A 144,179-nucleotide genomic window follows, 5' to 3' on the forward strand; every position below is an offset into this window, starting at 1 on the left:
TTATGGCATTTTCTGATTTTACATTGTAATATATTTACAAACAAAATTCAATTATTATTTCAAAGGGCTAAAATTAGTTAAAATTAATTTCTTAAATATTCTAATCATATTTCTATAGATTGAATTCCCATTTATGCACAGCACACTTATTGTAGGTGAGCTGCGTGCTTTATTCCAAGTAAAATAAAGCATTCATATTGTGCAGTGGCCATCACAGTTCCCATGGAAACTCTAATTGCTGCCAAGACAGTCATAGACCTAACAATCAGCAGCAATAAGACAAAGAGGCTGTTGGATATTGAAATCCAATAATCTTTTTACATACATAAGAATGATAGAAGTTAATTAGATACCTAAAAGGGCTTAGTGCACTGAAACATTTTATTTTCAATGGAGAGAACAGATACTTTGTTATATTTTTAACAATAGAGAAAAGAACATCATCTGTGAAACATAAGTTTTCAGGATCTTTTACTAAAAGAATCAGTGCATTGCAGAATGTAAAAATTTGATTTGATAGATTTGGCAAAAATATCATCATTAACTTGTTCTAATTCCAGAAGGGATTTAAGAACATGTAAATATCTAAAAGGCAATGCCTCATAATGGTCGAGTTCTGAGGCAATCTATAGGGAAAGAATGAAAACCATATAAGCACTGAGTCTTCTGTATGCAACAGTCAGTACCTCCAATTCACTGTTGTGCACATCTTCCTGTGTGCACATAAGTTTATGATTTTCATTTTGAGAATTTGAAAGAAATTAAAACCACATCTTAGCAAATTCTGTTATCAACTGTAAGGCATTACATTTTATTTTAATCTATTTCTTTATAATATTGTCATTTACAGACAAGAAAATAAGTAACTTGAGTTTGTTCCAAAACAAAAATGTATTGAAAAAATTTAGCTTATGCCATAAACCTTAACAGTAAGTTTCAAATAATTTATCACAATGAGAAATGTTACTGTCATTTAATTTACCCCAGTCTCTATGATTTTTGCAATGTATTCATGTTTCCTGAGGCTTATTTATTCTGCCTGAGAAACTTTGAGTATTTGTCATAATGGTAACAAAATGGAGATGGTAAATGGTAAAAAAATCATAATGGTAAAAAAATCAAAATGGACACTATTTTTTAAAAATAAAAATAATCTTACTTTGAGGAGGTTGGATTCCACATTTTTGACTATTATTTTCTTTTCTAAATCCCTGCTCACAGCTATTCAGTGTTCTTTGTTTCCCGTAAAAAAAACAGTACTATGACAACAATGGCAGCCATTACACCAGTTCAGTACTTAGATTGTCATCATTATATTGCACACCTTCAATGTAAATTAGGGGCACATTTTTATTGTTACCTTACATTTGGTTCAACAGAAATGTACATTTACTTAAATAAGTAATTATATAATATGGCAATTATATATGTCATGTTATTTATTATATAAAACAGGCTATGGTGATCATATTACTGCCATTGACTTACATTATATGTGGCATACATGAATTTATTTAGTGCTTTTCACAAGGCAGCCCAAGGCCTTTACGGACAAAAAAAGTAACTTTTGAAGAGTAGCCAGTGATGTAACATTTGAAATAACAAAATCAACCCTGTAATAAGCAAAATAAAACATTGTAAAAAACTTCACAATTTTACATTGCAGTAGTGATCAATCTCCAAAAACACGACACTGGCTCTACAACACTTTGGGACCTACTGATAGAAACAGTAAAGGGCCCTATATAAAATGAGCCTTTCCTTCTTTCTAATTCTGCATAAAAATAGCCTCAGCTGTACATTGTTAACAAACAACAAACATGTAAGAGAATTAGTAAATAACATGAAATTCACCCAATACTTTAATATACTGTTGTCATGATTGCAATGCTTTTCATGGCTGGGTATATCTGATGTCAGGACCACTCTTTACAAGCTTGTCTGGCTTCAATCCTGAACATCTGTGAAAATGCTGCACATTCTTTCTGTGACTATGTGGGGACCTCATTTCCTCCCACATCCCAAAGATATGGTGATAGGTCAATTGGCTACTGCAAATTCCCCTTAGCGTTCGTTAATGAAAAGCAGGAAAGAATCAAAAAGGAATTGATGGGCAAGTGTGAGAGAGAATAAATTGCAGGGGTGCAAAGAAAAAGGGAAAGCTGGAATAGAACTCCTAAGAGTTGGCATGGACCTGAATGGGATGAATTGTCTCCTTCTATGTTGTTATAGAGACATAGAGTTAAACAGACCCTTCAGCCCAGCTCATGCATGCTGACCCAAGATACCTATCTGAGCTAGTCCCATTTTCCTGAATTTGCCCATATCCCTCTAGGTCTTGTACCTGTCCCAATGTTATAACTATAACTGGGAAAAAACAAGTGAAGCAATGAACAAATTATTGTGCATATGCTGAGAGGTTACATATGAAACTTCCACAAAGCTCAGTGAAAATCTGCATAACTGCTGCCAGACAAAAGTGGCCACTCTGGTTAGATTCCTTGTTTGGGTCCTTCTCACATTCCCAGATACTTTACAGCCCATTCTGAAACCATTGCCCCTCTCCACCTGGACGTCCCAAACCTCACTGTGCTTCCAGATTAAGATAGGACATTATGCTTGTCGTGAATTATTGTTTTCTTTACCCTTGAGTCTACAATGCAGTTATAGGTAGCTCTGCTCTTTGCTTCAATATTTTATCTTATTACAGATATTCCCCTTCATTTTCTCCATTCTCTCAACTTTTCTTAATGTTTTGCTTATCTATAACTTTTCTCAGTTCAGATGAAATATCATTGCCTTAGACATTATTTATTTCTCTTGCTACAAATGCTGACAGACCTGTGGAGTATTTGCAGAATTTCCTGTTTTTACTTCAGTTTCATTCATGATCTGACATTTATCCAGTTGTTGTCTGAAGGACTTAATTAACACTGGGTCTCTGCCACACTTAGAAGGTAGAAAATATGGTTGATGTGCTTCATTGGTGTATCAGCTTCCCCTGGTTGAGACATTTAACTGAGTGGGATTCATTGGAGGGAAGCAATTAAATTTACATGAAACTTGGCTATGATAGTCTTGCAGAATTTACTTTCTTAAAGACAATGGAAATTTAGCATCAGGCAACTATGAAATGACTTCATCGGGGCAGCTGAGGCCCTTTATTTTCTCTCATGTCCCATTCTGAGTACAATACATTCAAGTGTTTCGTTAGCTAGACTGCAGGATGGCTTGTGCTAATGCAACAGAAATTGGCATTGTATTCATCCTAGCCACAGGAACCTCCCGCTGCCACTGCGACATTCCTCAACATTCAAAGCAATGGTCTAGCTAGAGCAGTGGAGCATGGAAATTACAGATCATCAAAGGATGGCAAAACAACTTTCTGGGTTTAGTAATGCTATAGCTGACAAAGACTTCAATCATGCCTTGACAACTTCATTTAAACAGTCCATACAGCAGTCAAAAATACAAGCAATTACTCACATTTCCTCTATTAAAACTAGCATGTTAAACTGGGTTAATGAAACTCTGGCTAAGATTATGCTTTCTTACCTTCTGCCAATAATTTAACCTTATTTGCAAGATCTGTAACCTTCTTCTTCATCCCTCTCTGCCCCTTCACCAGCTCCGTCCCCCACAATATATCCTCTGGCTGCTCTCACAGTTAAATCGGCCTTCATAAAGTTGTTGGATTCCACAAGCATTTAGCAGCAGTCTTATATATACCTCTCTTTCCTAATTGTTAGAATGTGGAGGATTTAAGTCTAGAAATGTTACTTAGCTGGTTATATTATGTGTCATTACCAATCAACATTACCTCTAGTACTTTAGTAATTCAGAGCTACACTTTAAGATATTAAGATTTATTAAAACATAATTCTAAATTGATAAACCAGTTTTACATTTTTCTCATATTTTACCAGATGTATATAACTGGATTTTAAATATCAATAATTTTAAATGTTCGTTTCATTAACAGCAGACACCCATAGCAAGACTGCCTGGAAAACAAGAATATTATTGAACACTAAGCCAATCTCATACTGAAGAATGACAGGGTTGTGAGTAGATTGTATGGGTTGGCCTCATAAATTTAATAAAAGTACATCAAATTGCTCTCTGGCTTTTATCCCATTTATAGAAGTATAATTTGAGAAGCTAGCAAAGGATAACTGAAGCAGTAATAAAGAAAGAGAACGTGTGTAAACTAGCAAAAAAATATAAAAGCAGATTGGAGAAGCTTCTGCACATACAGAAAGTGGAAGAGGAGAGCAAAAATAAAGCTGGTCTCATGAAAGATGTGACAGAAGAATTAATAAGGGGACAAGGAAAGGCACAAGCATTAAATAATTATTTTGTATCTATCGTTACAGAGGACAGTAAAAGAATAGATGAGATATGAGATGAGATATCTTTATTAGTCACATGTACATTGAAACACACAGTGAAATGCATCTTTTGCGTGAAATGTGCTGGGGGCAGCCCGCAAGTGTCGCCACGCTTCCAGCACCAACATAGCATGCCCACAACTTCCTAACCTGTACGTCTTTGGAATGTGGGAGGAAACCGGAGCACCCGGAGGAAACCCACGCAGATACACGGGGAGAATGTACAAACTCCTTACAGGCAGCGGCGGGAATCGAACTCAGGTCGCTGGCGCTGTAATAGCGTTACGCTAACCGCTACACTACCGTGCCTGCCCAATACTAAGAACAGCAGGTAAGAAAAGGGCAAAAGAGGACAAAAACAAAAAAACAATAACACTAGAGAATACTTGACACACTAGCAACATGAGGTCTAATAGAGGGAAATGTGAAGTTATCCACTTTGGTAGGAAGAATAAAAATGCCAGTTATTTAAAAGATAGGAGACTATTATATGTTGATGCCCTTGTGCAAGAAGCACAGAAAGTTATCTTGCAACTACAGTAAATAATTAGGAAGGCTGGCCTTTATCACAAGAGAGGTGGAGCATAAAAATGAAGAAATCTCACTACAGCTGTACAAGGCTTTGGTGAAACACAGTTGGAGAATGGCACAGAATTTTGACCTCCTTATTAAAGGAAAGAAGCATTTGCCCTGGAGATTCTGAGGAAGAAGAAGTTTTATTATGAAGAAAGATTGAGCAAACCTTGTGCTCTCTGGACTTAAAAAGGTTGAGAGGTGATCTCATTGAATTACGTAAATTCTAAGGGGGCTGGATAGTGTAGATACTGTGAGGATGAACATAGAAGATAGAGCAGTACAGCACAGAAAAAGGCCCTTCTGCTCACAATTCCTATGTCGACCATGATGTCATTCAAACTAATCCCATCTGCCTGCACAGGGTCTATAGACTCCATTCCCTGCCTGTTTATGTGCCTGTCTAAATGCTTCTTAAGTGTTGCCATCGTATCTACTTCCACCACATCCCCTGACAGCGTATTCCAGGTTTCTACCACTCTCTTTGTAAAACAAAACTTGCCTCATAAATCTCCTTTAAACTTGTCCCCTCCCAGCTTAAAGCTGTGCCCTTTATTATTTGACATTTTCACTCAGGGAAAAAGTCTCTGACTCACCTTATCTATGCTTCTCATAACTTTATATACTCCTATCAGGTCACCCCTCAGCCTCTGATGCTCCAGAGAAAATGATCTAAGTTTGTCCAATTTCTCCCTATAGTTAATACTCTCTAATCCAAGCAACATCCTGCTGAACCTCTTCTGCACCCTCGCCTGCACCCTCTCCAAAGCATCCATATCCTTCCTGTAATGTAGCAACCAGAAATGCACACAATACTCCAAATGTGGCCTTACCAAAATTTTATGCAGTGGCAACATGACTTCCTGACTTTTGTACTCAGGACCCCAACCAATGAAGGCAAGTATGCTGTATGCCTTCTTTACCACACTATCTACTTGTGTTGCCACTTTCAGGGAGCTATGCAATTGCACCCCAAGATCCTTCTGTAAATCAATGCTCCTAAGGGTCCTGCCATTTGCTGTATACTTTCCTCTGACATTTGACCTCCAAAATTGAAACACCTCTTACTTGATAAACTCCATCTTAAACTCCATCTGCCATTTCTCTGCCCATATTTCTTACAAGTCCATATCCTGCTGAATCCTTGACAATCTTCCTTGCTATCCACAGTTCCGCTAATTTTTGTGTCATCTGCAAACTTACTAATCAGCCCACCTACATTTTTGTCCGAGTCATTTATATATATATCACAAACAAGAGATCCCAACACTGATCCTTGTGGAACACCACTGGTCACAGACATCCAGTCAGAATAACATCTCTCCACCACTATCTGCTGTAATTATGGACAAGCCAATTTTGAATCCAATCTCTCAAGTCCCCATGGACCCCATGGGCCTTAATGTTCTGGATCTGCCTACTATGAGGAACCTTGTCAAATGTTTTACTAAAGTCCATGTATACAACATCCCCTGGCCTACCCTCATCAGTTATCTTTGTCACTTCCTCAAAAAAACTCAATCAAGTTTGCAAGGCATGTCCCTCCCTGCTCAAAGCCATGCTGATGATCCCTAATACATCTATGCTTTTCCAGTAATTTCCCTACCACTGATGCAAGACTCACTGGTCTATAATCTCCTGGTTTATCTCTATTGCCCTTATTAAACAGAAGAACAACATTGGTATTCTCCAGTCCTCTGGGACTTCACTGGTGGCTAAAGATGATACAAAGATCTCTGTTAAGGCCCCAGCAATCTCCTCTCTTGCTTCTCTCTGTCTGTCTTCATTTTATTCTCATTATTGATAGCAACATGCCCTAGAATATCAGCATATCCCCTCCTGATCTCGCTATCCTTCATGTCCTTCTCCTTGGTGAATACTGATGCAAAGTCCTCATTTAGAACCTCGCCCACTTCCTCTGGTTCCAGGCATAAATTCCCTCCTTTGCTTTTGAGTGGTCCTACCTTCCCTTAATTACCCTCTTTTTTTATTGTATGTATAAAATACCTTGAGATTCTCTTTATTCCTACAAGCCAAAGATATTTCATGGCCTCCTTTACCCCTCCTGATTCTCTGTTTAAGTTCTCTTCTGTTTCCTTTATATTCCTCAAAGGCCCTGTCTGATTTTAGCTTCCTAAATGTTACATGTGGCTCCTTTTCCTTTTTGACTAAATTTGCAACATCTCTCATCATCCAAGGTTCTTGAACCTTGCTATCCTTGTCTTTCTTCCTCACGGGAACATATTGGTCTGGAATTCTACCCAGTGAGCCTTTAAGTGACTCCCACATGTCAAATGTGGACTTACCGAATAACAACTCATCCCAATCTATTCTCCCCAGCTGCTGCCTAGCACTGTTGTAATTAACCTTGCCCCAGCTTGGCACTTTCCCCTGAGGTCCAGTCTTTTCATGATCCATAACTATCTGAAAACTTACGGAGTTATGATCAGTGTTCCCAAAATGCACTCCCATTGAAACTCTGATCACCTTGCCTGGCTTATTTACCAATACAAGGTCTAGTATAACCCCTTCCCTGGCTGGATTATCCCAATACTGCATCAAGAAACACTCCTGGATCCACCTAACAATTCTGCACCATCTAAGCCTCTGACACTAAGGAAGTCAAGTCAATATTGGGGAAATTAAAGTCACCCACTACAACTACTTTGTCACTTTTATATCCCCCACCTCTTTCACATCCCTCTCTATCACGTCTGAAACAACTGAATCCTGGAACGCTGAGCTGCCAGTCCTGCCCTTCTCTCAACCAAGCCTCTGTAATGGCTGCAACAGGCATGGTAGTGTAGCAGTTAGCATAACGTTATTGCAGAGCCAGTGACCCGGGTTCGATTCCTGCCGCTGTCTGTAAGGAGTTTGTACGTTCTCCCTGTGTCTGTGTGGGTTTCCTCCAGTTGCTCTGGTTTTTTCCCACATTCCAAAGATGTACGGGTTAGGAAGTTGTGGGCGTGCTATGTTGGCGCTGGAAGCACGGTGACACTTGTGGGCTGCCCCCAGAACACTCTACGCAAAAGATGCATTCAATGTACATGTGACTAATAAAGATATCTTATCTAATCCAGACCCTAAGTTCATCTGTTTTACCCTTAATATTCTTTGCATTGAAATAAAAATACTTCAGCCCATCAGTCTCACTGTGTTCATTAAGCTGGCCCTACCTGTCCTTCCTATCAGCCTTGGTTGACTTAACCTCTACCTTCCCCTCACTCCCTCCACTTGCTGACCTACTGCTCTGGTTCCCATCCCTGCCACACAAGTTTAAACCATTCCTGATAGCACTAGCAAACCTCCCTGCAAGGATATTGGTGCCTCTCCAGTTTAGATACAATCTGTCCTTCTTGTACAGGTTCCCACCTGCCCTGGAAGAGAGCCCAATGATGCCTCTCAGCTCCTTAGCCATGCATTTAACTGAACTATCTTCCTATTTCTTGCCTCACCAGTACACAGCACAGAGTGCAATCCTGAAATTACAACATGAGAGGTCCTGCTTTTTAACACTGCCTGATTCCCTAAATTCTCTTTGCAGGACCTCATCTCTCTTCCTGCCTATATCACTAGTAGCGATATGGAACACAGCTTCTGCTGCTCACCCTCCTCTTTCAGAATGTCCTTTGCCTAGTCAGAGATATCCTGGACCCATCCTGGAGTCTTGCTCAGGGCCACAGAAATGCCTATCAGTGTCTCTGACTAAAGAGTCCCCTATCACTACTGCTTGCCTAGTCCTTGACTTACCCTGCTGTGCAACAGAACCAGTCGTGGTGCCTCTGATCTTGCTGCTGCTGTCATTTTCTCCTGAGAGGCCATACGGCCCCAACAGATATACTTATTGGAGAGGGGAGCAGCCATAGGAGAATCCTGCACTACCTGCCTGCTCCTCCTGGCAGTCACCCATCTATCTGACTGAACCTTTGGTGTGACCACCTCCCTGAAATTTCTATGTATAACTCTCTCTGCCTCCCGTATGTTCCTCAGCGAGTCCAAATGCTGCTCCAACTGATCCATGCAGCCTGAGGGAAGCTGCAGCTGGACGCACTTCCTGCAGACGTAGTTGTCAGCGACACTTGATCTCCCACATCTCACAGGAGGAGCATACCACTCCACTGACTGCCATTACAGCCTCTTTAGTAAACTAGTGGACTTGCCTTACCTTATTGCTGCTCGCCCTCCTCACTGAAGCCTGGCGTTTCTCAAAAGCCTGCACTTTAACCTACCGGCAGCATTTCCACCTCGATGCAGCCCTTCTCAAAATTGCCACTCCAAAATGGCTGCTGTGCTAGGGACTGCCTCCCCTTTATTCGCTGTTATGTCTGTCGGGAGTAAAACTAACAGCTGCTCACCTGCAATAGACTTTTCAATTCCCTTTGTGTGCTTGGTGCTGGAGACTAGAACTGGCAGGTGCAACTGCAGGATAGATCGATGAAGAGAGAGGTGAGGAAGAATTTCTTCCCGGGGGGTTGTGAATCTTTGAAATTCTCTATCACTTCTTATCAATTTAAGTATAGTTGCATGAGAAGAAATATTTAGGGCTGGTGCTGATCTGTGTGAATGAATCGCTTCTGGCTGCCAACTTTCTTCCATTGTCTCATTTAATTTCCATTCTTTCTGCATGAGAAAGACAGAAAGCTTCAATAGCCAACTGTGCTATGAAGGGTCAGAGCTAAGGTCACTTCTGTTCTAATATTTACAAATGTAAACAAGGAGTCAGAAGATGGCAATCAAGAGTGGGAACCTGGGTGGAATTTTACCTTCCTTTGTCTTTCCAAGCAAACTCGTCAACAAACTCCAAGACCTGGGACTCAACACCTCCCTCAGCTCTCAGAAAGTGGTTTGGTTATTAAAACCTTTTAAGAAATAAAGTCTTACATTTATATGGTGCTTTTCTCACAACCTTAGAACTTCCCATAGCATTTCATAGCCAATATAGCACTTTCTTTTGAAAACTAGTTCTTGCAATATAGCAACATTGGTAGTCAATTTATACAGAGAAACTCCCACAAACACTAGTTTTTTTTAAGTGAAGCTAATTGAATGATAAGTTTTGGACAGGACACCAGGATAACTCCCCTATTCTTCTTGGGAAGAATAGTTGTGTGAATAGTGCTTGTGTTTTTTTATGTCAAGATAATTCTCTCATGATTACTTGTTTAAAACTGAAGTCTTAACGTTAATGAGAACCTGAGGCTACTCACGTGTCTAGACTTGATTCTGTATTGCTGCATTTTTAACTTGAGAGGCTGGTTGAGTCTCAGCATTGAGTTTTGTTGTTAACCTTTATATCCAAACAGCTACAAAAACAATCAGTGTATTATAAATGTGTAAGTCTCTTGCTTAAAAATCTTCCAAAAAGCCCCACTGGTGTTAATCTGCTTGGGAAACACTGATAGTTATCACAAGATATTTTCCCACTTAAAATCTGCTAGTCCTTGGGAACACGGGTAAGAGGTGCCATACAGCAATGTTAGCTCTGAATATATTTGCAATATATAGTTTTCAACTGATTACATTTAGTTAAAAAATTATGTGTTTTGATAGCAAATAGTTTTGATAAAAAAGTTTTGTGGAAATGTTTCTTAATTGGTGAAGGTTAAAATAAATTATAAATTGTTTCCACATTCCTGAATCTCTGTGTGTGAAGAGCTGCTTATTCCAGAAACTCCAGCAGAAGCAAGGATAGAGGTTACCATTAGGCAGACTTCAGATGATAGCCAGAGCCACAAATCCATGCACTTTCAGCCCAATGTACTGTATGATTACACATATTCAGCTCAGCACCACTGAGTTATGATGGAACAATTGATTTGAATGGTTAAACATGGTTGAAAATTCCAGAGGAATTGGATTATTCCAAAAAGTTTTACTTTATTACGTTATCAGTGTACAAACACCACAGCTAACTTGGGAGTAAATGTTGGCCCAACATTTCCATCAGCTTCAAGCCACTAGCACTTGCTGCTGGCCTATAGGGTAAGTCTGCAGTTAAACTTACCAAACTCTCTGCATCAAATATCTGCAAAGTGCTGTCACTATCCTCACTAATGAGGCCCTGTGTGGTGGCAGTGCCTTGCAGGCACAAATGCTGGTATTGGAAGTGTTAGAAAAAACTAGCAGGCTAAACAGTGGGAACAGCTTTGACAGCTAGATACTTCACATCACCTGCTGTCAATGATGAGAGAAATCTTAAATGTTTCTGAATGTTAGAAATGTACAAGACACTCAAAACTGCAAAAAGTTAAATAATTAGAATTTTCAGCAGAATAATACCATTGAAAGAAAACAAAAATACTTGAAGACATTTAATACCATTAAATACATTTAAATTCAATTAATTCAGAAAAGTGTAAATTGTCTAATACTTTGCTTCCTTGGAATCATTCCATTCCACTCAAATGAATGGAGCTCCTGGTCCTGCACCAAACTCCAGGGTTTTAAGGCAGATTCCCCAGTGTAAGTAACCCAGGGCACCTTAGAGCTCAAGTTCTGTCAGCTATGTGGAGTTAACATTACCAGAGATGTTTAACATTTTGAACAGCAGTTACCTGATGAACTTGACTCAATCCATGTATTTATCAACAGGGATACAAAAACATTAAAATTAACTTGTCAATTCATTGATTAGGAGTCCAACATCAGAGCACAGTCAGGAGAAGGCTGGTGAACAGTTGCCACCAGATTTGAGCTTGTGTGTTCATGTACATGTAAGCAGGACTCCCAGACTGAGCTATACTTATGCAGGGTACTGCTGGCACACTCTGCTTGACACTTTGTTCCTGGATTAGATACAATAGACGGCAGAATTAAAAGGCTGCATGACAACAGACCATTCATCTTTAATAGTCCTTAAGAAATACAGACTTTTTATCAGAGGAGCATCAATGCCAAATAAAAACCCAACAGTTACTGCAACGGCAGTCCTAATTCTGTATTAATAGAACCACAGAACCATAGAACAATACAGCACAATACAGGCCCTTCGGCCCACCATGTTGTGCCGAATTTTAAACTACGCCTAAGACTATCTAACCCCTTCCTCCCACATATCCCCCTATTTTAAATTCCTCCATATGCTTATCTAACAATCTCTTGAACTTGACCAACATACCTGCCTCCACCACTACCCCAGGCAGCGCATTCCATGCACCTACCACTCTCTGGGTAAAAAACCTCCCTCTGATATCTCCCCACCCATTACTTTAAAGCCATACCCTCTTGTATTGAGCATTGGTGCCCTGGGACCCTGGGAAAGAGGTGCCGGCTGTCTACTCTATCTATTCCTCTTAATATTTTGTATACCTCTATCATGTCTCCCCTCATCCTCCTTCTCTCCAAAGAGTAAAGCCCTAACTCCCTTGGTGTCTCCTCATAATCCATATTCTCCAAAACAGGCAGCATCCTGGTAAATCTCCTCTGCACCCCTTCCAACACTTCCACATCCTTCCTATAATGAGGTGACCAGAATTGGGCACAGTACTCTAAGTGTGGTCTAACCAGAGTTTTGTAGAGCTATATCATTACCTTGTGGCTCTTAAACTCGATCCCACGACTTATGAAAGCTGACATCCCATAAGCTTTCTTAACTACCCTATCCACCTGTGAGGCAACTTTCAGTGATCTGTGGATATGAACCCCTAGATCCCTCTGCTCCTCCACACTACCCAGAATCCCGCCATTAACCTCGTACTCTGTCTTGGAGTTTGTCCTTCCAAAGTGTACCACCTCACACTTCTCCGGATTGAACTCCATCTGCCACTTCTCAGCCCAGCTCTGCATTATCAATATCCCTCTGCAATCTTTGACAGTCCTCCACACTATCCACAACACCACTGACCTTTGTGTCATCTGCAAACTTGCTAACCCACCCTTTTACCCCCTCATCCAAGTCATTAATAAATATTATGAAAAGTAGAGGTCCCAGAACCGATCCTTGTGGGACACCGCTAGTCAGAGCCCTCCAATCTGAATGCACTCCCTCCACCACAACCCTCTGCTTTCTACAGACAAGCCAATTCTGAATCCACTTGGCCAAGCTTCCCTGGATATCATGCCCTCTGACCTTCTAAGAAGCCTACCACGTGGAACCTTGTCAAACACCTTACTAAAGTCCATGTAGGCCACATCCACTGTTCTTCTTAATCCAAGAAGGCTGCAGAGAAAAATGGCAGAGAGCTTTTACATCTTTGTTTCACTATCTGGTGAACACACTGCTGGTCAGCATCATTTCCTGGGACTCTCCACTGAAAGTGGAAGCATAATGTAGAGATTATTTTTCAATCTCCTTGTTTCTTCAAATTTTTTGAACCCACTAGTTTTTGCTAATTATGGGGTCAGCCCTCTGAATTTATTTAGGGAAGCAGCTATGTCTGATATTTCAAAGTCAATGTTGAGTTTATTCTCACATGCCCAAGTACATGTATGCACAGGTGCAATGAAAAACTTACTTGCAGCAGCCTCACAGGCACATACGTATATGGACAGTGAGCGCTGGGAGCTTGTGTAGCCATTAGAGGGCATCACAGGTCAGTTTGATCTCAGTCTTCACACTTGTACTTTACCCAGCTCGGTGGCAGTGGAAACCCGGATGAGATTCAACCCCCGATCGCATTCATGGCACGACTGCATTTGTACGGATGTATCAGCCGAACCAAGCTAATTAAACACATATTGGGGACGGACTGACTGGCTTGTGTACCACAGGGACGACAGTAAACCCTGATAGCTGGAGGGTTAACTATAAATTGATAACTAGGGCTGCTGAGCCATATTCATGAAACAACTGTGTTCTTATAGTTCCCTTTTATAGTTGATCAGAGTAAACTGATAAGTTAATTTTCATGTTATAATATCCCTGATAATAGTCAAGTTAAGTATATTGTCATGTGCACAAGTAGTGAGAGGTACAGGTACAATGAAAACCTTGCTTGCAGCAGCATCACAGGCACATAGATTCAGGCAAAACACAGAGCATAAATTATACATAAGTTATATAAGACAGTGAATAGAAAAAAGGACTTTGCATAACAAGACATTAGTGCAAAAAAACCCCCACAATCAGAGACAAGTCCACAGTAGTGTAAGAGGTGGTCTGGAATGTTCCGTTGCTGAGGTAGGATTAGGGTTGTGCAGGTCATTTCAATAACCTCATGCTTGTAGGAAAGTAGCTGTTCCTGAACTGGGTGGTGCGGGACTTCAGGCTTCTGTACCTCCTGCCTGATGGTAGCAGCGAGAAGAGGACATGACCCGGATGGTGAGGATCCTTGATTATAGATGCAAGTTCAAATTTACCAGATGACTGTTCAAAATATAAGACATCTCTATTAATGTTAACCCAATGTCATTTACATTTACAATGCCCTGGGAAATTTACGGGTCCAAGAATTGCCCAGATCCTACAGTTGGAATTTTAACTTAGTCTTCAAAGTACTTTTCCTACCAGATATGGTTAAACTCTGGGATCCCATGATCTCTCAGATCTTTTCCTGGACTCTCCACTTCTCTCCCACGAGACCCTTCCTGAACGTTTCATCCCCACCTCTCAAAACCTTCCTGTGTGACGGCAGGATGGTGACTTTTCAAAAGCAAATGCAATGGATTCTGGAACTCTGAAATAAAAACAGAAAACACATGAAGAAACTGTGGAGAAAGAAAAACAAAATTAATGTTTCAGCTTGATGGCTTTTCATTAGAAATAAGGACATTCTGTTTCTCTTTTATTGTGGTGATTTTACAGTAGGCAACAGCTGTTTTCTGTCCAACTACCCAAATTAATGCATTAGCCTAAAACCTAAGGGGGTTAACGGAGTGTTAACTCCATTGAAGTGACTCACTAATTTAAATTGCTGATTTGATGAAAATAGCCAAATTTTGAGTTTCCTGAAGGACTGTTGAGCAGTCCATTCTGTTTGTCCAAAAGCCTGTTGGTTGAATGTTTCTGTAGCCACTGATACATTTCTTCCCAGTAGAGGTGTGCATTCCCTCAAGCTTTATTTGGATATGCATCTATTCAAACTGTTACTTGGCCTTAGCATTTATGCATTTTGTATAATAAGTGATTGCCTCTCATGATTCCAATGTTTTTTGAGTTGTCTGGGAGCTGCAGATTCAAGATAATTGTACTCATAGAAACATGACATTTAAATCACAAATTCCTGATAATTTCTGCCATTTAGAATGGGAGAAATCTATACATAAGTGTGAAGGTTATAGTGTCTTGATATTCAAAGCAATACTTCAGAATAAAGCTACTGAACGGCCAAATGGAAAACAAAACCTCACATTTTTCCAGAAGCAATGCTTATGAGGTCTGGTTAATCTATTTACAAGCCTTCTTCAACATATTAACTTTCATGTTTACACAGAAGTAATTACAGTTCTAATTATTTCATTTTTGATATTTCTATTGTCTGTCAATAGGTATATTGATAAATGGGAATGAAGATAATGCTTAGATTCCTCAGCAATGGCCTCAGCCTGTTGTTCCATGGCTCAGAGTACTGGAAGGTCACAGTAAGAATGCCCAAAAGGCTGGAGACCTTCCAAAAAAGTATCTGCGGCAGATCCTTTGAATTTTTTTGTCAGAATGAATCTCAAACTGAAAGTTGTGTTGGTCAGCAAATGCTGTCCAAACAGTAAACAAAAGGACAGGTCTATCGATTATTACTTAACAGACTACTCAAAACAGCCAGCCCTATGCTGGACAGCAGGAGGGAGATGTTAAAGGAGGATCAAGGGAGACATGGTGAAGGACAGTAGAGAAAGAAGAGACGTGTGGCTCGTCATTGGAAAGGCCACATATTGCCAGCAATGATGCTGCCTTATTGAAGCCTTTTGTGTCATTTGAGACACGAAGAGGATTGAATGAATGAGTGATGTATATTGATTGTAAGTATATTGACTGTTTTAGCGTGTGAGTCTGATTTATATTTAATTTCTTCCATGTTGAATGACTGACTGTATTGTCTGACACAATATATAATTTAGTGAACTGACAGCTGAAAATTGAGAAGGTTAATTCTAGGATCATCCGGATCTGTGAGATTCAATTATTCATATATATACTGTATATAAGGCTGCATGATCTTTATCATGCAGTTTATGAGAGCTGTCTTGCAGGAAAAAAAATCAGCTCTATTAAAAACAAAACTATAACATTTCTGATGCCACCAATACAAAAAAAAAATTTTGTGGTGTCTCCTTCAAATCCATCACCATCACTTGTCTCTACAAGTAAACACTATATTTGACCCCCCTTGTATCAAGAAACTATCTCCATTCTCTCTTCCTCTACAGAATCCATGATCCTGCTGTCACCACACAACTCCCACCCAGTTCTCTACGTATATTGGAATCCCTTCAATCAGATTTCTACCTTTGCCAGCACCAAAATATTCCTTACTGAAGTTACAAAATGTTTTCTGAATCCAGAAAAAAATAATTTGCCACTTCTCAAGCTTCTTCTGTTCTGGCACCCTTTGATATGGATGATCACCTTATTCTTTACCAACATCTCACTGTCTGGATGGCATGGCACTCATCTGGTTTTTAAATAGCCATTCATAGCCAGAGAATCACGTGCAATGGCTTCCCTTCCAGTCATGCATTGTTACATCTAGTGCCTACAGTGATCTATCCTCGGCCTCCTTCTACTTCCCAATTACATCCTGCACCTTAGTGACATTATCTGTAAACATAGCACCAAACCTCTGCATCATCATTATAATCGTCAACACCATCTCTAATGCCAGACTGCATGTGCATCACACATTACTGCATGAGTAGAGCAACACACAAGATATTGGAGGAACTCAGCAGGTCAGGCAGCATCTATGGTGGGAAATGGACAGTTGACGTTTCGGGTCGAGACCCTTCGTCTGGACTGATGAGGGGAGATAGCCAGTATAAGATGGCGAAGGGAAGGGGTGGAGCAGGAGCTTCAAGTGATGGGTGGATCCAGGCAAGGAGGAGTGATAGCCAGATGGAGAAGAAAAGAGCGGAAATAGTGTCAGAAGCTGGGAGGTGATAGGCGGAAGTGACAAAGGGCTGAGGATGAAGGAATGTGATAGGAGGGGATGCTGGAGCATGGAATCAAGTGAGGGAGGTGGGGTGGGCAGATGGGAACAGTGGGAAGGGGAACCAGTGGGAGGAGTGTGTGGGTGATGGGCAGATGGAGCGGATGGAGGTGGGGAAAGAACCGGGTGATGGGGGCTGGGGTGAATGGAGGCTGGGGTGAATGGAAGAACAGGGTAGATGAGGAGGAGAGAGAAAAGGGACAGTAGAAGTTTCTTTCAAATAAGACAGGTTTCTGACAAGTTAGATGTATTGCCACTCAGATTGTCTCTTTCCACCTGAGGAACATCACCCCACTCTAATCCTGTTTTAGTTTCACTGCTGCTCGGACTCTCGGCCATGGCTTTGCTAATTAAGTTCATCTAAAATTTTGTTGCCAGTGCCTTAGCTTTTATTAAATTATTCACCTGTCACTTAGGGATATATTGACCTATACCAGTACACAGTTAAAAAATCACTTTGATTTTAAAATTCTTAACCTTGTGTTTGGATTGCTCTGTGCTCTCTCGTCCCTATCTCCATGTTGAATGACTTTCTCTCTCTCTCTCTTTCTGCTTCACTAGTTCTTTCTTCATTTAAGGCACACTGTTAATACTAGCTCTTTGACCAAACTTATGGTCATTGGTCCTAATATCTTACATCGCTCTGTGTTAAATTTTCTCTGATGACACCACTGCGTAGCATCTTGGATACTTAACTACAATAATACTGTTATATAAATGCAAGTTATTATTGTTCCCAATCACCACTGTACATGTTGAAAGAATCTCGGCCATGGTGCGTCTTTTCTACACACCACTTTGATTTTTGTGAAAACTGACCTTTAGCTCCTTTCCACTGACGTGATGAAAATTGAAAGGTCTGAATGTTGCACTCACAGACCATTCCTGTCACTTCAGCCTCCCACAGGGGATTTCATTATGTAATGTATGACGCAAGAAGAAAATTGATCAGCAATCAGCACCAGAATAAAATGAGCTGATAAAATATTCATTTAGGTTTAATTTCTGTGTCTCATTCAGAGATTTTCTTTGTTTGTGTCATTCATTACAATAAGCTATAGCTGTCATAATAAAACTAAATCACACCAGGCAGCAAGACAGCTGGGGGTTGAAAATAGCTTAATATTTTGGTCATGTACCAGTCTGCTAGCTTGGCCAGGAACCAGCTCACGAGCTGAGCAGACTTGCAGATATGAATTGGAACACGCTCAGCAGAGCTCTGTTTTTGTTTAAAAAGGGGATAGAAAAACATTAAAATGTATGCAGTCAGCAAATAAACCTTTACTTTGCTTGCACTCTGAGTGTTGGCTGAGAACATGATTACTTGGTCTCGATATACAAGCCTGATTCTCTTCTAGATACTGGATGTGTTCAGGTTAACCAGGTCTATCTGGCTGACCTGGTAAAATTTCCCATCAAAATAAAAATTCTTAAATATACCAGAATATGGACCAAGAAGTCCTGTCTCCACAGAAGACTCCAAAGGTTGTGCTGGACCAGTTCCCACCTTGACCCTCTCCTTCTTGTTGCCTTCCTCACTTTTAATTGCCCCCTCACTTCTCATTGATCTCAATGATCCAGTTTGGCTCCTGATTGCACCCTCTCTCAATCACAACCCCTATTAATCGCCTCACTTCCTCTTAATTGCTCTACCCTTTACAATCACCTCAATCCATTCAATCAAGAGCTTTGTAACATATGTGTGGGCTCTTCTTCTATCTGTGTGTGGTGCTGCGATTAACTAAGAATCATAGTGTGTCTTTAAAACATGTCCATCTTGTTTATTCCACTCTCCCCAATTATACTGGATGTGTGCACATGTATCACATATTTCTCATCAAAACAGTAATGGTTCTTCTTGTTAGACAAGCAGAGTCTCTTCACAGGTGCCAGTAATGGTGACCTTCAGGACAGTCCATACACCAAGAACACGCTGCTGCTGCTTTCGGGTGGGGATTGACAGGTGCTATTCAAGAAGAGCTACCCTTTACAGGGTCCTTGAGAGATACGACTGATTTTCTTGTGGAAACGTTGTGGTTGAAGCTGGTATTCTGAGGCCAGATGGATGGAGATAATAGAGCAGATGGGGTAGTGATCATTCTGATGACCATCGGTACCTGTTGTGGCAAAGGCGATGCTGATATCCTTGTGGTTTCTCGCTTAGACAATGATATAACCTAACAGATGCATATGCCTGAGCTGGGTGTATTCCGCTTGTCTCTCCAACAAAACGGGGTGTTGCATTGACGAGGCAGTGCTCTGAGCATTTTGCATTAATTTAACATGTTCCAATTTCACTCCGTCTCTTATTCCCCAGGTTCACTTTATTTCTTTATTCTGAAATGTGATACACTCCAACAACTAAGCACAAGCAGAAAAAAAACACAAGATAAAGACTGCACCTATTTTACAAATAGTTATTTGGCATTAAAACCTAAGCACTTTTTGGAACAATTTTCTTTGCACTCACATTCGTCAGATGATTTTAATTCTATTTCTAACTAGACTTCTACGACCGTGTCAGTTTACCTCAGTTGATACAATCTTACCTCTTGTCAATAGTTTCTGGGTTTGAGTCCAGCTCCAGGGTCTTCAACTCATAATATATTCATATGTTGCAGTACAAAACTGGGGGAATTGTAGTATTATTAGAGCACTGCCCTTCAAATGGGATAATATACAGAGTCCATCTGCCTTTTCTGAGCAGAAGAGAGAACAAGAGAATGGATGAGAAAGGAGAAAACACACAATAAATAGTCATTCATCTCTGAGTCGTTCTGATGAAGGGTCTTTGACCTCAGAAGTAAATCTGATCCTCTTTCCACACATGGTAACTGACCTGCTGAGTGTTTTCAGCATTTTCCATTTTTATTTCAGTCATTTATCTCACTGCTGTTTATATTTACTTCTGCAAAATGTCTGTCTTTGCATGTGTAACCACAGTGATTGTAGTAAAAAAGTAGTATTTTGTGTGTAAAGCATTTTGAGACAATTCAGAGAGAAACTATGATATTTTATATGTCCAAGTCTCTGTAAGCCCATGAATGGCAAACTGTTCATGAAAAGGTAATTGATATGAACTCTAATTACTATTCCATTAAATGGTAAGCCATTATTGCAAACACTTAGTTCAAGGCACCAAGAAAAATATTATTGATGTGAACATTCTTGTTTTATAGGGTTATCTCTTTATTCCTACAAAATGTCATTTAAGTGCATTGGGAGCTAAATTAATTATTTAAATTAAGTTCGCACTGTGCTTTCTCATTATCTATAAAGTATTTTTAGTCATCTTCTATAGAATTATGGAGCATAGTGACCACCAATATACAACCAGACAATTAATCAGCCTCTTAACACTACATATTTTAAAGTGGGCCTTTGATGGGAAGGACTCTTGTGACAGTGACAGTATAAATCATCTTGTCAGAGAAAATGCTTTAACAAAAGTTCAAGGTTTCCTGTCCTTGATGACACTAATTAAAATTGGTGCCCATTTTTCTTTCAGTGATCCAGAGAACCAAAGGCTGCTGGGTGCAACTTAAGGTCAGTTCAAATGAGTACCATATTTAATATCCTGTAAACGTTATCAGTGCTATGGACTCTGGTTAAAGTGGAACCGCGGTCATGCACCAGTCCAGCAGCTGTCAGCTAGAGTCTAAATTGTCATCATCTTGGCCACTGAAGAAACAAAAATCAAAGTAGGAAGTCAAAGCAGGATAACTGATTTGATGGTCAAATATTTAAAATGTGTCAGCTGTTAGTACTAACTAAAATAAAATCATATGATTTTTAACATCATTGCATCTTGTTTGTCTTGTTACACATTACCTAGACTCCTTTTATTCTGCCGCTCTTCAGGGATTTTTTTCTGCTCTTCCCTCCACCTACATTCCACACACAAGTATAACATTTGAAATTGAATAAGAGTTATCCATAGTTATTATTTATTGCTGTTGCCAACACCTGCATCCCACTGCTTGCACCTCTTAACCTTACCAAAACTGGTCCCCCTCCGCAGTTTGAAAAACAAAGGATCTATTTAAGACCTTTCCTTCCACTGAGTGTGCTGGATCACACAGCACAGGGCTCCATCTGTGGAATACTACAATGTATGTGTTGCAGACATCTCCATAGTACTGAACAGATGTTTTAGCAAAATACAAAGGCATCAATAAAAGGTTTTCACTTTTTACTTTAATGCAAATTTTATTTGATAATGCTCTTGCGATATTAATTTTAAATATACTGTAGAAATGCAATTTGTTATTATGGTTGCTACTTTTTATTTCCAATGGATTAGTATTAAAGAGAATTTACAGTTTACCCACTTTCGCACGATCTGTCTGGCCTCAACCTTCTCCATTGCTACAGCGAGGCCAAACACATAGCGCAAGAACAACATCTCATATTCCACTTGGGTAGCTTTCTACCCAATGGTATGGACATTAAATTTTTCAGTTTCAGGTAATACACACCCCCCGGTGTTCACCTCCCAGACACACACACACACACACACACACACACACACACACACACACACACACACACACACCTGTCCACCTAGGTTCCCCCTCCCCACCCCTCACCTGCTTCCACCTATCACCTACAGCCTCTGTTGCACCCCTTCCTTCTACTGCTACATACTGGCAATCTTTCCAGATCATAAACCTTAATTTGGGCACCTTTCCACGGATGCACTAGCATTTTCTAAAACAGCAGACATGCATAGCTATCAATGGTTTGCTGTGGAGAATTGGGGAGCTATGGTGATGGTTGGAGGGGTGTGGGCATCAATCTTGAGCTAAAAGAATGCAGAGATCTCAACCAGTTGTTGGTCTGGAGGAACGTCAAGGGCTAGATATTCCTCCTCTGTCACATCTAGCAGCTGGATATTCGGTACCATTGAAGAGTTAGATGGGGCAAAGGCACAAAGGGATTTAAAGATATGAATGGCAACTTTACATTTCATATACTGGAAGATGACAAGAGAATTTAAATTAATAAGCACAAGGATGATGGGTGAGTGGGTCGGGACCAATGGGATGGATGGCACAATGACTTGGAGACTGCACAGGAGAGTATGTGGTAGCTGAAGCTGGATATGAGAAGAACAAGAATAAAGCTTTCATCCACAAATGAGCTGAAGCAAGGGTGGAGGTAGTTATTTTGTTTACCAACTCCTTTCCTTCCTTGATCCTATTAATGCAGTCTATGGCAGCAGGCCTACTGCCCGCCACTGGCTGTTTCACTCAATAGCGTTAGTCTGAACAATAACAACAGTTATTCCTCAAATGACTTGCTTGAAGGGATTTGGCAAAGTAAATAAATTGAAGGAAGGCACGGTCACCAGAGTGCACAGATAAGAGATAATTGGGAAAAGAACCAGAATGGAGATGAACATTATTTTGTGTGGAGAGGTCACTGGCTGAAAGGGTGGTAGAAGCAGAATCACTTGAAACTTCCAAAGGGAATATAATATACACTTGAAAAAGGGAAAAAATACATTTCTTTTGAGGAAGATCAGGGAAGGGGGGTTCATTTGAATGGCTTTACAAAGAGCTGGCACAGACATGAGGGCTGAATGGCCTTCTTCAGTATTGTACTGTTCTTCATCAGGAAAGAAGAGAAAGTTCAGGATGAAATAAGTTGCCAATACCTGGTTGTATGTATAGGTTTACCTGTAATTCAATAAAACAACATAAGCATAAAATTAATCCTCTAGTGAAATAAAGTGTGATAATAATAAGTGGCATAATTCTTAAATTACTGGAATAGTAACCACTGACATGGACTAACTATCTGGACAAATAAGTTCAAATCCCAGCATGGGAACTTCTAAAAATTCAGTCTGTTTAAGAATCTGGATCTTTTTTACAGCTGCTCTCAGTAATGGTGACCATGAAACAATTGGATTGTCATGAAAAACAAAAGCAAAATACTTCTGATAGTGAAAATCTAAAATGAAAACAAAAAGTGCTGAAATTCTGCAGGTCAGCAATATCAGCGGAGAGAGAAACAGAGATAACATTTCCAGTTGATGACCTTCCATCTTAAACCCACTGAGGTCACTATGTCTGTTGAAGAACACTGCTGTGTAATCCCACGACACCATTCCTTCTCTGCCACAGTGTCTGAGGGGGCATGGCCATGTGGTGGATCCACATCAAAAATGAGGTTGCTTGAAGCATGACTGTAATGTATAAAACATATTTACTGTAAATCTGTAACATGTTGCATGTGTTTACATGAATTGTGTATGCAGATAACTTTCCATGAAAGTATTTCTAATCAAGTAAAGTATGTTTGTTTAAATATGTGGGCAGAGTGCTATTTCTCTTGGGTAAAAGGTCTTGAAGTGCTTATCCCAGTTTATTTCCTCTGTTTATTTAAAACCTAATCACAGTGCAATAAGTGAAGGACCCTTGGCTCACTATATGAAAACTAAATTCCAAATATTGCTTTTATTTAAGGTGTAGTACATGTACGTTTTAGTATAATTAGATAAGAATGTAGCTGTAGGATCCTCAGTGCACAGCAGTAGAAAGAAGAAAAGATGTCAGGAGAGATGTGCAGCATGGTGGCACAGTAATGCAGAGAGTAGAGCTGCTGCCTCACAGCTCCAGTGACCTGAGTTCAATCCTGAACTCCGGTAGATGGCATCTGTGAGAAGTTTGAACATTCACCCTGTGAACTGTGTGGGTTTCTTCCGGGTGCTCTGATTTTCTCCCACATCTCAAAGACGTGCAAGTTGGTAGGCAGGCATGGTAATGTAGCGGTTAGCATAATGCTATTACAGTGCCAGTGAACTGGGTTCAATTTCTGCCACTGTCTGTAAGGAGTTTGTACGTTCTCCCCGTGTCTGCGTAGATTTCCTCTGGGTGCTCCGGTTTCCTCCCACATTCCAAAGACATACAGGTTAGGAGCTATGGGCATGCTATATTGGTGCCGGAAGAGTGGTGACACTTGCGGGCTGCCCCCAGCACATTCTCAGTAACACAAAAAGACATATTTCACTGTGTGTATCGATGCACACTCGACTAATAAATAAATATCTTATCTAATTGTGTGCTGTAAATTGCCTCTGGTGTGTAGGTGAGTGGTACAATATGGGGAGGATGGGGAGGGGGAAATTTCATAGGAATGCATGGAAAATATAAAGACGTTAGGGTAGGATTAGCTTAAATGGGTGCTTGATGTTTGGTGTGAACTCAGTGCGCTGAATGGCCTGTTCCCATGTGTGACTCTATGAGATCTTGTCTTTGTATGACAGCATAAACAGATCAAGAACAGCCTTTTTTTATGTTTCATCGAAGTTTCATTTCTGCTGAAGCCAGACAGCCCCAGTCTAACCTCCTGTGTGAAGTACAGCCACTTGGGAAAGGTATTATTGAGCTAATGTCGGTTATGTAACCCAGAGTCAGCACACTCAAGAAAGGAAGAAGAAATGAAGAAAGGAAAGAAACATCTGGGAAAACAATATCAAAAATGCTGTTACATTTCCTTTTATGTCTCAACAGAGCCTGCATTTACTTTAATCTCCTTCAGCCATCCCTTTCCTCTCCTTTTCATACACTGTGCTGCAAACACAAATTCGCTTGCCTGATAAAGAAAAGTCGCTTGCATTCAGTCTTCTTAGTCACAGGCTTGCAACTGCAGTGCTCTATGATTAATGATGGTCACAGCTGGTGTGAGGATAATCAAGGTCACAAACAAAAGCTTCCTACATTTCTGGAGAATCAAGGAAGGACAATGGGACATATTTCATGGTTGATGAGTTTGATCCTGATGGCTCCAAGTGTGTGAGTGGGGTCATAACATTGGATGCAGAACCACTTTTGCAGACTCTCAGCTGAATTTAAGGTGATTGTCTTTCTAGGTAGTCTAACGTTGGCAGATTCCATAATTTCTTACATCTGTTCTCTAGTGCATACAGTATGTCCATCTCTTCTTGCTGAGCCTATCCTCCAGCAGACTTTCCTTAATTCTACCTCATACAGTAATGCCTACACTCTGGCCACCGGCAGATAGAAGCCATGTTTGCTCATTCACTCTGTTTTCTGCATTCATATTGGTTTTGAGTCTACCACTTGTAGTCTGCTGCTTACTTTGTTACATAGCAAGACATATAAAGAGCTAGACCCCACATCATGCCACTGACCTTTAACTACAATATAAAACTCTTCAAGGGATGAGATGCAATGGGGCAAGCTTTAAAGAAGCAGTAAAACAGACCTCAGCTCAGCAGTAGGCCAGATTCGCACGTCTGTTCAACAGCAGTATGTCAATCAAGCCACTTGAGGTCCTGGATATTGACAAAGTGTGGCCAACAGCATCTCACTAAAGGATTGTCGCTATAGAATGGCTGAGAATCAGATCAGACCTGGAAGATTTGGAAGAGGATCACTAGATTCAGGAGGGATGATCTCAGGTAAGAAACACTGGGTGGCCAGCAAATAGAAATGCCTTCCTGTACTTCCTGCTCTGGCCCAATTAAAGGTGGAATGCAACAAAGATGCAAGCTGGCAGCTAAATCCAGACTATGTAACCTTGCACAAATTGGAAAGCAAAATCACCGCAGAAGATGGAAATCTGAAATAAAATAGAAAACATTGAAAGACTCAGAAGGTCAAAGCTCAGAGGAAAAGTCACTAACCTGAAGCATTAACATTGTTTTTCTCACCACAGATACTGCCTGACCTGCTGAGTATTTCCAGCATTTTCTGTTTTTATTTTAGTCTTGCATAATCTGTGTGAACTAAATATGCCATAATTTGGTTAGATTGTTTCCGTGGCAATACTCCAGCCATTTAAACGTCTACAGTGTTTCATTCTGCTTCCAAAAGTAGAACTCAATAGTCCCTCTGTAACATTCTAAGTTGCACTGGACATTCTTGGTCAAATATTATATCCTTGGCATATTCTCCCTGTGACAGCATAGATTTCAGCTGGGTACTTTGGTTTAATCTCATATCCCCAAAGACTTGTGTGTTGAATTAATTGGCCACTATGAATTGCCCCTAATGTCTAGGTGAGTGGTAGAATCTGGGGGAGTGAGTGGGAATGTGGGGAGAATAAAATGGGATTAGCGCATGATTAGTGTAAATAGGTGCTTGACGATCAGTGTTTACTGCATGGGCCAAAGACCTGTTTCCATGCTGTATGACTCTATGACAATTCAACGGCCTCAGGAGCTCAAGAACATGTAAATGCACACAGCTTTCAATTACTACTGATGGTATCTATCCTTCCTTGAAAATCCTTTTTGTTTAATTCAACATACTTAAAACATGAAATAAGAAACGATGCTTATTTTTAGTGATTCTTGCACCATAACTGATCTTCTGCATAATTGAGACATGCATGAAAGGTTATTTACTTAATGGTCCTTAATGGATGATTAAAAATAATTTAAAAAGCATAAAGGATCCTGGGCTTTATAAGTAGTGGCATGGAGTTCAAGAGCAAGAAATCTTCATAAAACTGGTTTGGCCACAAATGGATGTCCGCTTTAGGAAAGATAATAAGGCCTTAGAAAGGGCACAGAAGAGATGTACTTGAATGACTCCAGGGATGAGGGAATTTACTTACTTGGTAGACTGTAATTCTGTGAAAACATCTCACGCCATGAATGAAATAGCTTTTTTTAGTGAACACCCAATCACTGACGGTCATTTGTTTCAAGCTTAATTAAAAATACTGCATTATGTACAGAGGCACCTTGGAGTCCAAGTCCATAGCTTCTTGACCGTTGCCACACAAGTAGATCGGGTGGTTAAGAAGGCATATAGCATGCTTGCCCTCATTGGTTGGGACACTGACTATAAGAGTCAGGAAGTCATGTTGCAGCTACATGAAACTTTGATGCGGCTGCATTTGGAGTATTATGTGCAATTCTGGTCACCCCATTACAGGATGGATGTGGAAGCTTTGGAAAGGGTAAAGAAGAGGTTCATATGATGCTACACACACAAATTGCTGGAGGAACTCAGCAGGTCAGACATTATCTATGGAGGAAAATAAATAGTCGATGTTTTGGGTCAAGACCCTCATGATGCTGGCTGGATTAAAGGGTATGAGCTATAAGGAGATGTTGGACAAACTTGGGCTGATTCCTATTTATCTCATTCGATGTCTCACAATCCTCCCTCTCAACTACAACATCAGAATCAACCCACTCTCTTTGAAGAGAGTTTATGAAGCACCTTATGTGCATCTTCTGGCTCCACACGTAGGTTACCTTCTTGGTCTTTAATTAGTGCTACTCTTTTTTTCAGTTATTCTTTTGTTCTTTATGTACTCATAAACTATCATTGGAATTTCTTTGACTTTTATTTGCCAGTATTGCAAAAATTGAATGAGGTGAAATTCCTGTAATTATGTTGTAGATAAAGAGTAGATTATAAGCTCACCATAGAAATATAGAGCTTCTGTATTTCAATAAAATGTATATTTCCTCATGGTGTTGATGTTGTTAGCTACTGACAAACAATCTTTTTGGCTCTGAAGATTCACTTTCTCAAGAATGAAGTCTTTAATCATCAAATTTTAATTGTTGGAATTTCTGTTTTAATATAAAAAGTACTTTCTATCTGTTTTATCTCTCTTTTAATCAATTCTTTCTTTTCCCTCCCCAACTTTATTTTGCTTTCCATATCCGATTTGACAATGAATTTACTATTTTCCATTACACCTTTTGCTTCAGACTCTTAGCTGCTCCTTAACAACATTTCAATCTGAGTAGTTAAGGAGGTGAAGTGTACTGTTCACAAAAAGTCCAAGATATCCTTCAAAGGACAATGTGTAATTTTGAACTCTAATCTAACTTCCTTTGCAAAAGACCAGAGAAATTGAATAAAGGACAAGTAAATTTGTTGACTGTCTGAAGTAAATTCTATTCCTCTGATTCTGAACAGATTGGGGTTGGGGACAGGAATATCAATGACAGATTCACTTATTATAGCTGTGACTGATCAGGATTTATTCTCTCTGTTTTTCTATTCCTTTTGGATTTAAGAAATGAATTCGTCCTGCAAATTTCCTGCTAAAACTTAACGTGATATATGTAGTATGGGTGACTCAAAGATCAATGTGATGGTGCAAAAGACCTACATGCCAACATCAATGATTTAGGGCACCTCAGGGTACATATATTTAATAGCACTATGCCAAAGGCAACTCCAGCTATGGTGACAGTGATGGAATGATGTGGATTTGCAGTCTCCACTAGAACCAAGCACAGCTATAGATATAGTGTTGGCTGATACATTCAGAGGCAAAATATGGAGGCAATCTGTCACAACTTATGATGACGGATGGGTTAAGTCTGAAATTGTATGTCATCTGGGTTGTCCTGTTAGTGCCCAATGATGTTCACTCTTGGAAAATTTCTCCTGCAAAAGGAAGATTGTGTGGAGAATGATGTAATTTGATATGTGCTTAATGTGGGAACTGAGTCAACTACACAAGTACAAATGCCAACAGGAAGGTGCCTATTGAATTTCTGAGGTGGTGAAGAATGACCTTTGTTCCACCCACCCCATGGCAAGGACATTTTCAATTCCCTAACACTGAAATGAGGTTGTGATATAATTGTTATGTGGAGCAAGCTAAGTAATGCTTATTCTACACTGTAACTTCATCTACTTTCCTTTCACCACACGAGCAGGAAGAACAGGCATTTGCCTGCAATGCAGGCTTCCTCAAAGTGCAGCCATTCATTGGCTGCCTCTGCCCTTATGGAGAGTGTCCTAGCAATCTCCTACCAGGAGAACAGGGCAGTGAAACTGGAGGGTATTTTTAGCCTCCACACTACATAATATGCCCCGTACAGTAATGCTTATCATCAGCCTGTTGAGGTTCCCCTGACTCCCTGAGAACATTCTCACACCTCATCCCTCAGGCCCAAACCACCCACCAAATAATACAACATCCATTCACTCACTGGCTACGCTCCCTTGGAGCTGGAAGAGTTTTTCTTGTATAGTGGATATCAACTTAAGAGTTGGCCGGAAAGATTGCATCTGTTACTTTCTGTTGTAACAACTGTGAGAACTTGCAACATGTCAATAGGGGACGCGTGCTAAAACTGACAGTGTTAGTTTCATTGCAGTGTTACGCAGGGAAACCAGCTAGTGCTGTTGTGTGAGCCAGGAATTTGAACTTCTTGCTGATTTTGTGACTTTCATAAGCAGTGATAGGGTGATCCATAATGCCATTTTAGCACCAAATAAAACTAATGTGCCACGATTTTCAATGAATATTCAGCAAGCAATCTGTCTGATAACCACCAGTAGAGTAGGCTGTGAGAGCCAGCTCACACAGTGAAAATGCATCACTTCAGCAAGTATACTGCCAGTATTTCCTGTTTATTAGAATTAATTGATCTCAGTCGATGCTGAAACTTTACAGAGAGATAGTCCACCTTGATTTCCCCTGACTGGTAGATTATCGGTGTAGAGGGAGCATTATGGTGCACATGAGCAGGACCTTCACCTCTTGAGGTCATTACATCATCAATCCAACTAACCAAAGAAGGGTCTGCCTTCAGTAGGGCAATGGGAAAAGAGGTATTGGAAGGAAGCCAAGCAAGTGGTTGTCCATTCGAACATCTTCATCCTTAGCTCAACATAACCCTTATTTTTGATTATGCCTCTGTGCAGTCCCTTGGGGTATTGATTTTAAAAGCACTGTACAAATTCAAATTACTGTACTTTTGTGCATGAGGGGCAGCAATGCCTGAGCTAAGATCTACATCAGCGGGGGTGGGGGTCTGGGAACAGTTTGTCTCAGGAATGTTGTTTATTCATTCACTGAGGCATACCAGCAGAAGGAATGATTTCACATCTCTAAGTGTGAGGTGTTGCATTTTGGGAAGTCATACCAGGGTAGGACTTACACAGTGAATAGTAGGGTCCTGGGGAGTGTTGTAGAACAGAGAGACCTAGGAGTACAAGTGTATAGTTCATTGAAAGCAGCATCACAGGTAGACAGGATGGTGAAAAAGGCATTTAGCATGCTGGCCTTCATCACTCAAGGCATTGAATATAGGAACTGGGACATTATGTTGCAGCTATACAAGACATTGGTGAGGCCGTACTTGGAGTATTGTGTACGACTTTGGTTACCCTGTTATAGGAAAGATGCCATTAAGCTGGAAAGAGTGCAAAGAAGATTTATGAGAATGTTGCCAGGACTCAAGTGCCTGAGTTATAGGGAGAGGTTAGGTAGGCTAGGACTTTATTCATTGCAGCATTGGAGTCTAAGCGGTGACCTTATAGAGGTGTTTAAAATCATGAGGGCCATAGATAGGGTGAATGCACACTGCCTTTTTCCCAGTAAATGGGAATCAAAAACTAGAGGGGATAGGTCTGTGAGAGGTGAAAGATCAAAAAGGAACCCGAGGGACAACTTCACACAAAGGGTAGTACGTATTTGTAACAAGCTGTCAGAGGAAGTGGTAGAGGCAGGTACAATAACTACACTTAAAAGGTATTTGGATAAATACATGGATAGGAAAGATTTAGAGGGATATGTGCCAAATGCAGGAAAATGAGACTAGATTAGATTGGAATCTTGCTCGGCATGGAGGAGTTGGGCCGAAGGGCCTGTTTCTGTGCTGTATTACTCTATGAAGCTAAGTGAGGACCAGAAAGAGACTTTCTTCTGAGGTCTGAGAATAGTAAGCTGCATGAGGGACTGATTGCTGAGGGCGAGGTCCTACTCCCACCACTGTAGTATCTGCTACACAGGCCAGATTGAGGTTTAATGATCTCACAGGTATAAAAAAATTCACTACACAAGTTTATCATTGTCAGGATTAAATAGGCTGGATTGGCTTCCCATTTGCATTATATCAGTTTACCCTGAGGTGGGAGCTATGGGTGGGTATGTCAAAGGTACTGTTGGTCACCTGTCCTAACATCTCTTTATATAGTGTTGTCCTTTTTTTTGATAATGCGCTTTGTGACTTGATTAATGATTTAGCTACATTAAAGACACTGTATAAATACAATCTGCTTTCTCATTTGGTCAGAACTACACTCACCTCACACGGTTTGTGGTACCACAGTGATGCAGCTAGTAGAGCTGCTGTTTCATCCAGGTTCAATCCTGATCTCTGCACTGTCTGTGTGGAGTTTGCATGTTCTCCCTTTGACCAGGAGCGTTCCCTCTGGGTACTCCAGCTTCCTGCCAAATTCCACAGATGTGGGGCTGGTAGGTTAATTATCTGCTGCATTTAGCTCTTAGTGGATAGGTAGTTGATAGAATTTGGGGGGAGTTGACGGGAATGGGGTGGGAATATGTTACTGGGAAAATTAGTGGGGAACAGGATTGCTGTATGAGGTGGCACAGACTCAATGGGTTGAAACGACCTCCTTCTCTGTCATAAGGAAAAATGGGAATAAATATGAATTCACCACCCTCCTGCAGTAAGCCAGAACCACCTCAATTGCCCCAATTACATTTATACTTTTGGGATTCCAAGAGCCCAGCCTTGGATTGCCTCCCATTTTTTATCTGTACAACATCGCTTGTTAACCTCAACTGAAAGCCTGCCAGGTTCCATGGGTCCACCAACACACTCAGCTCTACCTCAGCAGCATCTCTGTTGACTATCTCACTCCTTAAATTCTCAGATTTTTTGACTGATATCCATTAATGGATGGGAAGACAGTTCCTTCGATTAAGTATAGGATAAAATGCAGCCAGTGTCTTCTGTCTCCAATACAAAATCTGACCCCTAGCTGCTGATACTTTGTTTCTCTGGCAAATGCTTGATTCTAAGACAAATGGTTTGCAACCTTAGTGTTGTATTTGACCTCAAGTTGAGCTTCTAACCATGGATCAATAGTGTCTTAAAGACTACTTTTCTCCACTCTGACTCAGCTTCTGCCAGAACCATAGCTCAAATGCTTCTGAAACCAACATCTTTATCTTTTTATCCTTCAGAAAGTAGACTTCAAAAACCACTTAATTGGGTTTGAAGCAGTTTGGAATATCGTGGGGTCATGAGAGTTGCTAATATAAATACACGTCTTAAGTACTTGGATCAGTTCACCACTACCTTATCAATGACCAGTGACAGGACTGGACATGGATCAGAGCTTTGTTCTTATTGGTCTGTGTGCCTTACCAGAGCAACATTCTTTCAGAGAAACCTAAACAAAACTTCTGTTTTTTTGAAAGTGGAAGTTTTGTGTCATGTCTCATTTAGCATCTCTGAGATTTAAGATTCTATATTTTGTTGGAAACTTTTTACCATGATGACCTTAAGAATAACATTAGACTGCTTGAAACAGATCCAGTGTCGACCACAGACAGCAGATGGGTCCCTGGAAACACTGGTGTCCATAAAACAGGATTTTGTTGACTTGTTCTTCTGTAAATAATTAAAATGTTAACCTTCAAATAGCAACAAGCCATGTATTCATGACATATAGTAAGCACTCACAGGAAGGACTGGGTAAATTACACCCGAGCAGCATAAATATTGGATTAAATCCTTAGTGCAGCTCTATTTCTTTTGTTTTTTTCTGCATTACTGCCTGTTTCAATTGTTGTGCTCTACATGTATACTTTAAAACACTTCTGCTGAACAATTGCAGTGGGATTGACCTTGATTGTGACAGTGTAGAGCAGGAGATAGCTGGTCAACAGCCCATTTTACATCTCTCCTAATTTCAATCTCCATTGAAGATATAAAATGTGCGGCTGACTGACTATCACCCATTTTACATGATAATACACAATTACAATCCATCCCCATACTAGTGGTATCATTGGATCTTAAAAGGGTAAAAAACTAGCATGAAACACATCAGCAGGTTTGTAATGCTGATGCTAATCTGGAAGGAACCTATTCAGGATGTACCATGATGCTGCAGCTTAAGTCGAATGGAAGAATTATTTTGAAGAGGAACCGATATTGTGCTGTATCATTAAATTTAGAATCATGGAATATTTGAATAATTCATTGAATCACATAATTCTTAATCACATAGATAGGTAGAGAGGAACCATGCCACCTGATGTATTCCCCTTGGAAGTCAACAGCCTTTCTAATAATAGCATTTCACTGTCTGTTGAATTAGTTTGGCTCTATTGTCCTACCCAAACAATTACCCTAGATATTATTGAACATTCTGTGAAGTTGTTTCCTGACGTTAGTATGGAACTTAACTTTTACTCTTTTGTATTTTTTTACTCATCTTCCAGTAAAGGTTTAACTTGAATCTTGCCAAGAAATAACCTGCTCTATTCCATTTGATATCATAATCAACTATGGCCTCATTTCAAAGTTGGAAAGTCCATGTTTATCTAACCTTGTCTCATAACTCCTGTCGTCTAACACCAGGGATCAGGCTTATGATCTTTCTCTGCACACCTTCCAGGACTAAATTGTTCATCATGTGCCTTGAGGTCATAAATGAAAAGATTATTTCAAAGTTCAGCCTCATCTTAGCACTTTACAGTATGGAACAATTGCATACTGAGACACAAAAGATAAAAATAAGTCTCACATGCAATTGACTTGAGCAATTGTTTCAAGAAAACAGAAAAGCTATGTACTGTGGCCTTAAAGAAGCACAAGACTACATTTTAACAGAAGACAAGTATCTTCTGTATTATTCTGCTGTTACAACAGATTGGGGATTCTGACTTGATATGAACAGCATTCACAAGCCACTCGACACAAAGCTGCATATCCAGCATGGGGAAGCTTCACATACTGAATATTGCTTATAGATACAGGCTGGTTTACAATACCATGTGCTTTCAATGCTTTTGACTAATTGGCTGACTCCAGCAAAAAAAGTTTCAGTCTGTAAATTTTCTTGAGCTAGTATCAATTACATAACAACTATTTATCAACTATTAGACTTCAAAGAGACACTGATCCATCTAGGCAGATTAACTCATTATTTATGTGGCATAGTTGTTCTATCTTTTGAAAAGTGTTGTGTTGTGACTGTAATCAATGGCGCTGAGATTGCAATGGGTAACATCAGGTGCACACCTGTTGGAAACCAGATTCGTGAAGGTGGAGTAAAAGAGAGACAGTATTAATCATTTCATTTTGATTTCTTCTGACTTGAAACTTTGCATTTTCAAGTTGCTAATGTGAAAACTGCCTTCTTCAACAGCAGTTAACAGCTAACTGTTCCATCTTATAGTAATTAGACTCTGTAGACACCTTAAGAAATCTGTACTATAACAGATAAATAAAATATTTGGTATTATAATGCTTCACCTCATTTAAAAACAGCAGGGTAAAAATTCATCCACAGTTGCTTGAACCAAATATGCATGTACACTGGCAGTTGCACATCGTAATCTATTTTTGAAATTTTGTCCCTATTCAATGGAAGCAAATTTCAGAAGCAGTACATTTTGTCACTACTATGTATATGCAATTAACATCAGCAACCAAGAACAAGTTTCTATCCCAGTGTATTTTTTGATCCTCTCTGTGATCCTCTCTCACACACTGGTTTTGTTCATTTCTGACTTACAAAGAGTTCTGGTTATGAGCAGCTGTCAGGAAATGTACAAAAAACAAACTGCTGGAGGAACTCAGCAGGTCAGGCAGCATCTGTAGGAGGAAATGGACACTTGATGTTTCAGGGATGAAGGATCTTGACCCGAAATGTTGACTGTCCATTTCCCTCCACAGATGCTGCCTGACCCACTGAGTTCCTCCAGCAGTTTGTTTTTTCCTGTTCCAGATTCCAGCATCTGCAATTCCTTGTGTCTCATGTAAGGAACTCTGTTGTAACCTGAGGACTGCCTGTAGCCTTGTTTTTAGCACTCAGATTCTGGAGCCCAGCATTGTTGAGGATGGGGATGTTCCCTTCTCTCAAATACAATCACTCTCACTTCACATCTGGAATTCAGCTTTGGTTCACGTTTGGACTAAGGATGGAATGAAGTGATCCTGGCAAATACTTGCCCAAATTTAAAGAAGTGGAGATGAGGCTTGTACCATCAAGATTAGACAGGGAGGAAGGTACCTGTTTGAACTGGGACTAGGCCATCAAAGGTAGATGTGAGGCTAAGATTGAACATGTCAGGAGTTTCCAAAACACTAGGGCTAGTGTATGCTAAGGGCTGAACCCTCAGAAATATGAGAATGCAGTTGTTAGCCGTTTGGGATACAAAAGGAAGTTGGATTAGGAGGGGGAACGCAGTTGTAGTTGGAGAGTGATACGAGGATTCATCTCTGATTGACATGTTGGGAGCAGCAAAGCCAAGTCCGTGAGGTGACAGTGAACATGGATTGAAGAGTGTATATGGAGTGGGAGGATGGGAGGTCAGAGGAGAGAAAAGATAATGGATTGAGATGGAGGTTGAAATTATTGAGAAATGACTGAGTCAATGTGGTACAGATGTGGGAGGAAATTTATGTAGTTATCTCATTGTACAGTTATTTATATAGCAGTTAGGTGGGAGGGAGGGAAAGAAGATACTAAATGAGAAACAAGAGGGTTGGAACAAAGTGGCAAGCTCAGAGGAGGAGAAAATATCAAAAGAGTAGCCAAGGTGCAATTTGGTGATATTCATTGGAGCACCACAGCATGTTTCTGATTGGGGTAAACGCTGGTTGGTGTTACCATGTGAGAGGCTTCATTCTGGGGGATAATATGATCATCTGCAGCCAAGTTTCCATTAAGGCTACAATACTGATGCAATCATTCATAATGTCAGAGACAGTAAGGAGATGCAGAATTGTATTCACCAGTTGACCCCATATCTGTTGAACTATGTTTCCAAGCAACTTAGAGGGAGAACCTGAGACAGCTGTCTTTGGAATTGAGAAACAAAAAGCTGTGGATACTGTGATGATATTGAGTGTACCGTCCGAGAGCTCTAAACTTAAGTCAAGACTTTAAGTTCTATCTGGCATAAGTATCTACGAGTACCCTCACTATAGGGAGATTATATTGTATCAACCTACACTTCAAGGACTAGTTTACTTCACTACTTTAGTCTCCATGGAAAGGTTGAGCTGTCAATAATCACTTTTCGAGTAGTTGGTCCCTCCTCCCAACCAAGAAGAAGATACTTCCAGCTAACAAAGCAGTTTAAACACAGTTCATTTTATTTTAAGTGAGACACCTTTAATTCTCTTAAGTAATTCTTAACAATGACTTGTAACTTATAAAGGCCTTCCAAACACAAGTACAATTCTTACAAGCTAAAATATCATACCAAGTTGCAGACAAACATGTCATCCTTCACATAAATGAAAGGCAGAGGAATGAATTCTAGGTCTTATTTCTGTAACCATTTCTCTCTGTCATCCTCCCCCCACCCCCACCACCTCCCACCCCCACCTCCCCGACCCACCCCCCCCCCCACCACCCATTGTCCTCTTGTTTATGTTAAGAGGCTGAGCAGGGAATTTTGGTTAGAAGTTTAGCTTAGCAAACAACAAACATCTTGAGCCTTGGACAATTTTTGCTGTTTTTGCAAAAGGGGTTTTAGCTTAATGAGCAACCACTTCTTGACCTTTGGACAGGTCATACTGCTGTGTTAAAAGCTGAGGTTAGCAGTAAGCCTTTCTGGGGCCTGGAAAATGAATATCCATCACAATACTGGAAAATTAAAAGCAAATTCTGGTCGGCATCTGCAGTGAAAGAAACAGTTAATAATTCAGATTGATGAATTTTCATTAGTTCTGATGAAAAGTCAACGACCTGAAACACTAATTCTGTTTCTCTCTCCACAGATGCTGGTTGATCAGCTGAGTATCTCCAGCATTTGGCTTTTAGTTCAACTGTCTTTGCATATTCACTCCACCTTGCCTGATTTTCCTCAGCGTGCTTTGTCCAGATCATCACATACTTTTGGTGGCCGAGACAGAAAATCTGTTTCTAAGCTCTATTTTAAAAAGATGTATAAATACATTTCCCCTCTGTTGACTTTCATCTTATGAGTTACTTAGATATTGAAGGAATCATGGGCTATGAGATTAGGACAGGAAACTGGTGCTTAGGTAAAAGAGTAGCCATGATCTTATTGAGCGGCAGGGCAGGCACTGGCTGGCCTACTCCTGCTTTTATTTCTTATATTGCTTGTTAATGGTTTCAAAATCTTCAAAATAAAACCATCTGAATCTAAGCCATGATATCACTCTGCTGCACTTTGTCATCCTATAAGGAATGGGAACTGTACCAATTCTGTGGTCCATAACTTGTTCTGTCCATGACCAACAGCTATTTGTAGTTTTTCCCTCCTCATTCTGTTTAGTTGTTGTGCAACACAACTGATCAAAGTCCCCCTGTGCTCCAGTAAGCCATGTCATGACATGGTAACCGTTGAACTTAACAAGTGCTACATTAAATAGCTGCAGCTACAAAACACTGTTTAATTTTAGTTTGATTCTCAACAGCCTCTTTAAAATGATAAAGTATCATGTTTAAGAGCAAAAGCATAAAATCATCTGAGTTATGTCTATTTGTACCAGTCATCATTTGAATTAACTGGTAAGGTGAACAGTGGGAGTCAGACTAAGTATTGCACTCTGTGATTGGACAAAATACAATAATAAGGCAACAAAACAGGTAAGAGTATGGTAGTGTAGTGGTTAGCATAACGCTTTACAGCGCCAACAACCCGGGTTCAAATCCAGCCACTGTCTGTAAGGAGTTTGTATGTTCTCCCCATGCCTGCGTGGGTTTCATCCAGGTGCTCCGGTTTCTTCCCACAATCCAAAGACATACAGGTTAGGAAGTTGTGGGCATGCTATGTTGGTGCCGGAAGCGTGGCAAAACTTGCTGACTGTCCCCAGAACATTCTACGCAAAAAGATGTATTTTGCTGTGTGTTTTGATGTACATGTGACTAATAAGGAAATCTTAAATCTAAATCTTAATTTTGAAGATTTTCATTGTTATAGGCAGAATCGCTAAGAAGCCTTCCTTTTGCAGGGGATCCTTTCCCCAGCTTGGCGACTGACACAAGCCAATGCCTCAATTTTGAAATTCTTATCCTTATTTTCAAATCTTTCTATAGATTCCTCCTTCCCTGTCTGTATTCTCTTCTCCAACCCTATAGCTCTCTGGGCTAACAGCAGTTCTCTAATTCTGGTCTCTTCCTCAGCTCTAAATTTAATCACTGCACCATCCCACTGCCAAGTGTTTAAGCTCTGGAAACCCCTCCCTAATCCTTTCCACCTCCTTATCTCACTTACATCCTTTAACAATCTCCTTAAGCCTTTCCTCTTTGACTAAGCATTTGGTCAGCTCCACTAACATCTTCCTAAATGACTCAAAATCATTTGTTTGATGATGCCCTTGCAAAGTGCCTTGGAATTTCATAAAGCAAATTTTGATGTTCTGTTGATATTTACTGTTGAACTTGCCATTTAAAGCAATTGCAAAAGTAAATTCTTCTAGGGCAATAGCTGTGTAACTGTTTCTGTGTGGAAGCCCAGAATGACACTTCCAAACACTTCTGAGTGATACTCACATGAAAATGGTTTTATTTCAACCATACATAACTAGAAACTGATATCTTTAGCTAAGTACATAAAGACACAAATTCTAATTTATGCTCAGGTTGCGACCAAACAACAACAAAAAACAAAGTGAACTACGACTATGTGATTTACATATTTGTCAACATAATTTTGTCTGTAGTCATTTCTAAGTCCTGTTTGTCTCCTGGTGAATCACGAGGAGTTTATTTTTACTGTTGCCTCATAATGGATCTTAAAATATACACTCCAAAACAAATTAAATACTCATTTGAAAGGCATATTTGAAAACCAAAAACTGAAGATTTCATATAAAATGGTGGAAGGAAGCATAGGGTAATGATGGAAGGATGTTTCTGATTGGAAGTCAGTGACTAGTGGTGTAACACAGGGACTAGTGCTGGAACCTTTGCAGTTTGTGATGTATTTTAACGATTTGGGTGTGAATGTCTGATTTGTAAGATAGTGAATTATGGACTTGGACCCCAAGGTCTTTCCGTTGATTAACATTCCTTAGTGCCCTACCATTTACTATATACGTCCTATCTGTACTTGACTTCCCAGAATGATTTACCTTGCGCTTGTCAGGATTTAATTCCGTCTGTCAATCTTCCACCCAACTTTGTACCTGAGCTGTATTTGATTCTAATATGCACATATTAAGTTTAATGAGTTTAAAAAAGTTAAATAATTTAATTTTTAAAAAATGATTTAGTTCAATTTCAATTGTTTTTAATTTATCTGATTACCGGAGATACTTAAGGCTGGTGAAACAGGCTTTCAGGCACGAAGGCAGAAAAGGGCATTCATTGCAGGGAGTGGAATCTCAGGATGCAATTCCTGGAGACCAGCTCGTCACTTGTAGCTCATTCCATTCATGGGCTGGCCTGCAGCGTAATGGTGACCTTGGTTACTTTCTCCTTTAGGGGGAGCTGTATACACTTGCAATCCCATTAGAGACATCTAGAAACACTGATGCAAAACCAAAGTAGACAATATAGAGCAAAGGGCTCTCAGGCAAGTCCCACACCTGATTCCCCTTTTTTCCTCTTTTGTGCAGTCTGGTTTTCACAATGCTTTCCAGATTTTCTATTTCAAAATTACATTGCTAATTATAATCTTACAGCATTTCTTCAAGACTCACAATGTGAATAACTAGAATGAAGTGAAAAGTAGGTGTAAATTTGATTGAAAAAGTCACTATTAGCTGACGCAAATAGTCATCATTTCATAGAAAGGTGTTAGTTAAAATGCTGTTGCTTGAAATGATTGCATAAACATATCTGAAAAGCATCAATAGTTATTCTGTAGTTCCCACTGGGTAAATCACTTCACACAGTTGGAATGAACTTTACAATCAAAGTAGTTCCCAGGTTCAATGCACACTGAGCTGATATCTGACTTTAGTATCTGACGTAGCACATAATAGGAGCAGGAGTGGCTATCCGGCCCTTCAAGCTTATCCTGCCATTCAATATGATCATGGCTGATCAGACCCTGGCCTCATTTCCCTTTATGTGCCAGTTCTCCATAGCCCTCAATTCCCCAATTTTTCAAAAATGTATCTACCTTCTTTTTAAATACCTCCATTGATCTAGCCTCCACAATCCTCCAGGCTAGTGAATTCGAGATTCACCATTCTCTGTGAGAAGAAATCCCTACACTTCAATATTAATTAACCACCCTCTTATTTTGTAACTATGTCCCTTTGTTTGAGATTCTTCCACTAGTGGAAACATCTCGACACCTATCCTGCCATACTCCCTTAGGATCTTATGTGTTTCAAAAGATCACTTTTCATTCTTCTAAGCTCCAAAGAGTATAAATCTAATTTCTTTAGCTGCTTGTGAAAGGACTATCCCAGAAATTAGCCAAGTGAATCACTGTTGTACTACCTCCAAAGCGATTATATCTTTCCTTAAATAAGGGGACCATAACTGTGTATCGTACTCAGGTGCAACAATACTTCCCCATTTCTAAACTCCAGCTCTCTTGCAATATAGGCCGAAATGTCAAGACATTGGGGAGGGAAAATCATTGTTTTAAACAATTCTGCAACAATGACTGCTGAAAATGAGGCAGGGGTGTTAGCAGCTGATGAGAGTATAGGACATGGCTGTGAAATTCCCTTCCCCTCCCAATGAACACATAACTTGGTGAAATTCACCCACAGGGTCATCCATTGAAATGGCCACCTGCTTGAAGTACAAGATAGATGCAACTATCTCTGGGACTGGACCTAGAATGCAGAGCAGGAAAATCTGGGAGAAAAGTATCACATCAATAGATGATTTATATGTCATGTAATAAAATTGAGAGACAAAGTAATGTTTTGCCCAATATTTCTTTGAGAAAGTGGTATACTTTCATTTTGAGCTAAAAATGAATGGAAATCCATTGAAAAAATGTTGGGAGTTCACCATGTCTGGAAAGTAAGAATAAAAGAAACAGATAGAGAAGAGTAGACAGGAGTTTGGTTTGGATTGGACAGGCCAGCTTTACGAACAAGCAACTGAGAAATGTCTAAAATGCAAACCACATGCCAAAGGTACAGTTTTGAAAGCAGAAGTGTCTGCTTCATTTACTTCTGTATTACTCTGAGGGGCTATTAGTTGTTCAGGTTTTTAATAAAATTTCATCAGCAGTGAAGAAAATACCTGAACTCAAGAAAAGAACTTCTGCATTCGAGACACCTAGAAACATTGATACAAAGCCAAAGTACATAAAGCAAGGGGTTCTCAGGCAGTCCTGATGTCTGCCTTCCCGCTATGCATTTAGTATCGAACTGAGCAGCAGGTGGTAAATGTTAACAAAAGTGAACTTCCGTCCATCACTGAAATAAATAGTTTAAAGGGTGCTGCTAACTCTCACAGAATGCAAACAGTGTATGGAGCACTGGCACATTTGGTGACATCATCACATTTACCCTTAGATTTAATTTTAGTTTTTAAAAGCTCCTCTCAAAAAAATACACATTTCATTGTTGCAATTTGAGGTTACCATAGGAGCCAGCCAACAAGATTTTCTGTGGAGTATACCAGAGCTGTTTCAGGAACTGACAGTGCTGGAAGATTTCCCACTGCAGTGACTGTGCCCTTTAAATACCCTCACACTGGTTTTCAGACATGGTTCGCATCTTAAACAAAATAGGGAATAGGCTAGAAAGAAATATCCAGCATGTTGTCTTTGTCTGAAAATAAAAGACTGTTTCATGTTGCAGGCAGGATGTTTTAATCTGAATTATCTTTCTGTCTCATCTGAATTGTTAACCTAATTTTCCATTTCAGTGTGTATTTCCAAATTACTTTTTCTGATTTATTCCCATTTCTTTCTTCTTGTTATGTTCTTCAATATTCCAAGATCTCCACAACCAATTGTGACCAAGCATGCACTTTGTGATCTGAAATCCTTTGCTGATCTCCCCACTGCAGACACTTTAAAATGGAAGCTGTAAAAATGATTAGCCAGTCAGCAACCATTTTCAGGGCACAAAGTAAATAGAAAACAAACTTGTGCTGTCACTGCAAAATCTTAAAACAAAACGTTCTCTGTGGCAGCATTAAAGTCCTTTAATCAGAGTAGCTGCTCACCACTAATAAGCACTAGAATCTCCAACACTGCTTAGTCATTCGTGTTTCACTGTTTACAGGAACTGAGTGGTTCCTGGAGACAAAGAATGATAGCATTTGCTGTTTAGTCTCAACCCAACATTTATCTCAATTTAACTGCTCCCCAAAGACTGCAGTAAAGAGAGGTGAGCATTGGTGGAATTACTGCAATACCAGAGCAGCCCCGGGAACGTGAAGCAGAATGATGTTTAACACATCGTGAGGTGGGTGGGGTGGATGTTGGGGTGGTGTTGAGGGAAAAGGGTGGTGGGAGCCAGTGGCAGAGGAGATAAAAAATATATTGGTGTATACTGGTGACAGCGATGATGTAGTTGGTAGGAAAAGATATAAGACTGGATGGACAACCTAGCATCAACCCAAACACTCCGTTCAGACACAGCAGAATTGCTCCGGGTCTGCTGATTTGGAAAATCCTCCTCACAAACGTCTGGTATATAAATTGGGAGTGTTGTCCCAAACTAGCCAAGCAACAGCCTGATATAGATTTCGTCACATAATCATACCTTACAGACAATACACCAGACTACTTCAACATAATCTACAGATATGTTGTTTCCACTGGCAGGCCAGACCCACTAGGCCTCTCATCAAGTTATGTAGGTGGTAGGGAGCAATCCTGCAAGTGATCAACAGCGATTCAGCACCCCATGACATTTCATGGCATCAGGTCAAACATGAGCAAGAAAACCTTCAGCTGATTACCTCCTACCCCCCTTCCTTTCAGCAAATGAATCAGTACTTCCCCATGTTGAACAACAATTGCAACAAACACTGGAAGTAACAATGTCATAGAATGTAAATGGAAGTAGCAGCCTGCTGATGTTAAGTCAACATTAAGGCACACTGGGAACCTAGTCCCATTATCTGCTGTTGCTGCTATACATTTTTAAACTTTTTTAATCTCTTCTATCACTGTCTCCCTCAACACCACCCCAACACCCACCTCATCTACATCATGGTGTGTTAAACCTTATTCTGCTCAACATTCCCAGGGCTGCCCTAGTACTGGACTACATTCACTTACTGGAAACTGGGCTGTTTACTCCCCAGCTGTCCTCAGGAAGCACCTTAACCTTCATTTGTTTCCTCTGATGATTTTGCTAAAATTGGAAATCTTCCCCTGAAGAATTGGCAATCATTGCACCAAAATATGCCCGTTACCAGTGCTAGCCTATCTGAGCACCTAAGGTTTACCTTCAACTTTAAAGCTGAGTAACTGTGATTAAAAATGTCCCAGATCTGAATCTTTTGCTCATTACATCATGGTTTGTGAGTACAGTAGGAGAGGGATGCTTTAACATGTAGGTGCTGTTAAATCACTGATGTTTGCCCTCTCATAGCTGGTACAGGAGAGTCTCCTAAAACAAGGCCACTGAGATGAATTGTGACAGCAAGTTAGTAGGTGGAATGAAGTCTGTTACCAGTAGAACTGCTGCCTCATGGCTCCAGCAACCTGGGTTCAATCCTGACCTCTGTTGCTGTCTCTGTGGAGTTTGTATATTCTTCCCGAGACTGCATGGGTTTCCTCTCGGTGCTCTGGTTTCGTCCCTCACCTAAAATATATGTGGGCTGGTAGGTTAATTGGCCATAGTAAGTTGCCACTAGTGTATAGGTGGGTGGTAGAATCTTGGGGTGGGGGTGTGATGGAGTAGATGGGAATATGGGGAGAGTACAATGGGTTAAAATGGGTTAGGGTAGGAGTAATGTAAAAGTGGGCACTTGGTTGTCAGTGGGCCAAACTAATTCTTTTGATTTAGATAGATCAGCATATATTCTCCGCACAAGAGCTGACAAAAGGAAATTTGTATTACTTTGGTCATATAATTCAGCAGTTCCAAGCATGAAAACAAGCAAACATTGCAAGAAAGTGGAACAGCCTACCAGGCCTCTACCAACCTTCCACCCCAACACAAGAGAGTAACCAAACCCCTCCCCCAAAAGACCATGGGCCACTTCACATAATGTTCTGGTAGAAGCCAAAAAAAAAGCGAAAAGTAATTGAGAGTTCCACTCTGGCTCCCACAGACAATCAACCATGCTCCAGAAAGCAGCCAGAATGGATGTTCTAACCCTGCTTTCCCTATGTTCTAGCTAAATGTCTTCTACAAGCCAAGGTCATGTTATACCAGTTTGATTCCTGGCTTGCACTGAAATTATTGTTCTCGGTGAGAGAATTAATATTGATCCCAGGGTTAGGAAAATGTCAACGTACAAGTTTCAGGAAGTGGTATAATTGCTTTTTCAAAAATATATTTAAACTTGGTTATCTGGCATTTTATAAACTGGCATCTTATAAATCTCTCAGCACAATTACCATTCTCCAGTAACTGGGTTCCATATCAGAGCTACCTGGCATATGATAACTGCTCCACTTGGTAAGTTTACCAAATGTAGCTTTAGTTATTGCTGGTCAGTGCTAACTAACAGTGAAGCCACCTGTACCCTTCTTCCACTAACTCATATTTTCTATTGGTCTTCCTATGTTTTTTCACGTTGTAATATACTTACATAACTCTTGATTATCTGGCATATTTAATTAACCAACACATTTCAAATCCAGCACAGGCTGGATAAGGGAGATTTTATCGTTGGGACCCTTCAACAGTGTTTCACTGCCTTTGAGACTTCATAGGGTACAAAAGGCATGATATAAATACAAGTCTTTTACTTAGAGTGACGTAGCTCACCAATTATGACTTAATGTATGAAGGACAGAGTGCTGTCCTCCACAAACCATTCAGAATAGCTCAGAACAAGTTTACTGTTTCCTCCGTTGATTAGGCGAGTGACCAAATATTGAAAAATGTAAGAGTCAAAAATATGACCAAGAGAGGAAACAGAAATCACAACAGTGACTGTGCTTCTGCTCCCTGATATGCTACTTGAGGTTGAACGTACAATCACCCAAGGATACGACTGCACACTTGCTCTCAGACAAGGTGCAAACTTTAATGCCTGGAGTAACACCAGCACCAATAAAGAGCTAAAGAGAAATTAGTCAAATAAATGCAATTTTTGGGTGGTAATTTCCATAGGTAATGTTTTCATGCAGATTTTCTATTACACCCTGGCCCCCTTAATGATGCCCCATGACCCACATATGGGGCTGGGGGAGGGGAAGAAGTGGGGGCCTTTCGGTGGTTGAGGGCGGGTTGGCTCTTGGCATTTGTGGGGTTTTTGTGCAGCTGACTCTCAACCTAAAGTAAGCTTGTTAGGATTGGCTAAGGCCAGTGATTGAGAAGACCCTTTCTCATTCAGCACTCTGGGAGCTGCTGTCATTAATCATGGGTTTTATGCAAAATAACTTAAGATAAGATAAGATATCTTTATTAGTCACATGTACATCGAAACACACAGTGAAATTAATCTTTGGTGTAGTGTTCTGGAGGCAGCCCGCAAGTGTCGCCATGCTTCTGGCGCTAACATAGCATGCCCACAACTCCTAACCCGTATGTCTTTTTTGGGATGTGGGAGGAAACTGGAGCACCCAGAGGAAACCCATGCAGTCATGGGGAGAACATACCAACTCCTTACAGACAGTGGCCGGAATTGAACATGGGGCGCTGGTGCTGTAATAGTGTTATGCTAACTGCTACACTACCATGCCTGCCCTACTTCAACAGTTGTAGGTTTGCAAGACTAAAATTTGAAGTGGAGCTCTTGTACAGACTTTGGATGAATAATCTACTCAGTGGCCACTTGCTCAAGCCACTTTATTTAGTATCACTCTCCCTCCTTCCCACAATCCCAGAATCCTATATATTCAAATGATTTGATCTGTGACAGGATCCCTTTAGGAAATCCCCTTTTTTAAAACATTCTGTCTTAGGATTTCTTTGGCACCCCTGGAGCACAATAAACAATTATTGTGAAATCTGCCAACCATACTTTTTGGCTGTGGGTCCACTGCCTGGAAGTTCAAAGCACTGGGTGCCATCGCACACCAGAGAAGGCTTCTCCTCCACGTGCTGTCACCACGCAGAGTGTGCATGGGAAGTCGAGTGAATCTGGGGCCATAGTTTGATCCTCCAGATGTAGGGGCATGAGGATGGGGTGGAAGGAGGAAGGTTGAGAATCAAAAGGTGGGGGAGCAAGGAAGAGGGAAATCAGAGCAGCGTCAGCTCCTGGTGATTGATGAAGAGATGAGTAGGTGATGGTAAGCAGCCAATAGCCAGTGAGTGGTGGGTGGGAGGGGTGGTTTGCCTGTGGATTGATTGATGATTGGGGAAGGTGGGGGGGGGGTGGGATAGGGAGGGTGGCTCTCATCTGTTGACCAATGGGAAGGAAGAGAGTCAAGTGATGGATGGTTGGGGTGTGTCGGATAGGGCAAGACTGAAGTGTGGATGGAGGAGACTGTGTGAAAGGCGACCAGAAGGAGTGACTTCCTACCCAGCGAAATCCCCCACAGATAACATGAAAGCCTCTTTCTGCAGGAGTGGCTGGCAAATGAAAATTGCAAAAGTGGTGCTCAAATATGCACTGCATTGGGTGCCTCTGCACAGTATGGGGTGGTTTGTTTTTGTAACACAGCAGTCACACTAAGGTACCCAGAACAGAGTCACACATTTTGCAAAGTTTGCTACAAATCTAAGATTTTCATTCAAGTTATTGTTTCTTAATAAATGGATGGCAGTGGGCACAACAATGTGCCACTTAGAATCTAATTTCTAGCTATCAATTCTTCCAAACACTTCTACTTCAGTTTCTATACATAAAAAAGATGCACTACTTTGAGCTCAGAGCTGAGGACATGTGAGGGGTAAGTTTGCTGTCAATTGGTTAATGAGCAACACCATCTTTCATGAGAACAAATTCAGGCACAGACTGACTACTGTGTGGAAGAAGGTAAGGCAGTGGATTGACATTGTTCGATGCCAAATGTACTAATCATTAAAGTAATTAGGTTCTGGTTACATGCAGTCATGGAAATTTGATCAAATGAGCTCTTGCTGATCTCCATCTCCAGAACTTTTACACCAATAAACAGAAGTATTGAAAGATAGCGAAAACTGCACTGAATTTTTGTAAATGCCCCAATGGTTTTCTCCTTGTTTACTTACAGCAAACAATTCTTGAATTCCAAGAGACTCCAAGGCCAACCTGCAGGATTGGATCCAGGATAATAGTTCAAAGATTTGAGAATAGGCTCAGAGATAACAGCTTAATATGTAAATATGTTTGAATCAGGCATGCATTTATTCATGATTTGAACACCTTGAAATGTCTTCTTGAAAGGTTGGGACATCCTTAGGCCAATATGGATATCCTTAAATTCCAGGATCTTAGGGACACTCAGTCATGAAGAGGGCCAAGGATTGTGAGAGAACATAGCATTCTAAAGGAGCTATAATCACTGACTAACCAAAAATCTGTTCTACTTAGGCACAATTACTGATCTATTGTAGCAATAGAAAATAACGTCTCTTGGTGTGATATTCTGCTTTTTTAAGTAGTTTGCGAGATTAGTGATTAGTCTGTTCCCTGTCCCATTGATTTTTAAAAAAAAATGATCTTTGGTTAAAACAGGAGGAACAAATGACATCGTCAGGGAATTTGATTGTGAGAAGTTAGTCACTCTGATCATGTCAGTTATAGAAAACAGCATGAAGCATTGAGACTGCTGAAGCACTTTGAATGATGACATCAAATGAAGATAACTCAGCTCCCTCAAAGTGCTCGGTTCATTAACCATTTGGGGCCTATTTGTCTTAAAGAAGGCCACAGATCTCACTGCTTAGCAAAAAAAATGTAATAAAATCCACAGAAGCAAGTGAAAAATTAAATGTTTCTTTTAATCTGAATAGAATCATACAGAGTAGGTCCATTTGACCCATATTGGCTATGCTGCTTTTCTGAATGAGCTGTCCAATTATCCTCACAGTCTTTCCCCTATATAGCTCTGCATTTCCTTCCTCTTTATTCTGAGAGCCAATTAGTTTTGTCTTCAATGAGGAAAGAGATTAATTTGGGACACACGCTTTAAACATTCAAATTGCCAATATTGATTCTACTACGTAACACTTCACAAAAAAAAGTGACTGTTCCAGACTATTAGTGTAATTTCTATGCTCTGACCTCCAAAGACAATGGCATCTGTATGATGTGGGATATTCTGCACTTTTTAAGGGCTGATGGTTTTAAAGCCTGCAGCTTTGGTGGGCCACTTGGGAAACCTTTCATAATTAAAGAGCAACCTGCAAATCAAAGAGGAGATGTAGAGCATACCAAGTTCTCCAGAGAATTACGATAATAAGAGTATGTGTTATATTTTTCATAACCATTAGGCCCAAACTAGATCAACAGTTGGATATATTTAAATTTGTAATTATTGTGCATTTTCTTTGTGTAAGACAGGAACCTAACACAATACCATTGTGTAGCAATTTGAATATCATAGCAGTGTACTCTTCATCATCTCTAACTAAAAGTAAAAAAAGCAAAATGCTTCGTAATCTGATATTTACTATATATCTTCCCAATTTAAATTGATTGTAGGTTGCTAAGTTATTTATCAGAGCACCACAGTCATACCTTTGATTTATAATTAGGGCCTGGGTGCTTTGAAATTCAAAGTGCCTTCTGTAGATGAATCATAAGCAATATTTTTGGCATGCCATTCTTCAGAGCATCAGTATATTTGTAACTGTTTCTTTGAGTTTTATTCATGAAACTTGGCTTTCATTTATTTTCCATAAGCAAGATACATTTAAAGACAATTCAATATCTAATGCTGACTACATCTCATTCACACAAAGTACATCTGGTTATGGAATGATTGCACTTCAATTAAGTCCATTTTTACCATTGTTAATATTTAAATATACCTTACATTCACTATAAATTAGTTGCATTGGAAACTTAACTCAAGGGGTTTGCAGAGGATATATAAAGAATTTAAAGCAAAGAGAGCTTTTGCAGCACGTTTGAGGATGTTATTTTTTGAGAAATGATGGAGGTGTAATTTAATGTCTGACACTAGCCTACGGATGATATTTCAAACAGTGATCAGCCACAGTATCTTATAACCTCTGATGAAACTAAAACTCAAATGAATGGTATGATAATGCCTATCTAGCAAGTAAAGTATCAAAAACATTTTTTATTAAGTTCCCAGATGCATTATCAATTATTAAACTACTCTACTACTAAGGAAATAAGGTGGCTCAAACAGGTTTACAGCCATTGCTTCAGTTTTTTTTGTGCTCTCATAAAAAGTAACAAAGTAATTTCTTTGAATACCTTTATAATACTCCAAACTTTTACAACAATGTGAAAAGAATCTCAACTTTTTGTAGATGTGTTGCATGAGATGTGACTGGTGTGTAATGGTTTCAAGGATTGCAGAAATAATACACTTATAAATCACTGCAGTATCCTTGCTCCCGCATTTGCTATCCAATCACTATCCAGTGCAAAGGCTGCTTGTAAATATGTGTTTGCAGATGTTAGCAGTCTGGTTGACCTCTGGCAGCGGCCCAGGAAAGAGGTGGAGTCAATCGCCAAGGTGCAGTGTTTGTGGTAGGAACTGAAGACTAGCAGAATAATAAATCACATCTGGGCAGCTTAATGGTGCAGCTCACGGCTTCAGTGACCTGGGTTTTATACTGACGTCCAGTGCTGTCTGTGTGTAGATTGCACATTCTTCCTATGGTTGTATATGGTCTGGTTTCCTCCCAAATCCCAAGATGCACTGGTTGGCTGGGTAATTGACCACTGTAAACTACCGTTGGTGTAGGTGAGATGTAGGAGAATCTGGGTGGAGTTGATGGACATTTGAGAGTGAATAGATTACAGGGAAATAAGTGGGGAACTGAGATTGATGGGATTGCTGAGAGCCAACATAGACTCCATGGACCAAACACCCTTTTTCTATGTCTTAAAAGAACATGAATGAGTTACCAGAAGGTTCGTAACGTTTGTGGAGAAATAGAAGGGAATGAATCAAGGAAACTGGCCGGTGCATTTATGAGCCAACAAATGAAAAGCACCAGATTTAGAAAAGCAAAAAAACTGCAGATGCCGAAACTCTGAAATCAAAAGTTCTGATGAAAGGCCATTGACCTGAAACATTAACTCTGCGTTCTCATCACAGAAGCTGCCTGACCTGCCAACTATCCTCTGCATTTTCTGTTTTTATTTTCATCAGATTTACTGGGTTTAGAGAGCAATAACTAGTTGTTGGTATGATCTGTGTTAATTGCTGAGCTTAGGCAGGATGAAAGTCTGCTTGCTGCAATCGGTTTAAATCTGAACTGCCCAATCCTATGCCCCCAAATCAAATTACAAATAAATTAAAGAGGAAAAAAAATCAGGGATCCCACTTGCAGGGGAACTCAGGTGGAAAATATATAAACATAGCTATTTAAAAACAATATATAAATATAATAAAGGGTCTCCAATCAACCTAAGAGCAGCATTAAGCACTTATCTTCTTTGACCTTGCAAGTTGCTCCTATTGGGAAGTGGTGGTAGTGGAGGCAAGTCCTCAATTAGAATTTGTCCTTCAGTTTAAACTGTGCACCCTGTGGCATTAACATATTGCACAAGTATTTACATTTGAAGGAATTCTTTAATATGTGGGCTGTGTAATCTCTATTTCATTTAGCCTGAGGGTTCTACACAGGCTTCAAAAGGAAAATATTTTACTCCTTGGTATTAAAGCTCCATTACCTTGATCAGTGGAAGCTGATCACCCACTCATTCCCAATAACAAGGCATTTTTAAGTTAAAAAAATTGAATGAATTAGAAAAAATGTAAACAATTGGGATTCACTTTGGCACTAATGTCGCCATTGTACATCTATTATTGTATGCCAAAGCGTAAATTGTCAAGAATAACCAGTCAGAATATATCAGCTGTGGATGGTTGATCTCAAAGAAACATGGTGAGTTTAAAAAATTCTAGTTTGCCCCATCCACTTATTAGCAAGACGGTTTGCAAGATTGAAAAATGCAACAAAAATTAAGATTCTACTGCGGCATTCAGTGTACAACAAAATACACTGGTTCATCTAACTCAGCCACTTCGTTGATAACTCACTGATTGCTGACAAAAGAACTGTAGGACATTTATAGATACATAGTTTATAGGTTTACCTATTTGACCTTGACATGAAGTTCATGTTTCTGCTACTAGCAGAAACAATCACAGAGCATGTTCTAGGAGAGTGTTTCCTCACATCAAGTGAAATTTTTCTTTTGTGTGCCAGCTCAACATTTAGGACACATTGGGAAATAAGGAGAGATCCCTTTTTCCAGCCAGAATGCCAAATCAAACTAAATCAGTATTGTTTAGGTGGAGTATTAGACCACAGCAGGAGATCTTCGAATGACTTGGTTAAGGGTTATTCAGATTTAAGGCAGTAAGACATGGTCAGTAATGGCACACTCTGTATGACTCTTCAAAGTTCCTGGTGTCTTCACAGGCTGATTTTGCACACTAATGCATGGAAATATGTAGCCTATCTTTTGTATAGTGCTACATGTGGAGAATTTTCTATCAAGAATAGACACACACCTCTGCCCAATCATTCACCAATTATGGTTTTAACCAATATCAAAGCAGCGTGTAAACAAACTATTTAATGTCCAAGTTGAGATATAACTGTTTCTAAAATATCTGACTTTAATTAAGAATAATCATAAAAGGCAATATTTCATATATTTACTGAGGCTTCAAGCATTTACAGTATTTCAGAGATATTCACAAGGTGATCATTGCATTTTCAAAACTGGAATCCCCCAGTTTTCCTGAACTTCCAGCTATAGCAGCAGGGGTATCTCTGCAATCTTGGTTTTGATCTGGTGTCTTATTCATACTTTGGCATTTCACTCAGCTCTAACCAAAACTTTTCAAGGGACTCGTGTTACTCACATTCAGAAGCATTTTCTCTGCAGCAGGACTGTACCCAATTAACTGGAAAAGTACTCTGTTGCCAACATCCTGATTATGCACAGTGAAGAGAAGTATAATATTTGTTAACTTGTCCAAATTATCTGTGACTCAGAGGGAGGAGTTACATCAGAAACCTTGCAAAGTTACAGTCACACACAAATCAATAACACAAAAATCACTTTGTGAGAAAATTGATTTATATCAAATGAAGCAAATTTGTAATGTGCTATGATAACTTTGTGTATGGTTTACAGGCCATCGATTTTATAAATGACTATGTAATAATATGTTGCTTTTTGCCTGAGGCCAATATCATAATGAGCATTATCACAGTAGATGCACCACTGTAAATAGACTATAAAATCATATTGTTCAGTTTTGCAAGGGTGACTACAACCAAATCATTATGATTCTGATGAAGAGTCAATGATCTGAAACATTAACTCTGTCCCCCTCTCCACAGAATGCTGCCTGTCTCACTGAGTGTTTCCAATACTTTGTTTTTATTTCCAAATTGTAACATCTGCTGTTTATTGATTTGCAAGTCATTATGTTTGTCCTATTTTGGTAAAGAGCAGTATATTAATTAAATTATTGCATATGTTTCAGACCCATCCTTCACATGGGAAATCCTCACAGGTTTCCCACTGTATGTTTGCTGCTCTTAGACCTGAGGAGTTCACTAATTAACAAATACTTCAAGGATGGTCAATTACAGACCTCAGTAAGCTAACAACTTCCACACAAAGATGATAATGCAATCCTTTCAAGGTTTAAAGTGGCAAGCCAAGAATTTTCGAAATGGTTTCTAAAATGTTAGCAAACCTGGATTGCTGACCTAATATAATGTAATTCAAACAGGGTTCATTGTGCACAGTGAACCAGTAAGCAGCGTGGGAGCAGAATACAAGTGAGAATGCATGAACGCCTACATACATTAATGTGGAATGCATGATTATTTTCCACCCTCGATTCTATCCGTTGTTTTTTTAAAAATTTTGAATCATACTAGTTTTAGTTGGTGATTAAAGAGGTCCTTGTTACAAAAAGAATTCTCATCCCTAGCCCCATGTAAATTCTGTCCCCATGCTATTGTAGTCTCTGTTCAGTTACTTGACTCGAGGGACTGAGTTATAGACAGAGCTTGGGCAGGTTGGGACTTTATTCATTGGAGTGTAGTAGAGTGAGGGGTGATCTTTTAGAGGTGTATAAAATCATGAGGGGCATAAATAGGGTGAATGTGCACAGTCTGTTTCCCAGGGTTGGGGAATCAAGAAGTAGAAGCCATAGGTTTAGGGTGACAAGGGAAAGATTTAATAGGAACCTGAGGGGCAACTTTTTCACCCAGAGGATCATCAGTATATGGAATGAGTTGCCAGAGGAAGTGGTTGGGGCAGGTACATTAACAATATTTAAAAGGCACTTGAACAGGTACATGGATAGGAAAGGTTTAGAGGGATATGGGCCAAACATGGGCAAATGGGAGTAGCTTAGATGGGAATCTTGGTCGGCATGGACAAGTTGGGCCAAAGGGCCTGTTTCGTGCTGTATGACTCTATGACACATTCATGGGATTGTTCTCTTTTTTTATGTTTCTTGGAACCTCAGATTCTGCCTTCTAATTCATGCCTCTACACCCCTTTCTGTGCCTCAGTTATTTTCCCTTCTGCGTCATCCCCTGTTTGCATCATTTGGATCTGTTGCCCTTTGTCTGCACTTCCTATTTCTCTTTCATCTTACAGATCTAACACACATCCTTCCATTTTCTCTCTTCTTCCTCATCTCTTTGTCCTTACCACTTTCCCTAGTCATCCACAGCTCTCTCCTCCGTCACTGTCTTGGTTTGCCTTGCTTTCTACTCGCTGTTAAATTAATCCACCCTCAGCTATATCATCTCCGGCAATATCTTTCTTTCATTACCACTTGTAATTTCTTCATCACTTTAAAATTAATCTAAGACACAGGTCCCTCTCACCAAATATTCCAAGTTTTCAATTACGTTCTCTTTGATTTTCTAATCTCACCCTATACACAAACTCCGTATTGACTGGCACTTGCCATTTTGCAGGTGAGATTTGTAATTGGCTAAATCTCTGATACGCTTCAGGAATTGAGTTTAATGGGTGCAAATTTTGGCAAAGCTTATAATGTCTGACAGCCTCAACTTGGCATTATGAGACTTATAGCAGAGCTTATCTAAGCTGCAGCAGCCTTACAGAATATAGGTGATGCCATGAAATTGTTGTAGGTTCAGCCTGAATGCTTCTTGTGTGTGAACAAACAAATTATATCACATTGCGCTAGCACACTCTAACCATTGGCTTTGGTCAGTCATCAGTAACAATGCTCTGTGGGTCCACATTGTTATTTGAAATAGGCAGCAACATGATTCAGAACATTTGGTGTATACGTTGTGTTTTTTTTATTCCAGCAGCATAAAATGGTTATTGTCTTTTACAGCATCCATCTTCAACCAGCCAGAGTTAGTACAGGCCAAAGTACCATTTATCTCTCGGTGTACCAATTACCAACAGCACAAATATAATCTATTCAAATCACTAATACTTTAACACAACACAGGAACTAGTAGGTGTGGCCTTTCTTGGTATGTCAGATGCACTCCTGTGTTATTGCTGTGTACAAAATTTGGAAGAATTTGGGTATATTTTCCTGTGATTACTAATTTCAGTAGAAACATTAACACAAGTAGCTTCATGAAGCCTCAGACATATCTGGTCTATTTATTTTTTATGATACTTTAGCAATGTAGACTAATTTGATTTAAACATTGGGTTCAGGATAACCTCTTTTAAAAGAAGAGTTGTGCATTGATGGAACTATACACAAAAGTGGATGGAAACCTCCAAATGCCCATATTTAGATTGTCTGGTTCCTACAATGGCATTTTTGACAGTATTTATAAGTTAATTAAATCACATTTATAAGCTAATTACACCAGAAATAACTTCTTGTCCTTGAAATGTTAATGTATGCAAGGCTGCCAGCTGGGATAGAAGACTGAACTCATTACCTTTGATTGATGAACCATCAAAGGAGGTTCATGTCAGTCAAATTTACAGCATGCATGTTTTAGGCCATGACCAAGTGTCACAAACAACAAATAGAAAGCTATGGCTACACCTGAATTACTTAGGTCATATAAATGATGAGTACTGAAATCAATTGATCATTGAGAAATAAACTATTTGTTGTTCAGAGCTCCCATCCATTTCAGAGAGCTAAAGGACAATCTGAACAGTAGCCCTAGGGTTTTTAATACCTGGCTTTTTCTCTCTGCTTCCATGGATACACTTCATAGGTGATATTTGCCATTAATGAAATAATTAGTTTAAATATTCTGTAAATATCTGCAAATATTTCAAATATTTTCTTGGAATAGCTTAATATTATGTAAATCACAACACTGTTTACTTGTCAATTCTGTGTATCATTAACTTGTTTCTAAATAAACAAAATGGTTACTTTTAACCAATTTATTTTTTTATGTTACTTCATAAATTAGACCAATACAACTTGAATATTGGCTTCAGGGGTAACTGTTTTGTAATGGTGGTTATTTTATATTTTTTGAAGCCTTTGGACTACAACTTTGCAGAAAATATAAATACTTTAGACTATCCCATTTATTCCAAGTATAAGACTGCCAACTGGAGACATGGAACTACACATAGATTTATCTATTTGCTGAGAACGTAAATACTGTGTATTCAGAGAAACCATGAATTATAACAAAGAATATAACTCTGAGAGATCCATTTTATAGTCATTTTTTTGTTAAATATATTAAAAGGAAAAGAATTTGGCACATTATTATTGGACAACATGGGGTGAAATTACTTCTGTTGGCAACTTTTACAAATAACTCAGCACAAATTGGAACTTCTGTTTTGTACTCATGCCGATATTTTCAATAAGATTATTAACAGGAAGGATTTTACCCCATGGCATGTAACAGTCCTACTGAATCTTGCCTAACACTTTAGTAATAAACAATTTTTTATCTAGCACTTGGAAATGAGCAATTCTTAATCTTCTCCACTTCTATGTCAGTGTGTTGCGTGGTATCTAACTGAACACAAGCTGAAACCGAGGCAGACTCTGTGATATTGACAATCATTTTAATAGGGAAATGAAATACAGTTTAAGTATTATAAATCATATTGAACTGATTGAAGGAGGTAATCCAGCCTAACAGTAATGTTGCTGAAAGTCCTTGAATAGGTTTGTGCCTGTCAGGTATCTGTTATGCTGTGTGTATCCAGCTGGCTGACTGTAATGTGCACTGCAATTTTCCTCAGGGCAAACAATGACTAAGGATTCAAGCCAGATGATTAACACATACACAAAGCTTCACACAACAAATTTAATCCAGCACTATCTTTGAAATGACAAATTGAAAGTAACATTTATAATTGTTTAGACAGTACATCCCAATGTCACACTCCACCTTCCTGAGATCCTTAGTTTGAAGGTTATGAATAATAGTCACAATTTTCAAAAACTGAGTAGATGTTAAAATGTCATGCTGTATGGAAATGTGAAGTTTTGGTTCAGACCTAAATCAAATTATCCTGATCACTTAAAATCTTCCTTTATAATCAATTTGAATGAACTAATTTCACAGGTTCTCGACTGTGCAGTATCCAATATGATTCCTTTTCCAGAATTACGAGCACCTCTATGAACTGAGTCAGGAGACCCTTTCAGAATTAATCTCTTGCAAACAGCTGAAATCAGCTCACTAAACCCCTCCAGCTGGAAATAGAAATCAAAATGCACTTGACTCTTTAAGTACAAAGGATTGTTTTTTTCCCCCTGTTTCTATGGTACCTGTAGCATTTCCCCACACAGATAATCAAGTGACTGAAGCCTTTATGTCTGAAGCGAAGACAGAAAATTCTGACAAGCCAATCATTAATCATTAGTGGAGAAAGTGAGAAAAAGTTAATGGTTGCAGTACTACTTTCTAACAATACAGCATTATTTAGTTTTATTCAAAAAAAAATCAGCAATTGTAGTACTTTCCTCTTTGCTTTAACGTGTAGGGATTGCCAGGCAATTAGAATTTTGATCTGAAGTGCACCCTCAGAGTTCACTGCAAAGCCACATGTGAATTTCAAATGAAAAAGTGATTTTCCCATGATTGTTTCACTATTGGGCAAATTTTAGCTAATCATCCGGTACACAGACCGCCAGCAGTGGCTTGAGAACAATAAAGAGAGAAGTAGGAGATGAAAAGCCTATCAAGAAAACAACTTTTAAATTTAAGTTTTTAAATTTAAATTTAAATTTTTTAAACAATTTTATTTACAGCGTGGTAACAGGCCTTTCCAGCCCAACGAGTCCACGCCACCCATTTTTAAACCCAAATTAACCTACCCATACGTCTTTGCAATGTGGGAGGAAATTGGAGCACCCGGAGGAAACCCACGCAGACACGGGAGAATGTACAAACTCATTACAGACAGCGATGGGAATCGAAACCCGATCGCTGGCACTGTAATAGCGTCGCGCTAACCGCTACACTACCGTGCCGCCCCACTTTGATTTATTAAGTACCTTCAAGGTAAGAAAACATTCCAAGCTGCTTCAGAGAAGTGCAATCTCACAGAAACTGACAATGTCATACTGGGAGGGTGGAATAAAATTTGAGTCAATAATATAGTTTTAAAAGAGGGTCTTAAAGAAAGAAAAGCAATAACTGTATAGCAGAACATCTAAAGCTGCTTCACAAGAAGATTGCTGAACAAAAGATTGATGAAGAAACACACAATGAAGTATTAAGGCAGATGAATAAATACTCGGCCAAAGAAGTAGGTTTGAAGAATGATCTTGAAGGAGGAAGAAGGATGAGATAGAGATGTTGAGATTTAGGAAGGGAGCTCCAGATCTTAGGGCTTGGATGCCAATGGTGAGGATTGGGGATCAAGGTAAAGTTTATGGAAGGTAGAACATTAAAAAGGTTGTGCCTGGAATAAAAATAAAAACGTAAGGGTTTTAGCAGTAGATGGAAGGAGTGGCATAGATACAAAGATGGAAAGACTATATGTGGTTTCCATGAATGAGAAATTATGTGGTCAGAAGCTCAGTCCAGAGTTGCAACTACCTTGAGAGTTTGATCAGAGGGAGGTAATGAAGAGCAATCACCAACTAATAGAATAATTCCATCTTAACTACAGAACTTTGATTTTGCAGGGAAATTGCCCTAATTTCTGTTTAAAATTTTAAAACCTTTATTTAGTGCATCCTTTCAAGTTCATGCTCATTATTTCTTTCAGAGCTTTGGGGTTCTTGACGTTGCATTCCCAAATCTGCATTAAAAACATGTTTATCAACACCAGATTAATTATTACCTAGTGCAGTTATTTTTTATTTCTGTTGGTTTTGTTGTATTCTTATACATTGCTTATATATTAATAGTCATTCCATGTACTTGCTTTTCTGTTTCTTTTTGTATAACAGCAACATAATTTTGTCAACCTCTTTCAGTAGTTTGCATTTGGGTTAATAAATTTATCATTCTTTTTTTATTCCGTCACAGTACGTGACAATGTCTGCACTTTTGCTCATACCCGATTGCTCTTGAACAGAATGATTTGTTGGACCACTGCAGCGGATCTCGAGTCACATATGGTCCATTCTGGGTAGAGGCAACTGTCTTCCCTTCCCTATTGTATACTGACAAGCCAGGAGGAATTGTTACATAGTCCAATAGTTTTGTGCACCATTACTGATATCAATTTTGTATTCAATTTGCTTAAACTAATCAAATTTAAATTTCTCATCTGGCATTGTACCATTTGAACTCATATCCTGACAATATCAGTGCTGATTTCCGGATTACAGTACAGCAATGTCACCAGGGTGCTACCGAATTGTAGAGGAGAATTTCTCTCCTGCTCCCATGAAACATGCTATATCTGCTAATGACAGTTTTCTGTACATGAAACCTAAATTGTAGCACTGTAGCAGTGAGGCTAGTGACAAAGAAACTATAAGGATCTTTACTCCTTTCATCTTCTGATGTCGTATCTTTATTTAAAGGATTCGAAATGATCTTAAATCGTATGGAAAGGCATAGTAAAATGACTGCAAATAACGTGGCAAAAAAGATAGTTTTATGAGAATGGTACAATTTCAGTTAGGTTAAAGGATTATGGGTAATACAGTGGCTGCAAAAGAGGAAATAAAGAAAGAGCAGTTATTAGCAAAAATACTGAGAATTTCAAAGGTAGAAAGTATATTCCACAGTGATTTATACTGCGGCCATTGTTGTTTCCAAGTTACAGAAGCGACTTAAATGAGAATAGGAAGTACAATATCCAAAACTGCAGATATACCAAATTGTTTGTGGGAGATGGGGTGGGGTGGCAGTTTATACAAAAGAAGACTGAAACAAAATACAGACATTAATGAAGATGTGGAATGGGAGTTTAATTAGTAATGGAATATAAACATTGAACCCTATGTACCTCGTGGCATGAAGCCACAGGCAAGGAAACCTCCACTGAATTATCATCCGCCCTCAGATGAAAAATCAGTGCCCTTTTTGAACAATCCTTGGAGGAAGCACTGAAAATAGCAAGGGCATAGAATGGGGCCATCATTATCCATTACCAAGAGTGGATCAGTAGCTCTACAACTGACCAAGCTGGCCAAATCCTGAAGAACATAACTGAGAGGTTGGATTTGAAGCAGAGGATGAATGAACCAACTTGAGGGATAAACCTTCTTGACCTCATCCCCCATCCACCTGTTGCAGATACAAGCGCCCATGACAGCACAGGTAGATGTGATCATATGTAGAGACAAAGTCCCATCTTCACATCGAGGACAACCTTCATCACGTTGTGTGTCAGCACAGTTGTTCTAAGTGGGATAGACTCAGAATAGATCAGACAGCTGGAAAACTGGGCATCCACAAGGCTCTGTGGACCTTCAACAGCAGCAGAAATGTCCACCATCATAATTTGTAATCTCATGGTGCAGCATATCCCTATGCAATCATTGCAATCAAGTCTTGGTTCAGCAGGAGAGCAAAAGGGCATGCTGTGAACAATACCAGGCATAAAAGTGAGTATTCAAAGTGATGAAGCTGTAACATGTCCTAAACAGCAAAAATCCAATAAACAGAGCTAAGTCATCCCACGACCAACAGATCAGGTCAAAGTTCTGAAGTCCTGCCATACTTAGTTATGAATGGTGATGGATAACTATGCAACTAACAGGAGGAAGCAGACTGGTGAAGCTGCAACAAGGGATTATACATGTACTTTGCAAAAACAATATGCAGTAGAGTCAGCTAAGCAATCTTACTGCCAAGATATCAGATCAAACCTCTGCAGCCCTGCCACATTGAGCCAGGAATGGTGGTGGGCAATGAAGATCTAATGGGAGGAGGTGGCTCCGAGAAAATCCACGTCCTCAACAATGGAAGGGCCCAGACTACAAGAGTCAAAGGCAAAGCTGAAGAAGGCAAGTGCTGAGGATAATCACCATGGCTTTCTCCTGAGATCTTCACCATCACAGGTCAATAGTCAGCTAATGTGAATCACTCCATGTGATGTAAGAAAAAAAAATCCTTTGATATGAGTACAGAATACATTAAAAGCAATAGGACTAGTTATCATTCTGGATGTACCATTGAAGAATTACAGTCCATAATTAGCCAATGTGTTCCAGCTCCATTACAACACTGACATCTACCAACAAGGTAGGCCCTGTTCACAAAAAGCTGGGATAAATCTGATCTGGCTACTTCCTGCTCAGTCTACTCTGAAACATCCCCAAAGTGAGAGAGCACTGGTAATGATATGATGTGCACTTACCAGTATCCTACTCACTGATACTCACTTTGGGTTTTGGTCAGAGAACTTGGCTCCAGACTTCCAAACTATACAGCTGAAGAGCGACTGCCCTTGTCAACAAGGCACAGTTGTCTAAGTGGGGCATTAAGGGACGTGGGACAATGGACATCAAGGGGACAGTTCTCCACGAAAGATGGCTGTTTGATGGGGGTCAATTATCCCAGCTCCGGGACATCACTGCAGGAGTTCCACAGGCAGAGTCCTACATCCAATAACCTTCAGCTGCTTCATCAATGACTTTCCTTCCTTCATAAGGTCAAAAATGGAAATGTTCACTAATGATCGCATAATGTCTAATTCCACTCACACGCCCTCATCAAAGGAAGCAGACCATGCCTGCATGCAGCAAGACCTACACGATAGTCAGACATGGGCACATAAGTGAATTGTAACCCAGAAGTTCCAGACAATGACCACCTGTGGAGACAACTATTATACTGGAGATCTGTAATTACATAAAGGACAGACCAGATACACTGGCAGATTTCCTTGTCTGAAAGGGCATAGATCTACCAAAAGGTATTTCACAACAATCCAATTGTTTCATCATCATTCATCATCACTAATAAAGTCATTTAATTAAGTCATTTACTGATTTTAAATTATCCACCTTCCTTGGGGTTTGAACTCATGACTTTGAGTCATTAGTCAGACCTCTGGACTATTAGCCTGAAAATGTACACTCTAAAATAACTAATATAATCCAGAAATATGAGATCAGACCTTGCCACAGCAGGTGGGGAGCTTAAATCTAATTAATTGGATAAAGGCAGTTTGCAAAATTGAGATGAACTAATTAAATAACAAATACAACTGAAATAAGAAAAAAAGCTGGTATCAGTAATGGCAATGGTATTCATTGTAAAAAGCCAACTGTCATTTAGAGGGGAGATGCCATCCTTACCCAGCCTGGCTCCAGTCCAGCACCAAAGGACTGCATCTTAGCTGCCTTCTGAAATGAGCCTAGTAAACCATTCAGGTGTATTCAAACAAAGATCTCTCTGCGGGGACTGGAAGGGTTCAAAAATGCATCACACAATCTCAAGGGCAATTAGGATTGAGCAATAAATATTTGCCATTCCAGTTATGCCGTTGTCCTTTGAATGAATGGACTACGAAAACAGGGCAATTGATGTGCCGTGGTAGAGCACCAGTCCATCAGGACTGAGTTGAAAGAATCTTCCAACAGTAAGAGAGCCAAGTGTCAGAAGGTAGTCTATCTGCTGGTGTTAAAAATTTTGTAATCACTTTAATGAATAAGAATCCTTAATGCATTCAATTGATTGCAAGTAATCATTCTTCTGGGTATTGTTTGAAGTCCTCAGAAGGCTAGCTGCCCACTGAATAATCCATCTCTTTATTGACATATAGCCTCAAACCCATCCAAATTGTTTGACAGCTTAATGCACAAAATCTTTTTCAAGGTTCAGAAGAAGTGATGCCTTCACTGGAGCACTTTCCCTGCTTGGCAGCTTGCCATGGAATGGGTAGTCCTTCACTGGAATATGTTGGGCAGTCAGTAAACAGCAGAAAGCTTGTCACAGATTTTATTGTAGGCTTTGGTCATGGTTTCAAATGTGACTGTCGATGAAATCTGCGATGGATGAAGTGTGCAGTCCAGGTGATACCAGCTCTCACCTTTGAAACTGGAGCATTGATTATCATGGCCAAGTGGTGTCATAAGATCCTATTGTAGCCCTCAGTCATAAACTTGATGTATGGGTGCAGAGTTTAGTCAGCAAGAGAATCTCAAGATAACAAAAGATGCATTGCCCAGAGTGGGTCTCCCTTCATCACCATCGCCCTACATTCTCCTCCTCCTTTATCTCTTCTGTCTGTTCCTCCTCCTTCACCTTTCTTCTCCTGACACTGCCCTTCACTCCACTCCACACAGTGAGGCTGTAGAACATGCAGTAGACAATAAAGTATCCGCTGTTCTCTTGGGAAAACTGCAGTGCTTCCAGAGCAGTACAGACACTGGAATCCCATTTTGAAGAGCCCAGTGAGATTCTCAACTGTTCTCCTGGTGTTCCTGTGGCAGTCATGTTCAGTGTGTTCACCTGCATTAGCCAGATTGCAGGAGTCAGAAGGAGCCAGGGAAAGCACAGACAGCTCTTGTCCTCAAGATCAATCTTTCCATCTGGTGCTGCAGCTGTACACCGCAACCGGCTTAAGAATTAACGTGAGCTCCCTGGACACATAGCATGAGTCACGGGAAATTTCTTTCCATGGGTGCAGATCAGTTGGATGTTGAAGCAACAGCAGCCCTTGAGATTTATGTGGAGCTTTGGGTTCTCAAGGGGACCCTGAAGCACTATGTGTGTTGTCTTTTGTTCCCTGAACGTTTAGGAAGCCTGTAATGGTTACAAATCCACTTGCCCCTCCAACCAATGGCCTCTGCTTAAGGAAAAGGAGTAGTGCCTTCCCAAGTTTTGTGTTTCTTTGGCATCACCTGGAATGATCTGGGGTCTACAAAGTTCAGAGTGGCAATGATTGTGACCTGTATGAACAAAGAATTTTAGGCATTGCTGCATGGCTGTAGTTTCCCTGCCAAAAGTAACAAATTTCTGTCTTTGGAAATTCATGATGCAGCCGGTTCCCCTCATCTGCCAGACAGAACTCTCAACAACTTCTCTTTCAATTCCTCCTTCTTTCTACAAATCAAGGGTGCGGCCATGGGCACTCACGTGAGCCACAGCTATGCCTGTCTTTTCATTGGCTATGTGGAAGGGCCTTGTTCCAAACCTACTCTGGCCACCCTTCCTCAACTCTTTCTTCTACCTCGACAACTGTACTGGTACTGGTGGGCAGGCATGGTAGAGTAGTGGTTAGCATAATGCCTTACAGCGCCAGCGACCCAGGTTCAATCCCGGCCACTGTCTGTAAGGAGCTTGTACGTTCTCCCCGTGTCTGCGTGGGTTTCCTCCGGGCGCTCCGGTTTCCTCCCACATTCCAAAGGTGTACAGGTCAGGAAGTTGTGGGCATGCTATGTTGGCACTGGAAGCGTGGCGACACTTGCGGGCTGCCCCCAGAAGACTATGCAAAAGATTCATTTCACTGTGTGTTTCGATGTGCATGTGACTAATAAAGATACTGTACTGTACTACTTTCTGCACTCGTGTGAAACTCGTCAATTTTATCACCTTTGCTACTTGTTATGTACCAGCAACAAAAGAAACACACCAAGTCATGTATAAGTGTTAGAAACTATTTTATTAATAACTACTTATGATAATAAGAAAGAAAAAAATGTTAGATATTAAACATTAACCCCCAAAACGAAACCCAAAGTGTGTGTGTTGCAAATTCCCAAACTCCAAGTCCAGGAATAGTTCTCAAAGTTCAGTTCAGCAAGCCATAAGGTGAAACATGAGAAAAGGCTTTTGCAAAACCACCGTTGACTGAAGAGAAAATGTAGAGAGAGAATAGAGAAATTACGAAATCCAAATGTTCCACGATGGAACCCATACAACACCTCAGTCACTGATCTCCATTGCTTTGTTCTGAAGTATCTGCCACCCCGGAAGGCATTCGAGATGTGGCCGTCCACACAAGTACCTGTTTCCTTCTACAGGTTAATGACAAAGTGGACTCCACTGGATTATTCCAAAAATCCATACGTGGATTGTAGTGACAGACACAGTTATTGTTTTTCATCCATCGATACAGAGACCAGCAGGCAGTGTCTCTCTTTCTCCTCTCTCTTTCTGACTGAACCAAAACGTCAGCACGTCATTATCTCCTGTTGTTGTCGTAATAATGCCACACACACACACTCACACTACTGTACTATGTCTTAAAGGGACATTCACCAAATAGCAACCTAATCCATAACATACTAACTTCCACCCTGCCCACAAAATTCTCTTATAAGGATGACATCCCTTTCTCTCAGTTTCTCCTTCTCCGCTGCATCTGTTCTCAAGATGTTCCAGGACTTCTGAACAGGACTCCTTTTTCAGGAAACGTCACTTCCCCTCTACTGTGCTTGAAGGAGCCCTTGCTCGTATTTCCTCCATTTCCCGGACATCTGCTCTCACACCCTCTCCCCCCAGACAGAACAGAGATAGGGTTCCCTTGGTCCTCACCTTTCACCTCACTAGCCTCCACAGCCAGTACATCATCCTTCGCCATTTCTGCCAGCTATGATGGGATCCCACCACCAGTCACATCTTTCCTGCTCGCCTCCTTTCTGCTTTCCACAGGGACTACTCTTTCTGTAATTCATTGGTCTTCTCATCCCTCTCCATCCCTTGGCATTTCTCCCTGCAATCATAGGAGATGCAACACTTGTTCCTACACCTTCTCCCTCACCACCATCCAGGGACCTAAATAGCCCTTCTTGGTGAGGAAGAGGTTCACATGTACCTCCTCCAACCGCAACTACTGTATTCAGTGCTCCTGATGTGGCCTCCTCTGCATCGACGCAACCAGCCAGGCGACAAGAGTAGGTGACTGTTTTGCTGAGCACCTGCACCCCTTTATACTGGCTATCTTCCCTCTACACCATCAGCCCTGATGCAGGGTCTTGACCTAAAATGTTGACCAGCCCTTTGCCTCCACAGATGCTGCTTCTGCAGTTTCTTGAACTTCTGTCACCATTGACTTAGGAAGCCTTAGCTTCTGAAATCACTGCTCCTCAGGGAGCCAGGAGTAACTCCTTATGTGCTCTTTCGGGATAGGCTCATTCCCCTCCTCCCTTTGAGACTCTGACCAGACAACCCGGTAGCTCCAATTGATGTATCACACCCAGTGGGACCACCCAGACACACCACAGCAAAGAGGTAATGGCTGGATAAATGACTATGCACCGCACCCACAGTCACAGAAATACCTTTCAGTTGCCTTTCATGGCCAAATCAGCCTCCAATGTGCTGTACGGTAGACAGTAGAAGTAAGTGAAGGGTGGCCAAACAGTCCTATAAATAGTGCAGATGCTGTAAAGAGGGTGCTATGAAAACCTGGGTCACTATGAATATCCCATAACGTTTCCATTTTCAGCTGCAAACACTCCCAACAAGTTTTGCGCAATGAATGATGTCATTTTCTGAGTATCCAACTTAGTAAATGTCATATATGTGTTCATGAACACTGCCAAAATGTGGATAACTAAATCCTTGCATTTCAAAGGAATCAGCTGGAGAGTTGATAGTTGTAAGCATATGAATATGCTTTATAATTATTTAAAGTACATAACCATTGATGTGCCTTGGGCAAATTCATGTGCATTTCAGAATTTGGGTCTAGTACTAAAGAATAATATTTCTTCATCTGCCTGAGCAGGTTTATTTCTGCTCTATATTAATTTATTGCATGAGCATTAAGTAGACATAGAGTGTCGACATTTCACTTTCATAATTCTCAATATCTTGTGAGGAAGCAACAGCAATGTCAGATCTCTTGACCTGAGTGAAATGCACTTGAATCTACTCAGGCCCACTGGGTAACAGTGACCCCATCTGCGTTATATGAAGACGTCTTTTGAGCTAATGACAGATGGAGCTTCTTCTACAGATCATCAAACAGAGGTGTGTGGGCTGCTGATGCACCTAAAGCTGCCGAAGAGGCTATTAGCATGGACGTGAAAGTACACCCCAAAAAGCATTTGTCAAACTTCAAACGCTAAGAGGCTTCAGCCACTTAAATGTCATCTCTGCAGTGCAGCAGAGACAGCACAGGAAGGGAACAATAATACCTTCTGGCCACAAGAATGAACAAAAATGTGTTCTGTACATAAATTGTGTTTAAGTGAAGCACATTATTATTTATAGCTCGAACAGGACTGGATGAATAGAAAAAAATAATTGATATTTTTTTCTTCATTAGCTTTCAGGGAGATGTTAGGTCATGCTCAACAGTATGAGACATCTGAATCATTCCTTTTTATTGGGGGGTGGGAGAGTGGCAAATGTGCTACAACAAACAACATATCATTGTTCCTGAAGTATTTGTGAAAGTTGGTTTGTATTAAATAGTTCTGCATTTTTATAACTATTTATCATTTCAAGAATATTCTTGGAGAATTAATAATGTTTGGTCATAATGTTGCTTCTGCTGGGATCTTTTGACACAGAAGAACATGGAAGATAGATCAATGCAGCACAGGAACAGGCCCTTCCGCCCACAATGTTGGTGCTGAACTAATTACACTAACGATGCCTGATTAAACTAATCCCATTTGCCTGCACATGGTCCATATCCCTCAATTCTCTGCATATTTATGTGCCTATCTAAGACCCTCCTAAAAGCCTTCATCGTATCTGCCTCCACCACCACCGCTGGCAGTGCATTCCAGGCACCCACTATTCTTTGTGTATAAAACTTGCCCCGCACATCTCCTTTGAACTTTCCCCCCTCACCTTAAATGCATTCCCTCTAGTATTAGACATTTTGACCCTGCAACAAAGATACCCACTGTCTACTTTATCTGTACCTCTCATAATTTTATGAACTTCTGTCAGGTCTCCCCTCAGCCTCTGCCACTCCAGAAAAAACAACACAAGTTTGTCCAACCTGTCCTCTAATCCAGGCAGTGTCCTGGTAAACCTCTTCTGCACCCTCTCCAAAGCCTCCACATCCCACACAATGGGGCGACCAAAACTGAATGCAATACTCACGATGCAACCTAACCAGAGTTTTATAAAGCTGCAACGTAACTTCCTGACTCTTGGACTCAATGCCTTGACTAACAAAGGCAAGCAATGGGAAAGAAGGGCCTGGGAATTAAACCCAGGACCATCCTACTATCTCAGCCTCAAAACAAACAGATGCCTTCACTCAAACTATCAAAAAAAAGTGGACTAAACTTTGAAGACAGTGTCCAGCTTAATTGTATATGGATTTATATTAAGCATGCTTTTCCTATATTTAGTACTTATCTTGTTTTATATTTTTCATGGATACTTTAATATTGTAAGTAGACTACTGGTTTGCATCATGTACATGTGGAACATAACGAAAGATACCTTCTACATATGATAATTGATGTACCTTCTACTGTTATATTGCTAACCTCTAAGTTGGGCCTAATTTCAACATGGAGTACCTAAACTATTTTTCAAGTAAACAATGTGGCAAGGGGAAAGTGGGGATTAAATCAATATATAGACATACTGAAGACTTCAAATCTACTTCTTGGTTTGAACTGCCACTGCATATTGTCTATGGACTTGGAAAGAAGTTTTTCAAGTTCTAGCAACTATTCCCTCTGGAAATAGTTTATTGCAACTATTGAAAGATCAACAATAACTCCTGTGGGTCAAATAAAAAAAAACTGAGCTTGGTATTCCGATACTGCTATAGGACTTCAACATATTGTAGAATATTTAAAATACTTATTACTCTCAAGATTGAGAGGATTTATCCATGGTCCATTCTTCATAGCAGTCCAGTGCAAAAATATGATAAAGTTACAAAAAGTCAAAAGTTTGAAATTTCAACTTGGTTCAAAGTTTGCACAGGAGAACACAAAGCTAACGTTAATCCTTGGTGGAGTTTGTAAAATATGTTCTACAATTAAGTGGTGTAGAGAATAGTTCTCCTCTGGCTCATTGTGAAATTTGGACAGACTCAGGATACCACACATCAGGGGATGTTAATCCAGGCAGAAATATCTTTAAACTACTTGGGTAGAGAGGATGCAATGGAAGATTCAGTGGATGAACTGGCTTCTCGTGCAAGAGTTGTATTTTACACTTTGTGTCCACCAACATGCCCAAAGAACAACCAGGAGGGAAGATTGGTCATATTCATCTCTTCTGGTTGCTATCCAGTCAAAGGTGCACCCATGAACTTCGAGAAAGGAAGCAGTCAGTGAGACTAGTATTCCCTCTCATTTCTAATGGTGAATAATCATCTTTGTGCTGCCACTTTCCAGGATGTGACACTGGCTTCAGGAGAAAGGAATCAAGGGAATTAAAGAAGACATGCACCCAAGCCTGTTCCATCACTCAGTTGGGCACACCAAACCTTAATGCTAGTGTACAGTATGGTAGTGTAGTGGTTAGCAAAACGCTATTACAGCGCCAGCAACTCGGGTTCAATTCCCGCCACTGCCTGTAAGGAGTTTGTACGTTCTCCCCGTGTCTGCGTGGGTTTCCTCCAGGTGCTCTGGTTTTCTCCCACATTCCAAAGACATTCGGGTTAGGAAGTTGTGGGCGTGCTATGTTGGCACCAGAAGCATGGCGACACTTGCAGGCTGCCCTCAGAACATTCGACGCAAAAGATGCTTTTCACTGTGTGTTTCGATGTACATGTGACTAATAAAGATCTGATCTGATCTGATCTGATCTGATCTTATCTTATCTTATCTTATCTTATCTAACACCATTTATTCAGTTGGTTTGCATCAAACTTAATATCATGGCAAAAGAAAAACATTTTAGAATAACATGGAACATAGAACAGTACAGAAGAGGTAAAGGTCCTTCAGCCAACTATAAATGCACTGATCACGATGTTAATCCTATCTGCCTGCATGTGGTCTGTATCCTTTATTCCCTGATTGTTCAAGTATCTGTCTAAATGCCTGCTTCCACCACCACCCCTGGCAGCTCGTTCCAGGTACTTACTACTCTCTGTGCAAAAAAACTTGCTTCGTAAATCTCTTTTAAACTTTCCCTCTCTCACCTGTGCCCTCTAGTATTTGATGTTTCTACCCTGGGGAAAAGACTCAGACTATCTAATCATTTTATATACTTCTATCAGGTCTCCCGTCAGCCTCTGATGCTCCAGAGAAAACAATCCAAGTTTGCCCAACTTCTCCTTATAGCTAGTACTCTCCAATCCAGGCAACATCCTGGTGAACTTCTTCTCAACCCTCTCCAAATCCTCTACATCCTTCCTGTGGCGTGGTGACCAGAACTGTACACAATACTCCAAATGTGGCCTAACTAAAGTTTTATACAGCTACAACATGACTTCCTGAATTTTATACTCAATGTCCTGACCAATAAAGCAAGCATACCGTATCCCTTCTTTATCACCCTATCCACATGTGTTACCACTCTCAGGGAGCTATGGACTTACATGTCAATGCTCCCAAGGATCCTGCCATTTACTGTATATATTTTGAAGTTTTCAATTGATGTAGGCCGAGCAGGGTTTGGGAAAATGAACACTAAATTTTGACTGCACTTTAGGTGAAGAGATATTTTCTGCTGTCAGTGACCTGGTTCTAATAGTTCTCTCTATCTACTCCATCCAATCATTTAATCACTTTAAACCCCTCAATTAGATCACACTTTAATCTTCAATACTCAATAGAATACGTCTAATCTATTTAACTTGTCATGATTTAACCCATTTAACTCCTGCATCATTCTGCTTAATCTGCACGTGCCTCTTCTTAAAGCCAGTATATTGTGGTGCTCAGATGTGAATACAGGAATCCAGACAGGATTACCAGCTCTGTACTGCTTTGATATAACTCATTCACACAACCCTACTTCATCTTTGTACTTTAGCCTTCTTGAGTTAAATGACATTGTTCTATTAACCTTTTGAACTATTTTTGTCCCAATTTATTAGTTTTTAGTATTTTCCATTCATGGTCCTATAAGTCTCTTACTCATCCACTGTTGCTAACTTCATGCTGTTTAGATATAGCTGGAATTTTTGTTGTTGGTTAAAAGGAACTTCTTGTTCAGGGCCTTTTTATTTTTTGTTCAAATTTATCACACGGATATGCAAGTATGCAGAAACTGCTATAAAAGCACATTTACAGCAAGGCTACAACGTATAACAACACTTCTTTAGAATCTAATCTCATCCCCAGGGTCAAATCCAAGGTTCACAAAGCTACGTAACTAATCAACATGAGTCTTATAGACAAAAGTATCACATACCAAGCATAAAATACAATAAGAACAATAATAACCCATAAGAACAGAAGATATTGGAGCAGAATTAGGCCATTTGGCCCATCAAGACTGCTCTGCCTTTCAATCATGGCTGATTTTTTTCTCAACCCCATTCTCCCAACATCTCACCATAACACTTAATCCTTTACCAATCAAGAACCTATGAATCTCTGCCTTAGATACAGCCAATGACTTTGCCTCCACAGCCCTCTGTGGCAACGAATTCCACAGACTCATCACTTTCTGGCTGAAGAAATTCCTTCTCAGCTCAATTCTAAAGGGACATCCCTTTATTCTGTGCCCTCAGATTCTAGACTCCCCTACTATTGATAACATCCTCTCCACGTCCACTCTGTCCAGGCCTTTCAGTATTCGATTGGTTCAGCAGTTTTTCAAATAAATTTGTTCATTAATTTTTAAAATTATTTTTAAATTACTCGTGATGATTTCACTTGGGCTGCAGGAATTACTGAGGAGGGTCAAGTGTGGAATGTGTGCTGGGTTGAGCACAGTCTGGCCCAGTGTGCAAAACGGGCAGTGTGTAAAACAATGTTGTGCAAAAAAAGTGTAAAAGGAAAGATGAGTGAAACTAATGGTGTATAAAATGGAAGCTGTGTAAGAGTGACTATGTATGAAACAGACAGGCCAAGATATTCCATCACGTGTGCTTATGTGTACTATGTAATGGAATTTTATAGAGAAACTGATCATGGTACTTACTGTGTCTATAACAATGTTTGCAGTTTTGTTTCTGGACTCTCTGTTCTTATGATACATTAGTACACAAAGACACCAAGGCAGGCTCGCCAGCATCAAGTGAATACAATACATATTTGGACAATCTTTCGTGCTTGTGGCTCCTGCAGATGACAGAGGCATGGCTTCAGTAATATTTAAAGGGATTCAGCCTGAGCAGGCCCCAAGCTGTGAAAACTGTTACTGGGAACAGTGGTAGAGCTTCACACAGGAGTTGTCTAGTCAGGTATTGCATAGTTAATGTGCCTTTTACAGCACAGAAGAATTTCTAGGACAAGTTGTGTGAAAGTACAACAGATAAAACTGATGTGTAAAAGAGGCAAAATGTAAACTGGGCCATCTGAACCAGGTGACAACCAGGCCTAGAACTTCCTTTACATGCCATGATATTTCTCTATGCTATTCAAAGAAATTTAATTGAAAACCCAAGCACTAAATGTGATTGGATCCTCACAGCACAGTTCTCATAGGACTTCTGTATGTGTGGCATGCTCAGAGATACAGAGACATCTGAACATGAAGTGTTCAATGCATGTTTTTGATGCCACATCCACCTAATGTATTTGTTCATGTGTGCTCTACCACTCATGCAGAGGTAGGCTTGCACAAACCACGTGAGACCTGCTCACTCCAACTTAATGGGAGCAACTTGACCAGGTCTGAGCTGTATGGAGCCATAAATAGATATTTATCCCTCATTGCAGGCTCCTTTCAGATTTCCACCACAGCATAGCTGTGCCACACTTCTATCACACAATCGTAACCCACACCAACCGGTGGCTACGCTGATGTCCACTATGATTATCCCACATGATGATCAGACCCATCCTTTGAAATCCCAATCCACATGAACAAAAACTCCAATACTCCCATCCCTCTATTTCTAAGCTTTTCTTTACTGTGAACCCCAGCCAGTGACCTATGACCTACCTCACTTCTCCTACGAGCTCCTCAGTGATAGGCCTAGTAGAGAAAAGGCCTATGGGCATCTGAAGTTTGCATGGCCTAACCTATTGCACATAATGCCTTAGCCTCATGCACAGCACAATATTGCATGCGGGTCATGCACATATCTCATGTTGAACCACTGTACATACCTGGTTTAATGTGCCTTTTGAGACATGGAACAATTTCCAGCCTGCAGTATATAAAGCAAGATGGAGGTAATGGGGAAGTGCATAAGTCAGCATATATATAAAGTAGATGGTGCATAATGGGCAGTTTATAAATGGGATATATAAAACAGTGTAACCTGGACCCATGTTGGTGTTAATTAAAGGAAGAATCAAACTTCCAGGGTTTCCAAGTAAGTGTGTCTTACTTCTAAGTTTTCCTTATTAATTCTATGTCTCTCACTGCTGATGGCCCCAAAAGTACCCTTTCCTACGGCCAAGCCTGATTGAATGCCCAATCCTCCCATAATCCAAGTGAGTATCCACTTCCTCCCTGACCACCAGTATCCCACCCCTCCCAAAGTTGCTTAACCCTCCAATTCCACCACCAACAAAGATGCTCCATTCCTTGATCCTGCATCCTATGAAGCTGCTCTCGCATCCTCCCATGCCCCCTTCCACCAGCATTCCTGGTCCCCAACTCCAATCACAATCATCCCTAATGAGTATGAGGGCTTCCAATGAGTAAGAAGGAGACAAACCTAAAGAAGGAGGAATGCTGAAGTTCAAGAGGAAGTATGAAGCCTGGCATCTGACATCTTCAAGCAGCCTACAGTCAGGTAACATCAGCAGAGCCAAGGTAATATCCTCAGAGCCTCTGAAAGTGGCCAGAGAAAACAGGATGATGGCAATTAGTAATTCCTTTTGGAAAAATATATACATTCCATCCTCTTCACCTTCAGCCTCAGGTTACTTTAATTTTACGGTGAATGAGCCTTTGGGAAAATTTGACAAGTTCCAGCAGGGGAATGAAGATTGTAAAGAATAGTAAAGGCAGGCTGAATCATACACACACTGAAACCTACATACTGCAGAATGCCATTTGGCCCATCCTTTATACCCTAGCCAATAAAAGTACACTGAAGAGGGTGCAGAGGAGATTCACTAGGATGTTGTCTGGATTGGAACATTTCAATTATAAGAAGAGAATGGATAGGTTGGGCTTATTTTCCCTGGAGTGGTGGAGGCTGAGGGATGACCTGATACAAATTTATGAGAGGGATAGATACAGGTGACAGTAAAACTCTTTTTCCCATTGTAATAGTGTTTAAGATGAGAGGGCATAGGTTTAAGGTGAGAGGTAGGAGCCTTTGAGGGACCTCAAGGGGATATTTTTCTTTTAGAGTGCTTGGAGTCTGGAAAGCACTGCCTGAGGATGTGGTGGAGCAGATACTCCCACAACGTCTAGACAAGCACTTGAATTGCCAAGGCGTAGAAGGCTATGGACCTACTGTGGGTAATAGGAGTTGTATGGATGGGTGCAATTCTTGGCTTGGTGGGCTGAAGGGCTTGCTTCTGTGTTGTTCAACTATGTGGCTCTGTGACTCTATCATTCTGTAAGTGCTATTTAGACTAATCCCACTTCTCAATTCATAATCCACAACTTTGTAGGTTACAGCATTTCAGATGCTCATCCAGGTACTTTTTAAATGTATTAATATTTCTATCTCCATTTTCAGACCATGGATTCCAGAGCCTCACTATCTTTTGATTCAATTTATTTTTGCTTCATTTCCCTTCAATACTTCCCCTTTCAAGCTATGCCCAATGTTGCCGACATCTCTGCTGGGGGGAATGGGTTCTTCCTACTCATTCTGTCTAGACTTCTCAGAATTCAATTAAATCCCCGTTCAGCCTCCTTTGTTCCAAAGGAAGGAATCCTAGCCAAGGGAGCCTCTCCTCATGACTAACTTTCTCCAACATCCCCACAAGTCTCGTCACCCTCCCTAGTTCCAAATGTATGGTGAAATCGGCTCTAAGAAAACTGTCCTGTATTCAGCAAAAACAGACGGAAAGGTCATAAATGCTGATTAAGTTGTGGAGATTAAGTGCAGTAACTAATTGGTAAATCTTTGACATACTGCTCTACATTCTAACCACTCAGCGTAAGTGCCTAAAGACAGCAATATTGTAACTGTAAATGTCAGGACAATAAATGGTGGATTCACCAGATTACCCTTTTTTTTTCCCTCAAATACTTTTAAACTGCAACTTTTCCTTTTCAAATTGAGTATCAGTGGAAGCTGCCTCCCTTCAAAGTACAAGGAAATGTTGCCAGCTTCTTCAGAAATATTGAAGTGGATTCCATGAAGGTGAGTAAGCAACCATACAAGTCTTTCATACTGAATTTTGTTTTCTAAGTGACATTGATTTCTTTTTGGAGAAATTAAAGATTTCTTGCGTTGGAAGAAATGTGAGAGCTTACAGATAGCAGCGCCTGCAAGCTGGAAGATAAAGAGGTTGGCCTTTCGATGATATTAAAATGAGGTTGAGCTGTAGAAGGGTCAGTAACCAGAGGATATAAACATGAGGTAATTAGCAATGAACTAAAGACCAAATGAGGAAGCATTTTATATTCCACACAGTGAATTAATGGGCCCAGTTACCCTGGCTCTAGCCCACGTCTGGATGCTGCTTGTTCATGGCGCTGGATGAGCTGGCTCGCAGTACCTGAGAGGCAGGGCAGACTCCGTACTTTGACCAAGCCTCAGGTGGTGGATCCCAAGGCCCCATCCCTGATAGACTTTAATAGCTTGCCTCCAGTAGGAATTGCTTTCCATTTATTCTGATAATCAGTGTAAATGATAAAAAAAAGGCAAAATAAGGTAATGTAAAGTGAAACACTTGCCCTCATTTACTTTTTTCCCCAAAGGGTCGGCAAACCCATTCACACGTACTGGTCCTCTGTTTGTATCCCAGCCAACTCTGATGTAGAACTGAGGGATTGAATGTAAAGTGCACTGGCGTCGGACCTCCAGCTCATCTCACACCCACATCTGACCTCACATACACGGAAGTCTGAGGCGCACAGAGGCATGCACTGCAGATAGCTGGCTGTTCGCCACAGAACTGCTGGCTACCGGTCAGGGCCATTGCAATCTGGAATGCATTGCCTTAAAGGGTGATGAAACGGCATCCAAAAGTAACACTGAAAGAAATCCGATAAACAGTGGAAGTGGAAGACAGTTACTGGTCTAAGGGGAAAGAGCAGGGGATTAATTGGATTGCTGTATCAAAAATCTGACAGTCACAATGAGCTGAGTACCCTCTTCTTTATCATATTATTATTTTGATAGTGGCACAGAATCTGGAGAGAGGTTAATTAGAAAGAGTTTCTGCCTGTTTCTTTCAAAATGTGTGCCTAATTTTATGCTCTGCTGAGCTGATTTTTACCATTACTCATTCTATAGCATTCCACCCACTCAGAAAGGTTATATTAGTATAAACTGTCAAGTTGTGAGAACTAGTTGACTGATGGGATTTATGCTCTAATACATTCTATTTACATTTGATTAGTTTACTCTTGTTCTTTTGTGCTCATCACATTTTGGGTTGTACTTGTCAACGTTGTGGAAAGTGTAGGATTTTTCTACTTTCTGCCATCAATGTTAACCTTAAAACTTTCCTCTGTTCCATCCAATTAGGCTAGAAATTCTGCAGCACTCGTAAAAGCAACAGGGTGGAGGCGAGGAGGAGGGGAGCGCTGGTTTTGTTTGAGGTCTCCAGCAACAGAATCCCATTGTGCATGAGGCCCAACTCATTGTGCAAATGAGTCCTTTCCTGCTCTGGCTGTGCTGTTTGGGTTTGGTAGGATGTGGATCATGAAGGGTGCTAGCAAGGGAATTAGGTTTAGGGTGAATGGGCTAGTCAAGAGGTCAATAGCAGGGTCAGAAGCATTGGGTTTCTGTGGGGGGGTCACTGGTGCCAAGAGTTTGGGGGTCTGTCACAGACAGGCTCAAGTCTCGTTGGAGTCAAATATAGGATCAGGTGTTGGGTGTAGGTTCAGGGCCTAGCAGATAGGTGAACAGTGCCACAAGTACATCAGCTGTGCCCATTAGGCCTCAGCTAGCTGACTGCCTGCAGTTCTGGTTAAAACATTACAAGAAGAAAATGACTGTACTCGAAAAAATACAGAGCAATATTGGACATTCTGGTCACCCCACTATAGGAAGAATGTGATTAAGCTAGAGAGGGTGCAGAAAAAATTCACAAGGTTGTAGACAGGACTGAAGGGCTTGGGTTACAAGGAGAGACTGGATGGGCTGGGACTGTTTCCCCTGGAGCGAAGGAGGCTAAGGGGTGACATTTCTGAGGTTTATAAAATTATGAGGGGCATAGATAAGATGGATTGTCACAGTCATTCTCCCAGAGTAGGGGAGTCTAAAACTAGAGGACGTAGGTTTAAGGTGAGAGGGGAATGATTTAAGGGGACCTGAGAGGCAAGCTTTTCAACTCAAGAGGGTGGTGAGTATATGGAACAAGCTGCCAGAGGAAGTGATAGAGGCGGAGGCAGTTACAATGTTTAAAAGACATTTGGGTAGGTAGATGGATAGGAAAGGTTTGAGAGGGACATGGGCCAAATGCAGGCAAATAGGATTAGCTCAGAAAGACACCTTGGTCAGCATGGATGAGTTGGGCTGTAGGGCCTGTTTCTGTGCTGTGTAACACTATGACTCAAAGGCTAGGCGTTATCACATTGCTATTGCTGTGTAATTAGGCAATCATGTTTCCTGAAAAATTACACTTCAAAATGACTTTATTGGCTGTGTAGTGGTTTTGAACATTATAATCCGTGACGATGCTCTACAAAAGCAAGTTTTTATTTCACTTTATGAAAGATGCATCATACCATCTTGCTGAGGGAGATAAGAATACAAGAATGACCAGATAATAAAAAGACCATGGACCACTGCATTGACTTTCTGCTCTTCTGGTCAATGACAACAACGAATTTCTATCAACTAACCTACAACTGCCCTAAACAATGCACGAGGAAAACCTCACACAGAGAGCTTTGACACATGTATTCCTCTCAAGCATGCAACGCATTAAACATTAATAAAAAAAATGGGATTAATGTAGGATTTGTGTAAGTGGATGGTTGGTGGTTGGCACAGACTTGGTGGATTCAAAGGACTTGTTTCTGAGTGGTACTTCATTATGACTCTAGGACTCTGTGACCTGTCATATTGCACACTACTCATACATATCTCAAAATGTTATGTTTTTGAAAGAAAAGCATCTGACATGGTTCTTGTCTCCACAGCTTCCAGGGCTTGAAGTCTTCCATGTTTCTCTGCAGTGAGAAATAGACACAGTACTCGGGATGCAATTTAAGCACTGCAGCACACAGTTTGATTATGAATTCTATCCACCTATTCTTTGCAGCTTAACACTTGGTTGGAACTTTTAATTGTCTAGGTATGTTGAACTTTGGGTCCATTAATATTTTGAAATTAGCCCTTTTAACGCAAAACAGTGTGCACATGTCATTTCTTCTTTCTTTGTTCAATGAATATGCCGGAATTAAATGTCATCAGTCCACATACATATTTAGTGTCCCATTTAGTTTACAATTTCTAAGCTGCCTCTTCAATTCATGGTTTGACGTTGTCTATAAATTTTACTGATTTACACTGCACCTCTGAATCCAAGTGACTAATGTCATTTAGGAAACAGTAATGGTCTAAGTGCGGAGCCCTGGAACAATTCATAGCATGGGTCCCCCTTCTCCCCACCCCCACATCGGCATGACTCTTGTGACAAGCATTCATTGTTTCCTACTCTTTTTCTAATTTCTTATCCACTCCCAAATTTTCTCCTGAATGTGCACAGCTGTAAGCTAAACTCAGTCAAAACAGCCACCATTTCTCATTCATGGGTGGTGTCAGAGCATCATTTCAATTTACAGACCAGTTTGGGCAATTAAATCTGAGGGGGCAATTTAGAATTTCAGAAGTCAGCAAAAATATGCGGAAAGATGGCAAATTAAACTTATCATGGTCAAGCTTAATCCATTGCATGTTAGAATGTAAAGAAGGAGTCTGTGACCAGTGACAAAATACTTGAAGAAAAACCTAAAAAATCTCTTGGTGTTTCAATGGCTCCAATACTAAATGTGTCCAATCAGAAGCTGTGGTAAAACTGAGTAGTGTTCAGTCCGATCACACCATCGACACAATATCCATTAACACCCAAGGTTGACATTCAATCCCCAATACACTTCAATGAGACACGAGGATAAATCTAATAGGACAACACACTCAAGAGCTAAACTTATTTTTAAGGTGCATGCATCAGGAGTTGGAGGAAGATTAATGCACCAGATTCATAAGCTGGAGCAACTTTCTTCCAGCAATTTTAAAAGAACGCAAACACTGTAAGAATTACAAATTAGGTGCCCTAATTTCTACATCTGAACTCCAACACAGCTTCCTGATGTGGGTTTTTGGTTTGGGAAGCTCAGTACCAGGAACGACACTTCGTAAAATTCACTCTCAAACATCCACTATGGAGAAGTGTTGGCGAGATGGAACTGTGTGTTATCGTTGTACACATTGAAACTTCTTTCAGATGATGTTGATGAGCGACAGCCTGCAGAGGAGTAATGGAAAGGGCACGATGGAGGAAACAATGAGCGCTGGAAGAGAAACCATTTCAGGTGATTCCCTGGCTTTGACTGGATAGATAGGAATGGAACCAGACAGGTGTAGCTTCACTCAGCTGGATAAGGATGGGAAGGTAGTGGAGGAAGATGTGTGATTAACTCTGTCAAAGGTTGCAGTCAGGTGGTAAAGGACAGCTACCTAGGATATAATTTCTGACCTGGCTGCTTCAGTGCCATGGCAGGGTGAAATCCTGACTGGAGTGGTTAATTAAGGAGCTTTGAGAAAGATGGGCATGGATGTGGGAGGTAAAAACATGAGAACAGGAGGTTCTTGCCCAAATGACAGGTTGCAGGCTCACACCAACAGATGTCAGAATGGGTTGGATCTAGTGTAAAAATAACAGCAGAAGATATCAGAGCTCACTGCTGTAAATCTCACAGCCTCCTCTGGCAATCACACTTAACACAGAAATCGAGATTGCTGTTCAATTGCACTACAAACATTGTTAATACCAACACCTGCTCTGAACTTAGAACTGAAAATTAACTTTTACAAAGGTAGTGGATAATCACTTCATATTTTAATTACTGTTGGAGACGCAATTTCCTGAGTGCCTCTTCTTGCACTGTACTGGCACTTCCACTGTGACACCAGTGGAAATTGGATCAGGTGTCAGAGCTCCAGAGGTTAAAGAGGACGTGCCATCTGCCCGAATTCCACCCTGCAAAGGAGATCTCCCAGTCCCAATATCTAATGTTTATCCCACTACCTTACACTAAATAATGAAGGTCATGTCAGAGTGAGGAGCAATGTGTTGGATAATGTCATTCCTTCACACTTCCGAGAGAACAGTTCAATACTTTATCGCCACATTTCAAAGAAGCACAGGTTTCACATTGTCTCGGTTATCCACAAGTAGATAAAGAAATGCTAAATGATAAGCAGTTCTTCTATGAGAGTGAAGCAAAATAATGTGGATTCTGGAAATCTGAAACATAAATAGAAAATGCTGGAAATTCTCAGCAGGTCAGGTAGCATCAGTAGGGAGAGGAATAAAATTAACATCCAGGTCCTTTACCTTTCAACCAAACCCTGACAGAAGATCTTGGGTAATCATCATCTCTCAGTCTACGCCTCAAAGAAACAAATTTTTCTGGTCAATTTTGTGGGAGCCTGCTGTGCACAAGTTGCCGCCTTCATTTCCTATGTTCCTAAAGGACTTTGGATGAGGATAGAATTGTTTAGCTATGAAGGCCTGCAGCACACTACTCTCCTGGATGGCCACCTATTTTCCATCTACATGAAGAGAAGGACATACAAATATCTGCTGCCAGTATCCCAATTCACACAGTCCAGTTCCTATATTATTCCAAAAGTGTGCACTTACTATGTGACTGTAACACCAGATTTTAGATTTCTCATTTATAGTTCTGATCCCTCTTGCATTCCCGAATTTAAGTGCTCTCCCACTGTCATCTATGCCTTCACCTGATGCTTTGGAACTCTCCTCCTAAAATTTGCCTCTCTGTCTTCCTACAAAACATTCCTTAAATTAATCTCTTTGACTTAGCTCTTGCTTATCTGTTTTAATGCCTCTGGCGGATTGATGTCACATTTTCTCTGATAATGCTCCAATAAGGCGCCTTGGTTCGTGTTGTTACAGTGAAAGTGCTGAATAAACACATGTTGCTGTTGTTGAACATCACTGGACAATGATTGCACAGGAAGAAAGCTCAGTTGGGGGAGGTAACAAAGGAACCAGAGGTCCAACAACAACAAGACCATCTTTTCAGGAGGTAAGTGGAGGAGCCTAACAAATTCCTGTGGGACAGTTTGTGTTTTCATGTTCCAGTTTGTACTAGTTCTGTAATAGGAAACCAGATAATCACCAGATCAAATGTTATATCCTGTATTCTTTAATTCACCTATCAACCACTTATACCATCTACTCAGTTCTTTTTCTGCCTACACCCCACAGAGTATGGCAAGCTTGTCTTTTTTCACCTAGCCACCTGACTGCGCCATGCCCAATTAGAGTAAAAATTGCAGTCTGTTAGCTACTCCTACATCAATGCATGTTAATCAGCCAGCATAAAATGTTGCACAACATAACCCATGTTTTAAAACGAAACCTGAACTATCAGCTGTGGCTCAGTTGGAAACATTCTTGTTAAAAGGTTGAGGGTTCATAGTCACAATCCAGTGATAAAACTTAGGCTGAGGCCTTAACGCAATACTTAGGGAATGTTGCAAAGCCGGAGGTCATCTTTCAGGTGAAATGCTAATCCAAGTTTGCCCTCTCAGGTGAATGTAAAAGATCCCATGACATTATTTTGAAGGACAAGGAGTTACCTCCTGAATCCTGGGAAATATCCTTCAACCAATACCTGAAAGAACTGTTTCTGGTCATTTTCCCATTGCTGATTATGAGAAATATCTGTGTAAGTTGGCTGCTTTTTTTTTGATGCATTAAAACAATGACTAAGTTTCAAAAGTACTTCATTGGTTGTAAAGGACTTTGGGATAACCTTGAGTCATGAAAGCCACTGTATAAATCCATGCTTTTGTTTTCCTCTTTAACCTATGACATGGAAACTTCAATTACCCTTTAACTGCATTATGTGAATGTGAATAAGCTTATGCGTTTGTCCAGGAGGATCAGCTATTATCTTGTGCAGGTTAACAAAATGGATATTGGCTCTTGAACATTGCTGACACTTGGGTTGGGGAAGGATCAGATATCTCACTATCTTTAAGGACAGTTTAAATTACAGTACCTGGGACTGTCATCGACAAGATAGCAATGTCTTCTCCCGTCCCCTCCCCCTACCTTGTGAATGATAACATAAAGCAACTTTGTCATCTGTGAGCATTGCAAGGAATCTGTTCCACTGCTCGTGATGGGTTATGACTAACATCTTCCTTGATTGTGGAAGTTCTCCTTGTGCCTGACGCCTGCTTGCTGATATGAAGTCAACCCTCCCTATTTACTGGAGCCATCACTTCCTCCCTGAAGTGCAGCTCTGCTTCATTCCAGCAACAAACCAGAAGACAAATTTTACAGCGTATCTAATGCTAGAAAAATAAACAGCAGTAGCAGAGCAGTAGGGTGCCAAATTGTTTGGAAAACAGCAGCTGTACATGTCAGTGTGCAGATATATTTAGGGATACACATCCAGTAAAAGCCCATGCCCATGTCTTTTAACTGAAACAGCTGTCTAGTTTTCTGCCAGAATTGTTTTGTATTCATATGGCTGGCACACTCTCAGAAACACAATCCCTCTTTAACTTCCTTCAGTGATCAGATTGTTTAATACCTGAAGATGATTGCTCTTGGTAACATGAAAAATATACAGTTGATATTTGTGGTCTTTAAGTTGTTAGAGCTAAAACCTCGAAGATCTAGTATGAGGGACAAGCACAGCCTTGTAGGAGTGGTTAGAGGCCCAGGATGAACATCAAACTGACACAGCTTCAACCAGGGAGAGGCCTGGGCTACTACTCTGGCTCACAGATAATTTTCACCTTGTACATAGAACATAGAACATTACAGCACAGTACAGGCCCTTTGGCCCGCAATGTTGTGCTGACATTTTATCCTGCTCTAAGATCTATCTAACCCTTCCCTCCCACATAGCCCCCTATTTTTTTTGAATGTCTGTCGACTTCACAACCATCAAAGGTAGGAAGAAAAGGAGGAATTTAGTGGAAGGGATGAACCCAACAATCCAGTGCAAAAACTTTAAGTAAAGGTCCCTGCCAAAATGAACAAGGGGGCAGCTGTGTCACTGAGTTACAGGAAAGGGGAAGCAACATCCCAGCCCCCATTCAAACATTTTAAGCAGGGTTCTTATGGACTCTTACTCAACCACAGTTTGTACTGTTTGTACATTTAAAGAATATAGAACATACAACAGTACCGCACAGGAACAGGCCTTTCAGCCCATAATGTTTGTGCCGAACATGATGCCAAGTTATACAAATCCCTTCCATGTGCACATGATCCATATCTCTCCATTCCCTGCAATATTCATGTGCCTACCTGAAAGCCTCATGAACACCATGATTGTATCTGCTTCCGCCACCAACCCCGGCAGCGCATTCCAAGCACCTACCACCTTCTATGTAAAAAAACTTGCCCCGCATGTCACCTTTAAACCTTCCCCCTCTCACCTTAAGGCTATGCCCTCTAATATTCAGCATTTCTGCCCTGGGGGAGAAAAGATACCAGCTGTCTACCCGATCTATGCCTCTCATAATTTTATAAACTTCTATCAGGTCTCCCCTCAGCCTCCAATGCTCCAGAGAAAACGATCCAAGTTTGTCCAACCTCTCCTTCTAGCTACACATGTGAACGTAATATGTGCAGACTCTGGTGGGCATCCCTTTGTTTGATTACCATGGGTCATCAACTTGGGCTACAGATTTATGAACCCACTCATACACCCAAGGACTGACCTTGCAACCATCTTTTGTCACTACCGAAAGCTAAAATCAGCCTCTTTTCATTAAAAGAACAGTGGAAGGAGAGTTAAAAGATCTTCCTATGATCAGGGGCAAAGTAAGAATCCCAGACAACATTTCACTTAAAACAGTCCTGTGCACAGTAACCTCATCCTTTGATTACTCTGGGGCTCAGAGCATACAAAAACCTCAGGAGGCTAAAGAAATTTGTCATGTCCCCTTTGACACTCACCAACTTTTATCGATGCACCATAGAAAGCATCCTATCTGGATGCATCACGGCTTGGTATGGCAACTGCTCTGCCTGGGAACACAAGAAACTGCAGAGAATTGTGGACACAGCCCAGCACATCACAGAAACCAGCCTCCCTTCCATGGACTCTGTCTATATCTCTCGCTGCCTAGGTGAAGCAGCCAGCATAATCAAAGACCCCACCCACCCGGGTCAATCTCTCGTCTCCCCTCTCCCATCAGGCAGAAGATACAGGAGCCTGAGGGCACATACCACCAGGCTCAAGGACAGCTTCTATCCCATGGTGATAAGACTATTGAACGGTTCCCTTATATGATGAGATGGACTCTTGACATCACAATCTACCTTGTTATGACCTTGCACCTTATTGTCTACCTGAAATGCACTTCCCTGTGGCTTCCCTGTGACACTTTACTTTGTAACCTGTTATTGTTTTTACCCTGTACTACCTCAATGGACTGTGTAATAAATTGATCTGTGCAAACAGTATGCAAGACAAGTTTTTCACTGTAGCTCGGTACAATGACAATAATAAACCAATACCAATATCAATACCTCAAGTCTGAGGGGCACAGGGTCAATTCCCTCGGTTATTTCTGGGTGGTGGGCTCTGGAAATCCATTCCCCACACTGGTCAGGAGCACCATTAAATACACAAGTAACTTCTACTCACTTTCCCAGTGCAAAAGCAGAAAAACTGCGGAGCTGGAACCATAAAACAGAAAATGCTGAAAGTCCTCAAAAGATGTGGCAACACTTGGAGAGACAGAGATAGGGAGAAAGCGAGCGAGAGAGAGAGACAGCGAGAGAAAGAGAACTAATATTCTAATTCTGCTAAGATATTAACTTTCATTCTTCTTCCATAGATGTTGCCTGACATGCTTAGCATTTCCAGCCCTTTCTACCTTTACTCTTGCTGTTTTTTTACTGTTTAACATAAGGAGAACTTCATGACATGAGCTGTAAATTTATAGCATTTATTAGTTTGACACTCATGCTCTTGTATCGTTTTCTCATTCAATTTAAAGCAATGATGTAGATTTACAATTCCCATGCCTCTAATTATCTTACACAGCTCATTAAGATTTAGGAACTTACTTTAAAACAACCTATTCAATGAAAATTTGACCATTGTACTAAAACTGCAATGGTGTACTGACTTCACTATCCCCACAGCAATTTGTCCCATCAACGTACAGTCCAGGGTTGGACTAATACCTTCCTGAGCTCTCACTTCTGTGGGTGCTTGCCTCCAGCTTCCCTTAGCTGGCTGAAGCTATGGGCTGCTGAGGTTGCGTGGCCTGGAGGAAGTGGGTTGCAGCAGGTTGCCTGCTTAGTGTCTTGATAATCAGGTCAAGCCCTCAAAGTAGCTTTGTCCCCCTAACTGACAGGAACAACTGGGCTTTTGCTCACTTTCTGATGCTAGAATGAAAACCTACTCCCTCTGTGAGGGCACCTCATTTTAATACTCCATGTTCCTTTTGATCTTTTCTCATAATTCCAGAGTCTGGACACTGGATAGCAACTTCATGTCTTTCCTCTATACTCCTTCCAATGGTGAAATTTGTCTTCATGTCTAAGTGACCAGAATGAGTCAGGATGCTCAAGATACATTTTACCAGAACACTGTTGTTCAAGTCTTTATAGATCCATGGAGTTATACAGCATGGAAACAGGCCCCTTGGCCCAACTCATCCATGCCGACCAAAGTGCCTGCCTAAGTTTGTCTCATTTTCCTGCGTTTGGCTCATTGCCCTCTAAACCTTTCCCTGTCCAAATGTCTCTTAAGCATTGTAATTATATCTGCCTCTGACACTTTCACAGGCAGCTTGTTCCATATACCGACCACAATGTGTGAAAAACTTGCCTTTAGATTCCCTTTAAATCTTTCCGCTCTTACCATAAACTTATGTCCTCTAGTTTTAGACTCTCCAACCCTGGAAAAAACTTCCTTCCATTTGCATTCTGCAACTTGTCTTCTGTAGTTCAAAAGTTTATTGGTTTCGTTCATTGTATTAGACTCATTAAGCAGCAGGACTATTAATACACAAATATCCCTTTCAGCTTCATACCTAGTTATTTTTAAAATCATTCATGGGGTATGTGCATCATCAATTTTTCTTTCCAGTGTGCAGAATATTCACAAAATTGGAGACAAATTGCAAAACAGCTGAAAAAAATGGTGTTATTTTAATTTCTAAGAGTGATGCCACTCAAAATACAACGTTTTCCAATCAAAGTGAAGGAATAGTGTTTCTTCACTATGTAGTTCCTGTAATGAAAGATAAAGTGGCTGAAATTTTTGCTAGACTAAATCAAATGGGGCTACTCCTTTTAAATTTATCCAGCACAGCTCTCTTCTGATGAACACAAGAGATTTAACTGGTTTTAAAATAAATGGAAAAAATAACTGGTAATTAATAAATATTAGAAAATAATGCCCATGTAAAGTGACTCAACAATTGGTGTAGTCTTTATGATTAGCATAGTGGATTATGTGTCTTCATCCCTCTGTTCCCCATTGTTATAGCCACAGCTTTCTGAACATTTAAATACTTCAGAATGAAAAACATCATCCAAGCAGTTATGCTTTGGCTCAATATTCAGACACTTTGAACCTATGCTGGATACATGATATTTCATCCAACCACATAACAGCTGTCAAAATATTCACTGGCCTTCTCAGCTTAACTCATCAACTGTTTGGTGTGAATTTTTTTTACATTATGTTTACTTTTACCTGTCCATGGTTGGAAAATTCCATTGTTTCCCACTGAAACAACATGGAGCACTGAGCAGCTGTTTCCACTCTGTCAGAGATCAGTGTTTCTGTTTGTCATACAGGAGCTCTCTCCAGCTGGCTAATGTGCCTTCATTTTTATCCCTTGCTAGTAGAGATTAGACATGTGCAAGGTGTGAACTCAACTGACCTCATCCAAACTGGACTCCATATGGGGTTGCAAGTATCCATTTATGGGAATTGCTTCTCATAAAGAAGCTGAACAACATGTCATCTCACATCATGTTGGCTAGTTCAGTATTTTACATAGTCCACATTCCGAGTTCCTCTTCCAAATGAATTTTCATTGTTCCTCCAAATTTCAACTGCCTCAAGGCTAATTCTTGTAAAGGTTGACTTCTGTGCCACTAAATCGATAATTTAGCTCCTGCTAGATTTTGTTGCCTTTGTGCAGTGTACACAAGGGAAATCTTACATTGCTACTTCCCACAATTTTACCTGGAATAAGCTGCACTCTGCTTTATGTATTAGCATATGTGGAAACAATTGCTGGGAGCAATGTGTCATTGAGATCAGAGCTAGAACTGTATTTACCTCTCAAGTGGTGAAGATTCTCGTTGTGAAACATGAAAGTTAAAGGTAAATGCTTTAAGCTTCAATTAGCTTTTTGTTAATATATATATATATGTATTTTCTATTTTCTTCGAAGTTTGAGGAGATTTGGCAGGTCATTAAAGACTCTGACAAACTTCTACAGAAGTACAGTGGAAAGCATTCTGACTGGTTGCATCACCGCCTGGTATGAGAATTCCAATGCCCAGGAATGCAAGAGGCTGCAGAGAGTGGTGAACCTAGCCATTTCCATCATGGGTACAGCTCTCCCCACCATCAAGGACGTCTACGAGAGACGACATCTCAGGAAGGCGACATCCATCATTAGGGACCCCCACCATCCAGGCCATGCCCTCTTCTCAATGCTGCCATGAGGTAGAAGGTACAGGAGCCTGAAGACCCTCACCTCAAGGTTCAACAACAGCTTCTTCCCCACTGCCATCAGGTTCTTGAACCAAACTGAAAAAGCCTAATTCTACCTCGGACTGTATTTCCTTCAACTTGCACAAATGTCGTTATGTTTAGTTTTGTTTATTTTGTCATGTAAGTTATGTATAATTTCATGAGTATTTAAGCTTATGTAATTTATGTTGTCATGTTTGTAATGTACTGTGCTGCTGCTGCAAAAAACTGATTTTCATGGCATTTATACTCTGGTACGTATGCCCATGACAATAAACTTGAACTCGAACTTGAACTATTCCCACACTACTCTTCCCCTTTCACCTGCCCCCCCAACAACTCCTGCCCATTTTCTCCCTTTTTCTTCCGAAGCCACTTATTTGCAATGGAATGTAGTTCTACGTGTACCATGCCTCCCATAGTTCTCCAATATATGGCACAATGCTCAGTTCTTTATGTGTGAACTTAGCATTAATTATTCAATTTTAAGGAAGATCTACTTCCATCATTTACTTGACTAAATCCTGACCAGCCAAGTGTTTCACTATTGTGGGAGCACCATCATCTCATGAACAGGTTGGTTCATGACGTATGCTAACCACCAACTTCTTACAATCAACCAGGGATGGATGTTAAGCATCAGCCTTGCTGCCAATATGCAGTTACGTGTTTTGGCACAAGGAACAAGGAGAAACAGAACTGGTTAAATGGGACAGTTTTAAAGGCTGAAAGATTTGGGTGCACAGGAACAGAAAGGTTTAGGTGCATAGGTCCATAAATGATTGAAGATGGCAGGACATGTGGATACGGTGCAAATGTGATCCTTGGCTTCATAAATATAGGCACAGAATGCCAAAGGAGGGAGGTTATATTGATTTTTTATAAAACGCTCACTTTAGGAAAGATATGAAAGTCTGAAGAAGATGCAGAATAGATCCACCAAATGATTCCAAGGACAAGAGACTTCTGCTACAAAATTAGACTGGAGGCTCTCCTTTAACCATGGAAGGTTAAGAGAAGATTTGACAGAAGTGTACTGTACAAAATCACAATAGATTTCAATAGGGTAAAGAGAAAAGCCATTCCATGGATTCAAATGATGGGCTGTAGATGCAGGAAGGATATTAGAAAATCCTATCATTCAGAGTGTAATTATGATCTAGAAATCACTGCCTGTGAGGGTGGCATGAAAACCCAATCAAGGCTTTCAAAAGGGATTTGGATGCCACTTGAAGTAAACTATCTTATAGGGCAATGAGGAAAGAGCAGTGGAATGGACTGAATAGATTCCGCAATAAGGAGCCAGATAGATTCAATAGTAATCTGACATCTGTCATATCTGGAAATACGATTTTATGGCCATGCACGATCTTGATTCCTCATTTTTCCCTTTTTTCAGTTCCAATAGTTTTTTTTATTTTAATGCTTAATGTGTAATATCCCTATGTCTCTAAATTAATAATAAAGAGACTGTGATGGATTTAGAATCCAAAGATCTTGCCTGATGAACCTTAGATTGAGCGTGTTATGAAAGGGTAGTTAAGGAGCTCCCTCTATGTATACTTAGATTTGCAGACAGGTTTTGACTAAGTTACACATGAAAGATCTAGTTAGGCTAAAGAACAACAAGCAGGGATAGAACAGGGAACTGAAAAAACATAAATGATCTCAACATTGAAACCAATGCATTATATTTGCTGATGATTATTAAGTAGGGGCAGCACTGATGATATGTGAGATAACTGATGTTTGATGAATGTCTTTATTTGCAACTGAGTGGCCAATTTGCAAATGAAAGTTTACATTGATTAATGCAGACTATTCCGTACAGGTTGCGAAAGTATTACTCTGTAAATGTACAGTAAAACTTATTCCACAGAAACATTTCAAAACAGGTATTTAAACAATTATTTAAATGTTACTCGTAAGATTTGAAAACATGTCAAAGCAACTTAAAAGCCAACAGAGTGCTGATATCTGTAAGTAGAAATTGTAGCAGCATATTACTGGTCAAGCATAATAGTGTTCAATTATCTGAACTGAAATGCATGTATTTAAAATTCCTATACTTACATTCAAATACTTTCATGCTCTTTTCTATCACTGTAATCTCCTCCAACTCCTCAACCCTACACAATCCCTATGTATCCACTTCACTAGGCCATTTCATTCAAGTTAGTACTTCTTCCCATTATTTGCATTTGGGTAATGAATTTGCAACACCAATTGTGCTATAAATGGCTTGATGGGCTATTTCAGAGGCCAATTAAGAATCAACAACATTACTATATATCTGGAGTCACTTGCACACCAGACTAGGTAAAGAGAACAGATTTCCTTCTCAATTTCCTTCTCATTGAACAAGATAAATTTTTTTACGAAAGGACACGAGAGACTTCAGGTGTTGAACCTGGAGCAAAAAACAAACTGCTGGAGGAACTCAGCAGGTCAGGCAGCATCTGTGGTGGGAAACGGACAGTCAACATTTTGGGTTGCAACCCTTCATCTGGAAGCTTTTATGATAATTCATTGGCTTCATCATTACGGATATAATATTTTGATTCCAGCGGAATTTAATTAAATTAATAAGGAATTATTCATTTTATTTTCAAAACAAAAATTAAGATGAAGCTAGAACAGAAATTAGATATGAGGGGTAGAACTGTAATAAAAATATAGCTTTAAAACTTCTTTTAAGTTTCTACTGATGTCTCAATGAGCATTGTGTGTCTCTTTCACTAAATGTTAGTTCTGAACCAGGCTCAAGTAGTCACAGTGCAGTGTAAATAACTAGCCTTAATTTCAATAGAAGCTTTAAGTCCGTGGATAGACTGGAATCCCAGAGGACGTTAAGAGCTGGAGCAGTGTAGCTGTGTGAAACACCACAGGGTCTTCAGTGTTGTCATTTCCTTCCATTTCAAGTAGAATAACTCTTTTGAAAAACATTTCCTTTACAATCAATCGTCTTACTTGATGCACTGGCAACACATCACAAAAGATTGGATTGGAGTCAAGCCCAGTTCCCAGAAGGCTAAAAAAAACTGACAGTTTGTTTCATTCAACCCATGTTTTTGCAAAACTTAATTACATTTAGCCCACAGTATTATGTTTTTATAAAATTGTTGTAGTTAAACCTCAGTCTTGGAATTTGTGTGACAATGAAGTTATATTGTTTTTATTTTTGATCTATATTTAATGTATTTTTCTTGACTTCTTTAGGATTTTGTCTTTTCCCAGTGCTATGCACCATTCTCTGACTGAATCAACTTGATCAATATCCTTGTCATTAATTAATCCAAAAGTAAAACATTTAAACAGAGAAATTTCATTTTCCAGTAACCAGCTGCAATGGATTATGTGAGAATGAACCTTTGGTTTTTAAACAGAAGGTTATTTTTCACCAAAGAGCCAACAAATAAAACTCAAGTTACAGTTTGTTGTCTCCCCTGCCTCAGTCCATGTTTAGACTTGGCAAATGGTGGCCATGCTAATAATGCAAATATTGTTGATCAGGCTGTTAAACATAGAGCACAGACTGTTGCTTCATACAAGATATGTTGATCACCTCCTGGGGTTCTATTGCACTTGTTGCAGGAGTGCCACCAAGTCATCAGTTCTGGAGGTGAAGCATTTAATGCTGCTCCAATCTCAGCAGTTTTAAGTACATATTTTATGAGTCAACACAAATACAATTTTGCATTTGTCTTCAGAGCAGAGTCAGGGTAATTTATGAGGTATCAATGTCAAAATGATTTAACCTTTTGATTCTGAACAGGATACTGATATTGCTCTTTAACTATCATCAGGGATTGTACTAAGGTTTCTTCATTCTATCTTCCACACTGTTCATCCCCAAGTACTTATCTGGCCTGCACTTAGCTCCCGCCTATATCAGTGTGGCTTTAATCACAACTACAGTTCAGTCAGGAGAGATCAGGTCTGTGTTCTACTTCTGCTTTTTGCACTACACATAACTATCAATATTCAACATAAGTATATGCATGATGAAGCTAGATTTTAAAACAACTTAGGGCTTCGATAGTGGAATACATTGGCAGGATATGACTGGTCTTTCCTTCATACCAGTCCCATACCCAGTTGACCTGAGCATCATACCTGGACATTTCATCACCCTCCTATAGTTACAAAATCTCCTGTTTATTGCTGATACTGAAAGTTCCTTAATGTACCATAGACTTCCTTTTTTAACTATTTGTCAGGATATTTGCCAAGATCTTCTGCCTGGCTGTGATAAGCGATTGTGCTTTGCATTATGTTATCTAATGAAAGATTACCAGCTTCCTCCGTGCAGCCAATGCCCTTCTACATTCCAGTTCTGAAAGGTACAACAGCACTCCTGGAATTTGAACAACAATGTTACTGTCACTGATGCCATCCGGCCTGACAAAGTATCACAGCATGAACTGTAAATGCCGGTAATTGCCTGAAAGACTCAAAAAGAGAGGTTAATGCCCAGACGGTGCCTTTGTCCTGAATACCAGGATACACTGCTAGTAGTTACATAGAACATAGAACATTACAGCACAGTACAGGCCCTTCGGCCCACAATGTTGTGCCGACATTTTATCCTCCTCTAATATCTATCTAACCCTTCCTTCCCACATAGCTCCCCATTTCTCTATCATCCATGTGTCTCTCTAAGAGTCTCCTAAATGTCCCTAATGTATCTGCCCCCACAACCTCTGCACCCACCACTCTCCGTGTAAAAAAACTTACCCCTGACATCCCCCTTATACCTTCCTCCAATCACCTTAAAATTATGTCCCCTCGTGTTAGCCATTGTCACCCTGGGAAAAGAGTTACATTGTTGGATTTCTTAGAACATTCCTAAATGCATCAGGTGTGATTTAAATAAATTGAGATTCGAATTTGTGCTTAATTGTCATATTGTTTTTTTAAAAACCTGTTCTTCAAGTCTGTTATTAGAGTTCAGATCACTTTCTTGACATTCTTACCAGCCTCTAGGTGGAGCAGGGCACTTTGATGAATAACCTTCCCAACCACTCACCCCATCCATTCCCTTTCCTGTCACCTGATTCACACACCAACATAGCTGCTGGTAGCAGCAGAGGAGTTCACAATATGATCCCCTGCCTCTGACCCAGAAATGATATTGAGATCAGTTGCCACTATAGGGAAGTCAGATAAAATATTAAAAAACTGCAGGAGTCAGCCTCTTGGCATGAAGATGTCAAAGCCAACCAGCCCTATGAAACAAAGTCACGCTTAATTCATTTGAACTCGTGTTTTTCTTTTGTGCATGACTAAATAGTGTAAAATTATTTTATTACTGAAGAGGAAAATAACAAAGTAGTATCATTTGCTGATGGCTGCAATATGTGGTGAAGTGGGCTCTTGGAATGAGAGACAGAGGTCAAATTGAAGTACTGGTCAATAACTGAGCTTTAATCAGCTGAAACTTGCTGATTTCAGAACAGATCCTCCACAGGTCACACAATCCTGACAGTAACTGACACTCTCATGGAATGAATATCCAATTCAGCAATTGGTTGACAACTTGTTCTTTTAGTTCCTCAACATTTAGCTGACATGAACACTTGAACAGGCTTCCTTTGTTTAGTTTCTGCTTTTTAGGACTTTGGTCTGTGTACTGGAATGTAACTTGTGATTTACTTTTCATTTTTGTAAGTGCTCTTAAGGATGTTCTGCTTCAAGTTAAGGGCTGTTAGGCAAATCATTCTCAGAGCATTAACTCTTTACCTATACTGAGTCAAGGAAGACTTTCCATTCAGGAGTGCAAATAAAAAATAAATCTGCAGATACTAAAAAATCTGATATAAAAATGTTCTGGAAATACTCTGTATGTAAGGCAGCGCGTGTGAAGAGAGAAACTGAATTAACATGTCAGGTCAATGACACTTCATCAGACAGAATGATACCTGAACTGCTGAGAATTTTCAGCACTTCCATCCAAGAAATTTTTTGTCAATCCTTTGAACCTTGATCATAATTGCCCCTCATAACACTCAACGTTCGTGAACAATGTATCATTCTAGCAGTTATTTTAATTAATTTAATTGTACAGATAATATTTTATGCACTAATGTATCCTCAATCTGGCAAAATTTCCACCATTAGTTAATCAGAGATGTTTTCCCCTCCCCTTGGCTTCTTGCTAGCATAGGAATCCATGGGTTATTCTCAGCCAATAGTCTTTGCTTATGAGCCAAGCGAACAAACATCATGGGGCAAGGAAACAAAAGCCCGGTGACTCAAAATCAGTAGTAATTAACTGACTGCATATCTGACCAAGACACATTATTTTATGGAATAAGAATTTGAGGCCTCCATCTGGTGGAAATGGGCAGAGTGCTTTGAAAATGAAGGCTGTGACTTAACACATTGTTCCCACTGCTGCTGAAATCTTCCACGCCAAACACTACAGTGCCAGCCCAAGATAGTATGTACACTGATCCCCTTTTGCCCTTTCAGATCACAGGGAGTGTGCACACCATACTTCATCCACTTAGTGGCAGCTGGCTATTCACAGGTACAGAAGTAAGACTTGTGGTGCTTTTGCAGAGGAGAGGAAGAGTAGGCGTCCTCCTTCAGGTTCTGCAGAAGTAGGCTTGGTCACAACCAACCAGAGACTGGAGTCTCTCCTCATGGTCCTAGTGTGCTCTGATACGGAGCATGGAGTCTCGCAATAGGGAATTAGTCCAGAGACATTCTACTGCCTTTATTGGGGTTAATTACTAATGACGTCCATTGTGTGTGTTCACCCACCGTACTACTCAAAGTTACACACAAATCAGAGGGAGAGGTTGAGCTTGATGTATGTGAAACCACTCATTGTACTTTCAGTCACACCCAGAGGCAGCAGTCAATTGAGAACTGTGAGGGATAGAGAGTTGGGGAATGCCAGCAGTAAGTGTAGGAATGGGGAGAAATTGTAGGTGATTCTTTGGCTATCGCTGGATAGATAGAAATAGAGCTGGGTAAGGGCAGTCTCACCAATGGAGAAGATGGTGTCATCAGCCATGCCAAAGGACAACACATCCCCTCCATTCATTAGCAGCTGGCAACCAACAAGGACAGAAGCAAGATTTGCAAGAGAGGAAAATTTATGTAGGATGTAATACGTAACTTTGGTTAGGTCTGTGGAAGAGGCAGCAGTGTGATTAGACAGTCACAAACATGAAGTTGAGGGGAAAATGAGTAGATGATGGTTTGCTCTCTGTGTTATGTTGCTTTCTCTTCCCCATATCCAAAAAGTATTTAATTTTCATCAATACTGACTCCAATATCACTCACTCTATTTACTACTCCTTCTAACAAATAATGGAAAAGACAAATACAAAATTAACAGAGATTATTTTACCTGGTGCTAAAAAGTATCCAAAGGGACCAAGATAGGTTATTGAGTAGCAATGCCCGACAAGACCACCATTAAAGAATTAAAGTACCTGGTAGGAAATGGCAACCCCAAAGCTCAGTGGGACTTTACTGACCAATTACATTGGTTCTTAACACTCATTAGAGTGCAATTTCAGTGCAATTCCAGTAGTACCAGAACATGCGTCAGCAGCTGCTGAAATCCTGAGGAGAGAAATTTAGGTGTCTTTCTCCCCATCCTCCCCTCCCCTCCCCTCGACAGCCTGAAGTCCCAATGGCTTTGCCCTAGCCTCAGCTTTGGCAGTCAGCGTTCCAGCTGGTCATCGGGCAAAAACACAGGTAAAGGGGCTGGGAGGGAGGGAGGAGAAAAATGGCATCTACAGGGATGCCTATAGGTTCCTGTTCCATGATTCATTCCCCCACCAGTACCACAGGGCATCGGTTCATCCAGCCCACTGATCAATAAGTGACAGGTCTCTGGGGATCTGCATCACTCTGGAATTTCTTTCCATTCAAGGAGCTCAGAGCCTCCTGGCAACTACCTGAGCATTCACAGTAGGAGCCAATAGCACAGCAGAAGCTCTTAGAGGTTGCATCGAAGCACTTTGTTACTCTGTACAAGCCACTTGGTTTTCCTGAAACACTATTTGGTATTGCACTGAAGCAGCTATGACTGCAGTCATTAGAGACTGTGTGATGTTGACTCTACAGCTCACTGGTGGTATTGGCTAGAAAGTATAAGTGTCAAATTCTGCACAAGCCACCAGCTAAAATGGTTCACCCTGTCTTCACTACAATCCTGGGAGACTTCAACATGTAATTTGCAAAAACCCACAATATATCACAAAGTATGTGAGAATCCTTGGAAGACAGAACATTTGCAGTGGTATTAGGGAAAGGTTCTAAATATCTGTTACAATGGTGAAGGCCTTTACATGTTCTCTATCAAGTCCTTCAGTGCATTTCAGAGAACTGTTGAGGGCCCATCCCTCAGTCCCCAGAAAGTACTGAGACAAGCTCTTGCGTTGAATCACTGGACTCCACACTCCCAGTGGAATTGTGTGCAGGAAATTTGCTTTTCAACAGCACTTAAATGCTAAATGTGCAGGCCTCCCATTTAGCACCTCCTGAGCTCATTTAAATCGAGATAATCAACGATTAGTCACTAAATCATTGGTTAAAGTAGGCATTTAAACAGTCAAGTCTTATTCGCATAGCATACACCTTTGTGTCTGTTTTCACCCTGTCTTCACCACAATCTGGGGAGACTTTAAAATGTAATTTGCAAAAACCCACAATATATCACAAAGCATGTGAGAACCCTTGGAAGACAGAACACTTGCAGTGGTATTAGTGGAAGGTTCTAAATATCTGTCACAATATTACTGTCAACATGTTTCCCTTTTTGGGTTATCCTTTGCTCGAATAGCTTCTGGTGTGCTTTTGTCCTTGTTGCTAGGCATTTCTTTCCTACAGTGCAAAATGGAAAATCTCAGAGTTCCATAAAGAGATATTTATGAACAAGAAAGCTACCTAAAAATCACAAAAAATAATTTAAGGTACATCTTTTAGCATGTCAATGATTATAACAAAATAGTTGTATCTTCAACCAAAGACATTTTTCAATCATTTATCTTCAATATGTATTATTCTTCATTGTCATGTAGTAAACCTAATATGTGCATGATCAGAGTCACAGGACAGATATTTGGAACATGTGCCACCATTATTACACTGCATTTTTGCCACAGGCTTAACAAAAATATAAGCACTAATTTCTGATACTGAAGGTATTGTGAAGGAATGTTTACTATAGCACCCAATTAGGTAATACTGTGTACAATCTTTTTCCAGTCAGTTTGTAAAGTGGATGACTTTGTGAATGGTGTCTTTCAACAACTATTTATAAACATAATTTTAATACATGCCAATACTAATCTACTTCAACTGTACTCCATTTAACTTGATCATCCATTGACATAATGGTCAATAATTGCCCAGCCTAGGCTCAATTTCCTCGGTCAGTTCGGACGCCTATATTATTGGTTAGCTGTATTACAGCTGACAGCAATCTATTGATATGGTTAATGAGGGCACATCTTTATAGGGGAGGAAATTTTCTTAGGCATCAATTGATTTGCAGTGCATTTAAATAGAAATAGTTGATGGGTCTTTAAAACCTTTCAGACTAGGTTTGTCAGCTGGTCTATTGCAAGCATTTGAACAGGTTGCAGGTATTACTCTAATAGACATTGGCTTCATTGTGCTTGTTGTTAATGGTTTTTAATGATTGATGACCTATACATAATTTCTATTCAATAGAAAATGATTGGCAAAGGCATGTCCAAATTTCATCACCAAAGGGCTTAGAAAATGCCAAATCTAGCTTGTGAATATAAAGCCACACAGAGGACAACAGTGCTGGGTCACGGTGCCCTCTGTTCAGACGTGACTGGAATAATATTCTTTGTATAACGTTCATTAAGCCTGTATTCTGAAAATGTTCTGCAGGTAAAAATTATACCAGCATTTTACTTGCCAAGAAGGTAACCCAACGATGTTAGTGTGCATGGGTGATAATGAACAGGTAACAGCTGTTCCCTAAAGATTCCAGTAAAAATAATATCCACCCAGAATCTCCAAAAAAAAGGAAACAATTAAAGCATTGTAAGTCCAGGCAGTTCTTTGAAGCCCATTTGGTATCTCTGCACAGTTTAATATGTGGTAATGTGAGTCAAGTTAATAAACAGCATAGCTTTCACACCACAGAGGAATGATTTAAACAAATCTACAAGATACAGTGCAAAAAGAATTGATCAACATCCAAAGAACTTTTCTCATCATGGGTGGATTTCTGCTTTTCAACTAAAACACATGGGTGTAAATCTTAATTTGAGAAGGAAACACAAGGACCTTCGAACACCCATAAAACTTATGCCTGTATTTATGATGCTTGTAGTTGTATATTACACAGTAGAAAGATATTTATGGCAATAAACAGAGCATAAGAAATCTTAGGCGACATCATTTACACACCAAATGGAGACTGATTAAGAGATGTGTGGTAAAATACTTCGCAAATAAGAACAGTCCCAGATCAAGTTATTAATGGTGGGAAAGTTGTGGCCTTCACTGCTGTGCCAACATTTATCTACCTCAATATCATCTGCCTGGATTGTGATAGTGCAGTATGAGTTTCTGAAGTACAGATATCACAAAACACAATGCACTGATGCTTAATTGAATCACTGAAATTGTAACATTCCAACATTCTTACTAAAGAGCAGAATAAAGCAATGCTTTCTGCCAGTAGTTGATAAACATTCAGCTGCATCATCAAGCTTCCCTTGCATCTGTTACTTCTGTTCATAATCGCAATCACCGTGTTGCCAGGCAGCTGAGCACCGGCTTCAATGCCCAACAGACACCAATTATGCAAATATCGCCAGGGACAAGATTATTCATATTCAGCTGTTGATGCTTCAGTCACATCTGCTCATCGATTTTGCAAATTTATGCTGATTCAGTTATAGCCTTTCCAGTCATTAGCACGCCTGAAATCCTATCTGTCTGACATGCTCTCCATTTCCACTCCTGTCACGTTCTCTTATAAAATAAGGAAAGCTTTGACAATTAGAACAATAATTGGATTCTGTGAATGAGTGTATGACTGGTGCAAAATCCTTCCAAGGCATTTGGGGTATTTTTCTTTGACATTCTCTTAGGTTGATTCGCCTGTCATAACATAAGGTGGTTTAGCTATGCAGAAGTAGAGTGGGTGGGTGGGACTGAGACAAACTCTCCTCACGTCTGCAGCCAGAGGCTCTGATTTCCTGTCCAGGGTCTAATCTGTGCAGCCTTGGCCAGTTTCTGGCTCTAGACCTGTGAGAGTCCACAGTCGGGCAGTAAAAGGTCATTGTTGTGGACCAGAGCTATGAATCTCTGCACTCAGGGTACATCACTGCAAATATACAGTATAACTCGAGGGAAGAGCGACTGCCATGTTCTTGCTGGAGCTTAAAGCAAATTGCCCCTTTCCACCTGATCCCACAAACAACTGACATATACTTTTGAGCCTCACTTGGCCCTGTCTTACACATCCACTAGGTAGATACAACAGGAAAGTCAAGCACATCTCCCATTAATGCAACTGAATTGGCTACAATAAAGACAGAAAATGCTGGAAGTACTCAGCAGGTCAGGGTTGGATTGAATGGACTTTGTTTCTGTTTGTAAGATAAGATATCTTTATTAGTCACGTGTACATCGAAATACACAGTGAAATGCATCTTTTGTGTAGAGTGTTCTGGAGGCAGCCCGCAAGTGTTGCCATGCTTCTGGCGCCAACATAGCATGCCCACATCTTCCTACCCGTATGTCTTTGGAATGTGGGAGGAAACTGGAGCACCTGGAAGAAACCCACGCAGTTACGGGGAGAACTTACAGACTCCTTACAGACAGTGGCCAGAATTGAACCCGGGTCACTGGCACTGTAATAGCATTATGCTAACCACTACACTACCGTGCTTGCCCATTATTGTCTTCAACACCTCTGGGGTAGGGAGAAAAAGATGGAACAACAATGAGACCTGGAATTTTTTAAAATGGGCTTTCATTCAACAATATTTTTGGGGGTATCAGCAGTCTCTTAAGACTGTAGCCTGAAGGTTGTGAGTTTAGGTATTGGTATTGGCATTAGTTTATTATTGTCACTTGTACCGAGGTAGAGTGAAAAACTTGTCTTGCATACTGTTCGTACAGATCAATTCATTGCACAGTGCATTGAGGTAGAACAGGGTAAAAACAATAACAGAATACAGAGTAAAGTGTCACAGCTACAGACAAGGTGCATTGCAGGTAGACAATAAGGTGCAAGGTCATAACAAGGTAGATTGTGAGGTCAAGAGTTCATCTCATCATATAAGGTTGATGCCATTCAATAGTCTTATCATAGTGGGATAAAATCTGTCCTTGAGCCTGGTGGTATGTGCCCTCAGGCTCCTGTATCATCAGCCTGATAGGAGAGAGGAGAAGAGAGAATGACCCGGCTGGGCGGGGTCTTTGATTATGCTGGCTGCTTCACCAAGACAGCGAGAGGTATAGACAGAGTCCATGGAGGGGATACTGGTTTCCGTGATGTGCTGGGCTGTGTCCCACAACTCTCTGCAGTTTCTTGTGGTGCCACAGGTATGCTACAATGTGAATGTGTATGACTCTTCATGTATTGGTAAAGGTCAAAATATTGCCACCTAGTACTCAAGCCTGAAAGGAAATTCTATTCTCTCTGAAACACAATGCAAATAAGGGGCCTAACAGACGTTTGAGGCCTCCACTGCGAGACTGGTGCAATCAACTTCTTTCATTTTTACAATATACTTTCCTGAATGTGGAGCTGTGAGGAACAGCAGCCAAGAAATGATTTCCCTTCCGCCCCATTCTCCAATGCTCCTCGCTGTTGATCGCTGCTGTTCTCCATCCCAATGGGGGCGAGAGTCCCCCTATAACTTGTCTTATGAGGATAGGTTGAGTGAGCTAGGGCTTTTCTCTTTGGAGAGGAGGATGTGAGGAGACTTGATAGAGGTGTACGAGATGATAAGAGGCATAGATCGAGTGGACATTCAAAGACTTTTTCCCAGGGCGACAATGGCTAACATGGGGGGGCATAATTTTAAGGTGATCAGAGGAAGATGTCAGGGGTGTTTTTTACACGGAGAGTGGTGGGTGTGTGGAACACACTGCCTGCAGAGGTTGTGGGGGCAGATACATTAGGGACTTTAAAAGACTCTTAGATAGACAGATAAGATAAGATATCTTTATTAGTCACATGTACATCGAAACACACAGGGAAACGTACCTTTTGCGTAGAGTATTCTGGGGGCAGCCTGCAAGTGTCACCATGCTTCTGGTGCCAACATAGCATGCCCACAACTTCCTAACCCGTACGTCTTTGGAATGTGGGAGGAAACTGGAGCACCCGGAGGAAACCCACACACACATGGGGAGAATGTACAAACTCCTTACAGACAGCGGCCAGAATTGAACCCAGGTTGTTGGCACTGTAAAGCATTATGCTAACCACTACACTATCGTGCCTCGTTAGACACATGAATGATAGAGAAATGGGGGGCTATGTGGGAGGGAAGGGTTAGATAGATCTAAGAGCAGGATAAGATGTCGGCACAACATTGTGGGTCGAAGGTCCTGTACTGTGCTGTAATGTTCTATGTTCTATGTTCTAACCCTTACCCATACCCACCTTCCTGATTGGTTGCCTTTACATCCAAATCTCCTCCCCACTGTATAAAAGGCCACCATATAAAAGGTCACTCATTTTATAGACTGTGCACATTCCTTCTGAGACTTTCACAAATTGAAGTTTAACATGCTGGAATTTCTAGGCCTCATAGATTGTACTATAGAGAACTTCCTACATGCCAAAGATATTCCTTTGACAATTTTCTAAAAGCATTTTTCTGTTATTACATGCAAGCAACAACTAGATGTAGACAAAGATAAGTAACGTGACTAAAATAACATAAGATGTTGCCAACTGTCAATGTCTGTTATCTGAAAGATTCATCTGTTCTTGGGAAAGCCCAGTGTCCCACCCTTTAACCACAACACCATGTGGGGAAAACACATATCAACAATGCAGTGGCTGGACTTCAATAGGCAGTTGAACAGAACTGAGTGAAAATGTAACTGTGTTGGGTAACAGACATGGGAAATCAAGGTTGATATGTATTTGAAATATACTGGATACAAGAAATAGTGTGGAATACAGCAGAGAAAGAACATATCAATATATCATCCGTAGATGCCTAAACCAGAGCCCTGATTTTGAAAAGTTCTTTCTATTCAACTGAATTCATTGAATGTAGAAATTAAACCTTGGTTTCTGGCCTCTGTAGTTCAGCTCTTGACTGAATAAACTGTCTGGATAAACTTGAAAGGAGCCATTCAGTCAGAAATATAGTGACAGGCAAAATGCATTCACTCCCTCCCCAGTCCCTGTCACCATTCTTGAATGAATTAACAGGGCTATCCACACAAATCTTGAAGCCATGCTGTAATTTAAAGCAATATTTTTCCTAATTGCTTCCTTTGTACACGGTTAGCGTAACACTATTACAGCACCAGTGACCCCGGTTCAATTCCAGCCACTGTCTGTAAGGACTTTGTATGTTCTCCTTGTGACTGCGTGGGTTTCCTCCGGGTGCTCCGATTTCCTCCCACTTTCCAAAGACGTAGGGGTTAGGAAGTTGTGGGCATGCTATGTTGCCGCCAGAAGCGAGGCAACACTTGCAGGCTGCCCCCAGAACACTCTACGCAAAAGGTGCATTTCACTGTGTATTTCGATGTACACGTGACTAATAAAGAAATCTTATCTTATTTTCCACTATCGTGATCTGAGCTGCATTTTTGTGGAATATAGTGGAACCTGAAAGCTGGTTACAATGAACCACTTAATATTCAGAAGCGTTTCATTAGGAGAAGTGGAGGCATATTAGACTGTATAGATACATGGAGCTAAGGTGGGCAAATAGATGAAACAGTCCATTAGGGATGCTGAAAGAGGAGTGGAGGCTATGCTTGCTGGTGGAATCTATTAAAAGTGGTGGGAAGTGCATTGAATATGGAGGGTGGTGTGATGAAAAGTGAGGAGAAGGGGAACTTCATCTCTATTCTGGTCCAAAGAAGAGGGGAGAAAGTGGAAATGTGGAAAATGGAGGAGGAGCTGTAGAGAGCCTTGTCAACAATGATAGAGGGAAAGGCACAGTTCAGGAAAAACAGACATCTCAGAATCACTGGTGTCGACAGTCTTATTATCGGAACGCATATGACAGAGATGGGAAAACTGGGAGAATGAAATAGAATCCTTGTACAAAGCAGGGCAGTAGAAAATGTAGTCAAAATGTAATGAAAACTCATTTTATGAATGAATTTGTTTTATTTAATGTTAAATTAATCTAATAGATTGTTACTTAATCACTTGCTCCCTCTTCTATCCCCATCAACCACTCCTTCTCACAACACTTTCCCAAGAGCCTTCAGGAAGTGCAACACCTACCCTTCTATCTCTCCCCCTCCCACTATCCAGGGACCCAAACACTCTTTCCAGGAAAAGCAGAGATTCAATTGCACTTCTTCCAATCTGGTGTCTTGTATTCTGTGCTCACAATTTGATCCCTTCTGTGTTGGAGAAACCAATCTCAGATTGGATGACTGCTTTGCAGGACAGCTGCATTCGCTCCACACAGGTGACCTGAGCTTCCAGTTGCCAGTCAATTTAACTCTCCATCCCACTCCCCCTCTGACCTCTCTGCCTTTGCCTCTTACACTTTTCCAACCAAGTCCAATGCAAACTCAAGGAATAGCACCTCACCAGCTTCTATGCATAATGCAACCCTTCAGACTAGCCCTTGCTGTTTGTGTCAGAACTGGCTAGTTCAGACTTGAGATCATCCAGCTGTTTCATTGGCTCAGATTTTCCCTCTCCAGATTTTTGGGTATTTTCAATGTTCTTCTTATTCTTTTTTTTATTTCAGATTTCAAATAATGGCTGTGTCCTGCATCTCACAGTTCTAATATTATTTCTCTCTCACTATGGTCCTAATTTATTCTCCTCTACTTACGGCCTCCAGACAGATCAGGTATAATTCACAAACATCAGTTTCTCTCTCCTTAATGGTTACCAAAAGCAATTGCGTTATCTAAATAACCTTGGTCTCCACCCTAGCACAAACTCTACACCCCTCCCCCTCTGCATCTTACTTTTCCGGTTCTAATGATCATTGGTCTGAAACGGTAATTCTGTATCTCTCTCGCCACAGATGCTGCAAATAAAACAGGTCCAAATGGGTCCAACTTCCTGGCAAAAGTATCCAGTTCATTGCATTAGATGAGTCTGCATTTGCTTCACCTTTTGGGTATTCCAGTGGTTGCTGTTCTTATTTCAAATTTCCAATTTTTGGGGTTTTTTTTTGTTACAGCATTCCGGACAGATTGAGTAATTAAGCAAGAAGGAGTTAAATTAATAACGGGAAAGTTGTTTACATGTATCCTCCAGCAATCATATTTTTTTCAACACTGGGGCTAACACCCACGTGGTGTCAGGTTCACTTTATGTCCTGTTCTCTTCACGATGTAAGCTGCTGTGGTAAATTTGGAGGATTAGTTATACATACATGTGCACTGAAGTTAGTCACATCTTTACCACTAAGTTGCTGAAGCTTTGTATGTTGCCAGTAACAAGTTCACCAGATAAAATGGTGGCCGCCCAACCTGACTTACCTTTTCCAGATGCAGAGAGACAACAAAGCTGCCCCCAAGTACCCGAGAGATATCCCACAAGCCAGAAAGCCTTTGAGTGACAGGGCATCTTAAAGCCCCACCCCTAGATGCCCTGGCAACCGTTGACCCCTCGCCAGCTGTTAAAGGCTTTTGAACTGTTTTTAAATGTATTTGATAGTCAGAAACATTGAAAAACAATTCAAATATATTTAAATAATTTAAATGATAACAAGAACTATTTAAAAAATAAAAATACCTTAAAATGCTAACAATAAGATAAAGTACGTACTTGCACATTCCCCTTTGTGCAGGATTGACAACCCAAGTGAAGATCGCCGGTTAGTTTAGGCAGCCCAGCTTAGTGACGAAGGATGGGATGCCACTTCCACACTCTGCTGCTTGGCTTGATGCTGAGTCCAGTAACGGAACAGGAGGTTAGTCACACCTGCCGAACTGCCAGCTGCCAGCCAGTTTGATTCAGCCAGTGATCATACAGTTTCTAACAGCAGATTGTGTGACAATCATGTGCATCGACTAGTGAGGAGAGAATTCAGCACCAGCTCCAAATTCTGGTCTTTTTTTGACCCCATCAAAATCCCAGAAATTTTGGGGCCAGGTATCCTCCAATTCCCTCTTCGTCAACTTCTCCTCAAAGGTCCAAGTTTTCTCCTCAAACTCCTTCCTCAGCTCACCCACTCTCCCCCACCCCTCCTTACCTCATTCTGACAGTCACCCCAGTTCCATCAGAAATGTCTGCATACATGTATTTGAATGACATTAGTGCCATGTATAAGGGGCTGGAAATTTCTTCCTGAAGCAGTAATATTGAAAACCTAAAGAAATAACATGATCTTTTTCTGAAAATAAATCATTGATACTCACAAAATGACTGAAGATTCCCCATGAATGAGTCATAGTCAATATGCCTGGATGTCAGTTATACTTCTGGAGCTTTTGTTCTGTGCACCTGGCTGTACAGACAGAAAAAACAAATGGGAGCTAAGCGAAGAGAGCACAGGTACAACCAAGCAAATGCAGACTCATCTATATTATTTCCCATCTTTCCTTAGGAACGAATACGCCATTTCGGCCTATCAAGTCTCTCCTGGCTCACAGAATGACCACATCTCCACATTAATTTTTCCTGTAACTTATTTTTCCCACATTACCATCAACTCATCACTCACCTATACACTGGGGACAACCTCTAGTGGCCAATTAACTTAACAACCCACACCTCTTTGGCATGTGGGAGGAAACTGGAGTAGCTGGAGGAAACCCACCCAGTCAAACTCCACACAGACAGCACCAGAGGTCATGATTGAACCCAGGTCACTGGAGCTATGAGACAGCAGTGCTACTAGCTGTGCCACCGTGCTGCCCAATGCAATGATAAAGAACTGGCTTCTTTTGCTTAGAAATTGGGCCCATTTGCATCTGTTTTATTTGTGGAAAATGTGTTTTAAAAAAACTCTCCATTTTGAATGGTTTGCACAAATTTCCAGTGGAGGTTGCATCCACTGGGGAAATTGACCCAGTGTCCCTGGATGCTGAGAACCTTAACACAGGTTTCATTCTGCCATTTATTTCATCCACGTGGTGCATGACATGTTTTAATTATTTAATGACAGAAACTGGATCAGAAGGGCACGTGTGTCCTTTGTAACTAACTCACAATAAAGCATGCACATCATGCTGAAAGGAATGAGCAATGCACGATTGACAGTTTCCTCCTGGATTTTGATCCTATATTCAAAATAATCCTTCCATGATCATTTTAAGAGAGAGAAAAAAATCAGTGTGGCAGATCTGTACAAAAATCAAAGCCTGTTGGGAAATGGTTGGCATGGTTCATCCTAACTGCACTAACCACTTCTTAGAGGTCTTGATTCGTGGACTCATGTTTGTCATTGATTTCTGAGTTCTGGAGCCACCAGCCCCGCCTTCATATATTGGGGGTAAGGGAGAAGGGGTTCTCCCCTGCAAGACGTTTGAGCCATTAAAAAGACCTAAAGTCAAATTTCTAGACATTTGTTTTGCCCTGTTTACGGTCCTGATCATCTTTTCATTCAAAGATACTCACAACCGTTCCTTTATGTCTACCATGACCCTCTCCTTCAAAGGCTACACCCTTCCTGTTTTTTCTGCTCCTAGATTTACTATTCTTAGCAGCGAAGTTACCAAGCTTTTAGTTTGTTTACTGAATTGAACACAAGTTTACATTTTGTTATTAATTAAAAATAGCAGATATGCCACACAAGCCAGCTGTTAAAATATAAAGTGCCAAACAACAGTGTGCTCTCATATGGCTCCTTAAGCTAATGAAATATCCCACAACATCGTGCAGAGACAAATGTAACCAGATACTGAGCCAAGGGGAAGGGAGGGATTTTATGGCTGGTGATTTAAGGCATGATCAAAGATATAGGTTTTTAGGCTTTTGGAAGGGAGAAAGATACAAAGATGGAGGGGTGCGAGGAGACTACTGAAAGATCAGTGTCTGAAACTGGAGGCAAAGAAAGGAGAAGTATGTGGTGCAGGAAGGGCCATGGGTAAAGAAGACAAAATTATTAATGTATAAAATTAACCAATATGAAGCATGATAATCAGTAATCACTAGGAGGATGCATGAGAAACCCTGCATAGAATAAACTACCTTTTGTTGGCCTGGCTTCTGACTGCTGTCAACATTTTTATCATGGCATGGCGAATGTTCTCAGCCTCTCGACCTCATTCATTTTCAAACAGTCCTCGATTCTCCCAGAACTCATGATTCATGTGACCAGTTTTGAAAGGACTGGTTCTTTTCAAGCTCTCTGCTTTTAACCCCTCAGTTGCCAAGACCCATATTTTTAATGTTATGTGGAGACAAAATTCAACAATATTTCCTATATTTAACTGTTGGCAATAGAAACTCCTGTGGTAAGGAAATTGGTAAATATTTAGGCTGTTTTATCAAATTATAAATATCTATCATCTCAGAATCCAACATGCAAATGCAAATCATCACAACATATTCAACCTGATCTTTCAGATCAAAGGAATGATATCACTGATTAATTTAAGGGAACAAAAAACATTACATGTTTTGTTCCAACACAATTTGATCTGTTCAATAAAATGAAATGAACACTTCAAACCCTGCAACTGTCCCCATGACTGGAATTGAAAATCTTTGTCTGATATACACAGGTAGGCTCTACCCAAGTGCAATGTCTTTTGTTGGCCGCATCACTTCTAGTAGCTCTGTAGTGGACTTCACAACTTCTCAGCATGGGCCAATGAACATAATACTTCATAAAAGGAAGAACAATATTCAATAATGTCATGAAGTATTATGTTTATTGGCCCATTTGTAACTATTTACTGCAAAATTTGTTTAATTTTGCTTTTGCTAGACTGACCAGGCTTGTTTGCAAAACTCACATTAAGTTAATAATTGTCACATTTTCTTGTACTTGTCTCAGCCTTAAGATTCTCGTCAAGTGGTTTGAATTTTTTCTCTGAAAAGCACTTATGACATCATTAAAACCTGGTTACTAAAGAAACATAAGGAACGTTTGAAAGGGGTTTGAGATTTCATCATCTTTGTACTCAATTTTAATAACAATTTCAAAAAAACAGCATGGATGAAATATTAGAAAAAAGGATACTTTGTGCTTAACACAGCTTTGATCATAAAATGTGCCAGTTTTAATGTATTCTATTTTAATTTAACTCAGATGTAAAAACTGGCATGTGATTATTCTAGTCACTGCAGTCATGTATTTTTGACAGATTTCATGACCACATGAGGTAATTCCCAGTCCCATCTTGAGAAAGATCTAATGGTCCTGATGGGGAGTGTGTGTGCATGCAGCTTAGCTGCTCCACGCTTAGCTTGTGGGCATCTACTGGCACAACATCTGTCTCCCCTTCTGTTTAACAAATCTGCATTCTGTCACTCAGAGCTCTGATTCATTCTGCTTCTGTGTTCAGAGATAATAAAGAAAATTGGGAGACTAACTATTATTTAGTGCTCTTACAAAAGTTTAATTGACATATGCTTTTCAGTGAGTTTGAACTGCTTTGGGAGGGTAAGTGGTGCAATGGTTTCTTTATTAGTTGGTTGAAGGGAAGGATTTACTTATTTTTTGGTGATTTTAAAATAATAACACTCTCTGTTGATGCAACTCATGCATCGGCAGAATGCAAGCTCATATTCAAACCTTCCCAAATAGGCGCTGGAGCTGCTTGTGCTGCTGGGCCTAACTCCTCCACAGTGAGAAGGGAAAACAAAATTATTGGACTGCAGTCCCGCTCCTCTTTATGGTTTGCTTACACACAGCTATAGCAGATGCCTGAGAACATGCTGACTGTCTGCTTTCATGGACGGAATGGGTGTGAAGAGTGGAGGGAATGGAAACACAAAGGAGAAGAAAATGAAGCTAGGCAAAAGCACAAAAAAAACTTGTAATTAATGTCAAAAACGTGAACTTGGGGCAGCACAGCAGAAAAAATACAATACAATTCCAGCGACCATTTTGACCTCAACATGTTATTGTGAGAAGTTCAGGAATAATAATTTATTCACCTTCAGTCGATGCAGACACTTATTGAAACCAAGCAGTCCTGTGGTTTGCATTCTGCAGATGGAATATTCCTTTCCATAACGTAAAAGTCTAGGAGATCAATGGAAACATTTCAATATAGATTGTGAGCCAGGAAGGCACGTGGCTGGCCTACATTGAATTGTAACAGATTAATCACAGGTTCAGGTGCTGTAGCAGACATCTTCTCGGAGTGAGATATGACCTTCCACTGCATCAAACATCTGTTTTGATTGATGAACATGAACAGTGCCAGTGGAATAGTATTATGTTCCTCACTTTGTTCCTTGACTTTTGATTGAACACTCCAGTTATAGAGATGTGTATTATTGGTTCAGTTGCCTGAATAAAAGCAAGTTGCATTCCAGGGAAAGACGTAAGCAGACTGTTGTTAAAAACCTGATCAATAACATGAGATCTTTTCTTTTTCTGTTGTATAAGTGCAATTTTCTGCAATGGCTTGTGGGCAAGTATAATCTGAAGCAAATACTGTGTACTGTTGTCTGTATTATGCATGTATTAACACCAATGGAAATTAATGAGGGTTCTTGTGAATAATAGCAACAGGCGCCATTCCTTTGTAGGGTTATTCACATCCAGATGAAACAAAGAAAAATTGGTCTCTACTGCAGTATTGCCATTTCAGCGTAGAAAGCCGGTTGTTACCTGAAACCCTGACTTATTGCTAGTGGACTTCACCGCTGAGTCAGAGAGTCAGCATGGAAATAGGCCCTTCAGCCAAACCTGTCCAAGCTGACCAAGGTGCTAGTCTCATTTGCCTACATTTGGCCCATATTCCTCTAAACCTTTCCTATTCATGTACCTGTTAGGTCTTTTAAGTTTTTTTAAGTCTTTTCCCTCTCACCTTAAACCTATGCCCTCTAGTTTTTTATTTCCTTTCCCTTGGAAAAAGACTGTGCATTCACCCTGTCTATGCCCCTCATGATTTTGTACCCCTCCATCAGGTCACCCATCAGTCCCCTATGCTTCAATGAATAAAGTCCTAGCCTACCCAACCTCTCCCTATAATTCAGGCCCTTGAGTCCTGGCAATGTTCTTGTAAATCTGCTTTGCACTCTTTCCCTCTTAATGATGTCTTTCAGGTCTTGTTTAGATGGTTCTTTGAATTGTGTCTTGTCAAAGGCACACGTCCTGACACTGCCATTAAACCTCTCAGTGATATCACTGCTTGGTGAACAGACTCAATCTTGCAGAGCCTCAGCAGTAGCTTTTTGATGCTTCTTCTGCCTTTCCCAGGACAACAATTCCACTGCCAATCATTGTTTCTTAGACTGTCACCTCAGATCTTCTGGAGATCTTTCTCCAGAGCCTTCAGCTTCACTGTCCTCTTGTAACATCACTTTATCCAACTCTGTTGTAACTGTTTGCTCTTAGAGAGAGTCTGCAAAGAGCCTTCAAATAAATCATACATAGTTTGATGTATAAATGTGTTCACTCTGCAGTGGACTGTGTTAGAGATTAAGAACCCAATGAACATACCCTGGTGACAGGAATAGCAAATAACCACAGCTGTTAAAAGTTGTTGATTGTGGCAAGTTTAAGGTGTGGACCTGACCACAAAGAACAAAAAAAAGTAATGCATGCAGGAGCAAATATGATAAATAGTCAAGCCCAGCGATTGTTGAAGTGGCAGGCACTGCAAAATAGCAGGCCAGTCACAAACTGGTTATTTCATAGGAATGCTTTATTGAACAAACAACATTATTGAAATAGAAGGCAAGGGCAAAGATACTTGGAATGAGGCCATAAGTGAACACAAGATCTTGTTAGTAACAGAAGGGCTAAATACATACGAAATGTTGGCAAACTTGCTTGCTATTGGTCCCATTTAACACACTGAGAGGAAATTTTCAAAATTGTTTCAACCCAATGTCATCAGAGATTGTGGAAAGTTTAGGGTTGGTCACATAACCAGAGGTCAGGAGGGTGATTTGGAATATTTGGTTGCTGTGAAAGATCTGTTAAAGGATTGCAACTCCATTACATTTCTGGATTGCATTTTTTTCTCCATAGTATTTTCTGACAATATAGGAGGCCATTCGGCCCATTGAGTCTGAGCTGGCTCTTAGAGTAATCCCATTGCTCGATTTACTTCCCTGTAATCTATTCTCTCTCACTTGCACATCAACTTCCAGCCCCCCGACCCAATCATGCTACAACCACCCACAACAGGGATAATTTACAGTGGCCAGCTAACTTACCAAAAAGCACGTCTTGGTTGTGGGAGTAAAATTGGAGCAACTGGGGAAAAGCCATGTAATCCCAGAAAGAATGTGCAAACTCCATGCAGATAGCATTAGAGATCAGGATTGAACTGAGATCACTGGAGCTGTGAGGTAGCAGCACTACCTGCTGTACCACTGACCCACAGGTAATATGCTTTTATGGCTGAGCCTATCAAGCTGTTTAACAGTCAGAATGCAATGTTCAAGTAGACATGCAAGACAGCTATATCTATGGAAAATGCCTCTACAAATGCACAGGAATTTCAACCAGTACTGACCATTAAAGTAAATACAGACCAATAGCAGGATCAATGGCCATTAACATTTACCTTGACCATTGCAGGAACAGTTTCTCGAAATTATGAGCTACGATTCTTTTAGTCCTGTTAGCTGCAGCTCTGAGCATGCAGTGGGAAACAAACCAGTGGAGTTAGTGACAAACAGCTGATGACACCAGTGTCAGCATTGCCAGTGGAAGGATGTATTTAAATTCAGCCCAATTATAATATCCTTTTGAATCCTTATTTCCTTTTGTGCTTTGTCTAGTCAATCCACTGTGATAAGGACAATTCTCATTCCTAAGCGCTGACCTTCTGGGAATGTTGAGCTTCTCCTGTGGCATGCACAGGGAAACCTCCTGCCGCCTGTTCAAACCATACATTGTTTCTGTCGACCGATAAGAATCAATTGCAAAACAACATATCTGTCTCTTCCCTCTTAAATTCAATGGGATCCACATTGGAGCCAGTGGAACAGAATCTTACATTGTGTATGTATACAGAAAGCTTACATCTCTAATATTTGGCACCAGTACAATGTTAAAGGCTGAAACAACTGAACAAAACCTACTCTGTTGTGGCCAATAGTAAAACAAGATTTAAATGCAAAGAGTGACTTTGTAGTTGGAATGTTCCTATCTCAGCACAGAACAGTGTTGTGCAATAATCACCCTATCTAATTCTGATTCAAGTTATGAGCCTGTCACATAGCAATCAGGTTATCAGGCAATGAGCATGTATCCATTTTCACAAATGTAATAATTTAATGCATGTCCTCCACTTATGGATACAATTTCCTGAAAAACATTAATTTACATGATATTAATATACTCAAGTAGAATTAGAGATGTGGAAATTCAACTATGCCCCCAAAAAATTGTGCATGGGTTAAAGGTACATGTGTATGGCTTTGTGCAGCAAGTGAATGTAGTGCCAGCTCAGGTTTACCCTGACTCACGTGTGCAGCTGATACTGCCATCACAGTGCCCATTGTGCCCAGAGACTGATAGGTTCTTGATTGGTAAGGGTGTTAAGGGTTACGGGGAGGAGACAGGAGAATGACGTTGAAAACAAAATCAGCCACGATTGAATGGCAGAGCACATTTGATGGGCCCAATGGCCCTGAATCTGTTTCTATATCTTATGGTTTTACTTACTGCTGCGAGAATTTAACTTAAAGTCAATCAGTGAATCTTAAAAGGGAAGTGTACTTAGGCCACAGACAAACAACAGGAAATTTCACATGCGAAAACGCAGATGCATAAGTTTGAGGGAGGCCCCATTTTCTAAAGAATGGTCCAGGTGTGGACAGGAGAAGGGAGATTATTCCCAAAGGGGCAGAAAGTCCTCCCAATCTGTAGCTACTAAGGAGGCATAGGAGCTCTAGAATAGGCCGATAAATACAGAGCCTGGCACTAAGTGGTCCATAATTATTCCTGTTAAATATTAAGTATTAGTAGAAAGGAATTGTTGAATTTGTTTCTGTTCTAGGTTTTGTATTGATATTCATGCTTGAAGTGAGATGTGGGTAAGACCTCTAAAGCTGGACTGAAACATAATAATTGGAAGTGCAAAAGAGTCTTGGATTGCTGGACTCTTGTGTATCAGAGATGCTGAGGATAGTTCAAAGATGAGATCATGAGTGAGGTGCTTACTGAGTTCTTGCAGCTACAAATGTTGCTCATGCTTTTTCTCTTATTTGTGATACCTCCTCCACCCTCACTTCCATCTTCTGCTAGAGTAGGCACTGAAATTAATTTTCCACAACATGCCCATTCTGCCAGGATGTTAATTTTTTCTTGTATCTTTTTATACTTCCTCAGGATGAACATTGTTCCTCAATTGGGAGTGATCACAAATATTGAAGTTAAAGGTCCAGATCGCTTGTACAAATGGTCAACAACATTTACAATCACTGTGAAACAACTGTCTCGGCATTGCTATTTTCTCCTTTCCAAGTCTGCGCCCAGTTGCACTTACCTACTCTAGTGATGCTAAGAGCTGACCAGTTGCCTTTCTCACCTACTTTACTGAACAGATAGCAAGGAAACCTGATCAATGCTTGTGGATCCTTTGCAGCATTTACTTGATCACAAATATGGACCGAATCACACTTTTAACTCTACAGCCTTAGAAAGAAGCTAGAGTCATTTCTCAGTAGACCAACCTACTTGGGAAGTAGATTGGGTCCAGAAGATGCCCGAGGTGATTAGTTTAAAAAATCTTCTTCAGGGTCCCAGAAATGAAGGTTGCAAGAATGATTCTTTGAGACTTACTTGACCTCAGTCAGCAGATTCCTGTGGTCATCTGCCAAGGCATAATTTCATAGCAGAGCTGGAAAAATGTTAAATTTCCTATAATCTCAGTGGGTTTCAGACTCATATCATTGCCCATACACCCAGAGGTGGCTCATGGTTAATATCAGGGACACTGATTTAATCCCCAAAATTGCTAATGGTAGATATAGTAGGATAGCTACACTGATAGTATTTCAGATTTTGAAATGAATGTGTGTCTGTTTTACAGCAGTGCTTATAAGTTGCTTTCTAAATAGTGCTTGTCAGCCACTGGTAAATTCAGTTATGTGATTAGTAGAGAACTAATGACTAGGGGATCCATATTCTATACCACACAGGGAAAATAACTATTTCACTTCTACATTAAAACTATTTAAAAATATGTCTACCCCCACAGCCCATTCAAAATAAAAAAAAAGACTCATAAAAAAGTTTGTGACTGTATGACTGAAAGAACATATGATTGATGCACTAAAAACTGAAAATGCCAGGAATCCTCAGCAAGTCAGACAGCCTCTGTGGAGAGAGAAAGAGGGTTAATATCCCTTCATCACAACTAGAAAGGAGAGAAAGCAAGCATCATTAATTTGTAGAGAGGGGGAGGGACTTGAGAGAGCAAAGCCAATGTCTGCAAAAAGTTTTTCAGCTGACAGGATTGCTTTTGGTTCCATCGAATAGAGGGAAATGAACGCTTGTTAATCAGAGCTGATCTGTCTGGGGGATTGTGGACAGAGAGAGATACACAAGAGCAGTTAGGGAGGAAGAGAGCAAATGTGAGATGTAGAACATAGGGGTTTCTGGAAATCTGAAATAAAAGAGAATGCTGGAAATATTCAGCAGATCCGGCAGATAGAAAAATGGAGTTATTTTACAACTGTATGACCTTACATCAGAAATAGCTATTTCTGACATGAACTGCTTATCTGAAATCATTGAATCGAACATCGAGTTCTGAGGGTTGCAAACTGAAGATGGGGTTCCTTAAGCTCATATTAGGCTTTATTGGAACAGCGTAGGAGGGCAGAGAAAGAGACATCCAAATGGGAGTGGGATGGAGAATGAAAGTGACAGGTGACTGGAAGTTCAGGTTCACCTACATGACCTTGATCTCTCTACCTGAAAGGTGTGGATGCAGAAACCTATGTGGACACAATGGGCCAATTGGCCTCCATCAGTATATTACACTTCTCTGATTCCACGGTTCTATGATTTTAAGGTAAGAGAAAGTCGAGAAGTAGTCCTTCACACAAATGACGATAGGTCCAGACTTCTATCTACTCAGAGGGTTGTGATTGATGGGATATTTGAAACTTTCAAAATTAGTGCAGATTATGTTAGCTAAACTCATCTATTAGAAGCAAAGGTAGGTTAATGAATTTGCTTATGATCTAACTAAATGATACAATAATTGGAAGAGCTAAATGGCCTATCCTTGTTTCTAATGTCCCTACATTAATATTATGGACACAATATTTGATCCCAGCTCCTCTCTCCAAGCTAATCTGCCACCTGCCCACTCCCTTAATGGTTCATGCTCACTTTCCAATCCAGCATATTTCCCTGCCAATAAGCAAAAACAAAACACAATCAAATGCTGGAAATCTGAAATAAAAGCAGAGAGTGCTGTAAAAAATCAATAGGTCAGGCTGCATCTGCAATGGTTAACATGTCCAGTTGGTGACCTTTCATCAGAATTCAGAAAGATCATTGACCTGAAACATTAACTTTGTTTCTCCCTCCACAGATGCTGCTGACCTGCTGAGTATTTCCGATGGTCTGTTTTTATTTCTGTTTCATTGTCATGACTTGTCAGTTCCTCTGACACATCAGGCAGCTTGTCTGTTTCAGCCTGAGTTGCAGGGACCATTGCTGATATTGAAGTTGACTGTGAACCAGCGTGAGACATCTCTCAAACATCGACAACAACCACTCACTTATAATTATAAAGCACTTTTGATTCAGTAAAACAACCCAAGTATTATCACATAAAATTTAACTTTGTTCCATGAGGAGATAATAAGGCAGATATTCAACAAAGGAGTAGATTTTAAGGAGCATCTAAAGATAAGATATCTTTATTAGTCACATGTACATCGAAACACACAGTGAAATGCATCTTTTGCGTAGAGTGTTCTGGGGGCAGCCCGCAAGAAAGAGAGGTTTAGAGGCCAAGTACTTTAGGGAGGTAATTCCAGACTTAGGTCCTAGGGAGCTGAAAGCGTGGTCACCAGTGGTCATACAGTCATCGAATCAATAGCACAGAAACAGGCCACCTGGACCACTATGTCCATGCTGACCATCAACCACCACTTGGTCTATAGCCTTCTATGCTTTGGTGATCCAAGTGCTTGTCTAGATACTTCTTAAATGTTGTGAGGGTACCTGCCTCCACTACCCTCTCAGGCAGTGCGTTCCAGACTTCAGCTACCCTTCGGGTGAAGAATTCCTCAGATTCCCTCTAAATCTCTTACCCCTTATCCTAAACACATGCCCTCTAGTTTTAGACACCACTGCTACAGGGAAAAGTTTCCTACTACCTACCTTGTCTACGTACCTCAGAATGGTAGCACAATTAAAATCATGGATACATGAACAGCAGAACAGGAGGAATAAACAGAGGAGTAGAGCTGTCAGATATTACAAAGGAGTAAAATCATGGAAGATTTTAAAACAATGATGAAGATTTTAGATGCAAGGGGCCAATATAGGTCATGAGTGTACTGGCCTTGGTATGACATAAGGCATGGGTTGCAAAAGTTCGGAGGGTAGACTGAGATTGCTGACCAAGTATATAAGTTACAAAGGCATACAAGCCATGTTGCGGGAAATTAATTATTTTAAAAATATTTCATGGGTTACATTTGGAGGACTAGGTGCCCTGTTGGAGCAGAAAGCATATTCAATAGACTATAGAAAAATGTTTCTTTCAGTTCAGTCTTTTATAGGAGGTTGTCAACATAGTTTTGCTTTGAATAATGAAGTAATATAATATACATCTCAAAGAGATTTTCAGCACAAAGGTTGAATTACATTATCCCTTTCATTCTGATATGGCTTACCTGATTTATTGCAAATGTAATACCACAAACACTCCCACCTAGAATTGTTTCAATACCATTAGTTGTGATTATATTCATGACTTTTAAACACATTCAGTTATAGGTAGCATAAATAGCTTAAAGCACTGTCCTTCTTATTTGCAAAATGAATCTGCTGAGTCATCAGTTTGATAATTGACATCAAAATGTCAGTTCAATGTGTGGGATTTGTTTAATGTGAAACCAGGTAGTGATAGAATGTAGGATGAGATTTAGCTTTTGAAACAGCGATTCCCCAGTGGGATTCCTTTAATATTTAATTTGGAGAGCAGCTCACATATGAAAGCATTAGATGCAAATTTTTGGAATAGCTTCAGCTGAAATATATTTAATGCATCTGCTTAGGATTGCTTTATAAAATTATATGCAGTCAAACATTTCTGTACTTTCATAGAAATTACTGTTGTGTACATGGACATAAAGTTGAAATGTGAGCAATTATGTGGGAAAACAGGGACGTGAATAATGATCTTCCTTCTCTTATTAGAATCAAACTCACACTTTGCAATGTACATTTGAATGCTAACAGTCATGGATCCACATTTGTATGAATAAATAGAGATGAGATCAGCAATTATATGGCCTTTGCTATATTTAACTGCTGTTAAAGTGATGTTTAGACCTCATCTAGAGCATAACGTTAAATGGCCCGTAGCTGGAGATATGGGGAAGGAATCAATTCTTAGCCAAGCTCCTAACTGGATTATGTTATGCCACAGAGGCACACTTACTCGGCAAAACTTCATGGTGCTTATTTTGCTTTATTGGATAGCACAACATCACTTTTTGGCAATACAGACATCCTGTAAATATGCTGTGTTTGCACAAATGTGTTAAAATTCCATTAAAAAATTACTTCATGCAATAAAGTAGAACCATCAAGGAGTCCATCACTGAGTTATAAAAATACAACTCTTCATTGAGGCAACGGAAACACACCAATGCAGCAACTAGGACACTTAGAAGTCCTGGAGAAAAAAAATGGCTAAAGTTAGTACTCTGATTGCAATTAAGTGACTCTTCTGAGATAGGTATTGAAAACAAGATTGTCTATGACATATAATTCCCTCTCCCCATGCCAACACACACATACACACAATCTCACACACACACACACACACACACACACACACACACACACACACACACACACACACACACACACACACACACACACACACACACACACACACACACACACACACACACACACACACACACACACACAGAACTTGTTCAAGTAGCCCACTAAAACTCCCTGTAAGGGTTCAGACATTAAAGCTCAGCACTTAGGCAGGTTGGAGGAACAACACCTCATATTCCGCCTTGGGAGTCTCCAATCTGATGGCCTTAACATCGATTTCTCTAACTTCCAGTACTCCACCCATTCTTTTTCTTCCGACCCCGCCCCCCCCCGCACTCCCTTATTCCTGCGGCTCCCTTCCCCCACCTTGATGACCTGCCCATCTCCTCTCCGTCCTTTATTCCATGGTCCATTCCTACCGGATTCCTTCTTCTTCAGTCCTTTGCCTCTTCTACCTATCACCTCTCAGCTTATTACATCTTCTCCCCCTTCCCCACCCAGTTACCTTCCCCCCTCACCTGGACTCGCCTCTTACCTGCCTGCATGTGCTCCTCCCCCTCCCCCCACCTTCTTCTTCTGGCTTCTGCCCTCTTCCTTTCCAGTCCTGATGAAGGGTCTCGGCCTGAAACGTCGACTGTTTATTTCCCTCCATGGATGCTGAGTTCCTCCAGCACTTTTTGCGTATTGTTCCAGAGTCCAGCATCTGCAGATTTTTTTGCATCTCCACTTAGTCAAGGTGTGTAGGACTCCAGGTCCAGTGAAGCTCTATCTTGTCAGGGGTGCACTGGAAAAATAGGCAAAAACATATTTCAAATATTTGAAAGAAGAAAATTCTGACTTGGACTGACAGAACTATAGAAGTATATTTACTTTTAACTGTTCTTCGGTATGGAGAGCGAACATTGAGGACAAGGCTTTTTCTCAACAAAGGTTGTATGGAAACAGGCTATCTAGTTCAATCATCTGCACCAGTGTTTATGTTCCCTTCTCCTGTCTTTCCTTATCTAACTTTATCAGCTTGAGTCTCTGTTCCTTTCTCCCTCATATGTTTATCTAGCTTCCCTTTAAATCCATCTCTCCTACTCGCCTCAACCAGTCTGTCTGGCAGCCAGTTCCACATTTTCACCACTCACCAGAAGTTCTTCCTCAATTCCCTCTTTGATTCTATCTCACGTCAGGTTTGTTCTTCCCAGCAAAGAGAAACTGTCTCTGGTCGAGAAATTTCTTCACATAACTTCAAACTTCAAGGGGAAAATTAACCAGAGAAATATCGTACTCACTTCTGGGCCTCTTAGTGCCTGTCTAAAATTCAAATTATGACTTTTCAGAAGGATTTTTGCAACCCCCAGCAATTTTTTTTTCTGATGAGAATCTCTCCCCAAATGACACAATGGAATAAATTCTCCAGTATGATTTTCAACCTCGGTGGTATGTTTACTAGCAGAACAACCAGGATTTCCTACCTCCATTTCCTCTGAAAATGTACCATTTAAAAGGGTCAAATGTTCAAATTGCATTCTTTGTTCTCTGAGATTTGTGTCCTCCTGTGATTGTGGAAACAGCCTCACATGTGCTTGGACAACTTTATCCGTGGAGTTTTCAGGTTTCTGCTTTCGGGATCATTGCAGGCTGCTACTGGTAATTACTGCCACAGCTCACTTTTAGTGCTCCCTCCTGCATTAGAGAGGTCAGCCAAACTTCATACTCAAGAACAGGAAACTTCATCTACTTTTCCTTCATCCCACAGGAGCAGGCAGAGTGGAGGCAACCATTTTCCGCTTTCCCAAAGTGCAAGCATTTATAGACTGCATTCATGTGGTATTTCTCCTTACAGAGAGCTCCCTGGCAAGCTCCTGCCAGGAACACTTGGCTGTATCTCTGGTTGCCTGACCACAAGACATTTATACTTATTCTTCACCAGTATATCCAGGTCCCTTGGACCCCCTGGGAGCACTCTACCATCATTTATTAAACCTCTTGTGAAATCCTTTGATAGAGGAACATAGAAAAATAAGAGCAGGAGAAGCTATTCAGTCCTTCCAGCCTTCAGCATTCAATTCATTTGTGGCTGATCTGCTGTTTCAATACCCCATCAGCCAGTGAAGCTGTACCTTGTTGGGAGTGTACTGGGCAAATGCAGGTTCCAAGTGCATAGACAAAAATATATTTCAAATATTCAAACCCCCTCGTAATATATTTATCAGCCTCCATTTATTAAGTTGCAGCATTCCCTGTAGCAGGAAGGGCATTGCTTGTATTGTAGAATGTCCCTTTAAGAATTGGCTGCCATGGTCACAACTACTGGGCTGAATGCTGGCATCTGTGAGTCCTTGAAGTAGATCAATAGAATGGTGTTGTGCTGAGATTGACATAGCAAAGAATACACTGAGCAATCTTACTTCAGTGGACCTTGCCAGTGAAGATTGTGATCTTTATGGGACCTTTACAAACACGGTTAAGGTGAACCACGACACTGTTCTAATACGATTAAAACACCATTAAATCATCCTTCTGACTAATAGAGATGCCTTTAAAACTATGGAAGGTTTCAATAGAGTGAACATAACTTGAAAAGTGACCTAACCATTCCTTACAGGTTTAGCTCCACACTTCTGGTAACATCCTTGTAGATCTTTTTTGTGCCATTTCCAGTGCATCTGTGTCCTTTCTATAATTGGTGACCAGAATTATAGCTGAATGTAGTCTATTATGGGCACACCCCACCATTGACAGCATCTACAGGAAGCACGGCCTCAAGAAGACAGCATCTATCATCAAGGATCCGGGTCATGCCCTGTTCTCACTGTGACTGTCAGGCAGGAGGTACAGAAGTCTGAAATCCCACACCACCAGGTTCAGGAACAGCCACTTTTGTACAAGCATCAGGTCCTTGAACTAACCTGCACAACCCTAACCCTACCTCAGCAATGGAACACCATGGACCACCTTTCGCACTACCACGGACTTGTCTCTGATTGTGTCTTTGATTTTTTTGCACTAAAGTCTTTTTCACTCTCTTTCTTCACTGTCTTGTATAAATTATGTGCAATTTATCTTCTGTACCTACGTGCCTGTGATGCTGCTGCAAGCAAGTTTTTCACTGCACCTGTACCTCACCATATTTGTGCTTATGACAATAAACTCGACGACTTGATTTGAACCAAGGTTTAGTATAGTGACTCCACTTTTAGAAATTATATCTGCTACTTGGTTTATTCTTTTTAATTAAATTAGGAGATTCAAAAGAAAACCTCTATATTCCCAATGAGCATGGTATCAGCGCTTTCTGTCTCTTGTCTGTGCATGCCACTGCTGAATTACTCACCAGTCTGAGAACGGCATTGAAACTCTATCCGATGTCTAATCCAGCAATAAATTGTAGTAAGTTAGGCAGTCAAAAAGTGCAGCCTGGAAAAAGTGACAGCTAATCAATTTTTGTGTGTATATCCCAGAGCAATCCATGCTGGAGATTGCTGATAACATATAAATCTGAACTACCGGTTTCAGTTCTACATGTGGAACAACAGCTTTGACACGATACTTCACGGGGGAATTTCCATCTTCAAGTAACGCTGACAAAGGACTTAAATAAAATCAGGCAGTGACATCTCCATGTCATGACATGGTATTATTCGTCTCACACGTCAAAAGCAGCTTCTCATCACTGGTCATCCTTTGCGGCCGTCTCTCGAGTCAAGACTAGACGCAAATAATAAATAAAATTCCCTCTTGCCACTTTTCCCCACTCCACTCCTCTCTAGAGATGTTAACATTTACTTGGGTATAGTTCAATAACCAAAGTGCAGAAACAAGCTAGAAGGAACCACCAATTCAGGTTTCATCAAACAAATGAAGGCTATTCATCTGTTACCTATTAACCAAATGGAGACAACTTACTTTTAATAAAAAACAGAACTTGCATTTTTATAGTGCCTTTAATATTGGTGTTGGTACATTAGTATTGGCAGAACATGGATTCTGGGAGCTCTGTAGGGGTTGTGGTCTCAGTCTGCAATTTCCCAGCCACAGACACAGATTCAACCTGTGGGAGCAGGACCTTCTCACTGAGGGCCATTATCACTCACCATATACAAGGACCAGAAGCCCTCAGGGCTTCTTCATTCATGCCATTTTTAAAACTCCAGGGGCCTCTGTCCAAACCCATGCTGGTTTGGAGAGAGCAAGCAGCTGGCAGCTGGAGAGTGGAGGGTAGCTGAAGTGGGATGGGAAATTGAGAGGGAAGGGACTCTGAGGAAGAAGTTGAGTGAAGGGGAAGGGAGCTGAGAGAGCTGGGGGAAGGGGAACTGAGGTAGAGAGACAGAGGGAGTATGACAGGAATTGGTCAGGTTGGGGAGATTGCAGGGGATTGGACCAAAGACAAAGATATGGGCCACTCCTCAGAAATTGAATGAATGCAAGTCATCTTGGATCCCAATGGACTACCTAAGAAGAAAAAGAAGAAGTAGAGGTAGTAGAAGAAGGAGAAGAAGAAGAACAAAACATTTAGAAATAATTGAACCATGGGCTCTGGATAGAGAGTGGTGGATGTGGTATTGAGACAGCAGATCAGCCACGAATGAATTCGTGAATTCATTCACAAATGAAGGCTTGAAAGACTAAATGGCTTTCTCCTCCTCTTATGTTCCTCTGTCAAAGGATTTCACAGGAATGGTCATCAAATACTGTATTTTACTAAGTATCAGGATGGGTGACCAAAAATATGGTCAAAGTGTTGGGTTTTGGAATTTCTAATGGAGGGGTGAGAGGAAGAGAGTCAAGGAGGGATTTGTAGAGCTTATGGTCTGGGCATCTGAAAACATGACCAAAAATGGTGGAGTAAAGAAAACTGGAAATGTGCAAGAAATCAGAAATGCAAAGAGTTGTAGCTTTGGAGAAGATGACAGAGATGGGGAGAGTAAACACATGGACAGATCTGAATACAATAATGGAAGTTATTGTCCTGAGCAATCATGATCTTTTGTCTGTACAAAAATAACCTAATATGCATCACTGCTTGGTATGGCAATTACTCTGCCCAAGACCGCAAGAAACTGCAGAGAGTTGTGAACACGGCCCAGCACATCATGGCAACCAGCCTCCCCTCCATAAACTGTCTATACCTCTCGCTGCCTTGGTGAAGCAGCCAACATAATCAAAGACCCCACCCACCCGGGTCATTCTCTCTTCTTCCCTCTCCCATCAAACAGAGATACAGGAGCCTGAGGGGCACATACCACAAGGCTCAAGGACAGCTTCTATCCCACTGTGATAATACTATTGAATGGTTCCCTTATACGATGAGATGGACTCTTGACCTCACAATCTATCTTGTTATGACCTTGCACCTGCAATGCACTTCCCTGTAGCTGTGACACTTTACTCTGTATTCTGTTATTGTTTTTACCTTGTACAACTTCAATGCACTGTGTAATGAATTGATCTGTATGAACGATATGCAAGACAAGTTTTTCCACTGTATCTTGGTACAAGTAACAAAAATAAACCAATACAAATACCAATACCAATAGTCAGGACATTTGTTAGACTGTGGAAATGATATAAGCATTTGAAAAATTCAACACAAAACCTTGTTAGTTAAGTTCAGTGCAGTGAGAGTGCAAAGTATATATTGTAAAAATGAAATAAACTTACCAAGAACTGGAAGACTATAGGTATTTTGTCATAGTTGGAAGGGCAAATATTGAATAACCCACCCATGAAGTAATGTTGGAAGAGTTGATTTGGGATGAGAAGCTTGATGTACGAAATTAGTAGGGGCAATTGATCCCAGGTAGCAGTAGCACAACAAGCAAAGAATTGTTGCAGAAGTGAGGCTTAAAATAAGTTAGGAGGTATGGGGAGAGAGCAAAATAGTGGTGTTGGGAATAAGATGAGATCAGCCATAGTCTTATCGAATGCTGGAGCAGCTTTGAGAGACCAACTGGCCTTCTCCGTCTCCTGTTTCTTATGTTCTTGCATATAGGTGCAAAATACTGCACATAGACAGAAAAGAAATGGCATGTATCTCTTGGTTTTGAAACTAAAAATGGTCTGGAATTTTTAATTTGCTCAACAACTTCAATCCCTGCAGAATAATAATCGGTGAAACAAATCACATGTCAAATTTTATCATTAAATGCTTGTCAGAGGAAGTCATTATGTTTAGTCAAACCACAATTTTAGAACTGTGACAAATTACGGTTACTGAGATGTAAGGAGACATGTTGTACAATGTTTTCACGTAGTCTTTATCATGTGATTCCTAGTGAAAAATATATGTATGTGTGGATGCTGGACAAATATATTTTGACTGAGAGAAGTGATCATTTAAAGATTTATAAGATTCACATAAGGTCCTGAAAATAACTTTCATATAACTTCCAAGATTAGGGGAAATGGATATCAGTGAAAGATAAATTCAGCACTGATTTTTTAAAATGCCTTCACATAAGAGGGTGATTGACTTATGGAATGCTCCTCTGGATAGGGAAATGGAGATGAAATAATGTAATTACTGAAGAAACAACACATGTTGCCAGATTTCTGTGTGAATAAACTAAAATTGTCTTGTTCAGATAATAGCTACAAAAATTAACACTTGACATCTATGTATACTTACATATGAATAATTTCATACAGAAAGCCTCAGCCATAATGGGACAATGTTCCATCAGATAACATCTGAGGGACAAGGTTGTGAGTAGTTTATAGTTATTGCCATAATTGTGACATAATTAAATCTTACAGTTTGCAAAAATCTACAACCTTTAGGAAATAATTTAATGGCAGCTTGATGTTTAATTAGCTGATTTCAGACAGTAACTAAAAGGAAGACTTGCACTTATATAGCACCTGTCATGGTCTTAGACTAAAGCCAATTTTAGAATTGGAGATCTACATCTCAGCTAACCAACGTGGATTAGAGAGACAGGGGGAATGAAGAAAAGTCAGTGGGGAAGGGATTGAAGAGGAGGGAAAAATTATCTGCAACTAACAATCTGCCATAGGAACCCAGCAGGTCAAGCAGCATCTGTGGGAGGAAAGGAATTGTCGGCATTTTGGGTCGAAACCCTGTATCAGGACTGAGTGGAGAGGCTTGATGGCCAGTATAAAGAGGAGAAGGGGAGTGGTCAGAAAGGAGCCTGAGGTGACTGGTGGACTGATTCCAGCACCCACAGTCTCTTGTGTCTCGAGAAAAATTACATGCCTGGGATCCTTCTGCTGAAGCTTAAATACCTATCAAATGATTCCTACTGGAAAACAAGTATGTAGGTACAGAACTAAGCTTTGGCTTGGCTGCATTGCCTCCTGTAGTTGAATAACCCTGCTGGGTCCTAAGAGTATGACCATTTATCAATACAGCAGGTACATATCCCATTAAAATGGCATTGCTGAGGTTAGTTGAGTTTAGGATTCCTGTTGTGCTGTGGATTAACAGAGGCAAAATCTGACAGGCCCAGAAAAATGGTGCAGGGTTTGCAATGTGTGAAAACCTCACACCCATTCAGTGGAATCCAACTTGGTACTACACCCAGTCACCACTAACCATGCTGTTGATTGTCTGGACAGGGCCAAGAATGTGAGTGGGCAGCACCAGTTAAAACCAGAATGCACCCCTTAAAGGGGAAGTGTAATGCGGCTAGAACAGGAGCTGGCAAGTATTTCAGAAATGAATCTGGCTTTGGAAACTGTGAAGAATGGCACAATATTCTTACTGGATACTGCACGTGACTCTCCAGGTGGCTTGGTGAGGAAGAGACGATTGTCCACCTCCCCTTGGTCTGTGCCTCTGTAAGAAGGTTTGGAAAGGGATGCATTGGTCATTGTCAAGATTCATCTTGAGCAGCTGCATAACACAGGACTTTGTGCTCTCTGGGCTGTTCCCAGGGACACATACTGAGACAGACTTAAACGGCAGCAACACACACAAAATGCTGGAGGAGCTCAGCAGGTCAGACAACGTCTATGGAGGGAAATAAACAGTCAGCGTTTCAGGTCGAGGCTTTTCATCAGGACTGGAAGGGAAGAAGCCAGAATTAAATGGTAGGGGAAGAGGGAGGAGCACAAGCTGGCAGGTGATAGGTGAGTCCAGGTGAGAGGGGGAAGAGTGGTGGGTGGAGGACGGGGGGATGAAAGGGAGTGATGTAAGAAGCTGAGAGGTGATGGGTGGAAGAGGCAAAGGGCTGAAGAAGGTGGAATCTGGTAGGAGAGGTCAGTAGACCATGGAATAAAGAGAAGGAGGTGGAGAATGGACAGGTAGGTCATGAGGGCGGGGGAGGGGGAAGAGAAGGGTTGAGGGGGCCACAGTAATGAGGGAAGACGGGGGGGGGGGGGAAGGAAAATCAAAGGGGGGAGAGGGGAGGGGTTACCAGAAGTTAGAGAAATCGATGTTGAAGCCATCAGGTTGGAGACTTGCAAGGCAGAATATGAGGTGTTGTTCCTCCAACCTGTATCTGGCCTCAACGTGGCAGTAGAGGAGGCCGTGGATAGACATGTCGGTATGGGAGTGGGAAGAGGAATTGAAGTGGCCGGCTACTGAGAGATCCTGACTGTTACGGTGGACGGAGCAAAGGTGCTCGAAAAAGTGGTCACCTAATCCACATAGGGTGTCACTGATGTAGAGGAGGCCACATCGGGAGCACCGGTTGCAATAAATTGCACCCTCGGATTCACAGGGGAAGCAGTGCTTCACCTGGAAGGACTGTCTAGGGCCCTGAATGGTGGTGAGGGAGGAGGTGTAGGGACAGGTGTAACACTTTGCACGGTTGCAGGGATAAGTGCCAGGAGGGTCATTGGTGGGGAGGGACGGGTGGACAAGGGACATCAACTGCTGCTGGATGATGGTCAATGTGGTGGAACATGCACCTTGGTCTGCCCAAAACATGTTGATCTTCCAGTGTAAGGAGATGTCTGCAAGTGAATGCTACCAATTAGCACGTTCTGAGGGACACTGAAGCTCGGTGCAGCCACTGCAAAGGCTCTGTGGGGAAGGACCATAGTCTAGGGTCCCATCACCACTGGGCACAGAGGGGCTGGGCCTTGTATAACAGCCTCTCAAACACTTCATTGGTGTATTATTTATGGAGGAAACATGAGTGGAGTTCACACAACTTCCTAACCCGTACATCTTTGGAATGTGGGAGGAAACCGGAGCACCCGGAGGAAACCCACGCAGGCACGGGGAGAAGGTACAAACTCCTTAGAGACAGTGGCTGGAAATGAACCTGGGTCGTTGGCGCTGTAATAGCATAATACTAACTGCTACACTACTGTGCCTGCTACCGAACTGATGGTACAATAACCGTAGATCTTTTTGTCTCGATTGTATTCATTGTGTATATTGTGAATAAAGTATACTGGGGGGAGAAACAACATTCTTCTGTTACTGGATGAGGACTGTAGTAGTAAATTTTGGATGCTGCATTGCAAGCCTTGGTTGAGGAGCTGGAGAGCTTTCTGCAGGGGCTCAGGACAGCCTCCAGCAACATGTGAAAAGGCAGTGGGAAGAGATACTGTGGAGCTCCCTGCCAGAAGTCAAGTCCTGAGCACCTGGATGTAATAATGGCAGAAACTCAGTGACCTCAGACAAGTGGTCAAGGTTGGTGAATGCATTGCCAAACGCCATCTCCTACTGACCACACCTTTTGACCACATACTCACCACATCATTTGGACAACCATTGCTGAGGCCATGACCAGTGGCAGGGCTGAAAATATAAAGGATGATGTAATTCTCACACCCAATCTTCCTTCCCCTCACCATCCACCTCCCCACTCACTCTGCAACCTCTTCTGATTCACAAGCTGCAGCTATTATAAGCAGGCACCTTTACTCATCCCACCTACTCTTATCAGCTCAGAACCACAGGAACTACAAGCTGGCCAGGCTGTATATGAAGGGGGAGTAGGCCTGGTGATGAAGGCACTTGATTTCCAAATCAGTCACCAGCTCACATACTGACACTATTTAAAAACTGTTAAACTACTATTAATTGTGTAATGGTTAGCATAATGCTATTACAGCGCCAGCAACCCGGGTTCAATTCTGGCCACTCTCTGAAGGAGTTCATATGTTCTCCCCATGTCTGCGTGGGTCTCCTCCGGGTGCTCCAGTTTCCTCCCACATTCCAAAGACCTACGGGTTAGGAAGTTGTGGGCATGCTATGTTGGCGCCGGAAGCGTGGAGACACTTGCAGGCTGCCCCCTGAAGACCCTACGCAAAAGATTCATTTCACTGTGTGTTTCGATGTACATGTGACCAATAAAGATATCTTATATCTTATAAACTTAGAACATATATAAAATGAAATAAAGAAAAATAAACAAAAAAACTGAGCTAAACTTACCATTTTAATGATAAGCATACCTCAACGGTATGCAAGACAGGTTTTTCACTGTACCTCCGTATCTGTGACAATAATAAACCAACTTACCATTTTAATGAAGGTTGGGGATGTCATTGAAATGAATGGACCTACCTTGCTTGCATTAGCTATAGTTGGCATGAAGGGGTTGGATGCTAAGTTAACTGTACCCTCAGCTCAGTAAGTCAGGAACACGCCTGGTAGGTCTGGGACAGAGCACGAGATATCTGACCTGAGAACATTCTGTACTGTATACAAAGTGCAAATTCTGAAGCCTGGAATACATGAACACACAGCTGCCAGTGGATTTCTACAGAACTGTTGCTTAACAATCAGCATGACTCAGCCCAATGTTCCTAACCGAGATTCAAACACGAGATCTGCCATTTACTTGGGTAAATGTAGCCTCGAGCTGAATGGCCTTTTCACCTTCTTCCTCCTCTCTTTTCCTTCTTCTTAGGCAGTCCCTCAGGATCGAGGATGACTTTGCCTCCACCCCAGTTTTGTGGTTCCTGAGATGACCAATGAGGCTCATGTTGGAACTGCAGACTATTCCACAGATGGGGCAGGTGGCGGGTAGGTTGTGAGGTGGTGCACTCCTTCCGCTACTCGTGCAAGGCTTCTGTGTGCTCCCAATGCATGGCCCTAAGGTTCTCAATACCATCCCGAATGCACCTTTAGATCATGGACCAGGAATCAGTGGGGATGTTACACTTCAGGGGAGCTTTGGCGCTACCCTTGAATCTTTTTCTCTGCCTGCCTGGTAATCGCTTCCAATGCCAAAACTCCCACTCTACTCTTTTCCTACCTTTCATATCTCTACTTATTTTCCCTGTCATGGAGTACTCCAAGGGGAATGCCTACTAATGTACCATAAGTGGGTGCTACTGGCTCGAACTCAGCTGAGTGTGCATCAGCACGTGCAGCGGCACTCCCTGTATAAGTTTGCAACTTGAGACCACAAAAGAAGAAACCAAACGTGTGTAGATTCATTACAACCAGCAGAAGATAATAACAAGTAAATAATCAGTAACTGGTTGACAATCCCTTTTAAGAGTGCTGGACGGGGTGCTTCTTGCTGCTGAGCTGTGTTGCTGTCAGATCAGAATTGCATACTTCTTGATGGCACAATCTGCCTACTTTGCATCATTCCAGTGGGTGTTTAGTGCATGCATGCCAATTGCCTCACCAACAGGCCATATGACATGACTTGCAAAAAAGAGTGTACTTGTATTCTGTGGATACTATTGTGGTACAAAAGCAGCACTTGGAGTGATCCGAGTATTGTATTGAGAATCTTTATATTGTTAGCATCCAATCCCAACAATTATTCTTTTATATAAAACAAGCTGCAGCAAATTGCCTTTAAGAATGTGTAAACCACTTACTGGAGATGAATCATCACACATAGTATAACATTGGAGATCTCACTCGTACTTTTGCAAGCAATTCAATATAATTCACAGTTAATAAGATTGACAGGATTAGTCATTGGAAGTAATTGGATTGAATGCAAAGGCCTCTCATAATAGTTAAATAACTATGCCATGTATTTTAATTACTTTTCATTCACAATGATATATAGCTGCTAGCAGTTATAACACAGATAATAGGCCTAAAACCCTGATAAATTGCATACTTTTTATATAAGAATCAACCATTTACTTGACTGATACATGTACAGATTTAATAAAGAGAAGCATTTTGCATAAGTGGCCATCAGCTTCTGTTTGAGTGTAATCACCATGGAGAATTTAGCATCAGCTTCCTTTCCAATTACAAGAACAAGCAAACCAGTTGAGAGGTGGTTCCAATTCCATTCTCTGTATTACAAAAGAGCATGGAAACTGCCATGAAAAGTTATTGTAGTGAAAGTGAGTTGTGTTTCTTACAACGTCCTTGACGAATGAATATCTGTACAATGTAGACTTCCCAAATTATTATATATGGATAGCCATTATACATGGTGAACAACTGCTTCAATTATTAAAATGTGCTTGTAATATTAGCTTATTGATATGCTTTCTGGTTTCTGCAGTAGGATGCAATATGGGGCAGAGTCACAGTGTTCTGCATTTTAGTAACTCGTGCGATTTCCCACAAGGATCATCAGCAAGCTCAGCACATCACTAGAGGGACTGCCAGGAGGGAAGGTCAGGGACTTTCCTGTAGAGATAGAGGGAAGGCCTAAGTAACTTGTGGCAGCTGGTTTCAGGGAGGCCTGTGACCAGTTTCACTCAGCCTGAAGGAATTTGCACATGTGCCTTGGGTGGTGGCAGAGAAGGAAAAGTAATAAATGTGGTCAGGTAAATGCACATCAGATATTTATCAAAAATTGACCAAAGTGTTCCTGTTGTGCCCATTTCTTTGATTTTTGAGGTGAGCTGTAAAACAGTTCTGCAGTAGATTAATTACTAGGGTGTTAAATGGGTCGAACCCACACTTGCTGGTCCTGAAGTTTCGAGCTAATAACATTCTTAGTCCTGGTAGGGGGATGAATGTAGTGAATGCTTCCTCTGTCCATTCTTCCAATAGAACAGATATTTACTTTGGGTAATCAATTTCTAACTAGCAGGTAAAAAAGGCATGGCAGTTTCCAAGCATCAAGTGATCCCGTGGCACTACTATATTGAAAAAAATTCTACTTATATAAGTTTTGCTCAAATCTCGTTGAATTAAAACAACCATTGAATACACACATTGTACCTTCCTTGAGTCATAGAATCATAGAGTCATATAACACGGAAATAAACCCTTCAATGCTAATCCCATTTTCCAGCCTTCAGCATTTAGCCTTCAATGCCATGGCACTTCAAGTGCTTATTTAAATATTTCTTAAGTATTGTGTGGGTACCTGCCTCCCCTACCCTCTCACGCAGTGTGTTCCAGGTTTCAACCAGCCTTTGGGTGTAAACTTCACCTAAACTGCCTCACCTCCCTCTGTAACTGAATCCTTGACTTTCTAACAAACAGACCGCAATCAGTGAGGATAGGCAGCAATACCTCTGGTACGATTAGTCTCAACACTGGTGCCCCACAAGGCTGTGTCCTCAGCCCTCTACTCTAGTCCCTATTCACTCATGACTGTGTGGCTAGATTCTGCTCTAACTCCACCTACAAGTTTGCAGATGATACCACTGGTATAGGCCGTATCTCAAACAGCGATGAGTCAGAGTAAAGGAAGGAGATAGAGAGCTTAGTGGAATGGTATCATGACAACCTTTCCCTCAATGTCAACAAAATGAAAGAGCTGGTCATTGACTTCAGGAAAGGGGGCGGTGTACATGCACCTGTCTACATCAATGGTGCTGAGGTCGAGAGGGTTGACAGCTTCAAGTTCCTGGGAGTGAACATCACCAACAGCCTGTCCTGGTCAACTCACGTTGATGCCACAGCCAAGAAAGCTCACCAGTGCCTCTAATTCCTCAGGAGGCTAAAGAAATTCAGTTTGTCCTCTTTGACTCTCACCAACTGCTATTGGTGCACGATAGAAAGCATCCTATCTGGATGTATCATGGCTTTGTCCGGCAACTGCTCTGCCCAGGACCGCAAGAAACTGCAGAGAGTTGTGGACACAGCCCAGTGCATTACGGACACCAGCCTCCCCTCCTTGGACTCTGTCTTTACCTCTTGTTGTCTTGGTGAAGCAGCCAGCACCCAGGTCATTCTCTCTTCTCTCCTCTCCCATCGGGTATAAGATACAGGAGCCTGAGGGCACATACCACCAGACTTAAGGACAGCTTCTACCTCATGGTGATAAGACTATTGAACAGTTCCCTTATACGATAAGATGGACTATGACCTCACGAACTAGCTTGTTGTGACCTTGCACCTTATTGCACTGCACTTTCTCTGTAGCTGTGACACTTTACTCTGTACTGTTATTGTTCTTACATGTACTTCAGCAATGCACTCTGTACTAACCCAATGTAAATGCACTGTGTAATGAATTGACCTGTACGATCGGTATGCAAGACAAGTTTTTCACCTTGGTACAAGTGACAATGATAAACCAATACCAATACCAATACCCCTTACCTTAAAATTATGCCATCTAGATATAGACATCTCTGCTAATGGGAGAGGTTTCTCATTATCTATCCCATGCCACTCATAATGTTGTATATCTCAATTAGGTCCCCTCTTCTCCTTCCCAGCCCATGCAGTCTCCCTTCATAGCTGAAGCGCTCCATCCCAGGTAACATCCTGGTGAATTTCTCCTGCACCCTCTTTAGTACAGTCACATCTTTTCCATAGTGCAGCAATAAGAAGTGCACAGTACTCCAGTTGTGACCCATCTAATGTTTTATATAGTTGTACCAAAACCTCCCTGTTCTTATATTCTATCTCCCTCCACTCCGAGACCCAGACCATGAACTCCCACTGCCACTCCTCCCCCCCCCCCCCCAATCACCAATGGCTCTTTGCACCAATCTGGAACTATGCCTTTGTCTCCCATCCTATGAGGTACCTTAAACTCCAACGCTCCCATCCTGTCACTTACCTGATCGCTTTACCAGACCCACAGCCATAATGCTGTCCACCCTCCCACCTCCCCCACCTCCTCTCCTAGCCACAATCCTAAACCTTCCTATCCGATCCTTGGCCAAGGTTCTTCATCTCCCTTACTCTCCCAACAACATCAAACTTTATTCCTACATCCCAGCCCAAGGCACAAGCATAATCCTTCATCCCTCCCCCACCCAACCCAACCTGACCCATCCCAATCCCCAATCTTTCAATCTCCATCACTTGCCCCCAGCTATAGTTGCCCTGACAACCCTTACCCAGATTCCCCAGCAATGATTGGCTCTCCATTGTCAAGCTAACCTGATGCACACATTAGGGTGCACTAGAATATCTAGGCCCCAGGTCACTTGCACAAAGACATCTAGATCTCCCTAATATCAACATTTAATAGTCTCATATTGGTTAAATAATATTCTGCTTTTCTACTCTTCTTACCTAAGCACCAATCAAATCTTCTAAGTGACCAACATTTACGTTTGCTCCCTTTTAATTATATCTTTTGCTAATTTGCTCCAACATTCTGTTTTCTGACATGTCATCATTTATGTAGTTATCCTTGGGAGTTTCTAAAACCTTCTGAATGCTCAAGCCTGTTACTGTTCTTCACAATTACTTAAACTTTTGCTTTTAATCCAATAAGACCTTTAACTTATTTAGCCAAGCACAAAGGATAACATCTTTACTCTTGAATGGAAGGTACATTAATTAAGAATCATGAAATATGTCTTTAAGCAACTGCCTCTGTTTATCGGAGACACGAGATTCTGCAGATGCTGGTATCTGGAACAAAAATCAAACTGCTGGGGGAACTCAGTGGGTCAGGCAGCATCTGTGGAGGGAAATGGACAGTCGACGTTTTGGGTCGAGACCCTTCATCTGTCCATTTCCCTCCATGTATGTTACCTTCCATAGCCAACTCACTCCTTTCAATTTAAATATGAAGCTTGATCTTTTATGATCACTCTTCGAGGGAGGATCTTTTCTTTTGAGATTACTAACTAAACCGGACTTATTACTAAATATGCTGGCCTCAGTTCTATTTGGAGGGAGTGAAGGACCATAAAGTTTGAGTTCTGTCCATTGACACTGCCAGAGTTTGGAACATCAATCCATCTGTGTAATAATGTGACAACCATACCAAGCAAACCTTGCAATTTGTAAAGACTAGCAAAATATTAAACGATGACAGTATTCTTTTTTTTCACTATGCCTTCCAAACCTCCCATTCCATGAACTCAAAAGACATCCAATTTCCAAAAGGTGCTTAAGTCACACCAATTGTGACAGCTTGGGAAAGAAGACAGGGTCCTCTTCTCTTCCATATCTTTTGTGGAATGCACTTATCTTGAGTGCTGGAGCCTACTGCCGGAGTTCTTATCTGTGCCACAATGTCAAATGGACAGCCTGTGATGAAAGGCTGGATGACATTCACTGGAGGAGACTGCCATTTTGATGGGATGGGATTCTTTCCATGTCAATCTAATCGATGGCACCATAAGTAAGTACTACATTATTCCACTTATTTCCATTGTATCTGAACCATATCATATCTAATATAGAACAGACTGATGAGACATTTCTACGCTGCTCAAGCCATATACCGACTGCGTTCTTAACCTGCTACTTCCAAAGTGGTCTAAAGTATGTCTCCTCCATATAGCAGCTTAGCAGCTTTGTAAGGTTACTGTCTACATTTCCTGTGTAAGCTTACATTTTGAAGCTATTTGTCACCATCATCGATCTTGACGAAATTCTCAAAGCTACCTTCATGTACTTCTTTGCCCTAAGCAAATCCAAAGGTAGATCAGCAGTGGTGCCATGGCTGGTATATGTTACAAGAGCAGAGGTTGGAGGTGGACCGCCACCTTGGGTGGCATGTGGGTGAGTATGGATGGGGAGAGCACAAAATACATCTATTCTTTTAAATTTCATGGTTGGGGAATTTTAACACTCTGCCTCATTAACACTTGATTGGTGGGTTTCCCAACCATCATTTTAGCTATGGTCAGCCTGCCCAGCTGCTGTGAGCAATTTATAACTTTATTTTATGTGTGGCATGTGAGACTAAAGTAGCTAATCTTTTAAGACTAAAGGAAGGTGGCATTTACTTTACTGAGATTGCTGCCTTTTAATTAGAAGCAAATCCCAAAGTTCTGAAGACATGAATGAGGATTAGATGGTCTCTTTTCTGTGTACGAGACCGGAGCTATAGGGAGGTTGCACAGGATATTAGCCCCAGGAACCCCAGGAACTGAAGAACACGATCTGGATCCAATGCAAACAATGCTTCAATTGTGTGATAATCGTGTTCTTCAATACACCAATGACACCTGACAATCGTTCTTCTTCTTTCCCCAGTACTCCTTACCATTCCCTCCCATACGTGTATCATATTCTTCACCAACCATCACATGGACATGTTGTACCACTTCCCATTCTCAGTCCAAATACATTTTCACTTCTTGCTTACTGCCCTCAGAGGAATCAGTAAACAAATTCTGGTCTCAAATGTAACCACTGCAGAAACAGGAATTCTCAATCTGACATTACTGACTTCACTGATTTACGTTCAACACCTCCCCAATCTGGCTTACTTCCTGCTTCTTCTCCCGTAAGGTGATGGCATAGTTTGTGTATGCACAGGAGGTTCCATTTATTTTCCAAAAAAGTGAATTTATTTTCTGTGTATTTGGATATACAGAGCTAAAAAATTCCAATTCCTTTCTCATAAATCTGCTACCAGCTTAGTCATCGTAAGGTATAAGTTTCTCTAACTGGTTGAATTACTTTTAAAACTTGCGGTACATTGTATTGCTGTGTCATATAATCTTATATTGTTCAGAAGCATATTGTGTTATTACGTGTTTGAAGTCTTTTTACATTATTTTTCATTTGATTCCATTATCTTTCATTACAGTTCACCTTCCTGTCAAACCTCAAGAATTGTCACAGGTACAAGCAACACGATAACTATACCATCATGTTTAAGTTATTTATATTGCACTTGTCTTCATTCCTTTGCTTGGGTTTTATTGTTCTATATGTGGAAAATCACAATTTAGGAACTATCAATCACTTGTCAGTTTCATTATTCACTTGACTGATCCTTTCCCTTCCATGTTGAAGAATGATAATAATAGCCTTGCAAGACTGAGGAAAATCATAATTCCCTACTCCAGCTGGGATCAGATAACTCAGCCCAGACCCATTACTGGAACTTGTAGCTTCTGACACATTCGCATGCAAGCCTTACCCACAGATCCTTGTAAACGGAACTAAATCTCATGGGGAACTTCCACTATAATGCAGATTTTTAAATTAGCTTTCCGAAATGGGACTTCTGATCCATTGAACTTACAATTCCTCTTATGTACAACCATTCTGGACTAATGCACTTTGACTTTCATCAATGACTTTTTTAGTTTCAATTTAACAGTTTCACTACATTGTACATTTTGTTTAGTAGTTTCCACTTGCAGATAATAAAAAATGAAACTTGTGCTGCCAGCATCTATTTAAATAACACCACACCTATTAGGTTTAATGCTATATCAGGTTTGAGCAACTCAAACCTGATATAGCATTAAACCTAATAGGTGTGGTGTTCAAAGAAGAACACGGAAATTAAATATAAGTTGCACTTTGAAATGATTGCCTACCCTATATCATTAATAGTTGGATATAGGTGGATTAAAGAGAAAGAGTAAAAGCATATTTAAGTGCTGATAATGAAATTTCAGTATTTTTTTGAGAAAGTGAATTACTGTCTGAGTCCAAGTTTTCACCTCCCTCACATTGTTAATCCGATGTTTTGCATATTTGCACACCTCAATATAGTATTCTACCAGGATAAGGTATAACCTTATCACCTCAATTATTTAAATAAAAAGAACAAGGAAAGTGCCATAAAAATGTTCTTCCAAAACTACACACAAGACAGAGAAGATGGAGTGGAAAAAAGTTAAAGCAACTTTCAGGAAATCAATGGGTTAAGCATTAGATTCCGTGAAAATGAGAAGGGAAATTCTGCTGCTGACTCTCTGAATAACTGAGAGGCCAAACAAAAGTCTGCTGGGTGTGTATTCGTTCTGGCTCCAGTGATGATGTAATCTGGGTTGTTATGCTCACACTATTCATCACTATGGACACAGTGTGGTGGCAAATTGGGGTCAATCTTTGGTCTAAGAAGGTGTTCAAAAGTCAGACAATCTTTGGTTTGACTGATTTAGTTTGTCAGCAACTTCACTTGATAATAGCGTTGTTATAAAAACAGCTTAACATGGTTCCACTGAGTTCAATTAACTATTTCATAACCCTGTATGTAAAGGAGAACCATTACAGTTCGGTCTTCTCATGAATTATCTAACTTCGCTTTAATCCACTAACAAACGTTGTAAAATAGCAAAAACATTGTGAGAAATTGAGAAGACTGACTAAGTATTAATATTTAAATTTGATGCAATCATCAATTTAAACTAATTATAAAGACACAAGAGAAACTGCAGATGCAGGATATCTGGAGCAACACACAAAATGCTGGAGGAACTCAGTGGGTCAGGCAGCATCTATGGACGGAAATGGACAGTCGACATTTCGGGTGGAGACCTTTCATCAGGACTGGAAAGAAAGAAGGGAGATATCAGTATTAAAAGGTGAAGGAAGGAGTGGAGCAAGAGCTAGTGGGTGATAGGTGAATCCAAGTGAGAGGGGGATGAAAGGCAGGTGAAGGAGGTGATAGGTGGAAGTGATATAAAGGGCTGAAGAAGATGGAATCTGATAGAATCTGATAAATCCCTCCCGATCTGCCCATCACCCACACATTCCTCCCTCCAATTCCCCTCCTCACATCCTTCCCTTTATTTCATGATCCACTATCCTCTCCTATTATATTCCATCTTCTTCAGCCCTTTGTCCCTTCCACCTATCACTTTCCAAGTTCTTACATCATTCCCACTCTCCCCCTCCCTCACCTGGATTCACCTATCACTCGCCGGCTCGTGCTCCTCCCCCTACCTCCACCTTTATATACTGCCTTCTCCCCTCTTTCTTTCCAGTCCAGATGAAGGGTCTCGATCTGAAATGTCAACTGTCTGAAATGTCAACTGAAATGTCAACAATTCCTCCATAGATGCTGTCTGACCCGCTGAGTTGCTCCAGATTTCCAGCATCTGCAGTCTTTCTTGGGTAAGTCATTTAGGACTGCGATGAAGAAAAATTTATTCACTCAGAGGATGGTGACCCTTTGGAATTTTTTTACTCCATTAGACTGTGAAGTCTCAGTTAGTGAATCCATTCAAAATGGAGATCGCTAGATTTCTGGAAATTAAGGGAATTAAAGGATATAGTGGCAGTGCTGGAAAATGGCGCTGAGGTAGAAGATCAGCCACGGTCACGATGAAGGGCAGAGTGGCCTACTCCTGCTTAGGGTGGCACTGTGGCACAGCTAGTAGAGTCACCGTCTCATAGCGCCAGAGGTCTGGGTTCAGTTCTGACCTTGAGTCCTGTCTGTGTGGAGTTTACAAGTTTTCCCTGTTACTGTGTGGTTTCCTCCCACATCACAAAGAGGTATGGGTTGGTTGGTTAACTGGCCACTGTAAATTGGCCCTTATGTGTAGGTGAGTGGTAGAATATGGAGGGGAGTTGACGAGAATGTGGAGGAGGAATAAAACAAATGTGATTAATGTAGAATGATGAATGGTGGTTGAGGGTTGGCGCAGACTCGGTGGGCTGAAGGACGTTTCTGTGCCGTATCGCTTTTTGACGCTCTGATCCTGTTTGTCATGTTCTCATGTTCATTAGTACAAAGCCTCATTTCTTAGATTAGATCTTGCGTGTGTGAGATCTGGGCCAAAACTGCCGCATTTGATTCACACTCAAAATTAAGTAGGACAGAGGACTCGTTCAATCATGGCAGTTAATTAGAGTACGGTTACTTAGGTGCATGAATACAAAACAATGTGGAATGAATTAAAATGAAAATCTATAAAAGGCTTTGGGACCTTTGCACTGCTCCACTGCTGGTGAAACATTATTTTAACTTCAAAACTTTTTTTATTAAGTTGTCAAGTCTGTTACACTCTATATTATTCCAAATTAAGTGTAATTGAGAACCAATTTCCATTTAATTTTTGAACTCAGAGATGAAGATCTCCAAATCTAAAAACTATGGGGCCTGGGTGAGTGTGGGGGCCTTGCTAACTATATGAAAGTTAGTATTAAAAATAAAAGGATCAGGAAAAATGTTCAGCACCTATTTTCAAACATGTTTGTGGATGCCTCAGCAATTGTATAGCCAGCAGCCTTCCTGCCTTTAGAACTGCACAATTTGCATTTATGTTACAATGAAAAGTTGCAGTACCCTTTTTAGGCATTTGTTTTCCACAAGTTGGTTTGGAAAGTAAAACTCATTTGGAGTTAAGGACTCACTGATAGCATCAACATCCCAACGGAAATGCCCCAAAGGCACTTGATCGTCACATTGTTAGATCTGCTGCACATAATGGATTTTTGGTCCCTTGAGAAAAATAATTTTAACAGTTTTGCTGTTTTTACACTGCATGCAAGAAACAGAGGCTACATTAGCATTTAGTGATTAACCAAAATCAGTTTTGCCAATAATGTGTTATGATTGCTTATGGCATTTGTATTGTACCTGGTCTTCCATTATTTTCAGATACCTAATCCAGTAGGTATTCAAGCTTGATTTACAGAACAACAAGGAATGTAATCAACAGATCCATCAAAAAGGAGAAGAACCAGTAGAGATTGGTGTGTGTTTATATCAATGTCACCGAAATAAAAAACATCATACCATCACTTTTTTACAATGGCTCAGAATTACATTAGAACAATACTTCTGATTGACTGGTTAGCCTCATCAGAGTCACAAAACATTTTTGGTGTGTAATTCTATTGTGTACTACCTACAAAATGCATATTTGAAGCAGGGAAACAAAACAAAAAGAAAAACCACCTCCATTCTTATATGCAATCAAATATGGACAGCTGTGGGTGCCTCTGTAGTTGGGATGAACATGAATTTGCTCTGTCGTTTGGGAGAATCTCTTAACTGTTATCATACAGCCAGAAAGTGTAATTCTGTGAAACTAACCCCAGTGACCTCTTCATGTATCAGGATCATTCCGTTTAGTCACAATTTGACTAGAACCATTACTTTGTGATAGATGATGCAATAAATAAGACACAGGACAGAGGCAGTGATTAAACTGGGGTGGTTTACAGAAGTGCTTCAGCATAGTCGACCACAAGAGGGTTTCAAATAATGATTATAAAAGAGCATAGAAGTCCTTCCTGAGAAAGGGATGAAACAGTGAGTATCCATTTGTCCTATCTGTCAAAAGCATGCACATGTGCATATACTGCCTTGATTGTTTGGCTATCTCACAAAACAGAACATGTATATTTCCACACTGAAATACAAATGGAGCGATTTCCTGAGAAATGGACCATTGCTTTTGAATGGAGCTCCTTGAATAGATATTTATGACATGCCAAACCCAGCAATAAAATACATAATCATGCTGCCACTTTTCTCTACAATAGACCGCTGTACATGTACATGGGTACACATATTTAAAGAGGCACTACCTTTATAAAAGAAGTGTTTGTAAAGGTTGAAGACACATTGAAAAGGTTTCCTACCTAGTGGTGTGAAAGCTGCATGAAGGTTCCTTTCAACATAGTTCATGCTGTTGTATTGTATGCAAATAAAGAAGTGTGCTGGATATCTCATAAGCAAACAATGCATTGCATTGCTCCTTTACATCCTCAGGTTGTCTTTAGTAATTCTAAAAGAATGCTTTTGAAATGTAGGCACTTGTTTTATTGATAAATATGGCAGCTAACATGTGCACTGGATCCCACAAAAGAATAGATGAGCAAACTGATCAGATAATCTGTTTTGGTGTCTTCACTTAAACGTCAACTATGCACTCTGAAGCACCTCCATTAACTGACCTTTGATTGGGGCTCTAGCTATAACCACTTAAATTTGTACAGAAGGTTACATATAAAAATTGCGCTTGTGTGAGGGACCTGAACCAGTCTTGTAACAAACTTCCTGTTTCCCTGCACAAGGCCCAGAATGTCATACTTGACTGAACAGGCCCTTACACAACTCTCATGAAGACCTTTCACTGCAAGCTCCCAGTTGCAGAATGCAAAGGAAATAATTATTTGAACAGCAGACTGTGAGAATGACGATCAGGCAGAGCAAATGTGGGGAGGAGAGAATCGGATGGAGGGAGAAAGATGATCATGGGATGGGGAGATCACTGAGCATTTGCATTGTTGGGGAATCAATTAGGAAGAAGATCCAAGGGGATGAGTGGTTAGAATGATCTCCAAGAGTCTATCAGAAGTAAACAGCCACATTCCTGAACCCTTAATTCTACCTCTTCTGTTATTGACACTTTAGCATTTCTTTTGTACTACCTCATTTTGCACTACTATACTTTGCACATTCTATTGTCTTCACATTCATTGGTGTACTTATTGTTATATTTATTACTATTATATATATAGTTTACTCTGTGAGCATCATGTGAGCAAGAAATTCATTTCACCCTGGTGTAAATGGCAATAAACTCATCTGAATCTGAATCGATGCATAGAACTCCCCAACAACAGCCCAGGTAAGGAACGACCCCTCCCCCATCCCAAATTAAACTAAAACAGGCTCCAACCCTCCAGTTAAGGAGTGCCTTTAAAGTGCATTAATCACTGTCTTCATCTGCACAGAGTGCCCAAGAGGGCATTGAGTGCCATTTAACATCACTGCAAATGCCCAGCTGCCACTCTGTATGTGTATGTCATAACAAAAAAGACTCAAAACAAAATCCAATAGCCAACAGAGAATCCAATTCTGTTTACTGGCTCAAAAACCAACTGCTGGAGGAACTCAATGGGTCAGGCAGCGTCTGTGGAGGGACACTGTAGTCCAGACAAATGGTCTCAACTCAAAACATCAACTGTCCATCTCCCTCCACAGATACTGTCTGACCAGTTGAGTTCCTCCAGCAGTTCTGTTTTTTGTTCTAGATTCCAGCATCTGCAGTCTCTTGTGTCTCCATGTTTACTGACTGTGTTTTAAAAAGTTGTGTCGCATTGCACACAAAATCATTTCTTGACTAGTATCTTAACATTGCCAAGTACCTCACACAGGCACAAAGATAAAGTTGATGACTAGGCTTCAGGAAGGTAAACAAATGCTGCTTAAGTTTTACATAATGGAGATGAAGATGCAGAAGGCCCCCAAAAAAGAAAGAAGAATGTACAAAAAGCTGTCAGATGGGAAGGACAACTGAGAATTTTCAGGGCTGACATAAGTACAGAAGATGACAGAAGTATGCTTAGGTGAGCATTTTGGGTCCAGTGACCATAATGTCATTAGTTTCAAGTTAATTATGGATAAGGACAGGTCTGGTCCTTGGGTTGAGGTTCTAAATTGGAGAAAGGCCAATTTCGTGGAGATGAGAAAGGATCTAGGAAAAGTGGATTGGGATAAGTTGTTTTCTGGCAAGGATGTGTTCAGTAAGTGGAAGGCCTTCAGAGGCGAAATTTTGAGAGTGCAGAGTTTGCATGTTCCTGCCAGGATTAAAGGCAAAGTTAACAAGCATAGGGAACCTTGGTTTTCAAAAGATATTGGTGCTCTGGTTAAGAAAAAGAGAGAGGTGTATAGCAGGTATAGGCAACTAGGAACAAATGAGGTACTTGAAGAGTATAGAAAATGTAAGAAAATACTAAAAAAGGAAATCAGGAAGGCAAAAAGACGACATAAGCCTGCTTTGGCAGATAATGTAAAGGTAAACCCAAAGGGTTTCTACAAGTATATGAAGAGTAAAAGGATAGTAAGGGACAAAATTGGTCCCCTAGAAGATCAGAGTGGATGTCTATGTGTGGAGCCTCAGGAGATGGGGGAGATCTTAAACAGTTTTTTTGCATCAGTATTTACTCAGGAAATGGGCATAGGGGATATGGTAGGAAGGGAAACAAGCAGTAGGGTCTTGGAACATATAGAGATTAAAGAGGAGGAGGTGCTTGCTGCTTTACAGCAAATAAAGGTAGATAAATACCCCGGGCCTGACAAGGTATTTCCTCGGACCTTGAGAGAGACTGGAGTAGAAATTGCAGGGGCCCTGGCAGATATATTTAAAATGTCCTTAGCCATGGGTGCGGTGCCAGAGGACTGGAGGGTAGCTCATGTTGTTCCGTTGTTTAAAAAAGGCTCTAAAAGTAAACCAGGTAATTACAGGCCGGTGAGCCTGACACCAGTAGTAGGTAAATGATTGGAAGGTGTTCTGAGAGATCAGATATACAAGTATTTGGACAGCCAAGGGCTGATTAAGGATAGTCAGCATGGCTTTGTGCGTGGTAGATCGTGTTTAACGGATCTTGTAGAGTTTTTTGAGGAGGTTACCAAGAAAGTAGATGAAGGAAAGGCAGTGGATGTTGTCTACATGGACTTTAGTAAGGCCTTTGACAAGGTCTCACATGGGAGGTTAGTTCATAAGGTTCAGTCACTAGGTATCCATGGAAAGGTTGTAAACTGGATTCGAAATTGGCTGTGTGGGAGAAGACAGAGAGTGGTAGTGGATGATTGTTTCTCAGACTGGAGGCCTGTGACTAGGGGTGTGCCTCAGGAATCTGTGCTGGGGCCATTGTTGTTTGTTGTCTATATCAATGATCTAGATGATAATGTGGTAAATTGGATCAGCAAGTTTGCTGATGACACTAAGATTGGAGGTGTAGTGGATAGCAAGGAAGGATTTCAAAGCCTGCAGAGGGATCTGAACCAACTGGAAGAATGGGCCAGAAAATCGCAGATGGAGTTTAATGCAGACAAGTTGAGGTGTTGCATTTTGGAAGGACAAATCAAGGTAGGACATACACAGTAAATGGTAGGACACTGGGGAGTGTGGAAGAACAAAGGGATCTGGGAGTTCAGATACATAATTCCCTGAAAGTGGCGTCACAGGTAGACAGGGTTGTAAAGAAGGCTTTTGGCATCCTGGCATTCATAAATCAAAGTATTGAGTATAGGAGTTGGGATGTTATGTTAAGGTTGTATAAGTCACTGGTGAGGCCAAATTTGGAGTATTGTGTGCAGTTCTGGTCACCTAACTATAGGAAGGATATCAGTAAGATTGAAAGAGTGCAGAGGAGATTTACTAGAATGTTGCCGAGTCTTCAGGAGTTGAGTTACAGGGAAAGATTGAACAGGTTAGGACTTTATTCCTTGGAGCGTAGAAGAGTGAGGAGAGATTTGATAGAGGTTTACAAAATTATGAGGGGCATAGACAGAGTTAATGCGAGTAGGCTCTTTCCACCTAGATTAGGAGAGATAAGTACGAGAGGACATGGCTTTAGGGTGAAAGGGGAAAGGTTTAGGGGGAACATTAGGGGAACTTCTTCACTCAG

At 40.7% G+C, this 144,179-nt stretch overlaps 2 long non-coding RNA genes across 2 annotated transcripts; both read right to left on the bottom strand.

Annotated features, from left to right (window-relative positions):
- Positions 1-14,477: 14,477 nt before the first annotated feature.
- On the bottom strand, positions 14,478-108,921 carry LOC127569939 (uncharacterized). The gene is made up of 4 exons (XR_007956266.1): positions 108,829-108,921; positions 105,138-105,226; positions 19,594-19,743; positions 14,478-14,578 (listed from the first exon to the last, which is right to left on the bottom strand). It is a non-coding gene; the product is annotated as an uncharacterized LOC127569939 (long non-coding RNA).
- An 8,568-nt stretch (positions 108,922-117,489) lies between these two features.
- On the bottom strand, positions 117,490-128,464 carry LOC127569265 (uncharacterized). Its single transcript, XR_007956168.1, has 3 exons — positions 128,325-128,464; positions 118,383-118,631; positions 117,490-117,731 (listed from the first exon to the last, which is right to left on the bottom strand). It is a non-coding gene; the product is annotated as an uncharacterized LOC127569265 (long non-coding RNA).
- Between the last annotated feature and the right edge of the window lie 15,715 nt (positions 128,465-144,179).

This window comes from Pristis pectinata, chromosome 4 (genome assembly GCF_009764475.1).
Source record: "Pristis pectinata isolate sPriPec2 chromosome 4, sPriPec2.1.pri, whole genome shotgun sequence".
NCBI lineage: Eukaryota > Metazoa > Chordata > Chondrichthyes > Rhinopristiformes > Pristidae > Pristis > Pristis pectinata.